The 144,179-nt window shown below is 42.5% G+C and overlaps 6 protein-coding genes across 6 annotated transcripts in view; 2 read left to right on the top strand and 4 right to left on the bottom strand.

The window, feature by feature from the left end:
- The window catches only part of gprin3b (GPRIN family member 3b), a 6,856-nt gene extending 4,731 nt beyond the window's left edge, over window positions 1–2,125 (bottom strand). Inside the window, exon 1 of the mRNA XM_063219880.1 lies at window positions 1,946–2,125. The gene's annotated coding sequence lies outside the window, so the exon portion shown is untranslated. The remainder of the gene's footprint in view (window positions 1–1,945) is intronic.
- Window positions 2,126–3,424: 1,299 nt separating this feature from the next.
- elmod2 (ELMO/CED-12 domain containing 2) lies at window positions 3,425–11,225 on the top strand. Its single transcript, XM_063218666.1, has 9 exons — window positions 3,425–3,563; window positions 4,691–4,838; window positions 4,951–4,979; window positions 5,244–5,341; window positions 5,430–5,559; window positions 6,644–6,777; window positions 6,940–7,008; window positions 7,108–7,241; window positions 10,032–11,225. The coding sequence occupies exons 2-9, from the start codon at window positions 4,694–4,696 to the stop codon at window positions 10,181–10,183; spliced, it is 891 nt and encodes a 296-aa protein (XP_063074736.1). The 5' UTR covers window positions 3,425–3,563; window positions 4,691–4,693; the 3' UTR covers window positions 10,184–11,225.
- A 144-nt stretch (window positions 11,226–11,369) lies between these two features.
- ucp1 (uncoupling protein 1) lies at window positions 11,370–18,402 on the bottom strand. The gene is made up of 7 exons (XM_063218665.1): window positions 18,270–18,402; window positions 17,530–17,667; window positions 16,553–16,751; window positions 16,145–16,342; window positions 14,263–14,364; window positions 12,970–13,150; window positions 11,370–12,130 (listed from the first exon to the last, which is right to left on the bottom strand). The coding sequence occupies exons 2-7, from the start codon at window positions 17,653–17,655 to the stop codon at window positions 12,016–12,018; spliced, it is 921 nt and encodes a 306-aa protein (XP_063074735.1). The 5' UTR covers window positions 17,656–17,667; window positions 18,270–18,402; the 3' UTR covers window positions 11,370–12,015.
- Window positions 18,403–25,341: 6,939 nt separating this feature from the next.
- tbc1d9 (TBC1 domain family, member 9 (with GRAM domain)) lies at window positions 25,342–77,539 on the bottom strand. Its single transcript, XM_063218664.1, has 22 exons — window positions 76,862–77,539; window positions 68,363–68,473; window positions 64,617–64,735; window positions 64,093–64,321; window positions 63,079–63,340; window positions 49,028–49,235; window positions 47,317–47,523; window positions 44,635–44,808; window positions 43,954–44,104; window positions 40,315–40,529; window positions 39,050–39,167; window positions 37,286–37,571; window positions 34,396–34,525; window positions 34,122–34,220; window positions 33,758–33,826; window positions 32,729–32,969; window positions 31,954–32,019; window positions 29,454–29,546; window positions 28,880–28,948; window positions 28,153–28,256; window positions 25,857–26,764; window positions 25,342–25,714 (listed from the first exon to the last, which is right to left on the bottom strand). The coding sequence occupies exons 1-22, from the start codon at window positions 76,980–76,982 to the stop codon at window positions 25,681–25,683; spliced, it is 4,014 nt and encodes a 1,337-aa protein (XP_063074734.1). The 5' UTR covers window positions 76,983–77,539; the 3' UTR covers window positions 25,342–25,680.
- Window positions 77,540–91,315: 13,776 nt separating this feature from the next.
- Window positions 91,316–118,234, bottom strand: rnf150a (ring finger protein 150a). The gene is made up of 7 exons (XM_063218662.1): window positions 117,216–118,234; window positions 104,286–104,536; window positions 103,624–103,695; window positions 102,089–102,171; window positions 101,820–101,916; window positions 101,140–101,353; window positions 91,316–92,219 (listed from the first exon to the last, which is right to left on the bottom strand). Exons 1-7 carry the CDS (start codon window positions 117,667–117,669, stop codon window positions 92,104–92,106), a joined length of 1,287 nt encoding a protein of 428 aa, XP_063074732.1. The 5' UTR covers window positions 117,670–118,234; the 3' UTR covers window positions 91,316–92,103.
- An 82-nt stretch (window positions 118,235–118,316) lies between these two features.
- znf330 (zinc finger protein 330) lies at window positions 118,317–127,011 on the top strand. Its single transcript, XM_063218663.1, has 10 exons — window positions 118,317–118,612; window positions 119,001–119,168; window positions 120,691–120,710; window positions 121,273–121,343; window positions 122,675–122,751; window positions 123,232–123,358; window positions 124,639–124,743; window positions 124,864–124,910; window positions 125,223–125,340; window positions 126,386–127,011. The coding sequence occupies exons 2-10, from the start codon at window positions 119,049–119,051 to the stop codon at window positions 126,631–126,633; spliced, it is 933 nt and encodes a 310-aa protein (XP_063074733.1). The 5' UTR covers window positions 118,317–118,612; window positions 119,001–119,048; the 3' UTR covers window positions 126,634–127,011.
- Window positions 127,012–144,179: the final 17,168 nt, after the last annotated feature.

Here is a 144,179-nt window from a genome sequence, read left to right as displayed (position 1 = left end):
AAGCTTTTGCTTCATTTAAACCATTGATAAACCTAATGCTAAATATTTATAACAGTTCATCCTTATTTGATAATAGCTTCAAAATATTCAGCAGTGCACAACTATTTAATTATCTATATTATTTTCAATATGTTTTTCATGAACATTGTAAACATGTAACTATCAATACTCATTGTGCCAGAATGTGGAATGATTATTTTAGCCTTCCTATAAATTAGGTCATATCAACTAAAAAATGCACCTTCCCAAATTGTTTTCCAAGATTTATCAATCAAAACAGCATATTTATGTATTTTGGATCATGGATTCTGGGTTATGCAGTATTCTCTTCTCCGCCTGTATGCCATCAACAACAATAAATACAAGATTTTGAAACATTTGAAGCCTTCGGGTCTAATATGTAATTACATGATCTGACGCTCACATCTTGTTATCTGCCCCTCATTTTTTACTTACAGGAATAAAGAGCAAGACAAACATGCTCACTCCACAATGAGCTATCAAGAACGCACACACCAGAATAAGTCTCTTTTTGTGTCCACAGTGTGAATACTTCCTACAATAGCAGACATTCATTATCACATTGAATTACTTTTAATGGGAACATCTGTGATCATACGATACAGGAAAGGACAACTGTTGCAAGCTGGAGGGCAACCTGAATGGGAACCATGTGAGTGAGAGAAGCCGTCACTATAGTATGACTCATGCCCACAAATCATTATAGATGTGTTACTATCAAGTGCACACAACTGCCCTCCCACTTCAGGCTGTCTCAGGTACTACTACAAACAGAGTGTTGGTGTCAAAGACTTACTAGGCCTATATACTTAGGCCTTTACATTCCTTTCGGAACTTAGGCCATTGATGAATCAACAGTTTCCACCCTGGTCTGTCTTGGGCCATTTTCTTGGGGCCATGTCAAAGACTAGCCCTGCCCCAACATAATCTGTTGGTCAAAATCTGAGAGTTCCTGTTTATTCTATTCATTTCATTTCACCCTGATAGAAAGCTGTAGAAAGTTATGAGATCATATGCTTACTCCTTGTCTGTTGAAATGCTGAGGCCCTTGCCATCTATGAGGCCTTATAGATAGAATGAGGCCAAATGTATATAATAATATATATATATACTAACTCATAATAATAATAAAATAATAATAATAATAATAATAATAATAATAATAATAATAATAACCTCCTTGAAACCATTTAGGCTACATCTTTATGCTGTGGATAGTCTGTAGCACAATACATAGCTTACTGCTGTAATCATTGCACATGTGCTTTAAGAGTGTGTGGTCCTTCCAATTTCTGCAGTAGAGACAGACAATCATACATCACTATCTGCTGTTCTATTATTGATAACGAAAATATACACAGCCTAGGTGAGCCATTATTACCTGTCAGTTGGTGTGAAGTCGACATATGGAGGTAAAATGGCCATGTGTGCAGTCCAGTAGGTGGAGACGTTACTATACTAAATATACTGATTGGAAAATGGCCAGGGCAACATCATCTCCAAAATTGCACCAAATACATTCAAAACAACGTGGCTACGTGAAGACCAAATCCTACAATTATCAATCAGTGGCTTCACAACAAAAAAGTATGAAGGCTAAAATAAGGACCTGATGTGGGAATGGGATGATGTGAATGGTTATTTTCTATATTTAAAGACCTATTTAGATTACATTTCACTGATATTCCCTGTGATCACATTCGTCTCTCAGCGGTCAATAGGCTGAAACGCAAACTGTCACTGTCATCAAATGTGCCATACGTTATACCAAAGCCAGAACTTATGATATTTCACAGCTAATATAATACTTCGTTATATGAATTACAGGACATGTCAATGTATTTGACCTTGCGGACAAATGCTGATCTAACGTGAGCATTTTACAGGCATTCCATTTCTCAGCGTTAAAGCGTAAAAAGCTTACCTGGTGCGTCTTTGTCTTCGTCTCATATCATTTTAGTTTTTATTAGTCCACTGCGTTATTTACATGCCGCGCATCTCCACCAGGGCACTCAACTGAATATCAATGAAAGAATTTCAGGCTAACGTCAGGGACATAAAAACCACGCCTTCAGAGCAAACCAGAATTGGTGTCTTATCAGAAGGGGGAGATAATAATTAGGTCAAACGCGGACCGTTATTTTTCTTTAAGGCAGTCTGTAAGACATTGCATCCCGGTGCCTTTCTCAGAGAGGCTGAACTCGAACATGCCCTGTGGGATTCTCAAATAAGTAGCCTTATCCAATGTGATCATATCAAACTCGGTCCTCGCCTTGAAAAAGCAAGTGCGCTGGCAATCTCTCCCTCACCCCTGCGCTCGCTCAGTCTCTCGGGTGCAAGCACTGCATTGCCATTGCAACCCAGTGTCAAAACAGCTGAATGGTTATCCTTTAGATTGTCCATGGTTTTCTCGGGAAACGAGCGGAGCGATTTTTAATTATGTATACATAACCAGCCATAGTCGTAGAAGAAGGTAAATATAAACATTCAGTGTTGGCAATTCGACTGGTACCGCAGTGCTGGAAGGAGCAAAATCGGGCTTTAATGGTGACGAAGTACAATGTAGACCGTCACCTATGCATTTAAGAATTCAAGTCGCATGCGCTTTTCGCCATAGGCATATAGCCTACACAAATAATTTGTGTAAGGAGAGTTGCTAATTCTTTGGGTTCCTCTCGGTATTCCATTTGTGCCTGGGTAACCCTCAGATAGATAGTTGTGTTTAAACCCTTATGGGTAATTAATCGCAATTGTGATTTCATGTAGACCTAATTGGGAAGACCAACCGACCATAGGTTCATTAAAATCCGTCTAACACAGGTGCAGTCTCATCCCAAGAACATGACCTCTACCCTTGGATACTCAGGGGGAATGAAATGATTATTGTGGAGTGCATGTTTTTGCGCAGGACATTGTTCATTGTTAAGCCTAGGCTACTACTCTGGATTATAAAACGATATAGGCCCTAACTCCCTTTCACAATATCTGACATAGACTGGTTAATTAGGCTAGCTCACTTACTGTTCCATACCTCAACCAACATGGGAGCACACATTATCGTTGCATAGCCTACAAATCCCGAGTCTGTTTCATCCTCTATTTGAAAGCATAGTTGCTGTGTGGAAAATAAATGTAGCAAATATGAATCGCATAGTATAATATAATGCTAGCATTTTAGGCATACTTTCTGATAGCCTACAGAAGGATTTGACCATGTAGGTCAGTGATATGACCGTCTTTAGACTGTGCGTAATAGAACTAGTCGCCTGCCAAGCTTGGCGCAATGAAGTGCCGTTTTGGTTCAATTCTGTCAATGGTGCGCGCCTCTTCCAATTTCTGATAAAAGCGCGCTCTCTTGCGGTGGGGAAGAGCGTTGTATTGAATTTACTGTGGACGTCGAGTCGCTTATGCACTTTTGCGCATGTCACAATATGCAAGTTGGCATTTCGCTGGAGCTGTTGCGTTGCGCGGATGAACAGTGTTGTACCGCTGCCTCATCCTACTACTTAGGGAAGTGCTGCGATTTGTAATTTAAGTCACAGGTACTTACTAGATCTTTTTCATTGGTGTTATTTGTTGAGATAGTTCCCGCTTCCAAAATACACAGTGTTTCCCCGAGGTGGATTCTTTGAGGATCTCGTACTCCTGCAAGTTGCTCGGGTAACATCAGCTTTTGACAACCTGTTGTGTTATGCTAGCCTGCTAACATAAGACACACCGCAGCTTTTCCTAGCTGCTTGATATTATAGGAAAACACATTCGGCAATATAACCTAAACATGCAATTCTACTATCTACCTATGCATCCGTGTTTGAATTCGTTTTGTTTTATTTAATTCAGGCTCCACAAGCCTGTCCTTGCGCGCAGCATTTTGGATAGGCTTAGCTGAAATGCTAGCGCATTGTTAATTCTTGGTTTATTATCTGTCCCCACAGTGTTGTATTTAGCGTTTGTTTCGACTAGCATTCTGTTGCAAGGAAAAGTGATGTTTATACGAGCCGATACGAAGGGCATGTACCTCTGTTCCACGAATTGTTGTCTGTAGCCAGCTAAAAGATGATCTCTTAGCCATCATACAATTAGAGCAACTAGCCTATTAGAACTGGGCTTCTAGCAGTAACATCATGCTTATATTCCACACGCTTGGAGTTCTATGCTGAAACTCAGCAGAAGGTGGTCAGATAGGCTAACAGTTGCCTAATGACTGTAACCCGTCCTCCTCAGTGTGGCCCGATGCAGCTGCGAATGACAGGTTAGCCAAACCTGATTTGCTTAGTTTGGGAGTCAAACTTGTCTGTGTTTATCAGGGTGACCAGAATATTTCTGCGTGCAGCAAGGGTGACTGAAAGGCCAGCATCAGGGTAAAAAAGACCTCAGGTTTATGGTTGGGCATAGCTATTCAGCAATGCTGATGCACACCGCGATTGAACACCATTATCTTCAGACCACTGCAGTGCTGAGTCTAAGCGCTACTACATGTTGAGGGGCAGTTTCTGTACTTTGGCCTTGGTGTCTAGATAGTGAGGAGAAATGGATGGTTATGAATCAGTGTATCGACCAATATTTGTCCCACTACTTGTGTATCTAGCATTGTAAAAATGAATTCATCGTTAACACATTCTAACACATTTGGTACCTTTGTTCTTTCTCTTCCTGTTTCATCTGCTAGAGGATGCTGGGGTGTATCATTCAGTACTTCTACACATCATTTCTGCGGTTTTGGCTGAAGTGGTTTCTGCGTCAGCTCACTGGGAAGTGTGAGCTTCAGAGGGTATGTGCAGGCTATAGGCCAGGAGCAGAAAGGACAACCAGGGCAGGTGAGAACAGTGTTGATTCTCCACTTTTTTCTCACTTTCATTGTTTGTGTCATTGTGCTTAACCTCCTTTCCCATTGATGGTTTTTTTCTGTGTGTGTGTGTGTGTGTGTAGAGTATTCCCTGGAGTCATCAAAGAGCAAGGTAAGCTATAGCAGTTTTACATCAATGTGATGCTTTATTGGAGTTAAAATTCATTTCCATGGGATTGACAAAATACATGTGCATTTGGGCGCTTGGCTCTGATGTTTCCTGATGTCGTGAAGTGTTCACATAGCCAGTTATTTCACAATCACCTGATAAGATGACCAGAGTGTTTTATTAAAGGATATAGACTGCAGAATTGGAAATGTCCATCTTATTGGTTCGCTATAGTGTCTGATTTAACTTTTCTGTGTTGTTTGACAGGTGTTGAGGGCATCAGTAACTGCAGAGGAAGGAGCTGTGGAAGATTATGTAAAGAAAATAATCAAGGAGAAGAATGTGAAAGAGGAGAAAGATGCCACGTATGTCGAGTTCCTGTTTTGTTAGTCCATATTCCTGCCATTTACGATCATTGATAAAGCTTTTGACTATGTACTTCTTTTTCTCAAGGTTTAAGAAGAACCTGAGCATATGTTTATTGCAAATAACCGGATACAAGAATCTGTATGAATGTGCAGAAGAGCTGAGAAAAGAAGTATTTGATTGTGAAAAGGAAGAGCATGAAAACATGGTCTTGAAGGTAATACTATTGCTTCTTCATAGTGTTAAATATGAAAACAATGCTGCTGCAATATTTCAGGATTTGAAGTATCCCTTCAGAGACTCATTGGTTTGGCGATGCCATCATAACAAGGTGGTATGTCATCTTAACAAGGCTTAAGTGTCATCTTTTGATGGATTTGCCATTGCAAATACAGTGCCGCTATAAAGTGTGATGACCCAAATACACCAGAAGCGACTATATCAACGCCGGTGACTGAAGTCATTGACTCTGTATAGTGGAGCTGACGACAGAAGAGACAAAAGCGCTTTGAACGACTAGAGGCAACTTGAGTGACAGTTTGTAGTTAAACTTCAGCAAACATTATCCTAATTAGCCATGATGTGGTTCGGCGACAAGCACTGCAGCCATTTGGAATGTGGGAGTATTTTTAACGGGCATACATTGCCGCTTCTATCGCTTATTTCACTCTTGCTATGAACACATTTATTTCTTCTTCTTTTTTTGGAATGTTTTGGGGCTTTGGAGGACTTTATTGTGACAGGACCGTGTGAGAGGAGACAGGAAATTAGCAGGAGAGAGATATGGGGTAGGGCAGAGCAGTCTAATAACAGAGTTGCGTTACTCCCATAGACCTCTATGGTCCAATCTTTCCACAGCAATGGCGGCTCTCATGGAGCCTCACAGAGCGTTAACATGGAAATCCCCATTGACTTTAGTTCCAATAGAAGTAGTTACTTAGTTCTAGGAGGTGGCCGTAGAACACAGAAAATAAAGGTGGTAAAGGTAATGTAATTCGTTTGTACTTAATCTTTGTTTGGTATGTAATGGTTCTTTGTTAGTTTCCAGCGAACAGAAGTTGCTGTAAAGAAATATTTTAATGTACGCGAATCACATCACTAACCGATTTCCTGGTCCCCGGTTCACGCAACTCTTATTAGAGGGCTCTGGGGTACGGCTGGGAAATGACCTCGGCCGTACTTGAACCATGGTCCGCATGGGCGTCGCTGCGCCACAGCGCGGTGTTAGCGAGGGGTAGTGTAGTAATGAATGCTGTTGTTCTCACACTGATATCACCTCATGAATGCGTTTTTTTATACAGCTCTGGGATCTCTTGATGCCTTCCACAAAACTCGAGTCAAGAGTAACTAAGCAGTGGGGTGACATTGGTTTCCAAGGGGACGATCCAAAGACTGACTTCCGTGGAATGGGAATGCTTGGATTAACCAATCTTGTGTAAGTATGGTTTGCAGACTGACTAAATGTGTTTGAATAAACATGAACACACTTCTTTTGAACCTGTCCCTGTGTTCCCTTTTCTTTTAGCTACCGGTACATACAAATGCATGATGAATGGTTGTCACAGGACAGACTAAACTAATCTTTTGTCAATGTCAGCTTTTTCAGTGAGAACTACACGGAGGCATCACGGCAAGTCCTCTCCCATGCCAACCATCCTAAACTGGGGTGATTATCTCTTTAAAATCCATCTGCTTTATTTTATGTATGCTACATTGTATGCAATGATATAGCTACTATTTGATTTTTTTTTCTCTTGCTGACCAGATACTCATATGCTATTGTCGGTATCAACCTGACTGAGATGGCCTACAGCTTGCTGAAGAGCGGCGCTCTCAAGCCTCACTTCTACAACTGTGTAGAGGGCAGGCCTCAAATGGAGCACTTTCATCAGCTCTACTGTGAGTAAGCACAACACACCTAAAGATATATTAGCAGAGTAGGCGTGGAACGTTAGTAAACCTCCCTCCCGATAGCCTCATACAGTATCTGTGACTCCCATTTCCGGACCAATGTAGTTGACGAGGTCGCAGGTTCGCATCACGAGGGGGACAAACAGGTGCAGGAAGACCTCCGTCACGTATAATTTCATTTTTAAAATTTCATTTTTCTACTTTATATGGCATAAAATTACATAAATATCTGACGTCATCAGTCATAAAAATCTGACATCATCAGTCATGGGCAGCATGTCTGTCTATCTGGGGTGTTTTTAAGACCTTGTTGGTGAAATCTCAAAATACTGTATGTCTCTATAGTCCCTGTTCTACAGGAAATTCATAATATCTCAGTTGACTTGAAGAGTAGATGTGAAGCAAAAATGAGGACAACATGATGCATACACAAAATGTGTGTGACTTATATTTAAACTGTATCTTCACATGCAACTGTATGAATATTATGGGGGAAAAGGTCATGGACATCACTGATTCTTGAGAAAGTGGCTAAAACAGGTTGTAATGTTGACAGAAAAAAACAAAGTGAATTACAAAATTATATGGTATATCCTCGTAGAATAAGGTCTTGGCTTTTCAGAAATGCACAAGGCCAATCTCCCCATTATGTATTTTTTTCAGAAATCAGGCTTTTCTCCGATCATACCTTGTTTTTTGTCAACACCGTCAGACACAATTAAAAGTTATTAAAATTGTATTGATTTGGTTGCATATGTATCTGGAGTTTTTAAGTGATTATGTGTATTTTTTGGTTCACACATATGCCTTTAAATGTTGAAAATTCACTTTTGTTCTATTTTAATATTGTTTCATGTGTTCTAATTTTAAAATATGTACCGTCATACGATGCTTACTTAACGCCTAAATAGAACAAACAATTTTTTGTAATTTCACAAATATTCGTGTAGGCTTAAATTGGCTATTACTTTGATATTTCAACAACTCCTAAGGAAAATGTTGTAAGCACATTCCTTTAAAATGTCCAAAACTCCTTCTTACGGTGGTGACTTAAGAACTGACGGTGGTGACAGTAATCTGAGAGTGGTGAAATTGGCCTAATTAGTACCTGCATTTAGCAAAATAAATAGCCCTCTCAAGTCAATGGCATCTTGCATAAACACTTTATTTTTGTGTGTGCACAGTATGAGCATGTGTTTTTACTTCATTAGTTAGATTATATAGGAAGGAAGCCACTGGTTGTTGAAAATGTGGTAAAAACAGCTTTTAAGTTGTTCAAATCCAAAATATAGAGGTGTATTATCATAGATGTAGGTCTTGGCTGTGCAGTGGATGCATTGGCCAAGCTCCCCATGTTTAACATTTTTCATAAAATGGGCTCTTTCTTGTTTTGTCAACAGCGGCAGACAGAATTAGAAGTAAAAACACATGTTTACTGTATTAAAGTGAATTACTTTAACAATTCAACATAACTGTAGATACTTATTGTATGCATATTCTTAAAACATGTCAAAAACACATAAAACATGTGTTTTTTGGTGAACTCCATCAGATGTCACCACCGTCAGGTTTTCTGACAAAAAAAACCTCCAAATGCACCTCAGTGGTGGCTAGAGTATCATTTTGGATCACAATTATTACTAACATGCCTAGTAATGTTTCATTAACCAGCACAATTTAGTAAAATATGGAACAACATGATGAGCAGAACAAAATCTGACGGTGGTGACATCTGACGGTGTGAGACAAAAAAACACTCTTTTAAATATTATGCATTGTTTGTTCACATTAGCCATTTCGTTTTCGCTCTGTTTCTTGGGTGCTTCATACCTTTTCTGAAAAAAAAAAAAATTATTAACATTAATGTAATACAATACTATTAAAACCCCCGACGGTGTTGACAGTTTATGGTTGGGACAGTACCAGTGTCCAAACAAATTAACAAATTGAGGACAAAATAATAAACTTACAGGAGCTTCAGTGATGTTGAAGTAGGCAGTAGAGCTAAAGGTTTGAAAAGGGGTCCTCAGTAATGAAAATTACCTTGTGCATACCTGATTTTATTGTCTTTTAGAAAAAATCTGACGGTGGTGACCAATGTGCTGGACACATTTTGAGCAATCAGTAAATAATAGTAAATATTATTTTACATCCACTATGTGCACATCTGTAGAACCACTTTAATATGGTCTTCCACATCATGGTGATGTTGTTCAATTCTGTTAGTGATTTTTGTATTTTAAGTCAATTGAAATGATGATGCCAGTCCTTGGGACAGGCGTTTTTACAGGGTGTGGACAGGTTTATAGCCATGAAAAGTAATAAAATTACACTTAAATATTTCAAACAACTGTGTATTCGTGTGACAGACCCCTTGGCCATTACCTTGGTTCATTTTGTTTGTGAAAATGTAGTTGATTTTCAACAGAATTAATATTTTACTGCAGGGACATGTTTTTGCCAAACTTTCAAGAATCAGTGACATACTGTATATGGATAAGAAGTTGAACCAAAACTGCAGTGTTTACAACTTGCCTGTCAATGTATGTCATAGGATGTGAACTGTTTGTTCAGGTTTAATAATAAATATTTGTAACATTTACATTTCAGCAAATGTAATTTAAGATCTCATATTCACAAACAAACCCTTTCGTGTATCCCCCAACAATCCTGACCTCGGATCTGCACCAGACTATAGGGATTGGAGTATACGTAGTAACTGTTCATGTTGTTTTGAGTCACTGATCCTTGCTTGCTTGTGATGTCTTGTGATTTTAGGTTATCTAGCATACGAGTTCGACAAGTTCTGGATCCAAGAAGAGCCAGAGAGCATCATGGAGTTTAATTTGTACCGAGAGAAATTTCATGAGAAGGTTAAAAGACTACTCCTGGACCAAGACGTGTCTCTGATTTTAAATGTGGATTCTTGAAACTGACCTAATACTGAGTTGAGATTCCTCACCTTGCATACTCTCCATTCCTTTGTGCCCAGATACACGTAGAATGTCACCCAAGAGCTAAAGACAAAAATTAAAACAAGCGAAACCAAGCAAAATATTTCCCCGTTTTTACTTACCCAGGGTACCATTTGATTGTGTTTTGTTTACAGCATTCGTGTGGTGCTCCAAGGGAAATTCCTTCCAGTCGTTCCTATTGAACATTCCAGTTGTTATACTACGTTTTAAAGGCTTGAAGTTAATAGTTGTAGGTCAATCCTCTTTTTTAAGAGGTCTGGGATGCATTTCTCAAAAGCGTAGTTGATAGCAATTAGCAACTTGGGTAGTTGCCAATGGGAAATTGCATTGCAACCAACAAAGTAGCTACCGTAGTTAGCAGCTACGCTTTCGAGAAATGCACCCCTGAACTTGCCGATTTTTTTTCTCTTGTAAGAAAGTAAAAGACTAGACTAGATGGACTTTAGGTTTTGGATTCTTGCTCTTGTGGGCTGTTTGCATGTATTTATTATTCAGTGCTGCCTCTTTGTCTGTTTTTAAAACTAAATCATCTCAGGAATATCACAAGTATTTATGTTAAGAGGAGATCAAGTCTGTTCAAAAACCGAAAATCATATGATGGTTTTTAAATCCTAACTCAAAATTGTGCTGTGGCCACAGACAATTAATTTATTATTTGCATGTTTTAATGCGTTTTTTACATCAGTCCTTAAATTTCCATCAGGTCATTACATTGGCACATTTTTGTAATCTTTTAATACTACAAATGGGTGAAAAGCAATCTGGCACCATGTCAGACCATTCAAGAGCACACATTGAAGAGCGTGACTTGTGCCTGACTGATATTGTCTGAACCTAGGAAGTGAACTGTTGCATAATGACGTGATGATGTACCTGTGTTTTATCTACACTAAAGTGTCCCAGATTAGAAAAAAAATAACAGTAATTTGTAAGTTTTACAGTACTGCTTAAGTTGTTCTACTGTACGCTTCATGGTCAATAAATTAAATTCCAGATTAAGTGATATTTTTTCTCTCTCTCTCTCTCTCTCTCGTGTGTGTGTGTGTGTGTGTGTGTGTGTGTGTGTGTGTGTGTGTGTGTGTGTGTGTGTGTGTGGGGTTAATCTTGGCAAAATAAACATATAAGCCAGTTCCATGTGACATTACTTTTAATAAATAGTTTATTTTCTTTTATACTCTGCATGATGTGTCACAGGCTTCATACGTCTTAAAAAGGGTTACATGGGTTGTAAGATGTTCTTTGTGCGTTCAGCATATTGGGTAGCATGTTGACATTATAGTATAGGGGCTCTTAAGATAACTTAATAAATACAAGTAGTGACTGAGAAAGGGGTATTTTTGCTTACTATAATGTCTACTGCAGAAGATATTTCAGTGAGCACCAGCCACAGTGGTTTGAGTAATTCCCTTATCAGGGTATGCATAAATTAGCACAATGAATTTCTGTACAAAAATATTAAAGTCATTTACAAAAGTAAACAGAATTTTACAGTCTACATAAGTTACAGAGAAGGAAATTTAAAAAAAAATGAAGGCTGTTGGGTAGGTTTTGAGGAGAGGGAAGATGTTGGGCAGAGGGGAGACCTAAGGCAGCACGAATGCCATTGGTCAACTGTCCAATAGGGGTCACTGTTTCCCAGCTGGTCCATCACTATCACACTACAGGTAAATCCTGTGAATGGGCAGTCGCATGGCCCCCTTAGAGTGTGCTCAGTCTCTGTTGTAGTAGACCTGGGGAAACTGGAAGGGGGAGGGAATGAAGTGGCATGTGTTGGTTGGTGTTTTGTTCTATGTCGTTGCCTCAACCTTATTCTTGGAGACCATCATTAGTCTCTTGAGCTGTTCGAACGACACAAACATCACAACGTTCCACGAGCCAAGCCTCAGGAAGGAGGGAACAAACCTGAGGGTAGAGAAAAGTCAAATCATTAGGTGGTTGGATTCAGTCATTGTTACAATACAGTAGTACATATATAAGACTTGAAAACTAACATACTAAAACATAGATTGGTCAGAACATAGTGGTTTTGATTTAGTTTGCTTAAAGGGACACTGCAGGAAATGGTCAAAAAAGGTACTGCAACTATGCTGTTCATTGAAACTGGGCTGCCTATTGCCAAATTTGATCTTTACATGAGAGTTTACTAACTAATGAACAAATATTTTCTAGTATGGTCCAAGTACAGTAATTTTTGCAGCTAAAAATGGCTATTTTTGGAAATTCAAAATGGCGGACCAAGGAGAAGATCCCCCTTTTCATGTATAAAAAGTGCATTTTTTCCAGTCATAATGAATACTTTGAATTTGATGCCGGTGGTAAGTATTCATGACAAAGGTAACCTTAGTGAATGGGCAGCATGAATTCTGGAAATAAACACACAGTGTCCCTTTAAGTAAAATAAAAAGCCCAATTGGGAAACTCCAACTCACATTGACATTGTGACAGAGCACACAAGTGAACACTGCACACAATGAAATTGCATGTATGCCTCACCCGTGCAAGGGGGCAGCCCTCAATGGCACCCCAAGGGAGCACTGCAGCGGGCGGGACGGTTCCATGCTTTAGGGTACCTCAGTTATGGAGGAGGATGGGGGAGAGCACTGGTTAATTACTCCCCCCACCAACCTGGTGGGTTGGGAGTCAAGCCGGCAACCTTTGGGCTACAAGTCTGCCACCCTAACCGCTTACCCATGACTGCCCTGTGTGATAAATGTGTGACTAAGTTCTTGATCATAACCCACCCTTTGTAGAAGGCGGTGGGTCCCTCTTTAGTCAACATGGTCCAGGCACAGTTGATGGCACCAGTGTACTGGCCGGGAGGAGAGTTCATGTAGCGCGTCTTTACCACGTCCACAGGGGAGGCAATCACCGTGGTGATGAAGCCAGCTCCAAACGCAGACACAAAGTGACATGGAAGGTTATCTGTGAGGGGAAAGGACAAGAGGCTCATGTGCTGTTGTTCATGCATATTGATTAATTATACAGAAGTGCTCATGAGATTTGATTGAATGATTTTATGGGACATCACATTTTTGTTATCATTTTTACACTGGATTCCTTGCAGCTGCATATTTAAGGAATTATTGTAAGATCGCTTTGTGCATATTGTGCATTTCCTGTTAAAATATTGCAATGAGGTCTTGTCTGTATAATCTGCTGTTGTAGATATCTGAAAACCATGTCCACTTTATATTCCCTACTTATGCCGCTTTTCCACTGACAGTTTTCTGGTAGGCCTACAGCTCGACAAAGCATGACTTGTCTGCCACTTTTTGCTTTTCGGAAAGGCACGACAGCTCAATCATAAAAAGTGGCGGCCGAGTCGCGCTGTATGCCTACCAGACAACCTTTACTGTTGTCAGTACAGCGAAGGCCAGACAGGAAACGAGTGGGGAGAGAGAGAGACGGGGAGGGATCAAACCCGGCCTGCCGGCATAGTAACCCAGTGCCCTACTGTTAGTCCTCTTCAGGGCCAAAATCTTCAAATATTTTGAAAGATCAGTCTAGAAGACGCTCATCCATGAACTGTTTGTTTCACCACTTGTCCATGTTGGCAATAATCTTTAACATTGTACTCTTGCAGCTTTGAAATTATGCGGACATTCAGAACAAATGTTTAAAACCAAAACGGTCATCTCTGAACTGAATGGTGTTCACTCACTGCAATGAAACAGCTGACATGAATTAGATTCTGATGACTCGACAGACAGCGCTGTGCTCTGTACATCCTATCTCAGATCGGTTACATCACACATGTCCAATAGGACAGGGTGTATTGGGGCCTCCGGCACAACCTCTATTACAATCTTATCTCTATAGAGTCATAAAAGACCTGTGAGAGAACACTCAAGTCTGTGCACATTTATGTGTTAAGCTTTTTGTTATCACTGTAGACAAAGCAGTTATTCTGTACAGTCTTTCACTTGATTAAAAACTGCAGATTTAGTGTGCTGATAGTGTTGGTCCTCTATGGGCGTAGCGTCAAAGAGTAAGACCCTCATCATATGGCGTGTTCTCCTACGGTATGTCCTCACCTGACATCAGCTTGCGGGTGAGAATGGCCTCTTTGATGAGATCGTAAGACACCAGCTCAGTGCAGTTCACGAGAGCATTCCTGGTGATGTTTGGGAATGTGCCTGTGTTACAACAAAAATACAATGATTTCTCTAAAATGTAACTCTTAACTGACATGTTGTTGTTGTTTGTTAAATCGGTACTAATTTGAAGGACTGTATATAAACAGAATATTTATTGATAGTGTGTACAAGTCTACAAAAGCAATGCCAACTAGACTGCCTGTGCAGTCGCCTTCGACTGCTTAAGGTATATCCCCGAAACGCGACGCTTCCAGTCCCCCATCATTCCTACCACTCCCGTCCACCATTTCGTAAACGTATATGATACATACAGACGTGACATGACGTGCATAGGCTTAAAACCAAACGACTATTGTGAAAATGAAGCAAAAAATGGGGCAAATGGTAATACTGTTTTAATGGTTCAGTGGATATACCACATTAGGTACAGTGTAATAACCAGTGTAACAATATTTAATACAATGTAATTTTTTTACTTACATCATGTGTTTGTGCGTAAGACTGGTATTACATGGTATTGCATATTGTTACACTGGTATTACACTATATTACATGGTATTGCATACTGTTACACTCGTTATTACACTGTACCTGATATTGCATATTGTTACACTGGTATTACACTAGTATTACATGGTATTAAATATTGTTACATTGGTTATTACACTGTACCTAATATGGTAGATTCACTGAAATGGTGAACCATTAAAATAAGGTGTTACCGGGCAAATCAATCCACCCAGTCAGAAGTTATGGGTCAAATGAAAATTCCGCCATTTTGAAAGTGTTGTCTTCCAAACTCGAATCAGTTCATGAACCTACCCTAGAGCATTCACACACAAAATCTGGGACAAATCCATCCACCCGGTCAGTAGTTATGGGCCAAAGAATAATTCGGCCATCTTGAATTCAGCCATCTTGAAAGTGTTGACCTCCAAACTCGAATCAGTTCATGAACCTACCCTAGAGCATTCACACACCAAATCTGGGACAAATCCATCCACCCGGTCAGAAGTTATGGACCAAACAAAAATTCGGCCATCTTGAATTCAACCATCTTGAAAGTGTTGACCTCCCATCTCGAAGCAGTTCATGAACCTACCCTAGAGCATTCACACACCAAATCTGGGACAAATCCATCCACCCGGTCAGAAGTTATGGACCAAACAAAAATTCGGCCATCTTGAATTCAGCCATCTTGAAAGTGTTGACCTCCAAACTCGAATCAGTTCATGAACCTGCCCTAGAGCATTCACCCAAAAAATCTGGGACAAATCCAAACATCCGTTCAAAAGTTATCGCGTTAACACGAAAGACCTTACGCGGCGGACGCGGCGGCGGACGCGGCGGACGCGGACGCGGCGGCGGCGCACGCAAAACCATTACATCCCCGACGCTCCGCGTTTCGGGGATATAATTACTATCATGATGTACGTACAAATGCTGCAGTGTTCAGAGGAAATTAAATGAAAATAATTCAGTGGTAATTCAATGCATGATTTGTAAAGGATAAAATGGATTTCATTTCTCCTGTTCCTCTTTGTTATGGCATTTGTATATTGTCAGGGCTGGTCTGAGGGAAAGATAGGACCCGGGCACTTTTGGTTGAAAGGGGCCCCTCATAATTAGCTGGGCAGAACTGACTCACCGGTGGGCCCTGCACCCTGGTGGGCCCCTATTTTCAGAATTGTAACATTGGACACAGAAATGCACATTTCTGAAAATAGGGGCCAACGAGGGTGCGGGGCCAACCGGGAAATGCCCGCTATGCCAGATGACCAGTCCAGCCCTGTACTGCATATTGTGATGTCCACCTCACCTTTCCATAATCCTTTAAGTCCTTCAAGCTGGAAGATCTGCTTGTAGGCCTGCAAGGTGCCGTTATAGCGTCGCGCGACACCCTGAAGGTTCTGCTGGGCCTGGAAACGGACCTTCACGACATCTGTGGGCTGGGCAAAGCTGACCGCCATGGCTCCAGTGGTGCATCCGGCCAGGATACGGATGCCAATGTTGGCATCTGATGTTGCCATGGACACAAGCACAGGCAGGGTAGATCAACGACCAGAACTTAAAAAAGAATACTATCAAATGTGTTCCCACACAGCCAAAAGGTCTGAGTGAAACGTCTAAAATAAATAGATATGAGTGAGAAAAACAACTGAAGAAGAGCAATGGATTTAATTAGAGAAGTATAGGGCAAAATAATTATAAAGACAAATCTGCTCACTGTCTTTGCCCCCTGTGTAGAACAACTTGACGTTGTCGTAGAAACCAATTCGGATGGAGGCGAAGCACATCTGCCTTTGCAGCCCGGCCACCAGGCCGTTGTAGAGCGAGCGGGGTCCTTCTGTCCGCACCATGGTGGCTATCGTCCCAAACACCCCCTTATATCGGATGCCTGCCGCCCCTACAGACTCCCCTTGGATCTGGAGAATAGAGAAAACAAAAGCAGTGTTTATCATTATCTTTATGTTTGTGAAACTCCGAAAGAATTGATCCATATTGAGCCAAATTGATTGATCTTTGTTTGGGTGGTGTGTATTGGGCAAGGTGTGCAGAAAGAGAGAGAGATAAAAATAGAAGTGAAAAGGAAACACGTGAGATGTGGGAAAACAATCTCTTGCAGAGAATGAGACTTAATATAAAAGGAGGGAGAAAACATGCAACAGAATTATTATTGGAGTAAACGGTTTATTGTTGTTTACATGCAGTCTGTCGGTTGCATGTGCTCAAGTGTGTGGCTTGTGATTGGATACTTAGCATTCTAGAATGTCAGTAACCCGATAATAACCTGTTTAAGGTGTATACATGACTTGAGAAATCAGTTTATTAGCCAAAAACCTACCTGTGCGAATCAAAATTTCTCATAAACCGATTACTGCAATAAACCGGTTAAACTGTTTACATGACCTCTTCAACAACCTGATTATAAACTATTTACTGATATGCATATTAACGGGCTCATTGTCTTTATTCCATGTAAAATACTTAGGCCTGGGGGGCGCTGTGGTGCAGCGCGCTAAGCCCCCCACATTTGGGCTTGCATGCCCACCCACGGGGACCCCGGTTCGAGTCCGGCCGGGGTCATTTCCCGATCCTCTCTGTCCCATCTCTGTCCCAATCGCTTCCTGTCACCATCTCCGACTGTCCTGTCAAATAAAGGCATAAAAGCCCCTTAAAAATAATGAAAATACTTAGGCCTACCTGTAAGCGAACTTTAGCAGTGTCCAGAGGGAAGGTGACAAGGTCAGCGATGCAGGCGGCCGTGCCAGCACTCAGCACCTTCACACCCAGAGGAGGGGGCACCTCGGAGGGCTTCAGTCCCACCATTCTGACAGCTGGCTATAACACACACACACACACGTACGCATGCACACACGCGCACACACACACAGTAACAGTACAAATATGGATTTTAATACATTATACATAAATAGTGTAACATACATGGAATATATACAAAAGGTGTCTATGCAGAGATATGCAGAGATGCTACATTATACTGATATTCATAAGATGTGCTTGAAAAAGAAAACATGCATTGCTATGGGCTAATGTATGCATTTACTACACACTGTTATGAGGTAAAAAGTTATTGTTTATTTGTGCATGTATTGTGATCAAACATATTGAATTTAATCTCACCCTCAGCACTGTTGTTAATAACAAATAAAAATTTCATTTGAGAGCATAGCAGAGGAAGGGATGTGGAAGGGACAGCATCTCTCAATTCTGTCTATTACTAATGCAAACCCAGCAGGTGCTCTGTGACCCAGATGAAAGTCATCACAAATTTCAACTATCCACTGTGTGATGCTTAAATAAATGCGGTTTAATACAAGGTGTTATTGACAAACTGTCTGTAGTTTGTTTTTTAGCTGCATAAACTTTTTTTTATAAACTGTACTTTCATTTGAAAGTGTCAGTATATTAGTGGTACTTACATTGTGAATTCACCGCGTGTCCTGAGAAGGTGTTGCCTGGTTATGGTGGAATGACCCAAGGCTGGAATCCCTCTCCTGAAGCCTGCCTGCAGAGTAGAGGAAGAACTCACGTTTTTCTTTTCTTTATATGACCGACCGGCTGGTTGCCGTCATTTTTTTCTCTTTGTATTTTATGGCATCCCGTTCGAGAGGCGGTTCTCTGTAGGAGATCGGTAGCGAATCAAAGTCCATGCACTCGGTGAGAGGCAATGTCCACCTCCCCTTCACCCAAACTACATATTCAGACAAACAAGTTAGTAAGTGTTCCTACAAGTGTGTTTTGTGCCACAAGAGGTCCTGTAAGAGCAAGCACATCAGCCTGCAAGCTTGCACCTCTCAATATGTCACAGTCCCTTAATTAATTTGGGAACATCTGATGATGATTTACCTTAATTATACTGAGCGGTGCAAAAATGGGGATTGTGAAAGGAAGTCCAAAAAAGGAACCCAAAAGGTGTTCAGTACCATGCAACAAAAAAATCAGCTTACGCGGAACAACAAAAATCCTCCAGCCAAAGAGACATCTTAGAATGATTATCTCAGCTCTTGGATTAGGTACATTGCATGAAGTTTCAACTAGAGTTCCTATAGAAGACAGATTTCAAGTTACTTTTTACTGTTAGATTTTGACCAAGCAGATTCAGATGGCGGCTAGATCTCCCCAAAAAATGATCTACTACATTATTCATTATTCAATGTTTTTTTAATCAATGTACCACAGTATTTGAGATATACAGCAAATGCTTCAAATAATGTGCATCATTATGATCATGATAATCATATCATTATTGTTATAGTAATAAATGTATGGCTTGCTACATCCGTCTAATCTAGGTTACAATTATTGCTATACATTTGTCTCTGTTAATGGCGAGAGAGGGAAGAGATGATGTTGCATGGTAAAGTTCATGGCACATACCGTGGTGACATTAGTGACAGTGTCTTGTTTGAGTGCTGAGTGACCAGGGCTGGTCAGGGAGAAAAAGTAGGGCCGGGCATTCTCAGCAGAGACCGATCTACCAGGCACTGAGTGGGACTCCGCACATTGGCTCAGACAAAGTGCTGAGCACTGCTCTGCCAAAGTTCGATTGCATTGTTGTCAATACAACCCTGCATACCGGCGCCAATGTCCGCGGACATTCGCGGATGTCGGGAAGCGATTAGAGACGAGTTCTATTTTGTCAGAGCCGCCCATTGACTACCCATGCTATGTTGGGGTGAAATTGGGTTTGGGGGGGTCGGAATTGTTTCTGAAGCGAAAGGACTGATACAATTGAGGGAGAGGCCGGGCCAAAAATCATCAACAGTCCACCAGGTAAATGCCCTGTATTCCATATGGTCTATCCATCCATGTGTGTGACCTGGGAGTCAATAGTGTCTCAGGCTGAGATGAGGGTTGATCCATGGTGTGGTGATATGAGGGGGGTGTGCTCCTGACGTCACTGTCAAAAGTTCATGACAGGGTGCTGATAACAGAATTGCCTCACTGTCTGTTTTCCCATCCAAAGGCTCAGAATATGAGGAGCGCCAGGCAGGCCCGAGACTGGATTGGACTGGAAGTGTGGTGACGTTCCTAAGCAGGGCAGCTGCTAAGGTTTTGGGAGGGCCTAGGAATAAATGGTCAGGAGGGCCCCCCTCATAATTAAATGATAACAATAATAATAGTAATAATAGTAATAAGAGTAGTAGTAGTAATAATAATAATAATAATAATAATCTCCAAACTAATAAATATTTGTTTTTGTAATAATTCAATATTTTTTTCATGACGTTTTTTTAGTCAATCTAAATTTAAGAGGCCCCAGTTTCGGGAGCAAAGTGGTTGGTGCCCTAAACACTGCATACTCTCCTCATGTCTAGCGGCATCCCTGCCCCAAAGGACAACCTCAGAGTCATCATGGAGTCAACTTCAGCAAATTTTCTCTCAGAATTATTGCAAGGGGATAATAAGCATTGCATTGGCTCTTTTGTAGAACAATATACTGCATGTAATGCTTTGGTAAATGCTGACCCTTGGCAAGCATCAATTAAGATTAAGATAAACAAAATTTGTTTTACTGACACTCAAACATGGTGTTTACATGCAGGGTCTTGTTGACAATAAAGGTCTTCACAGGATAGGTCTACCAGTACGGGTGTAGGCTTTTACAGGCCCTGTTTCTCTATGATTAACCCACATCCATGAGTGAACCATTAGACCCTTTTGGCTACTGCAGTCAGTGACACGTTAATGAAATATGACAGACATCTCAGTTTGGGAAGTCTCTGTCCCTGTCTCTGTCTCTGTCTCTGTCTCTGTCTCTGTCTCTGTCTCTGTCTCTGTCTCTCTCTCTCTCTCTCTCTCTCTCTCTCTCTCTCTCTCTCTCTCTCACACACACACACACACACACACACACACACACACACACACACACACACACACACACACACACACACACACACACACACACACACACACACACACACACACAGGCATGCACACTATGCACACACACACACAAAGACTTTTACCTGAGAAAGTGCCCTGCACTTCTACAGAATGTGCCCTGCCAAACCCATCCTAAACACTAACCTGTTAGTTACAACACGCATACACAGACACACACGTGCACGCGCACACTGAGGTACCCTGAGCATGGTGCCGTTCCGCCGCTCTGTTCCCTTGGGGCGTCATTGAGGACTGCCTCCCTGCACGGGTGAGGCATACATGCAAATTTGTTGTGTGCAGTGTGCAGTATTCACTGGAGTGCTGTGTCACAATGACAATGGGAGTTGTTGGGGTTTCCCAAATGGGCTTTCACTACAGAGGGGAGGCGGAGGGCAGAGGATGGATGCAGCACTGGGCTGCACAGGCCTCCTGAAACACGATTGGTGCTCCCACCCCAACAATTCTATTGGACCACAGCACTTCCTGATTTGATACCCCCATGTACACCATCACCACTGATGTTCAATCTCCCCTGTTCCACCCTGTTTGTGAAATATGAGAATGTGCACACTCAGAACAAAAGGTGAACAAAAGCCACAGCCACAGCCACAAAATAGCAATTAGCAACTTGGCACTAATCTAGCAATTGTATAACATTTAATAATCTGAGGACACCTCTATAAAATGATAAGATAAAGAAAGCTGAGTGCCAAGCGAAGAGAGAGCCAGTATTACTGAGTCAACTCTCAATTCAAATAATTGTTTAGCGGCAGAGGAGGAACAGCGGGGGGGCGGACACACACACACACACACACACACACACACACACACACACACACACACACACACACACACACACACACACACACACACACACACACACACACACACAATGTGCCCAGATGAGACCGGTGTTCACATACTGAACTTTGATACTAGTTAATAGCATCCAGTAGTACACAGCGATGTGTTCCACCTTGGGATTAAAATACGCTGTTATGTAATAATTGTACTAGGGCACAAGAAACCACAAGATAACACAACCTTTGTTGTGTTACCTATTCTTTTGATGTCTTGATCTCAGTGGAAACAATAGATTATGATATTACATGTCTGTCTGATAATAAATGGAGATAGTAAACCTATTTGCCCGCGACTTAAAATATGACTTAACATTCAGTGTATTTGTATGTGTGAAAAGAGTGTTGTGTATAGCAGCCAATATAAGGCAGAATAAAGGCACAATCTCTAGCCTTTAAAAAGAAAAAACCCTCTCCACTATTTTCACCCCACAATTTGAACAAGCAGGCTCACTGTGATTGGTTGCTCGGCCCCTCACACCCCCATGCACAAGACAGTGATGTCATGATCAGGGGTGCATTTCTCGACGCCATAGTTGCTAACTAAGTTAGCTACTTTGTTGTTGTCGATGCAATTTCCCATTGGCAGCTACCCAAGTTGCTAACTGGCTAACTACTACGTTTCCGAGAAACACACCCCAGATGTGTGTGCATGTACACTATGCATTGGTTTGTTTGTGCACAGTTGAGAGAGAACAGATGTTTGTGGAATTAGCAGTAAAGCCGAGATGGTTAATGACAACAGGGAGGAAACGTAATGTAACAAACAAACAATATGAGCCAGAAGATTGCACGCTATTTAAAACATTCCTATTGTACTATATGATCTCTCTAAGACTATTTGTATTTATATGTTGCTTGGCCAGTTTATGCATTTGCTAATACCACCCAAATAGAATGTGATTTTATTACACACACACACACAAACAAACACACATGCATGTACGCACACGCCCACACTATCACCAAAACAATTTGCTAGCCTCATAACTCACATATGAACTTATCTGCCATCCCATTCCTAGCCCATAGAGTTCAATATGATATCAGTCCACCTTTTGCTGCTATTAAAGCTTCCAGACATCAAGGCAGGGTGTGTTTGAGGAATTGAACATTCTTCTACAAAAGTATTTTATTGAGGTCACAACTGATGTTGGTCGAGAAGGCCTGGCTCTCAGTCTCCGCTCTAATTCATCCCAAAGGTGTCCCATTGGGTTCAGGTTAGTACTTGTATGGTAGACCGCCTGGGAATATCAGGTGTTGAAAGCCTTTTATTTTCCTGTTTACACACATTATTTTACATTTTTAAGTTTTTATACTGAAAGCAATGCTCTTTATAGAATGCGAGAGAGCAAATGAGATTTAAATAGGACCTTTTTCAGCCTGAGCTCTCACGGCCATACCACACTCTCAGAAGCTAAGCAGGATTGGGCCTGGTGAGGACGTTAGCAGAATATTAGAACTGTGAAAATGAAAACCTTTTACTGTAGCTACTGCCATCTAGTGGTTATTCTCCTCACTTATCTTTCCCAAACAAGGACACTCTATACCAGGGGTCAGGAACCTTTTTGGTGGAGAGAGCCATAAACGGCATTTTTTTTACAAGAATTTTTCATGAGAGCCATACCATTTTAAAAAACTGAATACAATGAAAAGCATGTATTTCAATTAAGCCCAACAATTTTATAGTGTACTGTAAAGTTATTACTTTTATTGATAACAGGTAAATATAGGATTGTCAACCGTCAACCTCATCATGGCGAAGGTCTGGGAGTCCTCTCCCTAAAAAATGTGTATTTCTTAGATGTAATTTCCTGCATTTTAACACATTTTAACCTCCCGTGTCCCGTTTCAACTCAATATGGAACCCGTACTTTTATTTATAAATAAAGGACTATTCTTTATTTCTTGGGATGGTTGGAAACCCTAGGTAAGTAAGAGCCATAGACAGTTCCCAAAAGAGCCAGATGTGGCTCTAGAGCCATAGGTTCCTGACCCCTGCTCTATACATACATACATCAATTTGTCCATCAGTTAAGTCCTTTATTCATAAGTGCAGGTATTGTACATAAAAACACAGTAATGTTTACAAAAACAATGAGTCATCAGTGAGTCTATGTGTTTTAATCATCATTGATTCTACACTTAGATGGGGCGGATCAGAACAATGTACAAGATATTTAAATCATTCACAGTAAAAAAAAAAATAATGCACAGAAAAAGAAACATTCAGTCAAAATAAAAACAGCAGCATACAGGATAAAACAATTAAAAACATGTAATAAAGTAAAAAAGAGCAGCTTCAAACAATAAATAAACATGCAATGGCATAGTGGTAAAATTGAGATTAAAAAACAAATGGCAACTTGTACTATAAATGGTAAAACAAATGTCAACCTGTAAAACCTTTAAGAAAAACCTGCTTCCTTTCCAGTGAGTTGGATTCATAATCTGATATAATGTTATCTTTGCAGATCAGGAATAGATGGGTACAGGGGTTTAAACAACATCCATGTCTTTGTCCTTTGACTGTGCACTAATTTCCCAAAAAAGATAAGAAAGCTGTATTTCTCCGCTTACACATTTTACAAACAATCATAACATTGTCTTGCCGTTTTGTACACATAAACATCAGCATAGTGAAGAATGCAAAGAAGTGTTAATCATACCCTAACCATAGGCTACCCACTGAATAGGGATTATAGATCATACCCTAACCATACCCGCTGAACTGGGCTTGATGTTAACTTTTTAGTTCACCGGCCACTGTGGCTAGTGGTTTTCCCAGAGTCACTAGCCATTATGCCATTCTGCTAGCCAGAATTTTATTGTCAATGTTTTTCTTTAGAATATTCTTGCATTTAAATAAAAACAATTGATGCAACCACTGTGATTTGTCACACCAAAGAATAAGTTACCAGTCAAAGTGGCTAGTGAGACTGAAATTGCTACTAGCCACAGCCAAGTTTTGCCAGCAGGTGCCAGTGTCAAGCCCTGCCACTGAAGAGTGAGTGCGTACTAGATGGCCACTACCTAAGGACAGAATAGAAAGTGCAGGTGCTTAGAGTTACAGAAGTGTGTGTGTGTGTGTGTGTGTGTGTGTGTGTGTGTGTGTGTGTGTGTGTGTGTGTGCGTACAAATCTGTTCATCTGTTGGTTTGAAAGTAGAATGTGAGTAGTTTAGAGACAAATAGATTCTCTCTCGCTTTCTCTCTCTCTCATTAAAAACATCTAACCTTTAAATTATGGCAACGAATGCTAAAAAATAAAAATCTTTCTGTGTGTGTGTGTGTGTGTGTGTGTGTGTGTGTGTGTGTGTGTGTGTGTGTGTGTGTGTGTGTGTGTGTTGTGTGTGTGTGCGCCTGCAAGCGTGCGTGTAGACTGTAGAGTGAGTAAGGCAGAGAGAAACAACAGGAAGAGGACAGGAGTGTGTCAGAGGAGCGTGAAGAGTCAGGTGGATAACGGGCTGGGCCTCACTGTTACTGAACCACCTGATATCTGGACAAAGTGTCTGCACAGTCACATCACACAAGTACACTGTTTAGGGGGGGGGGGGGGGGGGGACGACTGACCAACTTTGACAATTGAGGATTACAATTTCCAAGAGGAACCTCTGACAAACTGTACTCTGGCACATTCTCTTCATTTCACCTTTGCACAGAATTGTCCTATTTCAATGTCTACAGTAAATCAGTGTTTACGTTACGTTCCTGTCAGGCTATCCTCAGGTTCTGGGGGGGGGGGTTCATTCATAGCTTTCATAAATAGTTCACTCTATTTCTATAGGCAGCATCATTTCCATCATATGGCCGACACACACAGTCATCCTGTTTAAGACTCTTGAAGTCTCAGGGTCCAGTCCTTTATCAAGCGTATCCAGCACCATATACCAGTTCGGTCATGACCGCTGGCTCATCATTGATATTGAATGTGACTTACTCAAGTGTCCATCAAGAATGTCACCATAGGCATTTGTCAGTGTGCAACATCCAGTAGAACCAAAAAGTGATACATGATTGTGAGTACTGAACTGTATGTCAAGGTAAAGGATTTAAACGGAGTCTCTGAGTTCCAGTCGCAATACGTCACACGGTCACATGGATGAGTGTGTTCCCAGTGCTGTGGACAATTGGATGAGATGTTACGTACATTATAAAGAGTGAAAGATATATATTGTGTTAGTGTTTTTTTTCCATGTAAGTGTCATAATAATACGTATATTCCTCTGGTCTCGGCCTGGCGGCGTGATGATGTCACTTACCCTGAGAGCGTGATCTCGTAATCGCTAAGGGACGATGACTGTGTGCTGCCAGTGCCAACCTTGCGCACATTCTTGGCGTTGGTGATGCGCGCCGTAATGTCCACGGGCTTCTCGAAGTAGAGCACCAGAGCGTGCTCGGTCAGCACGGACGCCAAGAACTGCTCAAAGGTAATGGCCCAGTCCTTGTCTATGCTTGTACTGTGGGGCAGGCCCCCCCCACTGGCAGAATGAGGCACCCCCCCTGAGACAACGCGAGATCCTGCTCCGCTGTGGGGGGGCCTGGCCTGGCTGCCACCACCACCACCACGGAGGCCGTTGCTGCGCACCAGCACGGTGTCGTCGGCGATGTCCTCGCAGTGGAGCTTGTCGTCCAGCTCGTGGGAGCCGGCGCTCAGGACGGAGTACGAGGACATGGACGTGTCGTCTTTGGCCTCGTCGTCGGAGATGAGCATGGCGGAGGAGGACGTGCCGACGACTGAGTCGTCAAGTTTGATGTCCTCCATGGGGGTGGCACAGGGCAGGGGCTGGGGCTGGGGCTGCTCCCGCTCCCGGTGGTGACCCTCGTCCGTGTCCGCGTCCGCGCTGCTAGGCTTGGGGTGGCTCTCCTCCGTGCTGGAACTCAGCGGGTCGCCCTGGCTCCTCCGCTGCAGGCGGGGGCGACTTGACGACTTGGACCTGCGGCCACAGGCTTTGCTGTGGGTGAGCTGATCTTCCTCGTCTTCGTCTTCGTCTTCGTCCTCGTCCTCCTCCACGAGGTCTTTGCTGGAGGGGCTGCAGAAGAGCTTGCCCACCTCGCCCATCTCCAAGAGCAGGCTGGCAACGGTGGCCGTGGCGTGGTACAGCTCCTGCTCATTGGGGTCCTCACTGAAGAGGTTGTACAAAGTCTTGCACAGCTCGATGAACTGACTCTGATGGTAAGAGGACAACAGACAAAGACAGTATCAGCATCTCTGTGATGAGGAGAGAAGCAGGAAGGGATAATATAGAAAGAAACACAAAAAGCCAGAAATGGACACCATAAAACATTTGATAATGCCCAAATACAGTACCCTGCCTTTTACTGGGATTTGCTTAACGTGGCATGTGCACACCCTGATAAACAAAATGGTAATTGCACTTAATCTATGTTAGTTTATGATAATACATTATTGGAACATGTACATTTTCCAGGGAGGGCTAGGAATGGCTATTGGTGCAGTGTGTGACCCAACATACAACACAAAAACAAGCCACACACACTGAACATGGAAGTCCTTGTGCACAACCTTTAAGTTGTCCAGTGCCTCTTTTCCACTGCCGGTTTTCTGGTTGGCCTACAGCTCGACAAAGTGCGATTCTGACGCCACTTTTTGCTTTTCGAATAGGCACGACACAGCTCAAACGTAAAGCAAAAAGTGGCAGCCAAGACACACTGTGTCGAGCTGTAGGCCTACCAGAAAACCGGCAGTGGAAAAGAGGCACTGGTGCAGGTATAAGGCAGGAAAACTTGATCTATGTAAAATGGTCATTAAACACGGCACACTGGATACTACTCCTTTTTATTCTCTATTTTTTGAAGTTTGCTTATATAGATAAAGAGATAAAAAAATTAAGAGAAAAAAGCAACAGTATCCAGTGTGCCGTGTTTATTGAACATTTTACATTAAGCCACACAACATGTTTTGTATAATATGCCCCATTTCAACCATTCCAACCAGCAGGCTGAGGTATTGCTGTGCTGTTCTTGTTTTGAATTATACAGTCACTTCCAATGGGGTGAATAAGAGCCATACTATTCCTCTCCAGACATGTGGACCTCCGTCTCTTCCTTTTACTCATCAGCTCACCACACAGCTCACCTTTGTCCTCTCTGTTACTGATATTTTAAGCCACATTTTCAACACATTTTCAACACACCCATTCATGAAAGTGGCTGTTATTTTAAGACCATGATGACCTAACCTGTATTGAACTGGATTACACCGCCCTCTCGATTAAAATGTGCCAAAAGCTGTGATAATCAAAAGAAAAAATGTCTGCACACTTAAACCTTCGTTATGTTATTTTAATCTGCCAAGCGTTTGGTCTACTGACCTTCCTCAGAGCTCCTTGGCAAATTAAAATAACACAACAAGGATTTAAGTGTGCAGACATTTTTCTTTCATTTAAGCCCATTAACTAATGTCTGAAAGGCCTGTTACTGATATTTTAAGCTACATTTTCAACTCCCATCTCTGAAAGCGGCTGTTATTTTAAGCCCATGAACTAATGTCATTAGGTCACAGTGCAGTTTGAGAGGGGGGTGCTGTGGTGGCACCTGATTCAGCTTAGGCAGGTCCTTCATATTCTCCAGCTTGGCCTTGGCTTCCTGGTTCCACAGACGCAGGTAGGTTCTGTAGTCTGGAGTGTGCGTTTTCTTCACTGCTTTGCAAAAAAAAAGAATAACAGTGACAGAATAACAATTTATTACTGATGATAAAAAGTCAAACTGTTTGAGTTCATCAATTTCAATGACAGGTAGTCCTCCTACAACATGTGCTTTTGACAAAGGAGTAGATTTTATAAGAAAGCCAGGCCAAAAGATTGGCTTTAGGCTCTGGTATAGACAATAGAAACTGGGCTGACACGTGCTGCATCAGTGGGAGTGGGATATGGTTGGTGAGTGACTTAACTTCTTAAAAAAGTGTTTTTTGGGGCTTTACAAGCATTTTATTGGTTTTTTTTCTCAGACGACAGGACAGTGAGGCAGAGACAGGAAGTGATTAGGGAGAGAGACGGGGAGGGCTGGCAAAGGACCCGGGGCTGGGGCAGGAGTCGAACTCGGGTTGGCCGCGTAGCAGATGAGTGTCCTACGTTTTCAGACAATGCCCATGGGTTTTAGTGACTGATGTAAATGCAAAACGCAAACCATATTTGTTCAAAGTCACATTGAGCAACTAGTCAAGTAAGGTTTGTTTGAGATCACCTTGAAATACATTTTGAGCATCTGATGCAGTAATTGAAACCTTTGTAGTGTGTTGTGTGCATGTACATCTTTACTATACCTTTCTCAGTTTTAAAGGTCACCCTCACAAATCCGTCATCCTTTTCATTCTTGCACTTTGGGCCAAGGCCTTAAGAGTGGAAGGGCACAGTAGACGGTAAAGATCACATTTTAGACAGCCTCATTAACACAGTCTCCAGAATGTTAAACAGCTCACTGGTGCTTTTAGAAGCAGTCACAGTCAGGTAGTGCAACCACAGCTAGTGACATAATTGTATAAAATAGTTTTCATTACATTTGTTCCATGTAAATGAAACATTATTAATATAAAATATTACAGTAAAATACAATATATAGTATAATATCATAAAATATAATATAATATAATATTATATAATATTATATAATATAATATATAATATAATATAATATAATATTAGAAAATGTATCAACTTCACGCAGTAGTGATATTATGGCAATTGTGGTTGTGCCTGATGTCTGTTTCTAAATACGTCAATGACCCAAACATAGATGACAGTGCAGATGGATGACAGACTGCATTGCTGACGTCCAATGCTGAACAAACGCCTCTACCCTCAACCCAGGCCAAATCCTCTATTGCCATGACAACCCACCATGTGATGTCTCCGGCGTGATGTCCTCGAAGAAGTACTGTGTGGCTTCAAACGCTGAATCAGGCTCTTCCTGTTCATGTGTCAACACAATGTCTGAGGAAATGTAGAGAGAGAGAGAGAGAGAGAGAGAGAGAGAGAGAGAGAGAGAGAGAGAGAGAGAGAGAGAGAGATAGAGATAGAGAGAGAGAGAGAGAGAGAGAGAAAGAAACACAGAAGGCGGCAGAGAGAGAGAGAAAAAGAAAGAGAAAATAACTTATACCGGAAAAAGCTCCATAGACTAAAACTATGACTCCGCTGAAATGGAGAATATTCTCACACAGCAACATCTACAGTAATTCCCATTAATTCTAATATTCAACATTAAAAAAGGAACAACTATTACTAAATTATTGCAGTTATTTTGGATCAGTGATTACATGTACAGATATTCCCGTTCAGAGGGACACAGGAACAGACCATATGCACATTTGTTTACAGAAATTTCATACATGAGGAATGCTACCATAATTTCAAAGATACACTCTTATCTCGAGTGTGTCTGTGTAAACCGTTCAGGTGCAGTGTACACAGGAATGTTATCTGTACAGACTAATTCTACCCATTATTGGCCCCTAGTGGCTAAATTGAGTCAGAGCAGTAAAGTATCCATACATCGAGCATGGTCATATCAAAATACACAATCACACACACCAGCAGAAACTGCATTACAATGTGATCATGGGATATAATGTTTTGAATGAAAAAATCTAACTCTGTAACATCTATTCAGTTAAGAGATGTGCAGCTTCTGGCATGGAAGAAGAGGCCGTGGGAAATACTACGTATATCTAGCCTAGAAATCTAGACGCCCCTAGCGACCGCAAATTGAATTTGCTCCCGGGGGCAGTCTAGCGGACCCCGGTCGTTTTGCGAGGCTGAAAGTTATCCGATGACAGGGCCAATCAAATCGCGAGGGGGGCCGGGCTACTTAGTAAACAGGAAACTTTCTAAGAAGAAGCATGGTGTCCGTCCGTGCTACGTACAGCAAGTGCACTTATTTTTAAAAGCCTGGATGATAATACATTTCGTGTATGACATGGACTGATGTAATAATACACCATGAACTTATCGGACACAAATAGATCACAACACAATACCATTTGATCATTCGATGTTTTAAACTAGCTCGGTAAGCTAAGTTGAGCATTTTACAGGACCAGATAGTCACACGCTATTATCTAGACCACTACTGTAGGTGTAGAGTGAAATTGCTGCCCCAATTTCTGATAAGACACATACCATTAAAAACGAGACATTTGGGAGCTTTGAAAGTCTTTGAGTAGCTTACTAAATAGATGGGAATGGCATAGTCTACCAAGCTAGTGGCTAGCTAACCTGTCGTCAATAACACAGAGCTAGGTATCCAGTCTTAAAAAACCATTTAACAAGCCCCAAATGACTCAACATTTCGCTGGTTGATCAAGGAGGGCCATGTGGTTGAAAACGAGGCATTTTTGAACTGTATAAGTGAAAACACGATTTATTAGGACACTTGTTTGTGGCTGTGGTCATCACATGCATTCACTGCTACGACGGCTCGAATTTGCCGCTCCACCTACAAAGGGGCCCTCGCTGGCTAGCTAACCTGTCGCCAATAACACAGAGCTAGGTATCCAGCCTTGTATTACATGCCTGCCCCAAATTCTAATAAGATCCATGTCATTAAAAACGAGACATTTGGGAGCTTTGAAAGTCTGTAAGTCGCTTACTAAATAGATGGGAATGACACATAGAGTCTACCGAGCTAGCGGCTAGCCAATCTGTCGTCAATTACACAGAGCTAATATCCAGCCGTGTATTAGTTATGGGTATACAGCTAGCTAGCTAACACCGAACATGCCATGTTGACAACAATCATAAATATAACCATTTAACAAGCCCCAAATTGCTCAACGTTTCGCTGGATGATCAAGAAGGGCCGTGTGGTTGAAAACGAGGCATTTTTGAACTATGTAAGTGAAAACACGATTTATTAGGAAACTTGTTTGTGGCTGTGGTGATCACACGCATTCACTGCTACGACGGCTCGGAATTGCCGCTTCACAAGACAGCTGTGACGTTACACAGAAGTGTGTGGGGATTGGTTGTTTGCCATCCAATTGCGTGGCGTTGAGTGCTGAAGCAACCGTTTATCCCGCCCACACTGCTGCCCAGCCCTCCTAGACCCTGGTACAGCTTTTTGCTGTACGGGTCTGGCTCGCTAGGCTAACGTATATCATGTGTCATGTCAAGTGGGAAACTCACAGCTAGCCTGTCACCAATAAAGCAAGGAACAGAAATAAAAAAACAGACCTGAGAGAGGGCAAGAGGCAGGCCCTTTCTGTGCTTGAATCAGGAGTAAACCATTTTATGCATTCTAACATGACCATTCAGAAAGACAGACAGACAGACAGACAGACAGACAGACAGACAGACAGACAGACAGAAACACAAACACAAACACACACTCTCAGTGACTTACCTGGCAGGACGTGCATCTTGTATAGCAGCTTGAGCTTGTCAGTTAGGTCTCCGTGGCAGAGTACACCTGCAAGTACATTGCTCACATTACACACTGGAGTCTCCTCAGGTTTACAGCGCCATAAAGACCTGTAGCATCCATCAAAATCCCTAACAGCAGAGCTAGATGCTATAAAATGGATATAGATGCCATGATGCAACCATTGTGTAGGGGAGCCAAACTGGTTTACGGCTCTTAGCCACACACGCATGCATGAGAATGGGATGGTGTTACCGGTTTTATCTTCATACATCAACATCAACGAGACACTTATAGACCAATAACACTGCCCACTCTCACATCAGCACACAAATGTTAACCTGGCTCTTGGCAGATGCCTGTAGCTCTGCCTTGCTCCAGAGATACAGCATATCTATGAAGGCTGCATTGGAGAAGAGCAAAAGGCATCCTTGCCGCCAATTAAATGTCTTCAAAATTGTTCTCTGCTCAAAATCCTAATGTGGAAATTCAACAACACAGCTGTAATCGCTGTGATCCACTATTGTCTAAAAGAAACAGTCTATGTCACATCAATGCAAATATGTGTCTGGTGATCCTGATGAACCAGTTTGATTTTCCCTAATGTAGGGCGATGGGAAACGCTTCAAGGTAGCCAAAAATGAAACACCCCTGTAAAACTAAAACTGTGGGGAATTTGGTGCACCCTTCCCTACATTCAAGACATTCAAGGTTATATGGCTGATTCTATGCGTTTGTGTTTTTGTGTGCCACCTACTTAGTCCGCTCACAAACTCGCGGAAGTTGAGGAGCGCGTCAGAGTTCTGGTCGAGGAAGCGGAAGAAGCGCAGGGCCAGCACGTCGGGGTGGGAGCCACAGGCCCAGGGGAAGAGGGCCGCGAACAGGGCCTTGAACTGCTCCAGGTCGATACGGTACTGCTCCAGGTAGGGCAGGCTGGGGTCGTGGCGCGCCGTGGGGTTACTGGTGCCTCCCCAGTAGCAGCTGGTCAGGTGCTCCGTCTGCAGGAGAGTATACATGGGTTTAACATTTTTGTTTTCCCCTGGCTGCGCGACCCTGGGTGCGCAATCTCAACCTCTGATTGTTGGAAACCGCTGTCGGTCAAAATTAGCTCATGTGGTCGGCTGACAGTGTCTTGCCCCTCCTCACAACACCGTGTTTATAAACAAAAAGAAGCCATGTATAGCATATAGCACAAAGAGGAAATGAGATGAGCAGCGACGAGGGAGCACATATCAGAGGCGAGGAGAAAAAAAGATGCAAAATAAACAGATGGAAATGAAGGTTAGAAAGGTTAGAAAATGAAACAGGAGTGAAAAGCAAGAGGATATGAATCAAGGAGGGGAACAAGAGAAGACCCAGATAGAAAGAGGAGCAGGGAGGGAAGATACAGAAGGAATTCAAGAGCCAACTTTATCTCACTGGTAAAGATGCTGACAAAGCATGTTCAATATACAGTATACACACACCAGTGCAAATAAGCTGACCCTAGTGATAAATATCACCACACACACACACACACACACACACACACACACACACACACACACACACACACACACACACACACACACACACACACACACACACACACACACACACACACACACACACACACACACACACACACACACACACACACACACACAATCTGCTAAGCCACAAGGAGCCCTGTGGTTTGTTATGCAGTGAAACTAGAATAATTATGAATGATAATGAAACTAAGAATAATTTTACAAAATATATCACAATAAATTAACCGCTGAATGAGTAAAAGTGTGAAACCAACCTTAAAGAGCACATACAGCTCCTCCAGTTCATCTATGCTGAAGGCCGTCTCAGTCACAATGAGTCTCACCTGCAATACACACAGATACATAGTCAAGCAACACACCGCTACCACACAAGACATCATAAATGGGGTTAAACTGAATTAATACATCGATGAGGTGCATTATACAATAGTAATTACTATTGCGCAGGTACCAGGAATAGAGACAGATATCTCCAGGAATACCATAAAATATTTTTCCAAAAATTATGTGTGAGTTGTTGTAGTTGTTATGTACAAGTTGTTGCATTTCATCTATCAACATTTTACTTCTTAAATGCCACCATTGAGAACTAAATAAGGGAATATGAAGATACTTTACCACATTGCGTTTGGTTGTGTCCTCGATGGTCTGAATAACCCTCAGCCTCTGTTTGAAGCGCATTTGCTCAATGACATCGGCTCGAATGGAACCAAATTTCTGAGAAAAAAAAGAATACTCAGTCTTCAACAGTGAACGTCTTCAATGTCTTCAATGAACAGAGCACGCCTGGGTGCGGACGCACGCATGCACACACACACACACACACAAACACACGCACACACAAACACATGCACGCGCACACGCACATGCACATGCACATGCACACACCAACCTCGTAGGAGCTTCGGACCAGTTTAAAGATGTCAACTTCAGGGTGGGGCTCCCCATCGTCTGTGAGCAGGGAATGCAGGTGCGGAATGGGTGGCAAAGTGCTGTCCTTATTGGTTACACTGTCCAAATACCTGACAGACAGAGAATAACATATAAACACATACAGTACACACAACTAATATCCATTACACGCAGAATAGCACATACAGTAGATGAGGACTCACATCCACATCACTCAAATACACCAACCGTGTGTGGTACAGTAAATTGGATCACATGCATGTTGCAATCTGAAGAAAATCCAGGGGAACAGTGTACGTTTTTAATCCAATTCACTTTCTATTTTTTGGAGCACAAGTGCGATGTGCAAGCCAACTTGTTCCTAATATTGTATGGATCACAGTTAAGACTGTGGGCTAGATTTCGTAGCTCCTTTAGAAAACGAGTTTCGTTCTCACTCTCAACTTGATTTTTCTAATATAACCTCCTGACAATATGTAAAGCAATATTCTGGCTGTTGCCACGCTGAAAAGTTGCACGTTGATATTAAAAACTAACGAAAATAAAAAAGACTGGGAATGACGTCACATAATGCACAGTCAATGGGAAGTCTCCGCCCCTCAAAGTTGAAAAGGGAATATTTATCCGCATATCGGGCTTTTTTCATAGGCAGATAATTCACCTAATCATTGAAACAACGTAGGCATTTCATTCCTGACTATTTTGCTGTTACTGGAAAAAATAACACAGCTTGCATTTCTTTACTGACACAGTTTTTTGGCAAATTGATCTACCCCCGTCACCTCATTGCTCTATTGCTTTGAGGGAACAGTCCTCTTTTTCACATTTATCTCTCATTGCCTAATGATGGACAGACAACCGAACACTAACAGCGAAAAAGAGCACTTCTGACAGTTTGAGAGATTTTTTTTTTGCATGTACACAACAAGTGAGGCCACTTACCCCCCAAGTTGTAACTTTTTGCCATGAAATCTGACGGTTCCGGGTAGCATGCACGAGCTAGCTGTATTCTGCCTTGTTGACTTTGCATTGACGTGACGTCACTCGGTCGGCTAGTTTTTGTTGTCATTTTTATAAATCAATGTGCAAGTTTTGAGGATGGCAACAGCCAAAATATTGATTAATGGGTTGTCAGGGGGTTATATAAGTAAGGGTTAACGTTCGGCGAGAAGGTCGCTACCGTGGAATAGCAGCACGACAGAGAGAATCTTTAGACCCCGACGCGGAGCGGAGGGGTCTTGTTCTCTCTGAAGTGCTGCTATTCCACAAAGCGACCGACTCGCCGAAAGTTAACCCGCTTATTATATGCATATATACTTAAATGATTCACACATGGCGGGGACATTTCTTTAGGCCTATTTAATGTTAAGATTGTTGCTGCGCAAAACAAAACAGTGCCGTTGTGGAACACCGCTAGGCAACAGCTAGGTAGCCAGGACAACAGGTGTTGTCTATCACAGGCACAGCAGCTGATTAGAGTCTTGTTGAAAAGTCGCTTTAGCAGTGAAAAGTCTTGTTGCCATTGACAGCGGTCTGTTATAGACCAACCCGTCCGTTATCGAAAAATAACAGACGTGCGAACGTTGGGGAGCCCCGTTGAAATGAATGGAGCATTCGACCGATGACGTCACACCATATAATAGGCAAAAATAAAGTTGCCACTCCTTAACACCAACGAGCTGACAAGATATGAGACTGGGCCCACCACCTAAGTTCATTTACTATGCATATTTACTATTACATCCCACATTCACAGTGCATTTAATGAGCACATTTACTATCACATCTCACATCATGTCCCCATGGCATTTCAGCTTGACCTGGCACAGATCTCCCATTGGCTCCCTACCTGCCCAACACAGTCATGGCCTCTCCCATTGGCTGTCTACCTGCCCAACACAGTCATGGCCTCTCCCATTGGCTGTCTACCTGCCCAACACAGTCATGGCTTCTCCCAATAGCCCCATACGACTTTGTTGCTGTCGACCAACATTGCCGAAGCACGTGAGCGAGAACTTGTTGTCACGATGTGGTTGTTATTAAATACAGCGCATTTAAAGTCGGCCACAAATATGAACGAGACGATGAGCTCGCACCAATTTGCTCTACTAACACACCACGTGTGAGGAGTGGGGGGACAGGCAGTGAGGAGGAGCTGAAGTGGGGACCTGCGCAAACTTGTGTAGAGGTGTGAGACAAGACTCATATACACACGTGAGTGAGTTGTTGACCAACCAGTTCATGGGCGCGTGACCTCGGAGGCGTTCTGCAGACGAGCGTTGAAGGGGATAAGCAACTGCAGAGGTTGCAAGATCTGACTGCAGTCGCATTCATCCCGCGATAGTTTGACACCATGCGACATGTCACCTCGTCAACGCAACATCACCGAAATGTTGAAGTTTGACAGGAAATCTAACCGTCATGCTACTTTTTGAGCCAGAATGCATTGCTGTCTAAATGCGCATACAGCCATTGCGGTATCTCGATCACACTTATTGGCTCCCTACCTGCCCAACACAGTCATGACCTCCCATTGGCTGCCTACCTGCCCAACACAACCATGGCCTCTCCCATTGGCTGCCTACCTGCCCAACACAACCATGGCCTCTCCCATTGGCTCCCTACCTGCCCAACAGTCATGGCAGAGCTCTCCCATTGGCTCCCTACCTGCCCAACACAGTCATGGCCTCCCATTGGCTCCCTACCTGCCCAACACAGTCATGGCCTCCCATTGGCTCCCTACCTGCCCAACACAGTCATGGCCTCCCATTGGCTCCCTACCTGCCCAACACGGTCATGGCAGAGCTCTCCCATTGGCTCCCTACCTGACCAACACAGTCATGGCCGAGCTTTTGCTATTGGCTCCCTACCTGCCCAACACGGTCATGGCCTCCCCGTCGTCCTTGCAGCCCAGCAGCTTGTGGATGTTGGCGTCCAGGACGGACAGCGCCAGCTGGAAGATGACCTTGATGCCCTCGTAGAAGAAGCAGTCGACCACCACCACGGCGCTCTCGAAGGGCATGACGCTGAGGAAGAGGGTAAGGAACCAGGAGAGGGAGATGGTGGAGATGACGCCCAGGTCCTGCATGCAGTCATACAGCTGGGGCACGTACTCCCGGGCCAGCTCCTCAAACACACCCTGGTCTACCAACGCACCTGTGCATACAGGACATGGGGAGGGGGTGGCGGGTTAGAATATAAAATGCACACACAGAATAGGGATCTCTTGCCAACCTGTTGCACACATTTATTATATAGGAATGCGTGTTATAATCAATTTTTCTACAGACATTTTTTTTTGGTTTTTTAGGTTAGGTTTGGTTTGGTTTATTAGAATGCATCGGAAAGCTCAGTTTTTGCCCTTTCCAATGGTAAATGTACTGTATATTGGTTGTGTTGCCCCTTCGGCTACAAATTTAGGTCAAAGCAGCTGCATGAAATTTCTAGCAATTAGAATGTACCTGTTATTTTGAATTCATGATCAATTGTCTCGGCCATGTTTCAGTTTACAAGCAAGTGCCCTACAACATTGGAAAGCTTTAGATTGTCCTCTTTCAAATGAAATGTAACATCTGGCACTGTATGGATGGACAGGAGCAGGCATCTCATTTTGCATGCATGGGGCTCACAGAGCTCCTCGGGAGTGACGGGTGATTCTTAATAGCATATCGCCCAGGGAGTGAATCTGAGTAGAACAGCAACTGACTACTACTAATGCCAAAGATGTCTACATTTTGATTAGTACATTTTGGTCTATTCTGTGCCTAGCTTTGAATAATGCTAAATGTAATTGCTGATTGTAATGTCTTGTCTATAAATGCATTCCACAGCATTGGCAGCCGTGGCCTAGTGGTTAGAGAATTGGTCTTTCAATCTAGAGGTTGCCGGTTCGAATCCCCCCTGACCTCTCCCTACATCTCCATCCATGGCTGAAGTGCCCTTGAGCAAGGCACCTAACCCCACATTGCTCCAGGGACCGTAACCAATACCCTGAAAAATAACAGTTGTAAGCTTTGAATAAATGAAAGCGTCAGCCAAGTGCAATGTAATGTAAAAGTCAAATGGCTTACTTGTTGTTAGCACTTATTTCAGAGAGCAATGACACAATATACTGCTTTTAAACCAAACCTGAAATTGAAAATGAATAAGCTAAATTGTAAGTATCGTGGAGGAGAACGTGTGGTGATCCCAAACATGGAACTAGTCCTTTCCGATGAGGGCTTAACATTCATTCACACATGCTAGCATGTGCAAACGCATGGCGCACACATACACACGCAAACCCATGCAAACTCTTCAAATACATGCTGGCCCATCAGCACGCTACAGTAAGTATGGGATTGTACTGAGCTTATCAGAGAGCCCACACACACACACACACACGCACGGACACACGCACACGCACACGCACACACACACACACACACACACACACACACACACACACACACACACACACACACACACACACACACACACACACACACACACACACACACACACACAGCAGCTTGACACAAGTGCACCAAAACAAAGCTAATGACCATGAACCAAGTGAGAACGTAAGAGTTATTATTACTATTGTGGATGTATTGCTTAAACAGCATAACACACGCACACATGCACATACATACCAACGACTCTGGTGTTGTAGTAGTCTGGCAGCATTCTTTCGCACAGAGCCACCAGTAGCCAGAAGGCTTCCTCCTCCTTGGCGTAGAGCAGCAGCACCGAGGTCACAATGTTCATGGCCTGAGGAGGGCAAGACAGAGGTCTTAGATCTCTACAAGTGTTGTGTTGTGTTGCGTTGCGTTGCGTTGCGTTGCGTTGCGTTGCGTTGCGCTGCGCTGCGCTGCGCTGCGTTGCGCTGCGCTGCGCTGCGTTGCGTTGCGTTGCGTTGTCAGATAATGTCTACTCCTGTCACAAACTTCTGATTTGTTCAAACGTCAACATGATTATTTTGAATGGAGACACACACTACCGCTATTGCTCTTACATGCATAAAAGATGCCAATGTATACCTCAACTGGATGAGGTAGCCTAGTGTTTCTCAACGGGGTCGGTACAGCCCCCCAGGGGTCGTTGGTGAGCTCTAACGGGGGGCGTTGAGAAGGATACAGCTGAGAGGGGGCGGTGCTTAGTTCCCATCGGGCGGCATTAGTCCATTTCATTTAATACTAAGGGGGGTGTTATGATGAGGTTAAGGCTTATGATGAGGTTAAGGGGGCGTTGGGAGGCTTGTGATGAGGCCAAGGGGGCATTTGTTCAAAAAAGGTTGAGAACCACTGGTATATTATCTACAGTACATATATTGCAGATTGGAATATTAGGCATTGGTCTGCTGTAGGCTGCATAGGAACTAAACTCAACGCCCTCTTTTTAAACCAGCTTCACAAACTCCTGCTATAATGTAACAAAGAGGACATGAGCAACAGAAAAGAGGAACCCATGTGCTGAGGTTGTCAACAGCTGTGGAGCACACACACTACTGTGGTTATACACTACAGTTAATGACTAAGCATTATGAGCACATAGTGGTGTGACAGTTTGTCATGGCGCTTTTTAGAAAGACCAAAAAACACGGTGTACAGAACCATTATTATACTGAAGTGGTGTATGACATTGCTGAGAAACTAATACATTAATACAAATACAATACAAATAAAATACATTAATACATTAATACAAATACAAATACTAATACAAATAAAATTGCATGCACACTTCAGTGACTGCAGTGTTTAATATACCGTATGCGCACCCGTCTTGCACGTAGCAGCCATGCATAACTTTTATAATGTATGAATATTTTTGTGTACAAATGTCCATTGTTTTGTTTACGTGTGTGTGCGCGCACGTGCGTGCGCGTGTGTGTGTGTGTGTGTGTGTGTGTGTGTACCTGGCAATAGCCAATGTTGGGGTTCCGGAAAGCGTAGGCCGTGAGGACCCGTCGGAGAGCAGCGATGCCCATCTCGTTCTGGAAGGCGGGGTGCTCAGGCAGGGAGCGGTGCAGGTCCCTCTCGATCTCCTCCGTGGCCAAGTTGTACTTCCCCATGGACTTCTCCACCAAGTCCTCGTAGTAGCCTGGGTGGGTGGCCATCTCATTGATGGCACCTGGGATTAAACACACAGTAACACTTAATAATAACTACCCAAAAAAGATTTATAAACACTTTATTGACATTTAATAATAATTAACATTTACAAATGTTTGTAAATGAGAAAGAATCAAACTACGACTGCACAGTGGAGAGGGAATCAACTTCTACTCTGTGAGTTTTATGCACAAACATACACACACACACAAATACACATGCACACACAAACACAGACACTTGTTTCATTCAACAATAACAAGATGTCTATCGTTTTCATAATTACACAGAAAACAGATTTCACTTTTTTCATATTCTTAATTATAACAACATATGTTTCCAGTACCATGGCTACAGAAAGAATGTGCAACGTAATTCCTATAAGCCATTGTTTTTAATCCTTGTTTGTAACAGAACTACAACATGTACTGTATAATTGCAGTGTGAAAAAGACCAGCATTGATGCTGAACCGACTGCACTACGTGACAATTTTTTTTTGAACAACGCATAATGTGCAGCAAAACAAGTGCTATGCAAAATTGTTTTTGCTGCATCTCAGCTTGACATAGTACATCCTTTGCAAAAAATAAATAGGCTAAAATGAAGATAACTAATAAATAACAAAAACAAACAGGTGAAGAAATGGCAGCATTTCAAAGCTATTGAATAAACGAAATGGGCCAAAAATAGACTGTCAGCCTGGCAGAATATCTGGTGTGGTGGTGGATAATTACTATGCCGCCCACCTCCGAACACTATCCGCCACACATGAACACACAAGCTCTCTGCTGCTTTCCCCTGTAGGCTACCCTACCGTGGGTCCTCATATGCCCGCTCTCAGCAGCTGTCACACATGGCTGCACATTTCCATTATCCGCCACCAGGGAAGCTGACAGTGGGGGACAAAGGGGTCTGTTGTCCCGGGCCCAGGGAGTAAGGGGCCCCATAAATCAGTTCTCATTACTTTGTACTGATGTATTGGGTGGGCGGCGGATGATTTTGTCTTGGGCCCAGCCAAAGCTCTCAGCGGCCCTGTACGCCACACTATACAGTATGCCTGCACACATGCCTGAGCAAGAGACGGGGCTGGTGACAGAGCTGGAGGCTGCAGGCTAACCCTCTGAGTAGTAACAATACAGCCCCCAGAGAGAGAGAGAGAGAGAGAGAGAGAGAGAGAGGAGAAGAGAAGAGAAGAGAAGAGAAGAGAAGAGAAGAGAAGAGAAGAGAAGAGAAGAGAAGAGAAGAGAAGAGAAGAGAAGAGAAGGAGAGAAAGAGAGCGAGAGAGAGAGAGAGAGAGAGAGAGAGAGAGAGAGAGAGAGAGAGAGAGAGAGAGAGAGAGAGAGAGAGAGATGATTCTCCTGAAATAACACACGCACAACCACCACTCACATTCACCTGCTTCTGTGGCTTAACAACTATAACCAAGTGTGAGAGCGAGGCAGCTGTGGCCTCAGTGCATGCGTGTGTGATAGAGTGTTAGCAGGTGCTACTGTTTGTGTGAGTAACACAATGTAGAATGTGGTTTCTAAGAAAAAAATAAACGTAGAGGTGCAGTTTTGAGTGCATTTGTGGGTTTATAATAAGAAAGCATGGGTCAGTATGTACAAATATGGATGTGGAGGACAACAGGCAAATTCAACATTGAATATGTGTAGAGGTGCTAGGTGCTTTCATGTGCTTGTGTGCTCTTGCAGCAGGTGCTGATGTTCACGTGAGTACGTGGATGTGGTTTCTGAGAGAAAGTCGGATGCATGTTTGCAGTAACAAAGAAAGTATGTCAGTCAATGTCATTACACAAACATCAACCTCCTGTCTGGAGTTTGTGGTATGATTTTGAATGCATGTGAGTGTGTGTTTGTGTGTGCTCTTATACTTGTATTAGTATTTAATAGTCACTCAAACTGATGATAGAAAGTATTCTGAAATCGACTGCATTGTTACAGTTGAGCACAATGTGTGAATAAGTGTGGTGTGACAATGCTTACAGTAGGAACACCTTTTTTGCAGAACAGGAAGCCTTGCTACAGAATGCTGATTTTCAGGCATGAGTGGGTCCAAAAATAATGTATAACTAAAAATGCACTCAGAGAGTGCAGACCTCCGCTAAGAATGCCGTTTGATAGAACATTTGACATGATACACACATTTTTTTTCATGTCTTTCCGCCACGCAATGGTGAAGAATCTTTAAAAAAAAGTCTTGGTTCCGATCGTGATCCGGATCACCATTAAAATGAAATCACTTGTTATTTTTGTCATTCCCAACAACTCCTCAAAGTTTCATCCAAATCCGTTCATAAATGTTGAGTTATCCTGCTGACAGACAAACAAACAAACAGACCGACAAACAGACAGACAGACAGACAGACAAACAGACAAACCAACACGATCGAAAACATAACCTCCTTGGCGGAGGTAAATATCAGAGAGACTAGTACTGGTATGGTCAGTAATATACAGGCAAATGTACAACATCCTCATATCCTCCAGTTTCTAATGAACCTCCTACTGATACCCCTTTTCCTGAATCTATTTCTCCACTGCGGCTGCCTGAGCAGATGAGTTTGTGCCTCAAACAGCTGCTACCCCTCTCCAAAAAAAGGATGAAAAAGAGAATGGGTTCCCCTTGATAATGTAAGAACACATGTTCAGTGGAGTACAATTAGACATTGCACAGAACAGCTGTGTAGCCCTTTCTACCATAACCCGTTGATGCCTAAAGCACCTGGCAAAAAATGCCTGCTGAATGCCTAAGCCCTTGTTGGGAAAGTTGCCCTCAGTCTATTAAAACCTAAATATCTCGCCTCCAATGCACTTAAAAACATGAAATAAGCTGCATTTTTAAACCCTAAGGACCTCATCTTGCATAATCTAAAGAGCTAAAATCTCAAGAGCCTGAATGCATGTTGCGGCTCCAGGCACCAAAGATCAAACAACATATACGAGTCACCAGGCTAAAATGGGTTAAATGACACCTTTATGAGCTAGTACGGTCTGCTGTCCATTAGCCTGGGACTTCCCATGCTACCTTGCATGCTCGTTCCAATGTGCTCGAGAGCGTGGAAAGTTGAAACCATAGCTGAAATGCTCGCATGAATTTCACACCAATCACAGAACTGGAACAGAGGGTAGGACATACACGTACTATTAGACAAATGAGAGCTTGTAGTTTATTTATGGATCGGCCATGGCAACACCAGATGTGAAACCATCTTCAGTTCAAGCTTTATATGTCGTAAATAGGTTAGATAGAAGAACAGGGTTTGGCTTTGATCAGCTGTGGGCTAGTACGCATGATGAAGCAAGACATTTGCAACACCCAATAAACAGGCATGCACAATTGTAAACCACAACGTCCATACAAAAAAAAAAACACACACACAGCTTAATGTCACTTGTGCAAACTGGATAATGTGTGTGAGAGAAGCAGTCGAGAAGCTCACCAGAGAAGAGCAGCCACAGTTCCCCCCTCATGTTCTCCGGGATGCCTTTGAGCACCAGGTCCTTGGTCTTCTCTGTGCGGTACATGCACACACCCTGGCCATACTCTGCAAAGTGGTTCTTCCATGTCTGCTCCTTCAGAAACTCCTTGGCCTGAATCAAAAAGGCCAATGACACAAGATCCATGTCAAGTTAATTGCAGCCAGAAATGAAGTGATTAAGTTTATGTCGGGGGCTGGATAAGACGGCTTAAGGGGCCGTAAATGGCCCCAGAACCATAGGTTCCCCATCCCTGCATTACAGGGACTAAGAGATGCTGAACAGACCAAAACTGTACAGCAACCAAGTCTGTAGTCTAATTACAGTACCAACAGATACAAATGTACATAAGGGGCTGAGTGCTTTCCTCTCACTCTCCCTCTTCCTCACTCTTCCTCTCACTCTCCCTCTTCCATTCTGTCTTCTTCTGTGGAAGGTGTATTAATTGTGTTGGCTGAATGTCGAACCATACTGTAGAAAAACTGGAATGTCAGTGCTTTGATATTTTTGTATATGTTTGAATAAGTGTGTGTGCCCATTTTTGATTCAGTACATATTTCCAAATGCAATCATATGCGTAAACACAAGAGAAACAGACACGTGCAGAAGTGTGTGTGTGTGTGTTCATGTGTTTTCTCTTTTACCAGTTTGGGGTTAAATTCCTCAGGGGAACGGCGCCGGTACATAGTCATGAGGGCCTGCGTTGCCGTGGGAACACTGTTGTCGTTGAGGTTGAACTGGCGTTCGCCCTCAGTCTCCGAACTCACACTGCTGCGCTGAGGACTGCAGGAGAGCAGACTGCCCTGCTGGGAGTACACCTGCTCACACAAACGCACACACACACGCACGCACGCACGTACACAATTTAAAAAATATGCTCCCACAAACAAACTCATAAAGTATGCAAACAAACATACAGTACACCATACAAACTTTAAGAGATAGGAGAAGCATTGACACTACTCATATTTCTTCAGTTTCTGAAAACATTCCTCCTCGATAAGTGCATTGGTTTGTGGATATTAGCATTTATTTGTTTTATTTGCTAGTTTGGTAGCCAGTTATTGGGATTACACAAAACGATTTTATGGATTTGGATGCAAATTGCTTGGTTTTTGGGACTGATTTGGATACTTTCTGGCTAAAAGAGTTTTGCGTGATTATTCCCCATTGCAACATGGAACCTATATGGTAGAAAGATTGAGAGGTTAGATTCATCTGTCTTGGTTTTTAATGTTCTGTTTCTTCTCTCCGTTTCAGTTATTTTGCCATGTTAATATAGCCGTTGTGTAGTGGTGTCAACAATAATCGATTCGGCGATCCAATCCAATGCGGGGCATGGACGATCCAGAATCGATCCGGCAATTTCCAGAATCGATCCGGCAATTTTTTTAAGTTTCAATTTCTTCCATGGATATTTCGGGAGCAAATGAATGTTAAATTAAATAAAAGCACTTCAAAAGATTGCAAGACTGATACAGACTGATACAGAAAACAGTCAATAAATTGTTGCTCAGTATCTGACTACTTGTATTGCCTCATCATGACAGATTAAACATTTGATGTGCTTTCAGTAGAAATGTAATGCATTGCAATGCATTGTAGAATTGAATCAGATCGGATCGGATCACATAGAATCGAATCGAATCGAATCGCTACCTCCCGAATCGTGATCGAATCGGATCGTGAGGGCAGTGCCAATCCACACCACTACCGTTGAGCACTTCTTGCTTCCCCCTTTGACAAATCCATGTTCAACATTTAACACTCCTTATTGCTGACACAGACCAAGCCAAGATATAGCTCTACAATAACAGCTCTAATTTAAGGATCTGTAGCAGAGCAAAAGAACAGCATCCCACTGATGTGTAAGATGATCCTGGTGGTGGAGCAGCAATGCACTGGGGAGGGGAGGATGAGGGGGGTTACCATGGGGAATCACCAGTAACATCACCAGCACTCAGATGACTGATTGTGTTGGCGTGTGTAATGCAGCACTTAGGCTTGGGCAGGGCTACTGCTAGGGTTGCCAGATGAGACAGATGATTTCCAGCCCAAAGAAATGCTCAAAACCCGCCTGGAAGCACTGAATCTCACCACTAATTTGAATTGATTTCTATGGCCATAAATTGACAGAAAAACCCGCCCATATGCCTTTCTTACGCGCAGACGGTGATTCTAAGCAGCCCAATTCGGTGGGAAACCACCCAATCTGGCAACACTGAATTTACTGCCAGCATAAGGACCAAAACAGCTTCTTGGTCACACCCAAAGCTATAGTTGCATCAGGAGCCTCTGACCGGGAGCCAGATTTGCATACAGTATGTGTGGTTACAGTAGTAGCTCATCAATGCCCATGAACCATTGCACCACTGAGCTAGTGGCTATCTCTATTTTTCAATTGTTACTAGAGGGAAGTTTTAAACAGGCAGCAAAGGCTAAGCGAAGACCACCAGAAGAAGGGATTTCATCAGCTCGCACTGTGTATCCATGTACTGTATGTAACTGAAAGTTGATTATATAACAGTGGAGGAGAACCAGCTTTGCCTGATGTCGAGTGTACATTAATACTGATTGGAATGTCACACATGATGATCTGAGTAAATGAACTCCCTTTGTTCGATTACAGCTCACATAATGTACATTTAGAAGGTTAACTCATGTCTAACAAATATGCTTTCCTAAGTCATTCACCAACTGCCAACGTTTGTTATAAACAAAATGTTCAGGTCCGTGATACGCAAGCACTTAAGCCACTTCACAGATTTTACAGTATATTTATACATGATCAATTGTAGGCCTAAGCCTCTTTGGGTAGAACCTCCAGTTACGATTAAGTCACAAAGCAATCTCATTATAACTCATATTACTTTTAACCATAACACATTCACCATCCACTTTGACCAGAGAACACCGGCAGTTGCGATTTGGCTCAACAGTAAAATATTGCTGTTAAGTTATAACTTCATTCCAAGGATACTGTACCTACGCTGATGGAAGGGAAGTTTTTAAATGTACTGGCAGAGAGTGTGGATGCCCTGGTGTTCAGTTGCTTTTGACAGCCATCACACTAGATAGCTCTGGAGACAATTGCTACGTTTACATGAGACATTTAATTCTGAATAAAGCTTAATTCTGCTTTGAAAACATCATGTAAACACTTCACAATTCGGAATTAAATGAAAGATCAAAGTAAATTCAATGGAACTACTTAATTCTGAATTATTCATTCGGAATTAAAAACGTCATGTAAACGTAGTCAATGAGACTCAGCCGACACGTTTCGCATGGGTTTTCTACAGACAGGGGAGAGGAGCAGTGCCCACCTCATCGTCTGAGCTGTTCAGACTGCCGGTGATCTCACGCTCGAAGCAGATCTTCGAAGTGGTCTGCTGCAGGAAGTCCGAAATCAGCTGCACCAGGAAGTCCCGATCCTTCAGGTTGGCGAACAGAAAGGTCATGCGGTTCTTGGTGCTGATTGACAGTGGACTGGGGAGAACGTTGGAGCTGTCCGCCTTCTCCACAATGGTGACCTGAAAAATCACCACACACACATGGTATTCATCAATAATCAACTCTTCAGTCTTCTATACTGTCCATTGATGGATGGCAGACATGCATTTTTTTTCCTTAATATTTTTTTGGTCTTTTACGACTTTATTGATGATACGACAATTTGAGAGGAAGCGAATGGGGAGAAATGGGGAGGGGTCAGCAAAGGACCCGGGCCGGGAATCGAACCCGGGTCGGCCACATGGCAGACGGGTACTCCACCGGTTGACCACGGCAGGGCCCAATTGAGACATTCTAACATACGTATATTGCAGGCATTTCTTAAACTCATCATATGTTGCTTACACTACAATATCTGAACAAGCGACCTCAAATGACAAACGACATCCATTTCATTGTTTATATTCATATTCAATTGCAATGATGAACAGCGGAGTAGGGAACTTGGAGACTTATTGATGGTGCCAAGAACTATTTTCAGGCTACCTTGTGATACATTTTACGCCTATTCAGTGGCTTGAAGGATTGATGGTCAAATAGAAAGTGACAGAGGTATGGCAAAGATGAAAGCCTGTGTATCTTAGCAACAGACCCCTCTAGCCCAATCAGGAGTGACAGCAGCCTGAATGCAGGTGATTATCATGCCACACGCAAGACCTGGCCAGGGCTGGACTGGGAGAACAATTCAGCCAGGGCACATTTTACATTTTTCTATGAACTTTTCTATGATATTATGGCTCACTCCATTGTCTGTATGAAAATGGACCAATGGGCTGCCCCTTCTAAATGATGAGCTAGTCTCTGGGGGAAAAAAAAAACAAACAAAAAAAACAACAACAGCAACAACAAAACCAACAGCATCAGCCCCTGAGGACTGTCGGCCTACCGGGAAAATGCCCTGCATGCCAGATTACCAGTCCAGCCCAAGACCTGGCTCTCTCACACAAGGCAATAGTTTTGCATATCGCAGCCTCATTATACAGCTACACAACTCAAACTGACAACGCTGCAGACCTCACACAGTTTTAAAAAACACAATATTGGTATTCTGTGCCTACTCTTAGTCTTATTTCCCAATGTTATACGGACGCAGGAATTTCTTCAGATTGTACCACACACTGAGGCAGGTGTGAGCTGGATCATGTGCTTGCCGCAGATATGGCAACCCATCATTTGAAATACTCAGTTCTCTGCAGATATGGCAACCCATCATTTGAAATACTCAGTTCTCTGCAGGTACGTATGAGGTGGGACATCTCCTTGGAGAGTGTACTAGTAAATCGGCAACTCACAAAACACTCCCCACTACCAGTGAAATGGATTCATTAGTTACAATCCAGTGCCACATATTCCAAATTACCTTGTTGTACTGTACCTGTCCAATTCAACCAGGTGATCATTCAACAGGCCAATCACCCGGCTGAATTGGACAGGTAAACTAAATCATTTGGATTATGTGGCACTGGACTGTAGCTAATGAATATATTTTGCCCATCACTCCCCACTTCCCAACTATGGACCCACCTCTCTGAGAGGGATGATGAGGCTGCATGCAGTCTCTTCCTTGCTGGTGAAGCAGATGTAGTTGGTGGAGACGAACATCTGGCCCAGGATGTGCATCTTGTTGAAGGGGGTCCAGAGAGTGCAGTCCGTGTGCCCATCCAGCTTCTCGTCTTTGGGCAGGCGGAAGAGCGCCCGGTACCGCTCGCTTTTGGCCCGTGCGTCGAGGTCCCTGGGACAGGCAGGAGGAGGCATAAAAATCAGACATGGTTGATTTTTTGGGGTGATGGATACAGTGGTGTGGAGTCCCCACTCAAAAGTCTACATACTTCACAACAGTGAAAATAGGGTGGAAAGTGATACGTGCCAATCAAGATTTGTGTACCATGCTCCGGTAAAAATGCTAAAATGACTCTCCAGGTGTATTCTTCATTGTATATCTGATTTAATTGTACTTTCTAATCAACTAGCATCTAATGGACAGTCTGCAATCTCAGTTTTACTTAAATTCTATTCTCCCATTGTCCTGCATTTGTAGGGCACATGATTAATCAAAATGCCTTTCTAATCAGTTAGGGCAGTGGTTCTTAACCTTTTTTTTTAACGCACCCCCTTACCTGTGCCGAAGACAAGTCGCGCACCCCCAACCCAAACTTCTACATGTGTATACTTACTAGAAATGATTTTAAGTGATGAATTGAAATGATTCTTGCTTGGGACATAAATCAATACCTTCATTTCTTTAAATGGGGGCCAAACTTGTTTTAATTTAGTCTTAAATTGGCATAAATATAATGTTCTCAAGCAGAATTTTGGTCGCAACCTCAACACAATCAAAATCCTGCGCACCCCCTGAGATCTCTGGTGCACCCCCAGGGGGTGCCCGCACCCCAGGTTAAGAACCACTGAGTTAGGGCTCTCACAGTGCACTTTCCATTTCCAATCAAAGTAGAGAGAGCTGTGTAAATCTTCAAAAACGGAGTTGCAAGGACTTCAACTTTTTAGATTGGCATGTGTGGTTGCATGTGCTCAAAATTAAACCCGCTCAAAGAATTATTTTTAAGAGGACTATTGAGGCTTAGCAACACCTCTTAAAGTGTTAATAAGTGACGGCAAAGCTATTTTACGAAATGTAGTGTTAATTTCTTATGTTGCTGGTGGCCAGAGCGGAGGGAAACTCAGGTCAACTAAAACGTAAGGTACTGTAGAATTCCACAACATTTGACTTAACTGTAATCCTATTAAGCCATCAACCCATGGATCAAGTCAAACACCAGATATTTGCATATACTACAGTAAACAAACTGCCATGTGTGTATTTTTGACCACAGAGGAATTTGTGAAGAAACATGAAGATATTAGTAACCATCAAAAGTGAAAATCTGTATTCTGAATCCACTCCGGCAGCTTTTGATAGTACATTACATTACTGAGCAGGACAGTGCCGTTGTCAAAACATTTGCTAATTACTGTATTACTATGAAGTGTCACTATCAATTGACTACAGCTCGATCACTGGATATCAAACAGCAAAAAATACACAGCCATTACACAATATTGTACTACTACCAATTTGGGCTTGCATGCCAGGGTCATTTCCCAGCCCTGCCCCATGTCTCTGTCCTGCTTGCATCCTGTCTCCTCTCACGCTGTCCTGTCACAATAAAGGCCCAAAAAGCTCCCAAAACATACTTAATTTTTAAAATATAAATATTATACTAGTACCAGTACCATATAAAAACAGGGTTCCAAAGTCTGGCAAGCCAGAACATGAAAGGTACAGTCTGGCACCGCATGGGAACCATCTGTTTGAGTTCAAATCATGAACAGAAAAATATTTGCCGTCACTGGTCGGAATCTCGTTGTAACATTATCCTATTTTAGCCTAGTACCTGCAAAAACACCTGCTGAATACCTAAGCCCTTTTGGGAAAAGATGCCCTCTGCCTATTAAAACCTAAGCATCTCAGCCTTCAAAGCACATAAAAACATGGAATAATCTGCATTAAAAAGCTAGGACCCTCATCGTGCATTAGTATGTGTTCATTCAGCTCTAACATGCCCACATTTTTAATTAAAAAAAACCCTCAAATCTCAATAGCCTGAATGCAGCGTATATGTCACTACCAGTGTTAATTTCGTCAACCACGACGATGACGAAAATATTTCGTCAACGCCCCTTTCTCCCTTGACGATGACGAGACGATGACGCACTAAAAATTGCCTCAAGCAAATCAAAATATGACGAAAATAAAAAAATATTTTCGTCAAGACTAAGACGAGACGAAATATACAAGCCATGGACGAATGGACATTAAAAATATATAATTATTTATAATTAATTTGTAATTGTAATATAGGCCTAAGTGTCTTGAACTTCATAGGTGATTGCGCGCTCACGCTGTGTTGCCTCGCTTGTATCTGCTGGCAGCCAATGCATGGCGCAGCTCAGTCAGTAGTTCTATAGCCTAGTAGTTCAGTGAGTCCATTTAAGTTTAGTTTAGGTCCTAAAACATTCCCAGAGAAAGAGAAAAAATAGCCGACGTTGAGATAAGTGTTCATTTTGAAACATGTTCAACAACCCTCTTATCCATGACGAAGACATGTGTTTCTGCAGTAGGTAATGACAGTCGCGCCAATCCTCCTCTGATACTGTCATTCTAAACCTCCTCGAGCTTCCACTATTCTCCTTTTCAGTTTTCACTTAGGCTGTCTTAGCCCGGCGTTCGTTGTCTGTTCTTTTTTTGTAATGTTTGCTATAGGCCTATTTGTTGTTTAACCATATGAGTAGGCAGCAAGCAAATCATGAAGGTCGGATTTGTGAATTTATTTAAATCAGTCACCGCGGGAGCGCGCGGAAAGGGGGAAAGTTGGCCTAAGTTGGTCTAAAGTAACAGAGGCACGGCTACTGTAGTCTAGTTTTGAAAAGAATCAATGGATGGGCGATCGCTAAGGAGTTTTAAACTGTTGAGATTTGAAACTTGTTCTCGTCGAGAGCAACGCTAAAAGACCCAAGGAAGTCGACAGCATTTCCGTGCGTCTTCAGCGTCTTCCTAAGTTCCAAAAACTCTTTCCAGGTCATGCTTATCGAGCCTCGACACCCCCGACAAACAAAACAGCATTTGTGTTTAAATATTTTTATATGCGTGTCCTTTCTATCGTCCAGTCTGCATACCCCTGCCTAACTATTTTCCTGGGACTTTTGCAGGGCATACGAAGTGGGCTCGCGCAATCTATTTAAGCCTATTCCACACATGCCGCACGAGTCATTATCGTTCTCTGCTCGCATTGCCAATTGAAAACAAAAACCGCTAACTTGCATAGTCTAACATCAGCAGTATTTTATCTGACTCGTGGTCATCGGGAAGCCACTATCAGGGAGACTTCTTGAACTTCATGCAGACTTGGGATGTCTGGTCTTCCCACTGCCGGCAATCTGCAGGCTTTAAGTCCCGCGGTCAGGTGAAGAAGAGCATGTAGCTTCCTCCGTGATCAAACTCAAAATGAAATATAATATGCAGCAGCTTCTAATGCACGAGAGAGAGAGAGAGAGAGAGAGAGAGAGAGAGCGCGCAGCCTGCACCTGGATGTGTGTGTGTGTGTGTGTGTGTGTGTGTGTGATGCTCTTTTGCTCTATGATGTTGAAATTACTGATTTGGGTTTTGGTGGAAAATGACCAAGTAACAAGGTGAATATTTGCTGCAATAGGCAATATTAGTAATACTTTGTGAAATAACAATAGCCATTGTAGGTTATTTATTTTACACAATATTGACTAAAATGACTAAAAATTGAAATGTTGACTAAAATTTGAAATGTTGACTAAAATGACTAAAATGACTAAAATTTGACTATGACTAAAATTGATTTTCGTCATTTTGACTAAGACTAAGACTAAATTGGGAAGGCAATGACTAAAATATGACTAAGACTAAAATTGATTTTCGTCATTGTGACTAAGACTAAGACTAAATCAAAAAAAGCTGACGAAATTAACACTGGTCACTACAGGTGCCAAAGGTCAAACAACGTACATGTATACGCACTGTAGCATCAGGCTAACATGGGTTACTGTAAGCAAAACCAAGACATTGTCAACTAAGTGTGTGTGAGCTCTATGCTGGTTCACCCTAGCCTGGCCGTGCCCTCCTAGTGACGCAACACCTTCAGCGTTGCTACTAGGGCTGTCAAAAGTAATCGATGCGGCAAAGGATCGCGATCCAGGGCATTGACGATTCCGCATCGATTCGACTACAAGCCAGATCGATTCGGTGTATTAATAAATTTAAAATAATCATGAAACAAAACAAACAAATTTAAAAAAACACCAAAACTTCCCAAGTAGCCTATATGTTCAACACCAGAAGGGGATGGGTCTGGAGGTCTGAGTACCCGCGCCTCCCATTTTGCCTCTCCTCCCTCCCTGTCTTTTCTTTCAATTTCGGTTGCGCGTGCATCACTACATCCAAAGGGTTGGTGCTGCCCACTCTCTCTCTCTCTCTTTCTCTCTCTCCACATGAATTTCATCAACCTCTAACCTATTCTGTGTCTCGTTCGCCGAATAATCAACGTCTTCACCTCGGCCTACCTGTAACCTATTCCGTGTCTTGTTCTCCGTTCTCAATAATCAACGTCTTTGAAAGCGTGACATTAAATCGGCATTGCGCGTCATACACGTTTGAAACAAATAGGCTATGGGGACAGCACCGCTCGTACTTATAAATCGACGTGGATTAATGACCATATTCATAGACCGTGCCCTACATCTGCATGACATGAACCTATGATTGATTATGCACAAAAGCTTCTGGAATCTTTGTCTTGGAGCACTTTTGTGTTCCCACCAATGTCAAAATCAAAGTTTCGCCCTTGGTGCCCATGCTTTTCAATGATGGGTGACATGTTTAGTTTTCCCCGTTGTGGACGAATGGGATAACACAGCTTGGTTTAATTTTTCGAGTCGATCACACATGGAATAATTCACAAGCGTTTTACTGCCATCTGGTTACTTTTCTTGTAGCATCCATCTCTTAGGTCGAGAAACTGGCACCAAATATCTGGTTTGCAAATTAAGATACTGACCTCCATAAGAGACACTGAATAATAGGCTAATACAAAGTAGACCCATGCGTTTACAAAATATCTATAGGCCTATATTGTCCTTAATTTCCCTCGGGATTAATAAATGATAGCCTAAAACAGGTGATACTGTTCATCACACGGTTCAGTTAAAGCTCCCCGCGCTCGTGTTTGCATTAGAACTAGAGCTAATGTAACCTCTAGCGCAGCTTTGCCGGTAGGAGGGGGGCGAGACTAACGAATGGCTGAAGTCAGGTCAGGTGTCTAGGTGTCTATAAACGTCGCGACGTGAAGGCATGCGGCAGTCAAATATTTGTTTGCATGGATCTACGTTAATTATATCAAACAAGCTTCGTTGAAATAAGACAACTTAAGGTAAGACAATAATGGGTTAAGCGCCAAGGTAGGCTTTGTGGGGTTTTTTTTGTATTATGCGTTGTTCCCCCATGAATCCTTTTTAACGCAGTGGTGCAGCAACCAACTTTGGCAAATCGCATTGAACTAACAAGCTCGTGAAATGTACTTATGTGGTGGTCAGCCCTGCGCAGTGGCTATTCAGCAGATAGGCTAGGCTACATATTCTGGGCCAGTGTGTAGGCTATATCGCCTACAGTAGGTTTCCGATTTCAGGACATAGTCAAGTAGGGCCCAAGTTATTTGACAACTGTTCAGTTCCTCCCTCCCGACCCCTAAACATTTTACCTAGCTGCTCACGAAAAATTGCCCCTTTCATGGCATGCAGCATCTAAAGTTTGACCATCCTTCATCACATTAATTGAATAGCCAATATGCACGCAGTGATGCCCGGCCGTTTCCACATGTCTCCCCAAGTTTCACCCTTGGCAAAGCGGAACCATCTAGCCTATCGACGAGAAGGCTGGCAGTTTAAAAATGAATCTGTTTCGGACAAGGATGGGGCCGCACTTCTTGGTCGTGACAGTTATCTTGGATATGGAGGAGGTATACAATGTGTTAGTAATCTATGGGAGGAGGACATTGAGGTCGATTTGAATAAGGTGGTTGACAAACAAATTACTGTTGGCTGCGGTTGCGGTTGCGCCCACACAGTCGTCTCTTTCTTTTTCTTTAATTGCACATTACAATAATATTAATGTTTGAGCTCAGCCCTGGTGGGGTGCGAATGTTGTGAACAATAATAGACAATTAGGCTAGAGGTTTGTAACATCAAACATAGCGTAGGCCTATTGGTAGAGGACCTGGACATAACCCCATCACAAACTTGTGCTCCGTCCCTGCGCATCGCAATGCATCGTTGAATTGGATCGGGTCGGATCGAATCGAATCGTTACCCTCCGGATCGTAATTGGATTGAATCGTGAGAGCATTGACGGTCCACACCACTAGTTGCTACTAGTCAGGTCAAGAGCAATGCAAGCACTTCCAGAATTCCCTAAAAAAAATTGGGAACTCCTCCCACTTTGATGGGAAGCAAACAACCATTAGCAAAACCAAGGAAGGCCGTTTGGGAAATTTTAATTGTTATGCTCTTGGTCAGACCAAGTCTCAAAGCGATTTGAAAGTCGATGATGTTGGAACTGTAATTTATTCTTTATGAGAGCAAACCTGTTGCCTTGGCACAAATGTGCCCTTTCACATTCAAGAATTCCTGTTCAAGGCTAAGCAAAAGATTACTGGACTGTGCGAGGACTTTATCTGTACCAGAACAATGGAATGCCCAAACACAACAGAGTTGCATCTCCACATGGCAGGCCAAGGACTGTGTGTTCGTTGCCTGATGATCATAGACTTGCAATCGAGATTCGATCTGCAGCGCCGCCGAAGGTGTTGCGTCACTAGGAGGGCGCAGCCTGGCTAGTGTGTTCGTGTGTTTGTGTGTGTGTGTGTGTGTGAATGAATTCATCTCTCTCCTGGGTGAACGCCCCCCTCCTTAGCGGGAAGAGATAACAAAATGTAACCAGGGCCAATCCTAAAATAAATATGGCTTGGAGATATTACAGCGGGTAGAACGAGTGGGGAAAATGGTAACTGACGGTTCTCCCCATCCGCTCTCCAAGCCGGCTTGAAACTTAATTACTGATTCTCTGTGTCTTTCATTTCAGGTATGTCATATTTACAAATGTTAAGGGTTTGAACCTAACATTTACTTGGTCCTTCAGAACCGGATCCCAAGATACCCGACGATTCCAGCACGCGAGGAGGGAACCAGGAAAGTCTGTGGCCACAGCACTAAGACCCGTTTCCGGGACTGGTCTCTCCCTCGCAGGCTGGGATCCGACGGTTGACGGGAATCTTGAAAAGACCAGAGAATCGTGAGTAGGCCTACATTTTTATTTTTATTTAAAAAGGAATGAATGAAAAAACGGTAAAATAAGAGAAGATAAAACCCTGACAATTCTAGACTCTATCAGGTAAAAAGGGAGGCCAGACTCCTCTGTGTTGTTGAACAAGTTAAAATCTGAAGACTACGTAAAGTAAAGTACGTAGTACGAGTACGAGAAACTAGTACGAGAAACTAGTTTAAATTCTGTGTTCTCTGGGTTGAGAGAAAGTGTGCGTGAAAGGATTCGTATTACCACTCGGTAATACGTTTCATACCAATACAACAAGGTCCAAATAGCGAGTCTTTGTGGAAGCCTGTATGCAAGAAGATTCCACCTGTGAGGTTGAAGTGAATCTTACCACAAACGATCGTTGATCGCTATCTTGTTGAAAAGTGTATCCAACAATAGAGGCACTGTAGGTGTTGTGACGTTGGACTAAATTCATAGAGACAAAATGGGGGGCAGTAACAGCAAAAGAAGTGAAAAGTTCCTTGCTGAAATGCAATGCAAGGACTGGAAAATCGTGCATAGAGAAAATCCTAGTGCAGTAGACTGGTTTGATGATAATGAGGAAACGGACGGGGATGTGGAAGAGGTAGACGTCGTTCTAAACTTAGAGGGATTGTTTTACCAAGAAAAAATTAGACCTGAAATTACCCTTCTGGTCCAAGGGACCCCCGTACGTTTCCTCTGTGACTCTGGTGCTAGCCGCACTGCAATGCAGGAAATAGCAAAAATAGCAAAACTAGTGTGAAAAAGCAAATGACAGCCATTTGGATTACTCACTGAGCAGTTAATGTCTCAGATAGCCTACCATATAATAATAATAATAATAATAATAATAATAATAATAATTGTATTTGTATAACACTGTGTCATACAAGGCAAGTAATATGGATATCTGTTTGTCTGTCTGTGTGGGCCCTATTTGTTGTATGAATTGTCCTAGTGGGACACCCCACTGTGTGTGTGAGAAAGATTGTATATGTGTCTGTGGAGTGTACGTGTGTATCTGTGGAGTGAGTGCCTAAATATGTCTGAGAGTGGAAGAATTTTTTTTGAGTGTTTAGTGGAGGTACTCTATTGTATTCAGAGTTAGCTGGAGCTTGGGAGTGCACATGTTGAAACAACATTTTTAAAATAAGAATAAGCCTTTTATTTTATTCTACAATTCAACTTTGAGGTGTAGGATTTTGTCATGATTTTGTTTTTCCACACATTCTTACCCATTTATTTTTGATTAGGAGAAAACGGGGTTGTGGAGTTATGTTGTTTCTTTACTATTTTCAATTGAAAGTTAACATGTTAATGTTTAAGCCTTTAAGACACGGCATTATAAATTAGCTGTTACCAGAATGGCAATGACCAAGTCATAATGTATTACTAAAGGCCCCGTGCACTGTCATGGTAGTGTAGTGTAGTTGCAAAAGAGTTTGCTTTCATGATTTACAGTACCAAAATGTCTTTGTTTCTTCTAAAGAATAGATGAAGCTTTCTCCTTGTTCTTATTTATTTTTATTTTTTTAAAAGAACAATGGGTTTGAGATCTTGAAATAACGCAGGCGTTATTTGATGGCCCAAAGGTGCTGTGAGTAAACCCAATTTGGACCTGGTCTGAGAGTTAGGTCACATGTGCTGAACGTTTCTAGAAATTTAGGTTGTCATTTTGTTTTTATTGACGTTTAACTATGACTTATTTCTTTGTTTTATTTCATCGAATTTCTTGCCTTATTATGTTCTATTTTGATGAGTTATTGATCAATGGATCATGGGTTTGGTTTAAAAAAAAAAAACCCTAAAAGTTGGGTAGTAGTACTCAACTACATTTCCAATGCAATTATGATCTGGAACTTTATTTTAATGACAATGTTGACTCTGATAAACCAGAAAAAACTAGACTCTGAATACACAGAAGCGCTTGACAAAATCACCCCAGCAAAGATAACAGTGTCCTATGTGTAGATGTTTACATTAGCTCGGATAGATATTAAAAGGCTCAGAGGCTCTCTCTAAGTAGCCCAAGGTCTTCTGCAGGCAACCCTTATCAGACACAGCAGGCCCAAACTATCAACATGCAAATTTCTGTGGCAGAGACAGAAAGACACTTAATAGTGAAACCTCCAACAGTGTATGCTAAACCACCTGTTTGTCACTGAAAAGACAATAAGAAATAAAAAAAAAAAAAACTGAACACCGACCTAGATAAACAATACCAAAGCTTAAAGTTATGTTAAATATCTATCATTGTCATTAGTTTAATACTGTAAGTGTGAACATTGCTTCACATGGTGTGTGATGAGACATGTCAATGTTCTCTATTTGCTTTTAAAAGTTTGAATTTGATGACGTTGGGATCCTTATATTTTCATTTGTTTGATTTATAAACAAAGAGACAGTTGTCTAACTCTGTCTTTTCATTTCAGTCGTCAACTTGCAATCAAAGTGAAAACTGATTGCCAATAAGGTTTTAGTTCCGTTACAAAATGTTTTATGTAGCCGATACATGAAGTCAATAATTTTTTGCTCTGATTTGATTTCAAATTGATCTGGCTTGAGTGTACATGAAAGAAAGTTGTTTTCCCTATAATACTTTTTTTTGTGTTCTTTGAGGAACAGGCCCAGTGTTATGGAAACGAGCTGAAACACAGCTGATGTGAATGAAAGGAACCTAGACAATACCAATGATCGCTAGGTTAAGTGAATTTTGTTTTTAATTTGATGAGTTTCACAAGATTTTTCCAGAGTTTGTTTTGTTTCAATTGGGTAATAATTTTAGTTATAACACTTGATAAAATGACAACTGTTTATTTTTTTTCTTTCTTTCAAACCATGAAAAGTTTGACCTAAAGTTAGACAAGGTCTTACCTTTATACCTTAGATAAAGGGTCTGTCCGGTTGTTTGTTTCATTTTTCTTTTAAAGTTGCGTATTTTACAATGGCAGTTGTGTTTTCTTTCTTTTTATCTCTTACATTTTGATTGGTTTATCTAGTGATCTGTATGTCTGGGTGATGACATTGAAACTTTGGAATGGTGTGAGAAAGTGGAGAGTAGTAATATATGTCATTCATTTTAAATTGGTGGAGCCATGGGCTAAGCCATGTATCAACAGGAGGGATATTATTGGATTCTCAAATATTACTCATACTCAATTTTTTTTATTTTATTTTTACAAAATACATTTTTGAAGTTACTGACATTATTGGCAGGAGTTGGGCTAGGCCCCTATATCACCATGACCTCATGACAAAAGGACAGTGAGGACTGCATGCCAATATGTTTAAGTAACTATGTGGTCAACACCACATTTTGTCAGTTTGCGTTTATCGCCTATTCTGTAAGGAACTGTAAGGTAAACGTGAGCCACAATAGTCAGATACTGACCAGAGTAATTTTCTTTTTCATAATTTTGCTCTTGATAAATTGTTGTTCCCCGGGAATGTAGAGCTATCTATTTTATTTTGATTATAGATTATGAGAGAATGGTTGGGCGGCTTTGGGTTTTGTTTTGTCTAAACTAACAAAACATTTTTTGTTTCTTCTCTATTATAATGCTCTCTAATCTGTTACAACTGCGCACCTCCTCCACACTAATGTCTGTGTGTGGATGAGTTGACTTCTGAGAGCTTATTATTATTTTATTTTTTTAACAAATGTTTGAAAAAGCCTGCCTTGATGTAGGCTATGCGAGTGATTCTCTGATTCGGCTACACTTTTAAGTCCGTGGATTTGATTTGCCAATTCCACTAACTATTAAGATTAAGCTTGGCAATTTGTTGTTTGGCACTATGTAAACATCTAGGTCATTTAGTTGGGAAAAATACTGATAATTGACTTTTTGCTTTTGCCAAAAGCGTAGGGGAATCGTAGAATCACTCATGCACCTATGAACTGGAGGGTGTTGGAAGATGTTTACTTCTCATCATTTACTGTGCTCAAAGTCTGTTTCGGAAATTACTTAAGTCTTATTGAGTCATGTGGATGGCACATGTCTCAAACAGGATTAATTTTAGGATTAATTTTAGGATTAATCAGTGCATCAAACAAAATGTGTATAGGGCACATGTTAAATGAAACCTTGTTCTGAAACTTCACCCCTTAACCTAACCTAAAACAACCAACAACGACTGGTTTTGCGGGCTGATGCACCCGACGTCAACGTTTCTCAATATAGCCTACATGCCATCCCGTTCACTTTGTGTGAATATATTATTGCCTCTAAGTGTGTTCACAGTGCCTGGTATACTTCTACTTTCCATTTCATTTAGCAGAGAATCCGGAGTTTTCCCTGCTCTTCTATGTTGCTATTGTTTTATCTTCTTAAGTGTTCCTGTTGTTTTGCTCAAGCAAGTCTGTTCCAAGGCCAGACTTGTGCAAGTAAAACAACCAGACATTGCAGACTGATAGTTTTTATTTTCTCTTTGAGTTTCTACTTTTTGCTAATATGCACTCAACCAGTTAATTTACTGTAATTTTTGGGAAAGTTATCAATTTAATCCTGAGTAATATATTTACAATATTTGACATTCGTCATGCTTAGGGGTATTTGATTGAGGGTGGTTATTATTCCCTATTTCCTTAATGTCCTTATTGTTTATCCCTGTGTCTAACAGTTTGGTCATTCACTTGCTTTGTTAATTTGAAGATAAGAAAAAACTTTGTTTTTATTTATCTTGAGGGAGGAATGTTGAATTTGAGTGGTATATCCTGCTGCATTTTGCAGCTGACCAACAACTGATTGACCATACGGTTGTTAACTTTTGTCTATTCCTGTGTTCCAATCAATTGGGCCAGGAATGTGGTATGTTTACGGTTACTTTGCTGATATCTAGAGAGCTCAGAGCGAGAGCCTCTGCTGTCGAAGGCCATTGTGCCAGGGCACAGTGTGCTCGCGCCTAACTTTCCAGATAGCAGACACATCTAGGCTGTGTGTTATCCTTAGTGATAGGTGTTTTTATGCTTCGTCACTACTGGAGACATGGAGACGACATCTTCCTTAACTAAGATCATACTTGCATACGTGTAACCTGCTGACATGAGGAAGACGGTATAAAAACTGTTGCCACCATTTTGTCAGTTGTCGATCGATTTGCCTGTCATTCGCCAGAGATAGGATGCTACCTAGATAGTGAGACGCTGTGAGACTTTGTCTCATTTTTATTTCTTTTTAACCTTTTTATTCTTCTTTTACTTTTACTTCTTTTATTTTCTTCTTATTCTTTTTGTAATCTCACTTTTTCTGTAATAAATTGTATCCTGATCGATCCTTTTAAAAAAAAAAAAAAAGAGAGCTACAATGTGGAATCAAATTGCATCAGGGTTTGAATCATTTGTATGTTGGTGGTGTACTATAAACAAAAATATGGACAGAATGAACAACATCCACTATAATGTGCAGGCGCTGGGCAACAAAACTGAATTCGAGTTCAGGGCCATCCATGAACAACTGAAGGCAACCTGCCTAATCGCATTCCAATCTCGTATTGCGGTTGATATGCTTTTGGCCGATAGGAGTGTGTGCTCTATTTTTGGTTATCAATGTTGTTCCTTCATACCGAACAATACGGCAGATGACGGAAGTCTCACCAGGGCGATAGAGGGACTGGGATCCCTCAACCAAAAAGAAAATGAAAGACCACTCCAGGGTCGACACTTCAGTGTGGGATGGTTTCTCTGACATGTTGGCAAATACAGACAGTTGGCAGCGTCCATAATCATGTCTATTGCAATATTTGCGGCGATCCTCACGTTATGTGGATGTTGTTGTATTCTTTGTATTAGAGTGTTGTGCACCAGATTTAGTACCACTGCCATTGCACAAATGGAAAAAAAAAAAAAATGTCAAACCTATATGCTCTTCTAACTAGACAGGATAGTGATGTCGATGACACTATGATGATGTTGTTGGTGGAGACCATGAGCCTCCACACCAATCTGACGATTCCATCCAGGTCCCTGATCTGTTCCCTGACCCAGGGGATTATGATGGGGGCCCCTAAATGTACCTATTTAAAGAAAAAAAAACATTTGAAGTGATCACTGGATGATGTTAATGTTTGCCTCTATATAGAATAAACAGGGGGAAATGTTGGAACTGTATTTTATTCTATATGAAAGCAAACATGTTGCCGTGGCACAAATGTGCCCTTTCACATTCAAGAATTCCTGTTCAAGGCTAAGCAAAAGATTACTGGACTGTGCGAGGACTTTATCTGTACCAGAACAATGGAATGCCCAAACACAACAGAGTTGCATCTCCACATGGCAGGCCAAGGACTGTGTGTTCGTTGCCTGATGATCATAGACTTGCAATCGAGATTCGATCTGCAGCGCCGCCGAAGGTGTTGCGTCACTAGGAGGGCGCAGCCTGGCTAGTGTGTTCGTGTGTTTGTGTGTGTGTGTGTGTGTGAATGAATTCATCTCTCTCCTGGGTGAACGCCCCCCTCCTTAGCGGGAAGAGATAACAAAATGTAACCAGGGCCAATCCTAAAATAAATATGGCTTGGAGATATTACAGCGGGTAGAACGAGTGGGGAAAATGGTAGCTGACGGTTCTCCCCATCCGCTCTCCAAGCCGGCTTGAAACTTAATTACTGATTCTCTGTGTCTTTCATTTCAGGTATGTCATATTTACAAATGTTAAGGGTTTGAACCTAACAGATGATAATCAGGCTAGTCCACCCCCAGAGCACTGACCTCTTGAGGGCAGGCACCTTCTTCGGCGGCTTCTTCTTCAGCTTGGGCAGCGAGCGGTCCTGCTCAAAGCCCTTGTTGTCCAGCAGCTGCCGCATGGCGATGTTGGCCAGCTGCTCCATGAGCTTGAACGTCTCTGAGATGTTGAGGAAGACGGAGAAGACGTGGTCGTGGCGGCGCGTGCTCACGCGGATGGCGTCCGGCAGTAGCAGCGTGGCCACCTTCTCCAGCTGCGTGATGTCGGCCCAGCGAACCACCAGCTTCGCTGCAGGACACAGTAGGCATAAACAGGGCTCGAAATTAACACCAGCCTGGTGCAATGTGGGGCTAGATGCCTTGCTCAAGGGCACTTCAGCCATGGATGGAGGTGAAGGGGGAGGTCAGGTGGGATTCAACGTATTATTATCCACTTTGACCATTAGCCAGTATGTGTTTGGCTTGTAAGATTATCATCTACTAGCCATTTTGGCTGATGATGAAAAAAGTTAATTTAGAGCCCTGGACATAAATACAGTAAGGGTAAGGTAACAGGAAGAGACAGTGTCCTGTGCAGAGGAAAAAACCCCACAGAGGAACCTCAGAAGGATAAGACTGAACATGACATAAAAGGTAAATGTAGGCTAAATGTCAAATAGTAAATGATGAGGCATATGTGTATGTGTGTGTGTGTGTGTGTGCGCGCTTGTGTGTGTGTGTGTGTGTGTGTGTGTGTGTGTGTGTGTGTGTGTGTGTGTGTGTGTGTGTGTGTGTGTGTGTGAGTGTGTGTGTGTGTATGTGTGTGCATGTGCATGCGCGCGTGCGTGCGTGCGTATGTGCGCTTGTGTGTGTGTCTGTGTGTGTGTCTGTGTGTGTGTGTGTATGCAATGTGTGCGTCCGTGCGTGCGTCCGTGCATGCGCGCTCGGGTGTGTGCGCGCTTGGGTGTGTGCGCGCTCGGGTGTGTGCGCGCTCGGGTGTGTGCGCGCTCGGGTGTGTGCGCGGGTGCACATGTGCAAAGCCAATAAATGCTCCTTCCTTACCCTCTTTGCCCAGCAGGTATGAGTAGAAGCAGAGGTGGTTGATGCTGAGGTAGAGCCAGCCCTGCCTGGGCACGCGGCCCCTCCAGCAGCTGCAGGAGTAGTAGTTGACCAGCTTCTCTTCCTCCGGCATGCCAAACAGCTTACGGAACTTGGCCATGGCCTCCTTAAACTTCTCAGTGTCGTCGTCATCCTTCACGTCGTGGTTGTTGTTGTACTCTGCAATGATACCCTAAGGATAGGAGGATGAAGAAAGAAATACAGGGAGAAGATACAGAGAGGGAACAAAAAAGAACACACGTAAGTGAAATAAAAGCAAGAGGGATAAAAAGAGCAAACCTGAATGGAGAAACAACGTAAAGGAAATTACTTTGACGCATTTCACGAAAAACGAGTTGTAGCTACAGTATATAGTTCACATTGCCTATGAAGTACCTGAACAGATAGTAATTCAGGTCTTTGGTCTAAATAACCAAGCTAACACCAAGCCCATTTCATTCACCCACGCATACAGCTGTGTAATGTACCTGTACTTTGCCCTTGACGAAGGTAGTGATGTCGTTCTCATTTTCAAAGATGGAGAGCGTCTGCAGCAGATTCTGCTCCAGCCATTCCCAGTGCTCTGTGATCTCCTTCCTAGAGCTCCCTGGGGAAAACAAGACGGAGCAAACGCATCAAGAGGACGGAGGGTGAGGTGCTTAAAGCAGGGAAATGCAACACAAATAAAACAGATGCGCATTCACTAAGGGTTCTATTTCGTTCCTTCTGACCGCCAGAGGCGGTGCTTTCAGCACATGGATATTCATCACACGAATCATGCAGGTCGAGAATACATGAAAATTAAGTCACACGTGACCTGGGTGACGTCACCCGGTGACCCCGTGTCAGGGGTTAAGACACCGGTGAACCCAGGACGTGACCTCTTGGCAAATCTTCTCGAATACACTCCGAGTGACTGCCAAGCTCTGGCGGTCATCCGGAACTCATAGAACCGTGGTTACATACATAACCTTCGTCTTACACAGTAATGTTTTGGCCAGCAATCGGAAGCTCATTGTGCTGTCACTGCATACAGTAGATGAGGAATAACATTTCACAGATAAATTATTCTCAATGGCACACAATCTGCACTGCTATTGTTCGATCTGAACAGCTGCATCTCACTATCAAGGATTTATAAATTGCTACTCTTTCTAAACCACCAGTAGACTACCAAATACAAACAAATAATAGTCAAACTTGCAAATCAAACCAAACCTCAAATTCAGTTCACATGGTAAGACTTTTTACATTCTTACTTGATTTAATTACGTAAGTTTGAGCCTGTTTGAGTATGCTAAAAAAAATAATCTTATAGCAATGCATGAATGGACCACTATATGAAACAGACAAATTGAATTGAACACTCAGATCTGAGCTGAGGTCTACGTTGTCTCTCCAACAGTTATGGTAACAGAGTCATTATATTCACATACAAACCGTCCTAGTATTGTGTGTACCAGATGGCCATCGGTGGGTTAAGCATGACAACAGCATCCCTAAAGACCAAAGACCCATTCTCTGCATGTTTTTTAAATAGGCTGAGAGAAAGGGCCCCCTACTGCTGTAGATATTTTCTTACAATGAGTAGGCAGGCAGTAGGCCAACATGCCCAGTACTTAGCTGCTAATATTTTCAGTATTTAATGGACAGTGGAGAAGTGCAAGGTGAACAGTGTGCATGTCTGAGAGACAAAACAGAGATATGAAAGAGATATGAAAACAATCGTGCCCCACAGGAGCAACACGCAGTGCTGGATGAGGCTTTAAATGAAGCACTAGATCAGCTAACACATTTGCACCAATAGCATTATAAAGGGTATAAAGATTAACTTATCCATGGTTGCTGTACAAATATCGTTGTAAGGAGGTGCTTTAACATAGTTGTCTTTTCCAGTATTTTGACAGATAGACAACCATTACTGTTAGTTTTGCCACCTGTCTCGTTTTTTCCTGATTGTCCAGGATTTTAATGAAAGGAAAAATATATATATACAGTGCTTTCCTGGACAATGAATGGGGAATGAATGGGAATCACTGCCTATAGCAAAAAGGTCAATTGAGTTTGAAATGTTCAGGATTTTTTTCAGCGGTGGTAACCATAATTATTGAATGCTTTTTGGCATGCATCAGGAAGTGCATCTCTACACACATCACTCCTCTCCTCTCATCGCCATGTGTCCTGCATTAGCAGATGGCTAGAAAGCAGCTCATCTCTTTTTGCTCTCCAGGGGCTGGAAGGGGACCATTTTAAAACTGTAGATGTTTTTCATCCAGGCACCACTTTTTCAACCAACCACAATCGGACCGCAAACCCATTCTCTAACCAATCTGGTCCCAGCTAGAGTAGTGCAAGGACTGGACGTGGCTACTTTTATCTCTACAACCAGGGGCGTGCACAAACATTTTGAGGGGCAGGTGCTTGAGGCAGGGATAGGGGGCATGTGGAACTTTCAGCTGCCTTACTAGGCTAGAGGGTATATTGTAGATCATGTCAACTAGAGATGCACCGGATCCTGATTTTTAGGATCCTGCCGGATACCGGATCCACTGCTTAAGATCCTGCCGGATCCGGAACCGGATAGCGGATCTTACAAGAGGGTTGAAACATATAGTCTACTCGCACACGTGGGCCCTTTTTATTACGTTGGCTCACACTATTTTTTACACTGCCTGCACTGGCCGCTTCCAAAGGGCTTTCATTCCAGGGTTGTGAAAGACTGACTGAAAAGCCTAGGGTAGAGATGCACCAGACCCTTATGCCGGATACCGGATCCACTGCTTAAGATCTGGACCCGGATCCTGTGAAAAACCCTATTATCCTGCCGGATCTGGAACCGGATCCGGTGCATCTTTAATGTCAACACATGGCAGAAAAAAGCACCTTTTGGCCAGTAGGGCAAAGGGGCAGGTGTTTTAGCACCACCTCGTCCCTATCTGTGCACGCCTATGTCTACAGCTGACACAGGGGAACAAAAACATAAACACAGCTTTCCATTTCTGCCTTGACCTGACTAGGTCATAGCTCCAGGATTTGTCTATATGAATCAGGTGAGAGTGAATAGATGTGAATCACTGTGGTGGAAATCCCAGCAAGAGTGGTACCTTTCATTGCATTTGGCAGCCGCTTTATAACCAAAGCGACTTACAAACAAAGACAATCATAGTCAACATCACTAGCACAAGTGCACGGGAAATCTACAGAATAACAAGTGCAGATGCAAAGAAGGGTTAGGTTTTGTTAAGTACAGTACACACACACACACACACACACACACACACACACACACACACACACACACACACACACACACACACACACACACACACACACACACACACACACACACACACACTCTCTCACACTCTCTCACACTCTCTCACACTCTCTCACACTCTCTCACACTCTCTCACACACACACACACACACACACACACACACACACACACACACACACACACACACACACACACACACACACACACACACACACACACACACGTCAAGAGTCTGGTCTGGGGCTAGGGCAGCTCAAGCATTAGTCTAGTAGATAGTCACGAAAGAAGAGAGTCCTCCTTTGTCTGGAGTCTGGTACCTTTCTCCACTAAGACTTCTCCCATCCAAAAGGCAATGTTAAAGTGATTTTAGCTGAGTTTCTTCCTTTTACCTTTAACACTGAATAGCTCATCATTAGCCATTACATTATTCACAACCAGATTTTCAGGTGTTGACCATAATCTGAAAATAACAAAATGTCCAGCCCCATCATCTCAGAAAATGCTCTGCAGTGTTGCTCGATTAATCTTTGTTGACTTCAGCCATTGCTCAACCACAGACACTGATTATAGTCATGATTTTAGCTGGGCTTTCCTCTTTCATGCCATTGGGATATGACACATTACTTTGCATCTGGAATCTGATCAGGAGTAAAACCGAATTAAAGATTGCGGTGAGTGAATTTTTGTCTCTCTCCAATGCTGCCGCATCCGAATGTGTGTGTGAAAGAAAGAATGGACAAAAGACAAAGAAAGAAAGAAAGAAAGAAAGAAAGAAAAGGTGAGAAGGTGAGTGAGTGAGTGAGTGAGTGAGTGAGTGAGTGAGTGAGTGAGTGAGTGAGTGAGTGAGTGAGTGAGTGAGTGAGTGAGTGAGTGAGTTAGTAAGTGAGTTAGTAAGTGAGTTAGTAAGTGAGTTAGTAAGTGAGTGAGGGGGTAGTGTAATGTAAGTAGTGTGCTACCGTGTCCAATGGTCCAGTACACCAGGGAGTCCGGCGTCTGGTACAGGATCCTGTAGGGGGCCACACGAGCGCTGGAGTCCAGCACCACATCCAGGGTTCCCACCAGCAAGCCTGCCAGGACCAGAACCAGAGGGGATGAATACAGATCAAATTAAATCAAAAATGAAAATGAAGTCCGCACACCAAGCTCCCGTTTCTGTTATCTTAATGTGACGTTTCGGGCATCTCGCCCTTCGACTTTGCTAGTCCTGCACCCAAAACTTTTTGGAGATGGATCTGTGCGTGTTTTTTTCTTTGTTGTAATGAATACAGATCAGACCATCAGAACAAGAAGCAGCTTAGTCGCCCATGCAAGAGCCCCTTACAGCCAGTACCTCGAGCACTAGAGCGGCAGACTGGAAAGCTGAGAGTTTAATCCCCAAACCACTACAAAACTTTACTTCTTCACTCTCTAAGTCCACTTCCTTTTTGTTGTGGATGTCAAAATAAAAGGTGAATTGAACTGTAGATTGTGATGGTCTGTCAGGATTTAGGGCTCAGGTTTGCTCTGGGGGCATAAGGAGCCAAACCAAGTTTGGGGTTCCATTCATACTCGTGTGTAATTTACAGTGGCACCCCTACAGAATGTATTTCAGTCTTTTTTTAAACTCCTTTTCCTTATAAACATATTGGACATTTACTAAAATATAAGAAAGCATGTCTAGCATTCTTTTTAAAAAAATAATCATATCTGACCAAGCCAAACCACCTAACTAAACTGACACGGGGGTTGTGTAAAGGTTGTGCAACGCACACTGTACTGTACATGACAGCTGATTCATGCTGAAACATACCACCAATAGGCGCTTGCAGAGAGAAAGTAACCACAGGGGGAACCACTATGTGGAAAAGGAAGTACAACGACACTGATAGTGTGTAGTGTGTGGTGTGAAAGGTAGTGACAGTCCCATGACAGAAAGACTCTGTAGTCCCACGCTGAGCAAAAAAAGGAAAGAAAACCTCTCCCATGCGAATGGTGATTGAGTTGGAGATTTAGAAATTCTTTGGTTCCTTCTGAATGTGTCATAAAATATTAGTCACTGATGCATTGGAATTACTTATGGCCTTTTCTTGTTTCAGTCTGAAGGACAAAAAATAGTCCTGCAAATAACCGCTTACGAATCAACCAAATCAAAAAGGCCCTGTCCTCAGTGAGTAATAATCATCAAGTTCTTTTTTAAAAAGGGGGGGGTTGGCCTTCATTATTACAGGACAGTGTGGGAGAGAGACGGGGCAGAGAGAGATGGGGCAGGGCTGGGAAATGACCCCGCAATGTTAGCCCAAATGTGGGGGGCTTAGCCATTTTAGGTGAAGTTCAAAGGCAATGGTGTTCACTGGGACATTCAGTTGGTATACCTGGAGGTCACTGATCATCAGATGTGTTATATTTCAACACCTCACTTCTGACCTAAGTATACATTGTCTTGTACGTGAATTAGCTCATCACAGGCAGGATGTCAGACAGAAAACGATCCCGATTAATCAATTTAGATGGTGTCAAGTTGTCAACATTCAAAGTAGGCTATCACTATCCAGAAAACCCTTTTGAAATAAATCACAGATTTTCGTTCTGTGCGATAATTAGATATAATTACTTTAACAAAGCAAAACTCTAGAATTTACATACAATAATAAACAGGTGCAGTTGGTATACCTCCGATTTAAAATCTAAGTTACGGCTTGCAATTCCAGTCATATCCAATTGCTTGCTCTGACTGAATCAGTTCACGTTATTCTCTTGGGAAACAGAATCGGAACCCAGAAATGGAACAATAGGCATATGTGTAAATGGAGAGGAAACAGAATGTTCCACCTGCGTCTATAAAAGGTGTTGTAAAAGGCTCCTCACATTGCCTTCCGACATGTGGAAATGCGGATGAGTCATGCTATGGTGAGAAGAGAAAGCACATCCCAGACTGTGCCAAGTGTGGTGCTGATTTACTGTACGTGGGGATTTGAGATAGATAGATAGATAGATAGATAGATAGATAGATAGATAGATAGATAGATAGATAGATAGATAGATAGATAGATAGATAGATAGATAGATAGATAGATAGATAGATAGATAGACAGACAGATATATAATTGTATTATTGTAATGTCTTCCATTCTATTTTTATCCTACATTTGTCTGCATGTTAAATGTTCAATGATAAATGTTCATTGTATTTATAATTAATCACTTATTGTTACCAGTCCATCACTGTTACCTGTCCTGTCTTGCACTTTGTCAGTCTGTAAAATGTCAGTCCTGTGTACTGTATGTCTATGTCTTGGCATGGTATATAGAGAGAAATGTAATGTCATTTTCCTTGCATGACTTGTGCATATGAAGAAAGTGACTTGGGTTGACTTGGGTCACATACACTAAGAGAGATATAGAGAGCGAGAGCGAGAGAGAGAGAGAGAGAGAGAGAGAGAGAGAGCGAGAGAGAGAGAGAGAGAGCGAGAGAGAGAGAGAGAGAGAGAGAGAGAGAGAGAGGTCAAACCAATTAGCACTGTGTCTGCAGTGGTCAAAAATCATCAGGGAAGACTCAGTTTCAGATGGCAGAGTTGAAGGTCTTTTGACAATAGTTTCCACCGTGGACACTACATGTATACCATGTGTCACAGCAGACCTTGTGTTCAATGTCAAAATCACATACTATAGGTTTCACACCTGTCTTTGAGAATGCTTAAAAGGCAATCTCTTGTTAATAACCAAAAAAAAGATGGAAAATTGAAATAATGAAACACCACTGGGAATATTCACAGGCAAATTACTGGTTTCATCATTCCAGAAGCAGAGGAGAGATCTTGTACGGTACTGTAGTGTACAGCCACCTCATACACTGACTACTCTGTGTGTTGCCCCGTTGACATCCTGTCAGAGTTACAGCATGGAGTTCACTGACACCATATATCATACATAGAGGCCAAGAGGCTCATAAGTACAGACTCAAGCAGCTATCGTAAATCCTCCTCTGGACTATGCCAAACATGAGAGACACTTCAGTTAAAAGTGAGGACAGGTAACATATGCTGCTACTGGTTAATTATTCATGCATGGGTCTAATAAAAACGCTGTTCATTCAACTGTACGTATAACAATTGCAGATTTACAACATTGCAATTTATTACACTTTTTATTTTAATATTTTAATGTTTAATCAGTGTCACAATCTCAAACATAATCATTTGTCTCTGATGGACTCTTCGCTTGATGCACTGTCTTCAGAATGGTCCACGCATTAGAGGAACGTTACATGATTAAAGCACATTTTCCTTTTCTGTGATGTTTGTAGATTATTGTGTTGTTTATGCAATATAATAAACACAACAGAGGGTTTGGCAGACATCATTTCAGGTGTGGTCTAGCCACAGGCAACCATTCCCATCAGGATATCCACAAATGTGATGAACATTTTATTTTATTTTGTTTAGTTTATACTACTACTAAACACTTTTAAAAGATTACATTTCATGCAGCATTTATCAATTTCATGCCACAGTTATATTGTCACCGCCACAGCATTAGATTATAGAAGCATTTATAAAATGTGTTTTCCAGTTTGCTTCGACCTTCATTCCACAAAATACTTTGTTCCAGTGAATATAGTGTGGTTTCTATGCAATAAGTGCCTATTTACTATTTCACAGCCTGAATTAGATCTAGTATAATGCTGCTTTTGCAGTCTTTGGCGCCTTGTCAAAGTTCTCTTTCTTGGTTTTCATTTTTCTATGGGTGGGAGACGTGACGCCTTGTTTTTTCGTAACATTGGTTAAAAACCTACAAAACTGTTATTTTTCCTCTTAAAAACAAATGTCAATAAAGAAGATGTGGTACATTATGTTTCATATTAGTCTTAGATGAGAAAAAACATTTTTGTTAAGATTTATGTAAAGGTTTATATGTCAAATATCCTGCGGTGTGACTGTAACATTAATGAAATCTGGAATATAATATATATATATAAATTAACCAGGGCTTTGAACCGTTATTTTTTTCCAAATGGTTCGTTCCGAACAGAAACGGAATTATAACGTTTCCGGTTATGAGTTCCACCAACAAATTGACGTTCCCGAACCGGTTAGAACATAAAAATACTGTTCCCGGAACGGTTAATTTCGTTCCTCTCAGGAAGAAAATTCTTGGTGCGCTTTAAACGCGATTCTCTGCAATGTCTAACAGTGATGCAAAGGAAACTCGCCCCTTTCGTATGATAGTGGTTTCTCTTATTTAAGATGTATAGTGGAGACTTTGTAATCCCTCTCTCCATTCAGTCAGCGAATGTCTGATGTCACACAGGACGTGAACCTCAGCCGTCATGGTAACATGCACAGGAAAATCATTACTTTTTTTATTTTGTTTGAGGAACGGTATTAACCGGTAACCATTATTTTTAAATAAGTGTTCCCGTTCCAGAACATAAAAAATGATAATGTTTCCGGTTTCGTTTCTGTTCCTTGTAAAATACAAAAAGTTCCCGGTTTTCGTTTTCGTTCCTTGAACCGGTTCAAAGCCCTGAAATTAACCAACAACATTTTGAATAATGTATGAAGCATTTGGCATGATTGCATAAATATTAAGATATATGAATGTGAAAAAAACTCAAGACAGTAATATTACCAACAAGTTCAATTTCGTAACACAAATTGCGTCCTGTGGGGTGACATGTATGTCAATGTTTGTGAATGGGCAGCTGCAAGGCCAACTGCAAGGGTCTTAAAGACTGGCTCCTAACCAGTCAGTGAGTGCATCTTAATATGGGACCTTGCCTCCTCCACTTGCCTCCTCCACTCGCTTCTCGTCATGATGACATCACTGACAACAGCATTATATTTCAATATCTTGCAAAAGCTCAATTGTAGAGTCTTTTTCTCGTTTGCAATTGTTATGGTGAATGAAAAACAGTCCCTCAAAAGTTGTTGTGGCTAGGCTGACAGCTGGGAAACTTTATCGTTTTCTCCACGGAGGAGGGGCCAGGAGGAGGGGCCAGGAGGCGGGGCGAGGAGACAAGCGCAAGTGGAGGAGGCAAGGTCACATATTAAGACGCACTCTGTACCTCAGTTATTGGAGAGTGCTGTGGAAGTTTAAGGTGACAATCAACCCCTTAATATGTCTTCATATGGCAATGTTTCTGTCACGCAATGCTTAGGTTCATTTTATGGTGTCCTGTGATGTGACTGCTCTTATAGAAGGAAAAAAAAGTTATTTTATAAATGAAAACACATATTAAGATTAAACACAATAGCATTATCAAGTTAGCATGAGCTCAGATGTCAGTCATGTATACAAAAGGATTAAAATGGCCATAATGCAGTGAATTTCCTGTGGTGTGACTCCATTTTCCTGCGGTGTGACATGCCTATGCAATGTGTTGATGCAGGACACATTTTCCCAAAAATGGCAAAAATAAGGCGAAATTCCACGGACCACTAAGTGCTTTATTTTTTTCTATTTTTTTCCCCAATTTTTTCCATCATTTTTTTCAGGAATTGGAAAAACTTTTTTTTTTTTTTTTTTTGCGTTACGTCCTTAAACGTCAACCACCCCTATATCGCTTGTTAGGAACTGAAATTAGCGAATACTTTCTTTTTTAAATGCTATTGGTTTCTGAGTGTAACACTGGAATGGCCTGAAGCTATGCCGAGAAAGCACCTTTCCGACCCACTGGTCTTGACCACACTTATTAAGGGAAAACAATCCCTCCATTAGATCATATGATCCTCTCTCCCCCTCCGTTTGATCTCTGGCTCTCTGACAAGAGGCCTTGGTTTCCTGGGGTAAGGGAAAACAAGAGGGCAGACAGAGCTGAAAACACAGCTGACAACACATGATGTTTTTAACCTGTGTGAGTCGAGATGGAAAGCTGTGCACGATCCCTTAGAGGCCAATGCCTTTCCTCAAGCAAGAGCACAGCATTACACCACTCAAACATGTTTTCACCATGGTACAATCTTATGTCTGTACCTTATCATATAGCTGTGTTTACTCCCTTATTACAACAATCATGTGCCCCCATTTTAATTTCTCCCCCTTTTCCTACCACAGAATTTCTTTTCTGAGATCTGCTGTACTCACCACTGCCAGACAATCCATTTCCTAGCTAATTCTGCCACAGATTCAAAATCAATATCATCTCAAATAACAAAAACCTGATACGGCTGCAGAGAATATAAACCCTAAAGGCAGGGTGCGGGGGTGTTGGCTTCTTGTTGTTGCTCTCCCTGTTTAATAGAGTGGATCAGCTCAGTCCCTAAAATGCCAGTGACTCTCTCTGGCAGAAAGCCTTCGGAGGAAGCTCGGTCGATCCTGTCTAAGGAGAGAATAGTAGCAGCTAGAGATCTGGATGATATGGAAGACGTGTGTGCCTAATCGCTGATCATCTGCTTTGAACCACAAATGGCCACATATAATAGTGAAGGCTAACAGCACTCTAACGGCAATCCACTGGGGCTACACAACTGAAGATTCATTGACTGATGACTGACATTATGAACCTGACCAACACATTAGTGAACACAACCTGACCATCCATTTAGTTCATCTAGTAGGCCAAGTAAACCTATGTGTGCGCTCCAATATGCGACCTTGCGTCCTCCACTGTCAGCCTAGCCGAAACCATTTGGGGGACTATTCTTCATTCACCATCCAGTTTGAAAATGAGTAAATGACTCTACGATTGAGCTTTTGCAAGATATTGAAATATAATGCTGCTGTCAGTGATGTCATCACAACGTATTACTTCCTGGTACCAGGCCACAAGCACAAGTGGAGGACATAAGGTTGCATATTGGAACGCACACCTTGTGTAGACCTTCTGTCTCCCAGGAGATAGCCTATGGAGTGCATATCCCAGCCTGCACTGGGGTAAGAGGAGAGGTCTGTACCAGTGTGCCCAGGCTCTTGGTGCCCCTTGCCAGTGCCAACTGGCACACCGCTCCGGATTTACATAACAATGACATCACTGCTTGCCTACTACCATAGCGAGCTCTGTGTGCTCCGATCGGCATCTCTGGCAAAGAAACAGAGAGGAAGGCTAAAAGGTGGGTCAGCATCCACACCAAACACCATTGCTAACTAAATAAGAAAAGGGAACTGCATTAAGAAACTGAGATTACCTTTTGGGTGGCTGACTTTTTATGTTTCTTTACACCATAGGTTGTTTGTCTTCTAATGCTGTGAGAGGCGTCTGACACAAAGTGAAGATCACCTGCCACCAGTGATGAGCAGAATGGATTCACTCATTACAATCTGGGCCACATATTCCAAATTACATTGTTTTACCTGTCCAGTTCAACCAGGTGATCATTCAGCCAGCCAATCGCCTGGCTGACGTGGACAAGTAAAACTGAGTCGTTTGGAATATGTGACACTAGATTGTAACTCATAAATCGATTTTGCCCATCACTGCCTGCCACCTCCTTCAGACTGACACACCTGACGACAGTTGTTCAGCAGTGACCTACTGAACTCAATGTATACCATCCATAAAAAAATGCTGTTTGTATAGAAAGTTGGACTTTAAACTGTCTGTGTTTAAGTGTAGCTTAATGCTCTAGTATTCTACTGCTTCTTGTCCTCTGCAAAGATAAGACCAACATACTGTGCAAGTCCTGTTTAAATCTGGGTCAGTAGATACCTTGCAGTGGAATGATGATCTATGATGCTTGTTTGTCAGACTGTTGTAGACCTTCAGTTTTGCTACCAATCAGTGATGTAAAATGGGAGCAAGATGAATCAGCAGAAGTCTTCAGGAGTCTGTCTGGCCACTGTTTCTCTTAACTCAGATGACATGAACATGCTCAGTGCTGGTCAGTGGTATTATAATTGTTATAATTGGGTTATTTAAGACTAGTATGGAGAGCCTCTTGATGTTTTGTGTGATGCATTCCTTGTGACATGTCAGACAGTCACCCAGCAGTAATATGCCATATCAGTAGGGGATTAATAGCCAACTTTCACCTTTACAGATACAGTATACCAGATACCATGCTACCAATGAAAGCAGTCAGATGTTAGTCAGCTGCAGTCAGATGTTGAGATCGTGCATCCAAGTCGGATGGAACCCATATTGCACCCATGCAAGGAGTTACCATAATAATCATCATAATGAAAAAAGACAATGTGTGAATATTTTTTAGGATAGCTGCAAAGTGTATCATAATGGACCCACCTAGCCTATTCCTATAGCCTAGGCCTACACGGATTCTGCAATATTGAGGTTTAGCCTACTTAGTCACCAGGCATGGAATTATTCTTCATTATCGTGTGCACCTGACAGTAAGACATGCACCTGACACAACAGCAAACGCATCAAATTTGCCATGCCAGACAGCTGACTCTGCGGCCAGTGTGCTTCCTTTGCTTTTCGCACTGACAGTTCTGACATCCAATGCCTTTTACACCCATGCTGGATAAAGGCACGGTGGATGCACGGGCCTAGTAGCATCTCTCATGCATGGATTGCTTACCTGCAAGTCCTCCGCCTCCATCGCCGTGACCCTTCCTTTTTTGAAGAATGAAATATGGATTCGCTCTCTCGGTCATCCATAACGCACTGGCCAACAGGACCTCTTCGGGGTTGACCCACATCTTCACGTTAATTTCCTTCGCCGCACATCAAATCTTGTGCGCTTATTTTATCCTGCAAACGAGATCTTCGGTTGAGAGGCACAGATTCGTGAGCAAATTGTTCTCGCAAACGTAGCCTACGCTTGCTTCAAATCTGATATTTAAGCTTCCATATCCATAGGCAATAGCTTTGTAAGCTGCAGGGCAAACGGAAAAGCATTCCCTATCCTCTAAACATGCGCGTTCGTGATGCAAGGGACGCGATGCTATCCCCTTACTGACAATAAAATAATACGGATTCTAAACCTGTAAAACAGTACAATGGCCCTCTATCAAATGCAATGTCGAAAATTGACAGCTTGGACAATCGGAGTTGTCATTCCGTTTAGTTGCACAGAGCTGCTGTTCTTCCAGTCTTTGTTGTTCACGCCGTCTTCAGATTGTCCCTGTCAGGTGCAATTTGACGCTGAAGCGACCGCCCAGAAGTACCCGGCGATTCGATTGATAAAACAAGCGCCAAAATGTCCAAACCAAACAAGTTTATATCTACCAGAGCTGAGCAAAACCTTATCGCTTCATTTTGCGTTACAAGCAATATGATAATTATTAGATTTTGCGGTGCCCGGGCGATCCACTTGCGCTACTGCCGCACAGACTCGCAGTATCAACAACGCGCGTCATGGGCTGGCCACGCCGTTGCGTCACCAATGTGGGAGGTGAGTAGCCTACATCGTATCCTACCCTTTCCTTGTAGAGCTATAGTAGAGGTGACAGTTTCTTTTGAATGAAATCACAGATTATCATACTTTACCATGATATGAATATGATCTGTTTCTTTAAGAACACTGCAAAGGTTAGAGGGGAGTTACATTTTGGTAAATTCAGAAATAATTGAGTAGGCCTAGGAGGTCGAGAAGATAACAATTAGGCCCAAGTCAAATTATTTCAGTTCTCTGAGTCATGGGTACAGTTGTGCACAGTTCCTCTCCACAGATGGCCTATAGTTTGACTACATCTTCATTTCATTTCCTGTGGTGGTGTAGCCTACCACACAAACAATTGTCCTTGTTGCCGTCATGAGTAACTGGGAAATTCAACACAGAAGAGGGCTTTTTATAGGCCTATAAAATATTAAAAACACCCCCCATGATCAAGAGGGGGGGGGGATCCAACCAAACATCCACTGTTTAGAGCAGTGGGTAATGTTTTGAGTGGCTAACTCCCAATACTTAGGCTATGGCTGTGTCTCAAATCACGCACTTGTGAACTTCGGGCACTGTTTTTCAGTGCCTAGGGCGCTCTCGCGGAAAATGTCAGTTGAGCCAGTGCACTGAAAGTGCCAGGATGATCCCCTAACAATGGCGGAAAAATGCAGTGCTTCAATGATGGACACTGCACGCACTAAACGGCGGCCATGTTGACAATGACACGGAGGAAATGTGGCATTCATTTCAGTAGAAGAGTTTGGTCAACAGTCTCCTAATTCTGTAAATAATGTTGATGAGACAACAACCTTTTCATGCCAACCAAAGTATTGTATGTGTGATTATTGTCCTTTTGGGTGAAGAACATGGAAATACAAGCACCAGATGCTGTGCATTGTAAACAGTAGCCAAGTGATATTTTGGCGAGCTAATGCCATGCTCAGCCGTCACTTCCAGCGAGGGCACAGTGTATAGTGCTCAAATTTTTCCACGACACTGTGCACTAAAGACCTCAGTGCACTGTGTGCACTGTGCACTGACTGTCAGTGCACTGACAAAAGTGCGTCATTTGAGACATAGCCTAAGTATTGGGAGTTAGCCACTCAAAACATTACCCAGGCATTTGAGACACAGGCTCTGTCTCAAATGATGCACTTTTGTCAGTGCACTGACAGTCAGTGCACAGTGCACACAGTGCACGGAGGTCTTTAGTGCATAGTGTCGTGGAAAAAGTTGAGCACTATGCACTGTGCCCTCGCTGGAAGTGACGGCTGAGCATGGCATTAGCTCGCCAAAATATCACTTGGCTACTGTTTACAATGCACAGCATCTGGTGCTTGTATTTCCATGTTCTTCACCCAAAAGGACAATAATCACACATACAATACTTTGGTTTGCATGAAAAGGTTGTTGTCTCATCAACATTATTTACAGAATTAGGAGACTGTTGACCAAACTCTTCTACTGAAATGAATGCCACATTTCCTCCGTGTCATTGTCAACATGGCCGCCGTTTAGTGCGTGCAGTGTCCATCATTGAAGCACTGCATTTTTCCGCCATTGTTAGGGGATCATCCTGGCACTTTCAGTGCACTGGCTCAACTGACATTTTCCGCGAGAGCGCCCTAGGCACTGAAAAACAGTGCCCGAAGAGCACGAGTGCGGCATTTGAGACACAGCCACAGCCATGGTCTAAGCAGAGATAGAACACTCGGCGGCCATATTGGCTACGCGTCGGGGTTTCTAATTCAGATTAGTAAGACCAGGGTGCGATTTGTCGGAAAACCAGAAGGGGGCGATATGTTTGGGTGTCCTAAAATGAATGATTACACAGAAATGGAACAAAGGAGCGACCCACAACCCATATGGTTGGAATCACAATGAAAACTAGTTCACAATGGCTATCTCAGATTGGCATATGAAAGCAACGCTGTAAATACTAATTTTCTTACTGATGTGTTGAACTGCTCATGCGCGGAATTTCACTAGACACGTTCTGCGCCGCGGATCAACTGTCCGCGGACTCGGTTGAAAAATTAGAAGTGTAGTTACCGGATGTGAACCACACATGTCATCAGCAACCGACCAGTGGAAGCATATTCTGAGGGCATACTGATTAGGTTTGAGATATCGTAAAAGCGCATGCGTCGAGGCGGCGAGATGATTTGATAAATGACAGTGCAGCTCAGCAAGCAATTGGCTCTTGTTGCCGGACAGGTCGGATATATGCAAGCACGCGCCATATTAGCGTAGCCAATTTCCCCCGTTCATTCCTATGGGCGCTCTCTGAAGTGTTCTATCTCTGCTTAGACTATCTCTGGCCCTAGGCACTGAAAAACAGTGCCCGAAGTGCACTAGTACGGCATTTCAGACACAGCCTGAGTCTCAAATCACGCACTTGTGCACTTTAGGCACTATTCACGTACTAAACGGCGGCCATGTTGACAATGACACGGAGGAAATGTGGCATTGGGTGCATCCCAATATGTGACCTTGCCTCCTCCACTTGCCTCCTCCACTTGCTTCTCGTCATGATGACATCACTGACAACAGCATTATATTTCAATATCTTGCAAAAGCTCAATTGTAAAGTCTTTTTCTCATTTGCAATTGGGATGGTGAATGAAAAACAGTCCCTCAAAAGTTGTTGTGGCGAGGCTGACAGCTGGGAAACTTTATCGTTTTCTCCACGGAGGAGGGGCCAGGAGGCGGGACGAGGAGACAAGCACAAGTGGAGGAGGCAGGGACACATATTGGGATGCACCCATTCAGTTCAGTAGAAGAGTTTGGTCAACAGTCTCCTAATTCTGTAAGTAATGTTGATGGGACACCAACCTTTTCATGCCAACCAAAGTATTGTATGTGTGATTGTTGTCCTTTTGGGTGAAGGACATGGAAATACAAGCACCAGATGCTGTGCATTGTAAACAGTAGCCAACTCGTATTTTGGCGAGCTAATGCCATGCTCAGCCGTCACTTCCAGTGAGGGCACAGTGCATACAGTAGTGCTCAAGTTTTTCCACAACACTATGCACTAAAGACCTCAGTGCACTGTGAGCACTATGCACTGACTGTCAGTGCACTGACAAAAGTGTGTCATTTGAGACATAGCATCAGTCTTTGTTTGTCAGAATCCTCCTCCATGACTGAGGTACCCTGGGCATGGTACTGTCCTGCCACACTGCTCCCTTTTGGGCGCCATTGGGGGCTGCCCTCTAGCACGGGTGAGGCATAAATGCAATTTTGCTGTGTGCACTTGTGTGCTGTGGAGTGTTGTGTCACAATGACAATGGGAGTTGGAGTATCTCAGTTGGGCTTTTGCTTTTCGGCTTTCACTTTATTCAGGAAGCCTGTCATTATCACTTCCATCCACTAAAAGTAACTAGATTCTTGCTTCCTACTAAAGGAGCCTCCCCTTCCCGACAACTGATCTAAGGAGCTATTTTTGATATTTTTATCGCCATTATAATCATAATTATAAGCCTAGTTTTAGTGTGCGTGCGTGCGTGTGTGTGTGTGTGTGTGTGTGTTTGTGTGTGTGTGTGTGTGTGTGTGTGTGTGTGTGTGTGTGTGTGTGTGTGTGTGTGTGTGTGTGTGTGTGTGTGTGTGTGTGAGTGCGTGCGTGTGTGCGTGTGCGTGCGTGTGTGCGTGTGCGTGTGCGTGTGCAACTTACCATCAACCCCTGTCCAGGGAGTAGAGATGTAAATTAACCTTGTGGCTATAATCTCACTCAATTATAGTATGTTGTATATTGTGCATTGTCCTTGTGAAATAATACACAACATAACTAAACATAAATAAACATACAACAAAGCAAAACAAAATAAAGAGGAATTGTGGATAGACCACATACATATATATATATATGTGTGTGTGTGTGTGTGTGTGTGTGTGTGTGTGTGTGTGTGTGTGTGTGTGTGTGTGTGTGTGTGTGTGTGTGTGTGTGTGTGTGTGTGTGTGTGTGTGTGTGTTTTAACATTCCTATTCAATTATTCAATGGGTCTTTATAAAATGTATTGCTTTGTCCCTGGTCCAGATTGCCCTGTTGTCATTATACGTAATATTGCAAGTATTAGGCTACTAAAACTTTCCCAATGTTTGTGTCAACAGTGAGGTCATTCTGTGCAAGTGTATTCCTGCGTGGATAAAAACAACTTGTTTCATGATTTCTTTGGGGATTTGTGTGGTAGGCCTACAAGTGGTAACGGAACCACATACTGAAATATTTTTGAAAGTACCCGAAGAGGTGACTCACTAGAGTGAGAAGGGGCAGTTTGATTTGCAGAGAGGGATATAGGGACACAGGGCCGCTGACAGCTTTGGCTGGGCCTGGGACAAAGACATCTGAAAGGGCCCCAAACCCAATGCATACAATGTAATGAGGATCCAATTATGGGCCCCCTCTCTTCCTAGGTCCGGGACAAGAGACCCCTTTGTCCCCCCCTGTCAGCTTCCCTGAAGGGACATCACCCAACCAAAAGAGGCTAGTTTCATAATGATGAACGGGACAGATTCAGGGAAACTATACAGGAAACCACTCTCGATGCACTGGTTCCTCAATAACTAGAGTGTTTACAGAGTCGGACTTCAGCAGAAAGTGTAATATGGTATCATGGTGTTTGTTCGTGTAACTGAGGTGTTCCCGCGCAGTCCCTCCCCCTCGAGTCTCGAACTCACCACCTCCTAGTCAATGCATTGGTTCCGGTATGGAAGGCACATCCTGATAACGCTCAGCTAAAGGGCCATTCCAACAGCTCAGCGCTACTGATATTGTATGAGGCTTTGGAAGGGAGGTTTACTGACCTTCCACGCCACACTCTGTTAGTTGGCCTCCATTACACTCTACCCCTAAATCTCACTCCCGTCCGGGTCATGGCACCAGTGTAACTGAGGTGTTCCCGCGCAGTCCACCCCCCTCGGCTCTCGAACTTGCCACCTCTTAGTCAACGCATCGGCTCGGGTATGCACAGCACGATACCGCTGAGCATAAGGACCAGTCCAATAGCTCAGCGCTATGATACTGTATGAGGCTTCGGGAGGGAGGTTTACTAACGCCACACTTTGCTAGTTGGCCTCCATTACATTTGTGATACTAGAAAAAAAAAAAAAAAAAACAGAAGAGTTGATCAAGAAGCTTGATCTTGGCACAGACAAGCAAGAAATGTGAATAGACCGGATGTTTACAGGTGGAAAGTCCGGGCTAAATCTCACTCTGTCTTTTTGTTCTTTTTTCATATGCTTTTCTGTTCGTTACCTCTTGATCTCTTATCCACCTCATCTCCCAACCAAACCGTTGTAATGTTTTCTAGCTGCTATATTTAGCAAGTGCAGTATACCGTGTGGTGGCTCTGGTTGCAGGGTGTTTGTAGGTCCCCGGCGCATAGCACAAGGTGATGGAAACCACATGCACACACCCAGAGCCGCTGACAGCTTTTGGCTGGGCCCAGGACAAAGTCACCTGAATGGGCCCCCCACCCAATGTATAATGTGATGAATACCCTTTTCTGGGCTGCCTTTCTCTCTGGGCCCGGGACAAGTGAGCAGCTTCCCTGCACACACCACATGCATAACAAGTCACTCACACTTGAACACAAACAAAATACGGGGGAGTAAACCACTGCACAATGCACATGGCCTTTTCCACAGCACAGGCGCAGGTCCATGACCTTTGTTGACACTGAGTCACCTCTCTGCAGCGGTGTTGCCAGATGTGTCTGATCAAATCCCGACCAAAAGGTTCTCAAAAACTGCCAAAATGCACTAAATCCCGCCCAATTTCAACAAATTGTATTGATTTCTATGGGAACAAAACTTGCTGGGAAAAAAACGCCAAATGGCCAATTCCCCCCCCTTTTACCCACTGACGGCCATCTCAAGTAGGCCCTACCCCAATTGGGCGGGTAGCGGCCCAATCTGGCAACACTGCACTGCAGCTAGGACACTTTCGCTGCCCTATTTGATTCATTCAGTGTAATTTCCTGTTGATCAGTTGAGCTGTTGACTAGTTTGAGGAGTGAGTCATATGTCACAAACAAAAACAGAACAGACACAGGATGAAAAGACAGAAAGTACAGTAGGGCCCAAGTGTGTGTGTGTGTGTGTGTGTGTGTGTGTGTGTGTGTGTGTGTGTGTGTGTGTGTGTGTGTGTGTGTGTGTGTGTGTGTGTGTGTGTGTGTGTGTGTGTGTGTGAAAGAGAGATTAGAGAGAGAGAGAGAGAGAGAGAGAGAGAGAGAGAGAGAGAGAGAGAGAGAGAGAGAGAGAGAGAGAGAGAGAGAGAGAGAGAGAACATGAGATGTGAGAGAGATGCAGGATCAGCATAGGCCTACACTGGTTTTGATATTAAAGAACCTATTTCCTATAGCTTAGTAAAGAGTCAAACCTGACTAGCAACCGAAAATCTTTTTGCCTGGTGAGTTGGTGGTACTGCACCTCTAAAAGGACGCTAAAATTGTTCTTCAATCACAACGTTCAGTCTGTGTGTACCAGTTTTTGTTTGAATCAGAGTAGTGAGTTATTAGGGAGGGCTTAGCCTGGTGATTGTGTTGGTCACTTTGAACATTATGTCTATGCTTTGAAAACCAACCACTAGTTCCACCGCTTTGCAACCACATTATATGTTTCTTATTATACCCTAGTCTGACTTGACAGGCTACCCATTTCCGTCATGTAAGAATAGAACTACAGTATCAGTGGTTAATCTTCTGTCCTGTAAACTTCATCTATTTTAGGGCTTTAAAGGTAGACTTCTATTATAGGTAGACTTACATAAGTAAACTTAGGCTTTATGTATTTCAATAAGTTTGACAGCGGCGTCTATGACAAAGATGTCTATGTCATACGGAGAAGATAATATTCACAAGTCATGTCAATGTAAATAGGCCTACTGAGTCATAATGAATACATGATTTGAATAGATGTTAGGTAAATTTTCATGACGAAGATAGCATTTGTGAATGGGAATAAACTACTGAAATATTAGACAGGCCTACTCTGCTTTTAAATGCATTACAAATGTATAGGCCTACCTTAAAGTTGCACTGTGTAATATTTTAGTAGTTCATATCCAGAATTCACGCTGCCAATTCAAAAATATTGCCTTTTTAACAACGTCTTACATACTTATTCATTATGACTGGGAGAATTGCACTTTTCATACATGAATAGGGGACTCTGCTCCATTATCCGCCATTTTGAATTTCCAGATCTTGACATTTTTAGCTGCAAAACTTCTTACTGTACTTTGGTCATATCCATAAATATTGTTTTTTTTGTTTTGAAAATATTAATGAAAACATCAAATTTAATTGGCCACCATCTGACACGGTGAACCTTTAACCAGCCCACCCTTCACAAACTTCACTCAGACTCACAAGGTGCTCTTGCTCCATCTGGTGGCTTTTCAGACAATTACTACTGTGTAATGTGTTTCCAACTGAACATATACATTCTGAAAAATGATATCCCCATTTGATCTACAAAGGCATAATACATAGGCTATGTAGTTTGCATTTTCACGTATTATGTAATTTTACATTTCTGTATGTAGATCTTTGTTTTCATTTCCTGCAATTCATCTTCATGTCAGCAGAGGGCGATGTGGACGCTCTCTAAAGTCTCAATAGTCATTCAGATTTATGGGTCATCTGCCAGACTAAACTTTCACACACTTTATTACCGGTGAACTGAATATAAACAACTTATTTCCAAGCCAAAAGTCAGTTTGGAAAGCATATTTGCTATGCTTTTTTAGAATTCTCACATTCAAGGTAGCCTACACTACATCTTTGGGTAATGTCTGATGGGATACAAGTGATTATGTAATTTGAGTTTATGTACTTGAATGAGCATGTGGATGTCCATGTGTATTGCAGGAGGTGTTCTCTATGTGCTGTCTAGACAAACTCACCAGTTCAGCACTGAAGCGTGTCCCACATGTGCTATGTGCACCGAGAGTAAAAAGCGTAAACTAGGTTTCTGGTGCAGTCCCACACACAGGGGTGCTAGCAGGGGAGGGGGGGGGACAAAGGGGACAGTTGTCCCGGGCCCAGGGAGAGAGGGGGTCCAAAATTGGGTCCTCATTACATTGTATCTATTGGGCTGGGGGGGCCTTTCAGATGATTTTGTCCTGGGACCAGCCAAAGCTGTCAGCGGCCCTGCCCACACAAGTGGGTCAGATGGGCCTGGGCTGAGACTAGGGGGGGCATTTACCCACTGCCATGACTCCCCCCGCCAGGGCCGCTGACAGCTTTGACCAGGCCCGGGACAAAATCATCTACAAGGGCCCCCCTCTCAATACATACAATGTACTTGGCTCCCAATTCCGGGGCCCGATTTTCCCTGGGCCCGGGACATTTGAGCCCTTTGTCCCTCCCTGTCAGCATCCCTGACCCCCGCCTCCTCTGCAGCCTATTGACTCATGTGCAGGACATGTTGCTGCACTGTGCTGCTCACATTCTCTGAAGTATGCAGCGACACATACAGCACAGCCAGCACTGGTTAGCAGAGAGCGGATCCTCATAGCAGGAACGCGCCATACTGCAGCAGCCATGTGCTAAAGTACAGTCATTTCAAGTTTTATTAAGGGTAGCCCCTTGAGGTGAGTCATCTCGTTTTCAAGGGTGTCCACTAATTGCTGCTATTGCTAAGTAATTGCTATCCACCCAGCTGATGGTGGGCTCTGTTAAGGTCACAACGATAGCTAGCTTTCATTCTCCTTAGTGTATTAAGGTTTGAACTTGAATATATAGTACTTTGATAAGGCCTTTACAACATGTCTCCTGCTAGTAAAAAATACATATAATTTGTAGAGATAATGGAAGCACGTGACGGTGACATGAACACATGAATCCCGGACAATTGGCGCCGTGTGGCAGCCTCCAGGCCTGGTGTGTGAATGTGGGAAAGTGTATACTATGTGTGTATGTGTATTTTAAAAGTGCTTTGAGACAACTTAAGTTGTGATATTGCGCTATAAAAATACAGGTTGCATTGTATTGTATAAGGCCTGCAGGGGACACCACATGCAGCTGTGGCCGACAGGAAATACATCACTGCTGGCCTGCTCGTTGCTCGGCAACCATGGAAGAAACCTCCGCAAACAAGGCAGTCCACTTCATGTCATCCAGATGCTCGGTCGTCAGCTGTGCTGCTACATGTGGGAAAAGACACGGAAATGGACGGCGCCAAATAGACCCCTGGGATTGCAAGGCGCTGGCTTTAACCCTCTGTGATTTATAGGTTTATTACTGGAGAACACAGAAAATTGAAGTCTGTGCACGTCAGTCATAGTCTGCCACAGAGGCCAGAAGAAAAGTGAACAATGTTAAGAAATTATCAGGGGTGTGACAAGAGCATTTACAATACTACTTTCCAAGTAATTGATATTTTAAAACTAAACTTAGAGCTGCTTTGGTCAGGGGAACACCAGATGTGGGGGTGGAAACTGTTGGGCGTAACATACGTAGAGGTAATATGAAGGAGCACTCCAGCAGAACATGGTGTGGAAAAAACTTGCAATAAAATTTATTGTACCTCACAATCATGGACTCATACACGTGCAACATTGTACTAGAACAGTATATCAACACAGCTGAACATATTTACATTGTCCTCTAATATAACAAAATAGCAATACTGTAAGACCTCTGGATAAATGCAACATTTCTCATGTAACAACCCACCCCCAGCCCACGATGGTTTAAGACAGAAGACAAAAAGAAAAGTTCAAAAGGGAAGCAAAAAGGGAGGAAAGGAAGCTAGAGAGAAAAAAAAACCCTTGACTCAGTTCATCTGAAATCGGGGGGTGGACTTAGGGACCACCACCCACAAGTTCAAATCCATCTGACCTGAATGGGGCGGGGGGCACTGAGAAAGGGATCTTACTCTTCACGTTCACATTTTTATTATTCGTTTTCCCTGTAAAGAGGTAAAGTGCTGGGTAGTTGTGCCCGTCTGGCTGTAAGTGATAAGGCCTGTTTCAAAAGGACTGCAACAGGCCATCTGACATCTGTAGCACTTAGTGTAGAGGGCCATCAAGGAGAGAATGCCATCGACAGAATTCTGGGCCAGTGGAGATTTTCAAGAAATTTAACAAGCCTACGCTGACGCCTTCGCAAGCAGTATGTACAGTATGTTGGTCAGATCCACTACGGAGAGGCATGAACCGACCGACACAATAGAGAATGCCTTTGCTTATCAGTGGACATGAGCACGCCAAGTGCACAATGCCTTTCCACGACAGTGTCACCATCCAGTTTTGGACGTATGGTGTATCCTCTTGATGCCAGACCCTATTTCACATAGGTGTCTATCAACTTTCTTTCCATTTCTTTTGGCTAATTTATAAGAAAGGGGGACCTACAAAAAGACAGGAGTTAAGTGCCATTAAACGATTGGGTGTGAAGTCTCAAAAATACATAATAAAAAGAGTGGGAATCTGGCAGATGCCCTCCAATAGACAAGCCTCAAGAGAATGGGGACCCCCTCGAAAACGAGATATCCTATCTCAAGGGGCTATCCCCCTAAACAAATGAATTGAAATTGAAATTGAATCGCTGTATGTTACTGCTACAAAAGCCTCTCCTATTCATTTATCCACTCATCTGCCCATGCCTCTCCTGAAACATGTAGTCTCAGTCAGTAGTCATCCTTCCACTTATTGGAGTACAGGGGGGAACACACACAGCAGTCTTACACCCTTCAGCATGGCACCAAACAACATACTGCTTCTCATTAATGGTGAGCGTGCAGGTGTTGAATGTAAAAGAGGGTGTGTGTATGTTCGTTTGTGTGATGGGGGCTGGGGTGTTGGTGATGATGGGGGTGGGTCAATCGTATGTGTATTTGTGTGCATCTGGATGTGAGGTGTGTGGTGTGAAGCAGCAGCAGTTCCCCAGATGGCCCACTGACAGTTTAACAGGTCCCAGGCGTAGTTAACGGCGGGAGGCGTAGACCAAGGTGATATGGAGCATGCTTCAGTTCAGCAAAGCACCAGCTCGGGAACAGAATACACATTTGTGTTATGAGCAAGAAAGCACATGAGAGAGCATGTGTGCATACACACACCCATCAACTTAAGAGTGACAAAATAGTAAGACTGCCAAATTTCTGTGTGTACAGTTACATGATAATGTTATGGGATAAATTCAGCGAGTGGCTTAAAAAGGTGGAAACGATATACGTAGACAGTGTGCTTCCCTCCCAAAATGCCAGAATGGTCAGGGACTCTGACAAGTCAGTGAAGTGGTGAAATGTATTTCAACAAGCTCTGAGCTTAGAAAACCAATGACGTGTGAAACAACGTGTGCGCACTTGGATCAATACCTCATACGAGGGTAGAAATGACACATTAACCAGCGCTTGGGGAACTGCAGGTTGAGTGACCTGTGAAACCAACCAGAAAGTCTAGGATCTAGTGAATGCCCCCGTCCACACACCTAGATGACCATGGCAAACACAGTTTTCTTTGCCATACAGCCTAGCATATCCTCACACCAATTCCACAAAGTTAGCATGTTACAGGTAAACATATACTGTATGATCACAATGTTGAGTTCTGACTTGGCTGCTCACACAGGGCCCTTGAACAGTATCCTTATAGTCCTCCTGGCAACGTGGCCCCTGTTCATTATGAATACCGCATGTTAGCTTGCTCTTAAAAGTCTGCTTTCTGTTTGGCCTTTTGGCTGGTGAGGATTCCTCTCCCTGGCTGATGCCTGCCTGAGTGCTGTCAAAGTGAGGGCTTCCGGCACGTCCCCTGGCTGCGCTCCTCTGCACACAAAGTCCTTGTCCCGTCAGGTTCATTCAGGCTGACCCTTGCTCTTAAAAAGAGAGTACGGGTATTGCCATCACTGCCCTCACCTCCGAGCACACAGGCACGGCATGACTGCACGCCACAGTCAAGTCAAATTGCCCCTCACCTTCTCTCGTGTCACGAGGGAAACGGGAGAGAATACCATCAGTCCTTTTGAGCACTTCTGAGTGAAACTCCAAAACATATGTTACATGTTAACAAAACAACATGATAGAATTGTAAATCATTATATCAGGATGTAAAGAAATAGTCACTAGAAAAAAAGGTGAACATCGGTGAGAAAAGGAAAAGTCAAACATATCGTCAACTTTGGCTAATGACTTCAACATTCTCCTGTACATTCCAACATCTTTCAGAGTAACAAGGAGAGACAGAGAGAGAGAATAGGATTCAGGAAAGGGGGCCTATGGGCGTCTGTGCTTTTTGTCCTTAGTGCCTCCGCACATCGGTTTCGACAGCACTGTGGAGCACTTTCGCTTCCGACAAAATTCTGACCCCTGCAGACGATTTCACCACAGCAGAAAATGGATAGTCAATGGGCGGCTCCAACAAACTAGCACTCGGCCAGCCGATGTCCGCGGCCGGTGAGCAGGGTTGTATTGACAACACTGGAATCTAACTTTTTCGGAGCAGTGCTCTGCACTTTGTCGGAGCCGGTGTGCGGAGGCCCTTAAGCATAAGAGGGGAGGTGATGTATACACAGTATAAAATACTAATCCAGTCCAATGTGAATAAAGTGTTGAGGAGAAAGGCATTTGATAAATTCAATTGAGGTGGCAATCTTCACTTCAAAAAATGTCTTTTTGCAGAATTTCAACTGAGTTAAATACAAATCATCACGGCCATGATGTGTAGAAGAAAAGAAATGGTAGGGTGGAGGTTTTCTGGCATCATTTTAGGGAAGAGGATATGACTGAGTGATTAATTAAGGATTTAAAATTTAAAACATTTCTGTTGTAGCTTAGTGTTGCTTCTACTAGTTTTAGGCCCAGTTTCTCCTCTACTGTAAACTTTCTTTGAATTTCTTTTTTGCTATTTTTTTCTTAGAAAAATAAACTTTTTTTTCATCAATATGTAGCAAAATAAAAGTCATCCATTAGACTTTCTCCATTTTGTGTGTTTAAACAACTAAGAGACTTTATCTTTCCAGGCGCCTCTCAACATCTGAGAATCAGTCTGTGCACACAGGGGACTTCCCCTTTGACTGTTCTGACTTTACGAAGTTTTTTTTTTTACAAATCATGAAGGACCGCGGAGGGAAACGTGGATGTAGTCGAGGGTGCTAACATCTTGAGATCACACAATCACATTCTTTGGACTTGGAGAACTCAATGATCTGAATAAAATCAAACCAAACAAGACTGTCATTGTGACACAAAGAAAACAAAAAACAAACAAACAAACAAACAAACAAACAAACAAACAAACATAGATAACCTATATTAACCATATATTACACATGACGTTCTTTAGAGCTATCTTGGCACATATAGAGGATGGGTACAGGGGGGCCCAGCCTCTGTCTGCGCTAAAGGGTAAGGGTCCTTTCACTGTTTGCAGTGTAGAGGAGAAGACAGGTGCCTGTGACGGTCCACTGCCTTCCAGCCCTGCCACACACTTCCAGATGTTGACCTCAGCAGGTGGAGCCGGGCGCAGACAAGCCTCTGCTAATGCAATCCTTGGAAAGTGATTGTCACTGGAGATTGATTGTGGGGGATTTAATTTGCAGCTGTATCGAGTTTGGGTTTTTCCCATCGACAGCACGGATGCCTACTACAAGACAAGACGGGTGCTGTGCTGCTGTGCTTGAGAAGAAAGAAAGCTTTTTTTTAAAAAAAAAAACAAAGAAAACCCGACTGGTCACAGAGTCAATGTTTTGGGGCATTAACTGCAAAAAACGTGTAAGGTGGGAGGCTGTGCATAGTCCATGCGACAAGGCATGGTGAGAGTATAGAAAGACATCTCTTTCCCCAGGGTCAAAGGTCAAAGTTCATTGTATTCTAGTGTTGGGGACAATAACTTTACTGATGCTGGTTGGATCTCACACAGACTGCTTTTCGACACTTAAAGCAATTGCTGTTAGCTGCATGTGTGCATTGATATCTATAGATATACAGGTATAGAAAGACTTTGTGTTTCAATCAGGAATATACGTACGTACATTGGCAGTGATCTCGTATAAGGAAATCAAACAGTCAACATTTCTCCAGTCAGGGGAGGTGAGAACACAATGGGGGAAAAAGTAAGAAGGTGTAGAATGTTCATCAAAGAACTTGACAGTGATTGGCTGAATGCTTCCTCTGCTTTCTGTCAGGCGCGTAGAAAGCAAGGGAAAGGGGTAACGACGGTAGTGTGATTGTGGCCAGTGAGTGATAGCGATAACAAACATTGTACCTTTCTCCTTTCCTGAATGCCATTTGCTGTAGCCGACCAAGCCACAGGGACTTAAAAAAAAGGATGTCGCACAAAATCGGGCTTCCAAGTAAGTAAATGGTTATTCTTCTTCCCTCCCGCTTTCTTTTAAGAAGGCTCTCTGGTTTCTGCTCCTGGCCTGGGGTGCTTCCTTCTCCTCTCGTCTCGTCTCCGTGGCAACAATGGGGAGACGCTGGCTGCTGGCAGAGCTGGCTCAGGACTTGACCTCTTCATGCTCCTGTTCAGCGGACAACTCCACGTCAGACAGGCCCACTTCAGCCAAGATAAGCGAGGTGTCTGAGTCACTGCTCAATGGGGCCTGGTGTTCACCTAAAAAAGGGCACAGAGAGAGAGAGAGGGAGAAGGAGAGAGAGAGAGAGAGCGAGAGAGAGAGAGAGAGAGAGAGAGAGAGAGAGAGAGAGAGAGAGAGAGAGAGAGAGAGAGAGAGAGAGAGAGAGAGAGAGAGAGAGAGAGAGAGAGAGAGATAACAAACTGACTGGAGACAAGTGCTAAATGTAAACATGTAATAAAGCTCAGGTTAAAGTTTTAACTTCATTGTGAAAGTGCATCCTAAAGCACTCAGAGAGACATTTATGGGGCTTCTACTTTGGCCATTAATTAACATTTTGTGTCATAATTATACTACAGGAAATACAATGCTAAATAAAAAAACAACAATCCCAATACTTCAGCTTCCATTGCATCAATGTGTGACGTTTTATGTTCTAAATATGAGGCTATGGCTGTGGGGTGAACAAGAAAGCATTCATTAGAGTACTCAACCGTGATTAAATGGGACAAACATTAGTTGTAGGATGTGCTTAAACATTGCGAAAGGGAAAAACAGGACAGGGCACATACATATTAATTGTCAGAGAAAGACCGAGACATAGAAAGAAGGTCAGGGGGAAACATTTCAGCTAAGGGCTGACAATGGGGGCCAGGGCAGGGCGGTGCCTACTGTACTCCTGGTCGGCCCCAGCTTTAGTATAAATAGAAGAGTAGATGTGTGCACATCCCACCTGATGGACCAGGTGCAGGACTATCAAAGCAATAATCCAGGTAAAAAGGAATAAAGTCCACAAACACTTCCAACAAACAGTCCACTTGTCTTCTGTGAAAATGTAATAGCAAGAGCGTTCTTTTAACAAAAGACAAGCAGTGTTTGCAGACTTTATTCCATTTTACCTGGAGTATAAATTGAGACCAGTTCTCATGGCCACACAGAGGCAATGAGTGAAACCCTTCAAACATGGCTGACACCAAAGAGTGTGACGTTGGACTGGGTCTGATTCACCGAAAAAGCAACACTGTAGCTGTGCACTGGACACCAAAACCAGGCTTTCTTTCAGTGGGCCTACTCAGAATGAACACCTGTTAAGGTTAACTGGTGCCTGTTTACTCTGTCTGAAAAATCGGAATAGCATAACACACAGTCCAGATGTGGCCAGCAGTGGCAGATGTGGAATATCTGCAAGAGAAAAGTGAGAGTAGGCCTGGACGATTTTAAGGAAAAAATGAAATTGCATGAGTGCAGTTATTGATGAAGCAAAACATGGGTCAGCTCAGGAGCACGTTTTTTCTCGTTTTCAACGGTCCCAAATGCGGGTTGTATCAGATTGCAATTTTCGGTCTAAAATGATAGATCTTTCAGTCAAGTCAAGTAGGCTTTATTGTCAATTTCTTTACATGCGCTGGTCATACAAAGAATTGACATTACGTTTCTTACTTTCCCATGCAGACATAGACATAAGTGGAGGTAGAAAAGTTCGTCAAAAAGGCTGTGTGGGGCCAGAGGAGTATCCAACAATTCAGACAGCTAATCGTATAATGCAGAACTTAAATGTAGAGTTCTCACATCTATCACATCGACTTTTACAACGCTTACAAAAATCTGTCACCCACTATCTTTCATAGATAAAACGTATAGAGCAAGATATTACGACCTATGCTCAGTATGTAGTATATTAAGCAAACAATCACACAAATGACAACAGTCTCATCAAGTTTTCATTGTGACATTGCATACTGCTTGGAATGGGATGGGGGAGCTTTGCATTACGGCCAATTCAGTTCAGCACATTTCAAGGTTTAGGAACAAGGTCCTCTAATGGTAGACCTTGGCAGCTCACACTGAAGTGAAAAACAGCTTCCTCTTTCGAAGAATGTGAGGAAAGAACTGTATACCGTGTGATTTTAGGAACTACAGAACAAATCTAATAGCGTAAAATGTCCAGTATTTCAAGAAAGCAAGAGGCTGCAGTCTATAGGGCTTGAAAGTCCCGCCCCCTTAGTTCCGCATTCACGGGTCCTTAGCTGACCATCTAACAGCATGGCAGCGAGTAAATATCTCCTGATTCCAGTCATTATATGAGCTGGGCTACAAATATGCTGTTTAAGGAGATAACATTTATATTATTCATGCAGAAGTATCAATATTTTGTTCCGAGGCCGTTTGCATGAAAAATGTAAAAAAAAAACACACCCTTCTAAATTGTTTGGTACGAAAAATTATACAAAATGATCAGAAACAACATATGTGAAGCCGTGGCACAATTCAAAGGGCGACGAAATTTTAATACCGCCATTGGATTACATGCTAAAATTTTGCGCTAAAAACGCTGTGAGGTCCCATGAAATCGGAGGATGTTTACGTCACTTTCAAGCCCTATAGGAGTTGTGCGAGGCCTGCAGTGAATTTATACATTACACTGTTTGTGTAGCTGTGGAAACGTCTGGTAAGATGATAACAACAGTGATGATATTCACATCTAATTTACTGTGCTGTCGCATCATAAACCCCCAGTATTTTCACACACCCTGCATTACAGGTCGCTGGGGCCAGCAGAAAAGTTCTTCCAAACCTGCACATAGCATAGGAACATGGGAGTGGACCGAACACAGAAGGGTAGAGTACAGTAGAGTAGAGTAACTTTATAGATCCCCAGGGGGAAATTCAGAAGAAAACGATGACAGAGAGCGCTCTATCTTCTACCCTCTTACTACACCCTCACTGAAGCTTCATAGAAAAAAACCCATAAAAAAATAGGAATACCTCATCTCTGTCATCTCTGACTATAACCTCATATACAGTACAAACCCCAACTCCGATGAAGTTGGGACGTTTGGTAAACAGTGAATAAAATCAAAATGCTATCATTTTCAAAACATTCAATCTATTCATTAGATGGAGAATAGTGAAAAGACAACATATTAAGTGTTAAAACCGAGAAAAAATATTGTTTTGGGGGACAAATGTACTCATTTCTAATTTGATAAATCCAACACGTCTCAAAAGAGTTGGGACGGGGACAATAAATGGCAGCAAATGTCGAGGAAGACTAAAAACAAAACAAAAGACAACACTTAACAGTTAAATACATTAACCGATGAGATGATTTTATATAAAAAACAGTGTTAATTCCTATCTTGGACATGTTTCACCAGCTTAAATGGTGGGTGTATTCCTTGTCATGTTTTGCAATGTTTTCCTTTCCGTAGTGCTTACAGTGTGACAGGTCTTGACCAAAAACCCACCATTTTATCACCTGCTGGTCCTTATGATGGAGCCAAACTGTTAAAACATAGTAGAGAATGCAATTTGACCTTACTATGTGGCAGTAATCGAAGATCTCCCTTCAAAATATAATGCATGAGTGGCTTTTCATGCTGTTTAAAACCCATTTATACCATTCAGCACTGTATTTAACTCTACAGATGAGTGAGAACATCTTAACCAATGCACTACTGCACCCGCATGTCATCATGGAGGCTGACTTTTGAAGCTAGCACTAACACAAGTTGGATGGTCCATTTTCACTGTAGCACAGGATGTGCAATGCTCTATTATTGTCAAAAAGAATTGACTTCTACAACTTCTGCTGACTTCTGTAAGCAAAGGACAGTTTCCCATGTCTTCTGGGTCTATTTCAAGTGAGCTCAGGTGCTTAGGAGAATGTTACACCCCTGTATCATTTCCATGCATTAAGCATTCTTAATATGGTCAATTTTCAATAGCTCTAATTCCTGGAGTGCTAGAGTGAGACTACAGCCAATATATATTTCATGATGTCATGAACCTATACAATGATTTTATTAACAAAAATATGTCTTATATACACTCAATTGTGGTAAATCAAAGGGAATTCAAAAATGTATGTAATAACTATGGTAATTATTCCCTTTGCATCTAAAATTCTGAGTGACTCAGCCTCTCTGTGATGATCTTATACCTGGACACGTATATTGTCCGTCAGTACAATTCATTTTGAAATGTTCTTCTTTGTTGTTTTATCTTATTTGGATGTTTACTAAATTTCACTGATCCCCATCCCAACTCTTTTGAGACGTGTTGGATTTATCAAATTAGAAATGAGTACATATGTCCCCCAAAACAATATTTTTTCTCGGTTTTAACACTTAATATGTTGTCTTTTCACTATTCTCCATCTAATGAATAGATTGAATGTTTTGAAAATGATAGCATTTTGATTTTATTCACTGTTTACCAAACGTCCCAACTTCATCGGAGTTGGGGTTTGTACATAAACCATGTAATTCAAGTGCTGTTTACAACTGCTGGAGCAAGACACCATAACATTACACTGCATCGGGCTGCCACATTCCCAGTTTTACCCAGCTCCAGTACTACTGGAGACACTGTGTAGTAGAAATATTTCACAAGTTGGGGTGGATCAAACACCTTCTCTAATGTAAATGGATGTCATGAATATAAATGCACGCAACACAGAAATGGCTTTTTAGTCAAGCCCATAAAACAGGATAAGGACAAGTGTAGGCCTATATACATATTTCAATTCGTATGTAGACAAACCCGCCTAAAGTAAGTCTTACGAGAACAGTGAATGCGTGCAGGACTGGACTGGACGATAAAAAGGGCTCGGGCACTTTTGGCTTAAAGGGACACTGTGCAGGAAATGGTCAAAAAAGGTACTGCAACTATGCTGCTCATTGAAAATGTGTTGTCTATTGCCAGATTTGATCTTTTCATGAAAGTTTACTACGTAATAAATCAATATTTTGTAGTATGGCCCATGTACAGTCATTTTTGCAGCTAAAAATGGCTACTTCTGGAAATTCAAAATGGCGGACCATGGAGAAGATCCCCCTTTTCATGTATGAAAAATGTATTTTTTCCAATCATAATGAATACTAATATTTTGATGGTGGTGATAAGTATTCATGAAAAAGGTAACATTATTGAATGGGTAGCATGAATTCTGGAAATAAACAACTAAAAATCTCACACAGTGTCCCTTTAAAGGGGCCCGTCATAATTAGGAGCGCAGAACTGACACACCGGTGTGAGTTTTTTTTTTAAAACATTTCTGAAAACAGGGGCCCACGAGGGTGCGGGGAAATGCCCACTATGCCAGATGGCCAGTCCAGCCCTGAATGCGTGCAGTATAGTGCAACTCCCTCCCCTGGGTAGTATAAAACGCAGCTCAGGAGGAGAGAACAAGTCCTCGTCTCTGACAGCATTCTGATGAGCATTACCGAACCAGTGGGGATCCATCCAAGTACTAAGTGATCCCAGCTGCTCCACTCCATCCTGCTCCCACCCCTCCCAACCCCTCCAGTGTTGCCAGATGGAAAATGCTGAACTATCGTACCAAAACCTTAAAATTATCGTTTTTGGGGGCTGTATGGGAGGAAATTATCGTAAAAGACGCTGTTTCAAGGCATCTAAATGAACTGAATGACAACTCTGAAATTATCATGTTTTTTTGATCGCACAAAATGGACAAAATTATGGTACAAATACGATAATTATTGTACATCTGGCAACACTGCTCCCCACCCAACCCCTTCCTAACCGCCCCTCCCCCTCAACCCTCCTCTGCCACCCATGAGGCGCTCATAAGGTAATGGAACATGATGAGGAGGGGACAGAGTGGTGGCACTTCATTTGAAACCAATCATGACTCATGGTTTTTGTGTGTGTGTGTGTGTGTGTGTGTGTGTGTGTGTGTGTGTGTGTGTGTGTGTGTGTGTGTGTGTGTGTGTGTGTGTGTGTGTGTGTGTGTGTGTGTGTGTGTGTGTGTGAGTCTGAGTCTGAGTCTGAGTCGGAGTGTGTGTGTGTGTGTGTGTGTGTGTGTGTGTGTGTGTGCGTGCGTGCGTGCGTGTGCGTGGTAACAGCCAAGGTGGTGTGGCCCTGTGTGTCTGGGTCTGATGAGGGGGGCAGATACTGCTGTAGCCATCGGGGCGAGGCCGCGGCGGGTTCTGCTGCTGCCCGAGTAGTTCTGTTCCATTAGCTGGCCACCATATCACTAGCTAGTTTCCATTCTCTCTCTCTCTCTCTCTCTCTCTCTCTCTCTCTCTCTCTCTCTCTCTCTCTCTCTCTCTCGCTCTCTCTCTCTCTCTCTCTCTCTCTCGCTCTCTCTCTCTCAGACCCATACGGCAGTGGGAACAGAGGACATGTGCAGTCAAGAGTAGTGGATGCAATAAAATACATGCTAAGGGACAAACACATAGGCTAAAGGCTACACATGCCACTTCCGCTTCTCTCTCAGGTCCTCACTCTGTGGATATCTTGGGTTGAGTTAAAAGCAAACCCAAACAGGCTGCTAGTCAGACAGCCCGTAGCAGTCCTATACTCAACAACAGCATAGTATGGCAAAGTATACACGTTTTTTGTTTGTTTATAAACACAGTGTTGTGAGGAGGGGCAAGACACTGGCAGCCAACCATGTGAGCTAATTTTCTGACCGACAGCGGTTTCCAACAATTAGAGGTTGAGTTGTGCGCACGCAGCCAGGGTCGCACAGTCAGGGGAAAACAAAAAATGAGAACCCATGTACTGTATGGCACAGCTCAATATTTGCCACAGGCTGCATATCCAGACTGTCATGCTCCTCCCCCTATTAGAGATGGCCAATTGCATAAGGGGGGTGGGAAAAGGGAGGTATTTATACAAATAAAAAAAAGATCTCACTGTAACACCATATATGCAACCAGCAATAAACAGCTGCTTTCTTACACAACTTATAATGCTACTTTTGAATCAATGCACACTGCGCACACTGCGCACGCACAGACACACACACACACACACACACACACACACACACACACACACACACACACACACACACACACACACACACACACACACACACACACACACACACACACACACACACACACACACACACACACACACCACCAGGGATTTCACATTTGGCTTGGGACCTCCTTTAGGAATGCTATGTCTGTGTTGCAGCAAAACAACACTGCTCTGGAGGTTTAAAGGATAACTTCTGCCAATTTCAACATGCTTGAGGTTGTAATGCTCACACTACCCTGGACTTGTCAGTACCTGAGATTTTTTTCCTTCAGTCTTTTTTTCCGAGATCCTGGTCATTGTAATGGGGGTAGGCTGTGTTTACAGTTCAAAACAGCATCTTCATTTATTCCCAATAACATCCAAAAGGTTATGCAACATCAGAGAGACAACTAGCAAACATCGATACCTTTTGGGATAATATTTGGAGTAGGACTATGTTAAGAAAGTTTTTCATGTAAACAAAGTCTGCCCCCATTAGAATAGCTCAGATCTCGGAAAGGGCTGAGTCGTAAAATGCAGCATCACCGGGTACTGACAAGTCAAGGGTAGTGTGAGCACTACAACAGCATATTGACATTGGCAGAAGCTATCCTTTAAGAAAGACACACGAAATGTGAAATGACAGAGGAAGAGGCAAAGTGGAAAGTCATAAAGATAACCCATTAAGGTTATGTGTGCTCTATGTAGTAGAGTGGAACACAGTAGGGACCCATGTAGCCACTTGTTCAAGAAACAGAATAGCCATTATTGAAGCCCTGGCACGCGACGCTCCCTGTCCCTCCCGCCTCTTAAGCATGGTTCCTTAGTGCGGGACTCAGCAGCACGGGGTGTTTTCACTGCTGCATGCAGGGGAGAGTAAGCGCTGTACAAAGGCGGCATTTACTTGTTACCTGGCACAGACCTTTTTCAGACAGATTTTTTTTTCCGCCTCGCTCCCTCTCTCTCTCCCCCTCTCCCCCTCTCTCCCTCTCCCCCTCTCTCTCTCTCTCTCTCCCCCTCTCTCTCTCTGTCTCTCTCCCTCCCTCCCTCTCTCTCTCCCTCCTCTCTCTCCCTCCCTCTCTCCCTCCTCGTGCTGTAGCAGCTCGTGCTCTGGCTGGAGCCTCGGCACCCCCGGCAGGAAGCTGGAGGGGTGGCCTGGCCAGAGCAAATAATCCTATCCCAGGCCTGAGCCCACTGCACAGCACACAGGCGTGGGGAAAACACCATGACGTTTGCACGCGCACGCACACACTCGTGCGTGCATATGCATGCTCGTACATGCACACACACACACACGTGTGCACAAACACGTGCACACACACACACACACACACACACACACACACATATAGACACACAACCACAACAATTGGCCAACCACCATGAGTAGCTATGACTACCGATCACTACCCATCACTGGTTAACAGACCCAAAATGCAGATTGTATGTGCCATGTTTGTGCCGGATAGTGCTGTAAACATTTTCGTTTGTGCTATTAATAAAATAATAGCATAATAATAGCATAATAATAAAATAAAACGGCTGTAACTTTACAAAACAAGTGATTGAAGTGTTTCTTTTCACAGCACAAATGAGCACAAACAAATTGCCTTCGATTGAGACGACTTTGGAGAAATTTGGACGTAGGGGGGGGGGCTGCGTGGCGTCACAGGTCAGAAAAATTGTATTTGAGTATTTAAATTACTCAAAAGCCTCAATAGCACAAACGAACATTTTAACAGCACTATCCGGCACAAACATAGCACATACAATCTGCAGTGTTATTTCAGCATTTTGGGTCTGAGGGGGGGCCAGCTTCACGCAGGTGAACAATTTTTGTTTAAAGAAAGGGCCCTGCAGTGCCTGACCCCGTGTGGTTTGTCTAACATAGAGCAGGTGACAACTGACCCAGTTAACGTCATGACGGCCACAGCATTGCTGGTATGTTGCTCCAGCTACAGCACAGCCAAGCCCAGACGTTTTAGTGTTCTTCTCATGAAAAAGTCCTGAGACAATGTCCGGTTTGTTTGTTTTCTCAGATATCATTATTGATGATAAGCCCTTTCAAACTTCTGTTACTTTTCAAAAAATGATTAGTAGCCTCTTTTAACCTCTACTACCTTTAAACGATCATCAAAAACATACATTTAAAAAAAATCTTACAACTGTATGCGTCTTACTCACTGCTGGCAATAAGGCGGCTCTCTCCAACCAGGCCGAGGGGGTCAATGTCGTGGTAGACCTGTGGCAGACCCATGGAGTGGATGGCAGGGTCCAGCACCACCGAGCTCTCGCTCACCGTCACTTCGCTCGCTCCCGTCACCACAGGCTGACCCTGGCCACCCACAGACACTGACTCGTAGTCGGGAGGGATGTCATCGGAGCAGTCGGCATTAGGCTGTGTAGAGAGTGGGGTTGCAGAGTCAATAATAACGATGAGCTGTACGTTGAGGAAGTAACACATTAACAATGTGGACACAGCAGATGAAATTCCACTGTTGCAAAGTTAATAGCAACAATGAGTTGTAAGATGAGGAAATAACACATTCACAATGTGGACAGCAGGTGAAACTCCATTGTATATGATGATCAGGGCTCTAAATTAACACCAGTCAACAGGCCAAATGCTGCTGAAATTTCATTTTTGGCTGGTAGATAAGACCAACTTACTAGCCACTTTGAACCATTAGTGAGTGTGTCTTTGGCTAGTAAGATTAAGATCTACTACAGCCGTTTTGGCTGGTGATGAAAAAAGTTGCATTCGAGCCCTGATTGTATGTGTTGTAATTGACATGGGGGTTGTTCCTCCTTAGTCAAGGGAATTCCCATAATGTTGTTCTAGGGCCAGGGAAGGGGAAGCTCACCGGAATGCCTAAGGCCTTGAGGATGTTCATCTTGCACATGGGGCACGTCCTGTGGTCTTGCAGCCAAGGGTCCACGCAGTGCTTATGGAAGACGTGCCTAGGAATTGGGCAATGCGGGTCAAAGTCAAGGTTAAAAGCACAATAAAAATGTCAAGCTCTCTTTTGTAACAAAACATGGGCAGGAAGCACACGTATACCAATATTAAAAAATGATATACACCACAACAAACATGGTCTACAAGTACATATCTGTCTGGGGACACGCCTACCTGCAGGGTAATATCCGGACTACATCATTGGGCTTATAGCCTTCAATGCACACGGCACAGTTGTCAAAGTCTGACTCGGTTTCCTGTAAAAAGCAATGGAGATCGTTGGCAGTTGTGACAGCGTAACCCCTTTAAAGCTGTGGTGGCCTTCCTGGAAATGCAGTGGAACATTAAGGAACATGGGGCAGTAAAAGACAGTAAAGCGTGTCTGATGGGCCAGAGTAGAGCAGACCAGACCAGAGCAGCCCGCTGGGCAGGGCACGCACCACTACCTTATCAACCTGCACAGCTACTCTAAATCACACTATTATGACCAGATTCCACTTAACCTCCAGTTATACAGCACCATTTCAAAAGAGCGAGAGAGAATGAGAGAGCAAATGAACGAGAGTGAGAGAGTGTGTGTGTGTGTGTGTGAGAGAGAGAAAGAAAGAGAGCAAGAGAATGGTGGAGCAAGAGAGAGAGAGCAAGAAAGAGAGGGAAAGGGAGGGAGAGAGAGAGAGAGCAAAAGAGAGCATGAGCGAGAGAGAGAGAGAGAGAGAGAGAGAGAGAGAGAGAGAGAGAGAGAGAGAGAGAGAGAGAGAGAGCAAGAGAGAGTAAGAGCAAGAGAGAGTGAGGGATAGAGAGAGGGAGAGAGAGAGATTGAACAAAACAAAACAAAACAAAAAAAGGCTGACACAAACATGTCAACAGACTATGCAACAATTTCTGTACTTCATTATATAAAGGGATCCTGAATTGGTTCCACAACATAGTATTTAGACAGGATTATTTGCCTAGGGTACAGCACAGCACTGAGACACAAGCTAGTCTTTTGTAATTATCAACAAACATACTACGATAAACATGTTCAAATACGTGGTTAATCAAGAGGGATTCAAGGTTCTGTGCAACGCTATTATACACAATCTTTCTTCCGGCATCTTGCATTACATTGTATTTTTACTCTATTAATTATATTTTTACTACAGCACATTTCATGTCCCTGTAGTGTTAACAACTCGGTATGCTCTCAACAGACTGTTGCAGATATTTCTTTGCAGAAGTTTTAAGTTTTTAAGGCATGTACTACTGTATGTTATTCATCGTCACAAGGCTAGGGGCAACGAGAGGGTTATTCAAACTTCTGCTACTGCGAGTATAAAGACGTTGTTGCTCTGTGGTGCACTTTTTTTTAAATAAACACGGAAGACTAGACATTGGCATCATATTTAGAAATACCGACTGATTTTTTGCCCTCATAAAATGCTGACATGGAGCCCTGAGTGTCATCAGTGAAGACTGATTGAACAGCATTGTAACTTGCTCGTTGGGTCATATCTTAATTTATGTACACAACCTGGAAGACGATAAGGGTAAAATATTTAACAAATAATAACACATCGTTTTTGAGGGTGTGTGCAAGTCTCTGCACAAGACGTTTTGGACTCGAAGAATAAATTGGTCTTTAGGCACTTTGTCAACATCTCACTAGAACCATCAGTGCACGTCGAGTATGGGTCTGCATGTATGCATACAATAAAACAAGCTAGTACCTTGTCACCCTTCCTGATGGTCCTGACTTGAAGCTTGCTAATGGCTTTTTTGGCTGCGTCTCCGAGCCGCCTCTGTGGAGGAAGGAAGCAGTTTTGAGTGAGCATCACATGCAACAGGGCGCAGGGCTTGACACTGGCACCAGCCAACCGGCCAAATGCTGGTAAGACTTGGCTGTGGCTAGTAACAATTTCAGTTTCACTAGCCACCTTGACAGGTAACTTATCCTTTGGTGTAGCAAATTACAGTATTTCGTAAATAGTTTTAATTTAAATGAATGAGTTCTAAAGAAAAAAATTGACAACAACATTCTGGCTAGCAAAAAGGCTAAATGGCTAGTGACTGTGGGAAAAACACTAGCCACAGTGGCCGGTGAGCGACAAGTTAATGTCAAGCCCTGAACAGGGGTGTTATCAACACAACAGGAGCCTCAGAGGAGCACATCTGGCCAGAGGGTAGGGAGCCGCCCCTCTCAGCTTCACAAGCTGCTGATGACTCTTAACTCTCTAAAAGCCTCAAACTGTTCCCATCTGGACATGGGGGGCTGTGATAAATCATGACGGCACAACTTTTTAAAATGACAAAGTTAGGAGGAGAGACTGAGTCAAGTCAAGCAGGTAAACTGGGGTCAAGCGTGTATGGTGTTGTTGAATGGCGGGCCTACCTGGTTGCGGTCTCGAGCGTTGGCATAGCGGAACCTCTGGATGTAGTAGAACACCAGCCACGCCAGGGAGATGATCATGAGCACGATGAAAGAGATGGAGACAAACACCACGGACGTTCGGCTCACGTATTTCTGAAGGTTCCGTGTTCCTATGGTGATGTGCATGTTGACGGTGATATTCTGCTCTAGAAGAGCAATGATCTCCTTGCCTTTGGGCCCAGGGATCATTATGGCCACAATTTCACTTGTGCCTGCCAAACAAACAAAGAAATATGAGATTAAGGGAAAATAATATTTAACTTTCAGGACCACATTCTTCACAATTTAGTACAGAGGTTCATCAACAGAATTATACAATGACTTAATTTGTGACCTTGGGCAAGGATTTAATATACAATAAATATACAGGAACAGACCACATCATCAGAAACACTGAGTTAAAGTAAAAACCCTGGCATGCATTTCTTCTGCCACAGCAATCTATAGGGCTGATTTCATTTACTTCACTTTGAGCTACTTCCCAGGTTTAGATAAATTGTTTTATAGGAAATATCTTGCAGCGTTTAAACAGTAAGACAGAGGTTTTACCTGTGAAGCTTCAAAACAAAAAGCAACACAAAACACGAAGATGACAACATGCAATGTTGTGACCAGGCTTTATTAGAGAAGGGGGGCTTTCAGGAATGTGAGATAACCCACCATTACCACCAACACTGGCCTCGTCTACAGCTGTTCTCCGGCTCCCTGTAACTACAAACTCAAGCCTGCCCCACTAACCTGCTTCAGACAGACGCCTTACAGTACACTCAGAGGCCTCGCTATGTGACCTTGTGCTCTCGCCTCGGTGATTCTCTTCCTATTATTTACATTTCTGGAAAGGTAGTCAGGGCTCAGGCAGGGACATTTATTTTTATGTTTTCGTGTTTAGTTACCGGTGCTTTGAACAGCTTTCGCAAAGCTGAGGCAGTAGGGATAGTGTTTGTGACACAATGAAAGTGTGAGCTGGGGTACTGGTGGATGTGGGTCTCCTGGATACCGTGCTTCAGACGGGTTGTTTAGTAACTGGGGTGCATGCACTGCATGTTGATCTACTACTCCGCTTAACTTCAGTCCCTCAAAACTGGGCCTGTAATTCACCAGATTCTTTTTTGTCCTGCTGCCTCCATCTTACGCTTGTTTTTTGTCATCCTATTCCTTCGTCTGCCCAGGCTTTTCATCCCTCTATCCCAGTGGTTCTCAACCTCTTTTGAACAAACACCCCTTGGCCTCATCACAAGCCTCCCAATGCCCCCTTGACCTCATCATAAGCATGATAACACCATTACAAAAATTAAATGGACTAATGCCCCCCAATGGCAACTAAGCACCAACCCCTCTCAGCTGCATCCTTCTCAATGCCCCTAGAGCTCCCCGAGGCCCCCTGTGCAATGGGGGTGCTCATCTGGCAGCTCTCTAGGCAGGCAAGACACCAGACAGAGTGGAGTCCCCCAAGATGAAAGACCAACACTTCTTCACAGGCATTCAGGCATCTCAGAGAGAGAGAGAGAGAGAGAGAGAGGGAGAGAGAAAGACAGACAGAGAGAGAGAGAGAGAGAGAGAGAGAGAGAGAGAGAGAGAGAGAGAGAGAGAGAGAGAGACGGGACGACTGACGGGCTCTGATCGACAAATGGACAGAGAGAGGCAGGCAGCGCAATGTCGACCTGGTCATTTTGGCAACAGCCTGTCTGCCAGGAAAAGCGGATTGATCAGGCAGGGAGAAGTTAGCCTGATTATCATTGACTTTCAAATCTCTTTGAGTCTTGGTCTGACCAAGAGCATAACAATTCGCATTTCCCGAACAGCATAGTTGACCCACCTCCCTTGGTTTGCTACTGGTTGTTTGCTTCCCGACAAAGTGGGAGTAGTTCCCGAGTTTTAGGGAGATCAGAAACAATATTTACATTACTCTTGGCTTGACTAGACACAGTGCCAAAGTTTTGTGCCACTAGGAGGGCATGGCCTGGCTAGGGAGAGGCCACCAGAGAGGACTGAAGCTCTGGGGAGGGGGAGGGGGAGGGCACGCTCATCTGGAATGCATATCGACTCAATGAGGTGAAGATGATGGCACCAGAGATGTTATAAGTACGAGGAGATATGTCACTGATGTATGTGTCCGTAGAAATTAACGGTGAAGATTCGTAACGCAAATATGGCGTCTACCCGCACATCTCCCGCCTTTCTGGTAACAAGAGACGATGTGCCTGCTGAGCTGCGTTGCCATTGATCCAATCATCTGGCTGCATCGGCGCACACGAATTGTTGCGCAAGATCAGTTGTGAAAAACTGTCGCTCTGGTGCCGTTATGGAACTACTGCGTCTGCGCTCTGTCAAAAAACCATGAGAAAAGTGGCTTAAAAAGCTTTATTTTGATTTGCATGACACAACACAACCAAGCAGTCTAGATTGATCAACTTTTCACAGCGGTTTCAACCATATGGTTTTCACAACCGCTGGGTTCCCTCCCATCCTATACTCAGTTTCTCCATTCATTTTTCCCATTGACTCTCAGATCTGGTCTTACCAATCGCGAAATAGCACACCAAAGGCGTCAACAAGATGGCGACGGAGTGGCGAAACTTATACAGGAAAGAACTTTGATGGCACTGCCATGATGTATGCAAACACCATACATTAAAAACAGCATAAAATAAAAAGCTGAAGCTGAATTATGCATCTTTCCCATGTGTCATATTACTGTAGTCAGTTGCTGCTATCCTAGATTAAATTAGATTATATGAAGATTATATAGACTAGATTAAAAATTGGAAGCCGTTATGTGATTATAGTGTGATTTTAGTATGATGAATCTAATAAAAATGGTACGCATGTTCGCTTGGTTGACTGATTCTATAATCTTCCAGGAGAAGTGTGCACAAACTTGGAAAAAATTGATAACTGACCAGGCAGGCAATATGGTCCTCATTCAAAACACACCAACGTCAACCTACTTAAATGTTCCTCAAACCGGAAGTGAACTAAAATAAGTTCAAGGTAGCCACTAACGTCTTGCTCTCAGAAGGTAGAATTGGTTTACACTCAGTGGGCCGCCTGTGTAATAATCACTGGCTGAAAATGTCAAACGGGTGAGGGCCGACCCTGCTGTGTGCATGTGTGAGCATGGGTGCTGAAACACTTTACAGCTATGCTCTAGCTTAGTGGTTCTCAACCTTTTTTCAACAAACACCCCCTTGACCTCATCGTAAGCCGCCTAACACCCCCTTGACCTCATAATAAGCCTGCCAACGCAGCCATGCTCTGCAAATCTGTGAGTGAAAAAGACGATTCAACTGGTTAATTTGCTAATGTAACTGAAACCACCTCTTCACCCACAGATAATAGAAAGCACTGAGCCCATTTGGGCAGCAACACACAAGCCAACCCAGCTCAGCTGACAGAGGACCTGGGAGCAGGAGGATGTCTAAGCTGCTCTTTCCTCATAATAAACTGGGCAAAGCACCAGCAAATGAGAGGCTCCTGCACTCCAAGGATGCCATGCTCACATGACGCTTTCCTATCCACACCAATGACTTTACATTATACACCCACTGATCCACACCAGATCCATCCCCTGATCACCTCCAATCAGAGCTGGATTAAGATGGCCTGGGGACCTTAAAACCACCAGCATTTCATCCCTTTTAATGGAGGCGTATTGGGACTACGGTGATACAATACATTCACACAGTTTAAAGTTACGTATTGTCTGTTACACTGTATTCTACTGTCTGTTCCAGTACATTCAGTCTGTATCTTCCTTTGTGATATCCATGACTCACAACTCTGTGGGCCTGGTAGGAACCAGCTGAAACTAGTGCATACCACACACAGTAGTGTGTGTGTGTGTGTGTGTGTGTGTGTGTGTGTGTGTGTGTGTATGTGTGTGTGAGAGAGAGGAGAGAGAGAGGAGGTGGAGAGCTGTACCCAGCTGAGACAGAGGGGGTGATCTATGCTTCTAAATATGACGACAATTTGTAATAAATCTGATGAAGATATGCATGAGGCAATACGGGACTGAAACAGACGAGAGAGCGAGAGAGCGAGAGAGAGAGAGAGAGCGAGAGAAAGAGAGAGAAAGAGAGAGAGAGAGAGAGAGAGAGAGAGAGAGAGAGAGAGAGAGAGAGAGAGAGAGAGAGAGAGAGAGAGAGAGAGAGAGAGATGTACCCAGCTGCTTCCAGGTGGGCGCCACCAGCTGGACTCTCATTGTCAGCTGCTGGCCTGAAATCTATATTTAACTCACTATCTATGAACCATGGACTGTGGAATTTCTCTCCTGGTCACATACACTAAGAAATAGAGAGCGAGGGAGAGAGAGAGAGAGAGAGAGAGAGAGAGAGAGAGAGAGAGAGAGAGAGAGAGAGAGAGAGAGAGCGAGAGAGACAGACAGACAGAGAAAGAGAGAAAGAGAGAGAGAGAGAGAAAGAGGGGAGAGATATGGCTGTTCCTGCCTGACCATGCTGCATTTGCAAATCCTGCTTATGTAATGCTACAGGCCCCTAGCTAGCTCTAGTTCAGCATCTGCAGTAGAAAAGACAACTGTAGTGAGGAAAGTGAGCCCAACTAACTTCAACTCTAAATGTACAGTCTGACAACAACAACAACAGAACAAACAAAGACCTAGCCATCGTGAAGTTTTAGTAGCAAGACAGACTGAAGTTTTGATGGCCATCCATTGCATTGGCTAAAAGGAAGAGAGAGAGAGAGAGAGAGAGAGAGAGAGAGAGAGAGAGAGAGAGAGAGAGAGAGAGAGAGAGAGAGAGAGAGAGAGAGAGAGAGAGAGAGAGAGAGAGAGAGAGAGAGAGAGACGAGGGGAACAAGCAACAAGACTGGGACAACGTTATGCTTTACAGACCCTCTCATGAAGATGATCATTTTCAGTAAAGCTGTGCACTACACTTCATGACGACAAACAAAACCCATCAGAATGTGAGTAAATCTCCCTTTTGGAAAGCAGTGTGAAATAGCATTCTAATGGAATTAGTGCATCAAAATCCAGCTTTCCTCTGAGCTGCCCAGAGATAGAGTCCAAACAATGAACAAGACACACACATGCATGCACCACACCCCCCTCTCTCACCCACACACACACATACTCAGGAAGTATAATCCAGCATGCAGCCTCCAAGGCCTGGGTCTTATGCAATGCTGCTGGCCAACAAGAGCAAGGAGGGCCACGGCCTCCGAGAGATGGCAAGGTCTCCATCAGACAGGAAAACAAGGAGTACACAGTGAGTACAGACTACTTCGAGGAATTAAAAAGTCTAAGGAATCCATAGATGCACATACATATTATTGTCTTTTTTTAAATCAAAACACAAGGAGTAAAATGTGTAACACCTGCTCTTGCCTCCAGTTGTTTTCAAAATGGGGCTATTCCACCAAGGCCTATACCCACTATAGACGCATACAGGACGGAGAGGCACACGCACAGTCACTATGACGAGACAAAGTCACTTAGCATTAGCCTAGAAATCTAGACGCCCCTAGCGACCAGTCTGGCTCGCCAGGCTAACTTAGCATAGCAGTGGAAAAAAGTGAATAAAACAATTTAGGAACAAACAATGCCATGTCCCAGAACAGTAATCTGAATGACCAATCAACAAATCAGTTGATTGATATTTAGTTAGCTCTACATTAACATGTCCTCCCGAGTCCCTATATAAGCTCTCCCGAAATCCCAGACACAATACCGGTAGCTATCCTATACAGGAATGAGGTGGCGGGAGAGGGGTCCTGCCTTGTCACAATTTGAAATGATAAATATTTATGGAGATACAAAGTCTGTACAAGGAAACAAACTCAAAGCACAACACAATGTGCACGTATGCATGGCATGTGTGTGTGTGTGAGAGAGAGAGAGAGAGAGAGAGAGAGAGAGAGAGAGAGAGAGAGAGAGAGAGAGAGAGAGAGAGAGAGAGAGACAGAGAGCAAGCAAGAGAGAGAGAGACAGAGAGAGAGACAGAGAGAGAGCAAGCAAGACAAAGAGCAAGCAAGAGTGAGAAAGCGAGAGAGAGAGAGAGAGAGAGAGAGAGAGAGAGAGAGAGAGAGAGAGAGAGAGAGAGAGAGAGAGCGAGAGAGAGAGAGAATGCCAAATGGAAAGTACTGTAGTACAATCTGATGCACATGCATACACCAAGGAAGCATATGACAAGGGGAGGGCTGTGGATGTTTCCCAGCTGTTCCTGAAGGCCATGAGCCATACTACAGCTCAGTATGCAGCCCAAACCAACCCATCCACCCCCTTCCCCATTTTACTTCCATGACAGTCCCCCAGCAGCCATAAAAACTTAGGTAACGCGGGGCTACACACTACCCATTTTCCATGAGTAAGTTCAAAAGAATGCATCCCAATGTTCAGATCTGCTGGAATATAAACAGTATGCAGCACCAACATATCTGCTGTTTTACAGTGATAGAAGAAAATGGGCTAAAAGTAGCTTCTTCAAAACTGGGTCATCTACTTTTCCTCCTGGATGACTTGATTTTTGCCTACAACACTACGTGGCTGTAAACTCAGAATACGCATGACTGTTTTTGGTTCAGTACGTGTGGCATGGGCACACTTGCTGCTGGTGAGATGTACTGTATGTGAGTCCGTTGGGTATGTCTACTCCATACACGTGTGTGTGTGTGTGTGTGTGTGTGTGTGTGTGTGTGTGTGTGTGTGTGTGTGTGTGTGTGTGTACCCGCTGACAGTTTCGCCTGAGCCCGGGAGTAAGACATCTGAAATGGGCACCAAACCCAATACATACAATGTATTGAGGATTCAATTCTGGGCCCCTTCTTTTTCCCTGGGCCTGGGACAAGTGACCCCTTTGTCCCCCTCTTTCGGCTTCCCTGTGCGTGTGTGTGTTTGGCTCAAGCCACTGATCCTCTGGTGGCAATGTTAAGTGCTGAGCTGGGTCTATTTCCTTTGGGCCGAGGGGGAGGCCTCCCTGCCGCAGGGCACTGGATTATGTGGAGGCTCTGTGATGATTAGCACTAAACACCAAAGAAGAAGAAAAGCGGTAACACTTTATTTGACGTCGGAGTCAGAGCCATGTCATTTCAGTGTCATAACAGTGTCATAAGTCATAAACATTATTTCCATGTCAAACATTTTATGACTGTTGACCTTTCGTGACATTGAGTTATGGCAAAGACAATCTTGTTATGACATTGTAATGACATGCTTATGACAGCGGCGTCAAGTAAAGTGTTACCAAAAAAAGCTCACTACTTCATCAATGGAGAATGTTTAAGTGTGGCATCACACACAGATGCCAATAACCTAATGTGTACCCAGAGACTGTATTTTTCAGAGAGTGTGGCATCCATTTGAGATAAATTAACACCAGTCAACCGGCCAAAGATTGGTGAAATTTCAGTTTGGCTGGTAGAAAAGACCAACTTACTAACCAACGTGACCCATTAGTGAGTGTGTGTTTGGCTAGTACGATGAATATCTATCAGCCATTTTGGCAGTTGGTGAAAAACGTTTTAGGGCCCTGGACGTGTGGATGGATCTGCTGCGTTTGCATGGTACAGTATGTGTGTGGATGAGATGGTAAAACAGGGCACTGAACTTTTCTGAGCAAAATATATGTAAAACTCTGTTTCCATGGGTTCTCTCAGTACACTTAAGCCAGACTACAGTTCTCTTTAATCCTTGCACTCTATGGATGAGAGGTTAAATCTTTTTTTTTCCTGGTCATGTGTAGTCACAAACCATTTTTAGACCTCTAACTCCAGACCTCTTACTTTACATTTGTTACCATGACTGCCAACAAGCATCATAATAGTACATGACCATTAAATCTGTCATGACAAAGACCTGAACTCAGGTCACAGTACCTAGAGCAGTTTATTACTAACGCTAGGGACACATACAGGCGAAAGGAGCGAAGCACAGAGAGGCGAAATTCAGTGTTCCATTTTGACAGCTCAACAGTCATCAGGTCGTTGCGGCGAATTAAATGGAATGAAACAGTTGATGATTTGTTTGTTTTGTTTTGATTTGTTGATGATTTGTTGATTTAATTGGCGGCAGGCGAAATTCACTCCTCATTTGCATAATATTAAACTTGGTCGAATACCTTCACTTTGCTCCTGATCGCTTGCCTTCGCCTCCCTCATAGGAATGAATGGCGAAGTTCTCACTTCGCTTGGCCAAACTCACGTCTATGTGTCCCTGGCGTAAAGCATATTCAGACGATGCCCCTGACAGTACAGTAGAGTACGCTGATTGTGGGAGTGTCTCACCATGAGAGAACAGAACACACTGCCAGGCGATTGTAAAAGCCAGGTCTGATGGGATGCCTATGGGACATACAGAAGGCCCTGTGTAGCACACACACAAGGGCTGCTGTGTTTTCATCTTCAACACAGGTGCAACCAGGGAAGTGAACCAAGGAGTCCCACACACTCACATTGACAAGCATGCCTATAAATGCCAGCAACTAAAAGCAATGGCCAGGGAAGCTGACAGCTTTGACTGGGCCCAGGACAAAGACATCTGAAAGGGCCCCAAATCCAATACGTACAAAGTAATAAAGATCCAATTTTGGGGGCCCTCTTTCCCTTGGCCCGGCACAAGTGACCCCTTTGTCCCCCCCATGGCGACTTCCTTGGCAATGGCCAACAAACACATCTACGTTGTCATATGAAGTCTCAAAGTCTGCACTGATCCATCCCAGTCATCTACCACACTCTCTTTCCTATCCAACATCACATTACACTTGCAGACACTCATTCTTTTTCACTTTTGACCCCATTTCTAAATCACACAAACATGCACTCCCTCTGTCTGTCGAATCCTGTTAGGAGGCTGACAGTGAGTTGGGGCAGAGGGCCTAAGCAGAGGCCACCAGAACTCATAACCAGTCCCTTCACCTGCATGCCCTATATGGAAAACCACTCAGAGTCAGAGGAGAGAGAGAGAGAGAGAGAGAGAGAGAAAGAAAGAAAGAAAAGACAAGTGACAAGTGACAAGCGACAAGGACAACGTTATGCTTTACAGAGCCTCTCATCAAGATGATCATTTTCAGTAAAGCTGTGAACTACACTTCATGACGACAAACAAAACCCATCAGAATGTGAGTAAATCTCCCTTTTGGAAAGCAGTGTGAAATAGCACTCTAATGGAATTACTGCATCAAAATCCTGCTTGAGAGAAACTTGAATGTTATGACCAAGACCAACACTGTAATAAAATAAAAATGCATCCTCTGGACAACAATGGTTAGATGCTTTCATGTTTACTGTACATGTTTACTATATGTGCTTGACAGTATGAGACTTGATGGATGTGTGCCACCATTTTATTCCTACCAGCCTGTGTAAAGGTCTGCTGTGTACCCTCTACTGAGGTTAACTACCGCCTTACCTTCTTATGACCCATCACCCCTCATCTCATCCAAGATAGGAAAACACACCAAATAAAATCCTCTATACTGGTATTCAACTCACATATCCTATATGGACAACTGAAATTGCAACATGATGACTGAAACAAGGCCACTGCAGTCAAAAGCCAGAGGGGATGCAGAGGGAAACAAAGACAGAATTATAGTCACAATGAAAGGGCAAGAGAAAAGAGTGGAAGATGTGATCAATAACTGTGAATTAAAAAGATAAGAGTTATCACAACATCTGTTGATTCAAAATAGAAAGAGCAATGGAGAAGCAGTCACAAGATGGTGCAGGAACACACTTTTTCTGATGAAAACTAAGATGAAGACAGGTGGAAGCACCATACTATGTCTAATTGTCTATGTCCACGCCTAAACTCTATGTCTATGTATGCATGGGAAAGTAAGAAACGTAATTTCAATTATTTGTATGACCAGTGCATGTAAAGAAATAGACAATAAAACCGACTTGACTTGACAATGCGGGGCAGCCATGGCTCGATGGTTAGAGCGCTGGTCTTTAAATCAGAGCGTTGCAAGTTCAAACCCCATCCTTACCAGCACCTTCATCCATGGCTGAAGAGCCCTTGCACAAGGCACCTAATCCCACATTGATCCAGGGTCTGTAACCAGTACCCTGTACCTAAAAGAACTGTAAGTCGCTTTGGATAAAAAAGTGTCAGCTAAGTGTAATGTGATGTGACAATGCCACACAAAGATATAAGGATGTTTGCATGGAAGAGATAATTGAGGTCAAAAAGGGAGCAGGTGAGAGGGGAAATGTCTGGAATACCAGTGACCCAAATTGTAGGAATGCTAGCATAGGAATGCTAGCATCTTCTCCACTGTGTTTTGGGGACAGAGCATGCTACAGGTACTGTACACATCACTCCCAACACTCACCAGGCAAACCAGCCTGGTTTTACCATACCCTCATACTAATTCTGTACCGAGGGTGGGGAGCCGACTAAATGAGCAATGAGGGGTTAACTGTGTTGAAGGCGGAAATGAGAATTGAGCAGAAGCGTACAGATGGCTAAGGCCAGGCTACAGGCAAATAAAAAAACTAGCATGGTTCCCGACTGACACAAACAAGTCACGTTTTTCAACCTGTTGATAGCATAAACACCTACACCTCCATACACAGCGGTGTTAACTCTCATCTGGGGAAATATTAAGCTCATGTTCCCATCCACAGAAAATCATCTGGTAACTTAAATCTTAAGTGTGCCCAACAAAACAACAATAGTTGCCAGAATGAAAAAAAACAAATGAGAAAGCAAGAAGCTACATAAGGCTGAAACTACAACCGGAGTACATGAAAAACAAATTGTATTCCAATAATTTACAAGAATCTGAATCTAGCTTTTAAGATTGAGGTGTTAATTATTGCTTCAAATGTAACTCCAAAGCAATAGATTGCAACACATGAAGTTCAGCATGACGGTTCTACATGTAGCTTTAGACATATCCCATAAATTGACTGTGTTGTGTTGGTTAAGGACACTGAAAGAAATAACCATCACTGGAAAACAGTGGCAGAACAGGATCTACCCCTCATTACTGCTTTGGGCAACCCACCACAAAACCGTTGTAACGGCTGAATACACACCTAAGAGTTTTCAGCCAAGAATTGTGTGTTGAACAGTCTGTGGTTTCAGTGTTAAATACACGTTATTCATTTCTGAGTTGGTGCTGGGGTACAGATGAGCCAGGCACGTGTCACTGACCCAGGCAGCGTCACAGACATCCGCACCCGACAGACCCTCTAGTCTAGTCTAATGAGTCGTCATCGGTCCAGCAGACACAGGGAAGTTGGGTTGTCATGGTGACTTCGCCAACATGCACGGTCGGTCACCACCCACACATCCCGCCAGAACCTCGATCTCCCTCTGTATCACTTCTTATCATTGTTTTTTTTAATTGTTTATTGTGCCAGGAAATGAAACCATTATAGAGCACAATCTAACATACAAGTCACATTAGATAAGAAGGATACAAGTCAGAATAGTCTAAAAGGCTTACAACACACAAATAAATACCATACCAACGGAAACCTCTGTAGACATTTTGCACTTATAGTAAACTGTATCTATAAAGTTCTGAACTTGCATGTAGCACAATGGCAGAAGGTTAAAATGCCCAAATCACATCCCTTAATAATCATAAGCAGACTTCCAATAGACCAGCCATCATTTACACTTTTGAGGATTAGAGTAGAGAGTAGAGTAGACTCCACAAGAGTGTCTACTTTTTTAAAGTGCACGATACTGTGTACACATGTTTAGGCCTACTCCTCAGGTGGTAAATAACACAATTAACTACAAAATATGCACAGAATTGAGTAGTGATGACAAGTTCAACCATATCTCTTCATTCAAGTTTTATGTTTTTTGTTATTCCAGCCAATCAATACTCAGTAAACAATGTTTGCCTTCATTGACGTCATCATGCATATGTTTGTTAAGAATTACAACTACATAGTTGATTATCTGAGTTGATTTGCGACCAGTTTATATCTTAATATTGGTTATAACATTTAACATACTCATTTCAAGTGGTTTCCTTAGCATCCCTCCCTGGCATGTGCACAGGACCTGACATTCAATTCCTCAAAATCCCACAAAACGATGGCCATATGACCAATTTTATGGCATTTCAGTTGGACAGTTGTTCAAAATAATCAATGAAACCTAGCTGCCATTAATGCAATTCAAAATGATAATTTAGCACAGAAGCACATTTTTACTTCCAATCCTTAGTTTTATGTCAGGAATCCAGAGATGTTGTGCCAAAATCATGTGAATATAGCAATGTGGTGTTGCAACGCAGTGACATGTGAAGCACATATCACAGGCCCTCTGCATGAAGCTGCTTTATGACCCTGATACATCAGAGTTGAGAACTAAGCTTATCTCCTTGTAAACGTGTTAAAATACAGACCACTGTTCCACGTCTGGTTTCATGCACCATGCCCATAATATCTGCACTCTGCATGTTGTTTTTCTTTTTTAAGTCTGTGCATTCCACAACGTAGCACAATATCATGAAAATGTCAAAAATGAATAGGCCTACTGCATATTCAGGGGTACAACAAAATGTGCACCCCCATTGGTCTAATAATAGGTTGTCAACAGGATCAGTCGTTCTTGTAGGTCTATTTAATAATAATAATAATAATAATAATAATAATAAGAATAATAAGAATAAGAAGAAAGAGGAAATGAGAAGCCCATTTAGACGACCGATGCTGTTTTCAATTCAGCGGTCACCACAAATGATAGGCTAGGCCACATATTTGAGAACTGGCTCAGCTGGCAGACTGGGTTAGGCTAATGATTTACTGAACTTGAGTCTCAGCCTATGTTTACCTTCACCTTGATCTTGTGAACAAAGAGATAGACGACTATTGGGGTCGTCGGTGACTGTGGGTGTTTGTGAGGGCAATGATCATTTAGTAAATACGAGCAGTGGCCGAGCCATCCGGTGAACTGTACACGCTTACCTTGATGAGGCATTGTTATGGTTTCGTTGGCATTACTTGAACCCACGTTGAATATGACTACAGCAGACGCATTGTGGCTTGCCGCATGTCGAATTTTATCTTTGTACGTGCAGTTGCCGCCCTCTATCAGGGCAATCCACGCACTGTTCGGATTTGGATTTGTAAATTTAGTGTTTGGGTCGCAAGCCTGTCTGTCTTGCAGAACGGAGGGCAAGACCACCACCCCTTTAGCTTCTTTCTTCAATGACTGCTCTCCATAGCGTCCGCACTCCGTTTTCTCTGTTTTCCTCTCAGAAGTCACGGGATCTAGATAAGTGATGTTCACAAAGGCGGTGTACCATTCCTCTTTCTCCGCCACAGTGAAGTCCAGACACAGCAAATGCACAAAACAAAAAGAGAGCAGCCATGTTGAAAGAGCCAGACTGCGACAGGCTTGTATCAGGGACATTGCCATGTTGATACGGAGGTTAGAATGTTCCCCTCCACCCCACTACCAGTTAGGAGCTGCGCTCTCTCGCTCTTTCTGGCGATTTGATCCCAGAAGCACGTCGGTATTACACGGTTTCCCCGAATAACCCGAACTACCGACTAAGCCAATGTAACTTTGTTCAATAATTTAAGTACTGCCGATCCAGAATATCGAGTCCTCTTGATATACGATGTTATTTCTGTTGATCGCTGGGGTCCTTCACTATGTCGACAATACAGCTGTCTGTTGCCTGCAATGTTGTGTGTGTGAGACACGGAGTAAGTTGCCAGATATTACTAGTTCTAGGCCCACGAATCCAAATCGCTGTGTGTTCAGTCGCTGTTCTTTTCCTAGTGTAGTTCATGCACCGTAGTGGCAACCCCACAGCAGCTTAAACCACAACAGATGGCAGAATAGCTACTGCCATCTCGTGGTACGGAGTACTGAAACATTCCAGTATGTCTACGTGCGTGCACGCGCTGTGGGCTGTGTTGACGAAGGTTTATATTCTGAAGCCACTAAAATGCAAATGCACGGTCTCATAGAATACGTTTGGTCACATCTTCGACGCACACTGAGCTATTTAACTTATGAGTTAATTTTCAATTTAGGCAGAAAATTCGGGTGACGTGTTCCTGTTACTGTGTTCGTCCACCCTGTCCGGTTCGCACATGCATTTCTCATAAGAATAATGGCATGATGAATGAACAGTGAAGCATATTGTATTTCAGTGTTGTGTAAAATATAACTTACGTGAACACATAGACCGAATAAACACAGGAGAACGGGTCCGGGAACGGATAAGTGGTAGATAGCTATTTCTACACGGAATTAGATCTAGGGCGGATGCATGCTGTTTGGCTGGGCTGGGAGTTGACTTCCTTCAGGCTGGGACGCACTGTCTGTCTGACAGCGCTCTTTGGTTCAGGTATGTGCCTTTCTTTCAGAAATAGAACTACTATTCAAAGCACATTGTTATTATGCGATCTAAGTTATACTGGGGTTTCATGAGTCTGACAGCTATATGAGGAACAACTTGTTGTAGGCCCATGAATTTAGCAATGCCGACATCTATAATCTTCTCAGGCCATGCAGTAGAGCTAGCCTACAAGCAGAGACTAAAAAAAAACCTTTTGTTAATCAAATACCACAGTAAATGCAGTGATGACGTTTCCAATCTAAAAGCAATGATCTTGTTTATTAACTGCAACAACTGTGGCACTTTGTGTTGTTGGTGGTAAAAGGGCTGTGATGTCTTCAACTACATGAACTAGCCTGCACTAAAACAACTGTTGTCGACATTTATATTTTTTCAGGTGACATCTAAATTGGCCAGGGTTCCGGACATAACCTTCCCATAAAAGATGCCGAAAAAGAAGACTGGCGCTCGCAAGAAGGCGGAGAGCCGAAAGGAACGCGAGAAGCAGAGTCGGGCTAACCGAGATCACATCGATTTGGCCAAACATCCATGCAATTCATCCATGGTGGCTACCATTTACTTCTGACTTACATGTACTTGTCTTCGTCTTAACGATAACTTCAACCGAGTTAATTCAAATTAGTTGCCCTTGAGCAATCAAAAAGTGGAGAAGACGCGCTCACACTATCGCCTAAATAGGCTACTTAACAATTCTTAACTGGGTGCTGAATCCCACAAAAACTTGAATGAATAAATGAAGCGAAGGACAGATTTCTTCTTTGTTTATTCGCCCACGAACGTTTCGGGCAAAGCCCTTCTTCAGCGTGTAATGGCGTTTGCACCCATAGGTGGGAGGTGTTCCCTAAAATAGGGTGTACAACACCTGTGACCCCATGATTGACACCCAAACCAAGTTACATATGACTTCCCCTAGGGGGAGTGAAATCATACCACATTGTGCTACAAAATCTGATACCAAATATCCTAGAATGGAAAAGTAAAATTAAATACATGAATAATAATTTTGAATAATTGAAAAACAAAAACAAAAAACTTCATCATAAAGATAATTATTTGAAGAAGGCTACATAATGCCATTCTTCTAACCGAAAGATCTATAGCCCATAGAGACATAATATTTTACCCATATTTACAAAATATTTACAAAAACATCTTACACAAACACATCTTACAAGAAACAACTCGGAACCAATTCCTCATTCATGCCTTTTCCAATAAGCTTCTATCTGTAGTAACAACTTATCCCTGTCACCACCCCTGCGTGGCGTTTGTACAACCTCAATGCCCATGTATTGTAATTGTCTCGCTTCATGTTTTGCCGCATTGAAGTGCCTGGCCACTGCTGACTTCTCATCATTGCGAATGGAACTCTTGTGTTCACAGATTCTAGTTTTTAACTCCCGTTTGGTCTTGCCTACATAATAGAGATCACAGGGGCATTTAAGTAAATACGCCACATACTTGGTGTTGCACGTGATCCTGCCTCTGACCCGTATCATTTGATCTGTTACCGTGTGCTTGAAACTATCACCTTTCATCATGGCATAGCAATGTATACAATTATGACACGGAAAATTGCCACTGGGAACTCGTGACATAAAATGAGAGGGCTTTTTGGAGAGGTCTGGTTTTACCAAGAGGTCACGTAAATTTTGGGTTCTTTTGTAGAAGTCGTGGGGTGAATTGGTGAACGCAGAGGATATCTGGGGGGTCAGTCTTCCAGATGTGCCAATGTGGCCAACTTGGTTTGGGTGTCAATCATGGGGTCATAGGTGTACACCCTATTTTAGGGCACAACTACCACCTATGGGTGCAAACGCCATTACACGCTGAAGAAGGGCTCTGCCTGAAACTTTCGTGGGCGAATAAACAAAGAAGAAATCTGAAGAGTGCTGTCCTTTGCTTCATTTATTCATTGCCCTTGAGCAAGTCACCTTAACCCACATTGCTTCAGGGACTGTAAACAATATCCTGTCTCTCCAACCTTATCCCATGTCTCTTTGAATATAAGCGTCAGCTAAGTGTAATGTAAAGTATACATTTTATATTTTCCTTCTCTTTTACAGGATTGTGAAAAATGTCAAAGGTGAGTTTGCCATCAAATACCAAGCTGGTAGTTGTTTTTATCTTCCCCTGGCAATGCCTCTTATTAAACAGAAGCTCCATCCAGAGGGAGCTTAAAGGGACAGTTTGGTCAATTTCAACATGCAGTTGTATTGCTCACGCTACCCTTGACTTGTCAGTACCTGGTGATGCCACATTTTTCGGCTCAGCCCTTTCCGAGATATGAGCAATTCTAATGGGGGCAGCGTTTGTTTACATTTTTAAAAAATGAAACATAGGCCAACTCCAAATATTTTCCCAAAAGGTACTGCTGCTTGCTAGTTGTCTGCTGATGTTTTATAACCTTTTGGATGTTTTTGGGAATAAATAAAAATGTTTTTTTGAAATGTAAACAAAGAGCTGCCCCCATTACAATGACCAGGATCTCGGAAACGGCTGATGAAGAAGAAGAAAAATCTCAGGCACTGACAAGTCCAGGGTAGTGTGAGCATTACAACTGCATGTTGAAATTGACCAAACTGTCCCTTTAAGTTTACTTTTATAAGTTGCACCTCTTACCTGTCTTTTCTTGAACACTTTTACAGGAGACAAAAGAACAGAGCTTTCTGTTACTTCTGCAGCTCTGTCCAGAAGTTACCGATGTGTGCTCAATGTGGTGAGTGTGCTGCATTTTAAATACTACTTGGAATGGTCTTTTGTACCACATACATTGTTGCAGTATGTGCAATAATTGAGTACACCTTTCACTTTTCTGCATACTTGTAAGTGTATCTTGTCATGGGACAACATTAAAGAAATGTCACTTTGACACAATGAACAGCCAGCGTACAACTTGTATAGCCACATTAATTAATTGTTCATTCAAAATGATTAGAATTGCAGCCATTAATGTCTCAAAATGTATATTACAAACGTGAGTACACCCTCTGTTAAAATCTCATAGAGAGAAACATGATTGGTAGTCACAGTACATGTAGACATGAAATTCAGCTTTCCAGTGTTGACTGCATTCAAGCAGCCTCAAGGCATGTCAGTCCCACTACCATGCTCTATTTTACAGATGGGATACTTTAACCCAAATTATATTCTCAATTTTGTTGAGTCTGTGCAAATTGTAGCCTCAGTTTCCTGCTCTTAGATGACAGAAGAGGCACCCAGTGTGGTCTTCAGTTGCTTTAGCCAATCTGACTCGAGGTTTGACATGCTGTGTGCTCAGAGATGCTCTTTTGCATACTGTACCTTGGTGGTAAGGAGTGATTATTTGAATTAGTATTGTCTCTCTATCATCTCAAATGAATCTGGCCATTATCCTCTGACCTCTGGCATCAGCAAGGCCTTTTCGCTTACAGAACTCATGCCCTCTGGATAGTTCTTATTTTTCGGCCCAATCTCTATAAACGCTGGGCATGGTTGTGCGTGAATATCCTGGTAGATCAGTAGTTTCTGAAACAGGGTAGGCATAAGCAGACGAGGCGGTCGCCTAGGGCACCAAATGTCCTGGGCGGGGACACCAAGGCCCACAGAATTACAATATTAAGCTAAATAAAGCATTCAACTTTACATTGCCAATGATTTTAATGGGCACTTAGTACATACATGGTAGATCAGCTGTGCTCACTCAGATGTATGACACCATGTTTACAGATGCAAATGTCAAATTCCACAAATAGGCAAGATTGGTGCTCGCCTAGGGCACCAAATTGCCTTGAACCGGCACTGTTTTGAAATACTCAGAGTAGCCCGTACGGCAGCAGCAATCATGCCACATTCAAAGTCACTTAAATCACATTTTAGTGCACAGGTTGCAGTATGGTTGTCGCATGTTTGACTGGCTCCAACATGCTCAATATGCATCATCTGATATTTTGAATCAGGGAAAACGCCATATTTTGTCATGAATATATGAAATCTCATTCATATTCTTTAGGAAATTGTTCAGACAGACTAACCATTCATATGTTCCCTTTTCTTTTCAATACTCAAAAGGGAAGACAAAATGCATGAAGTCTTCAGACTGTGTGGTCAAACACCCAGGGGTCCACAGCACAGGGATGGGCATGGTGGTAAGAACGTCTATCTTTTCGTCAGATTTATAATTTAGATATACAGTTTGTAGATACTTCATAGGCAAAGAAACAATCACATCTAAAAAGAAACCATACAAGCACATTGAAACTGAGTACATACAGACTACTAAAAAGCAGACAGCAAACAAGGAATGATATTAAAAACCATTGCAGTGATCCGTAAAGATGACTTTAAAGAACTTTAAGAGTTCTTTAAAAATAATTCATCGGTGGCTTTGGGACATGTGGCGAAAAGGCTGTTTTTCCAAGTTCAGTTCTTGTAAGTGGTGTACGTATATAAAAGTGTTTTTTTTTCTGATGACCTTGTCCTGTGAACACTATTTTGATCTTTTTTTGTAATGTTTAAATGTAGTTTACCCATTATACAGTGTCTCACTAGACTTTTTTCCTTGCTATTAGTACCCAGAAGGAATGTTGCTGTACACATTTATTTGACTTGATTCATTCTTCCACTAGGGAGCAGTATGTGACTTCTGCGAGGCGTGGGTTTGCCATGGAAGGAAGTGCTTGAGTACTCATGCCTGCATATGTCCTCTCTCCGATGCTGACTGCATTGAGTGTGACCGTAGCGTCTGGGAACATGGTGAGCATTACCAGTAATTATTATAGGGTTCCCACAGGTCTTTCTGGAATATTATGGAATTTCATAAAAGTTTTTCCAGTCATGGAATATCATGGAATTTTCTTAACAGTTGTGTAAAAGCAAAAACTTTTTGTTTGCGTTGTATAACATTGTTTCTTACTGGTAATACTATAACGCTTCACCAGAGACGGCTTGGTTTCGCGCTTTAATGTGCCACTTTTGCGAATGTGCGAATTTTGATCTTCCAGTTTCTAACTCCACAAAAACAAGGCAGAAAAATAGGGTGTAACCCTACAGTCTTGGCAGAGTTTTGCACTCTTGAGTGCTTCTAATTAACTTTGATGTCAGAAAATCTTCTGACCACTTTACCACCACCACTTTACCAAACCACTTTAAAGCTTCCTTTGCACTTTCATGAAAAGCAAGTAGAAATGTGAGCTGCAGATCTGCTAAAATCCAGATTATCAGTATCTATCAGTAGTAGAACAACTGGAAGTGGAAAAAAAGTCTTACATTTAGGTTCTCTAATATAATTGCTTTTAATGGACCTTCATGTTTGTCACAAAAAAAAATCACAAAAAAAAATCAGCGTAGCATGTCTTATTTTCATCCTGTAAGTGTCTGCATTGGTCTATGCTTCTTGTTATGTCCTTGTTGTGTATTTTATTGATGAGTGCTGTTTGTCTTGCTTGCATGTTTTTGTTATGTCCTGCTTATTTCTCTATGGTAATGTCTTGCATGTTTTTATGTCTCAATCTTTTATGCTTTGCTGTCTGTGGATATGTTGTCTTTGTGACTTGTTTGTTTCTGTCTGTACTGTGTGTCGTATGGAGTGCGTTTTGCGTTTTTGCTGCTCTTTTGGCTAGGGCACACTTGAAAAAGAGGCAACTGCCTCAATGTGTTTTTACCCTAGTAAAATAAAGGAGAAATAAAAAATAAAATAAATAAACTTCATAAAGGCTTGTGAACAACCTGCAGTAATGAGGGAGGGAGACTTGATCAAGGATGAATATTCAGAAAACACCACACACACACTGTAATGGGCGAACCTGAGGACGGACTTGGCAAATAATGTTTTTCGCGGCAAGAAACAAAAAATAAAGAACAGTAATCGATGTGCAGTGTTTTCTAAATATCGATCCTCTCGTATATACTGTTTATCTTGTGCAAATATCAGAGCACTCCTAAACTACTAAGCTATCCTATTGGATATCTCATTCTGCCTAGCTTGTGTTAAGCTTATGCCATACTTGATACCTAGTATTTGTCTTCCACTCTAGGTGGGCGCATATTCCGCTGTTCCTTCTGCCATAACTTCCTGTGCGAGGATGATCAGTTCGAGCATCAAGCCAGCTGCCAGATCCTCGAATCAGAGAATTTCAAATGTAAGTTTGCAGCACCATGTACTCAAGCTTTGGTGTTTCATCCAGCTTCATGGTGAAACACTGTATGTATGTATGTATGTTTTTATCTAATTATTTATGTATGAATTTATTTATTTATAGGTGTTTCCTGTAACCGCCTTGGACAGCACTCTTGTTTGAGATGCAAGGTAAGTGCTGGGCCACAGACATAGAGCTGCTGGTGGAGACATCTAACTCAGCATGTGTTAGCCAATTCAGGTTCAAGTTCTAGAGGTTTATTGCCATGTCAACATGGTCGATAGGATTCTTTTGTGGCCTATCCCCAACATCAAAAACATACAGTGGACAAGACGCACAACAGCAAAGCACATACATTAAATATAAATATGGGTAGACGTAAACAGTAAACAGAAAAGGTCCCAGCAGTCATTGGACAATAGCTAAATAGCAGATTACGCTGAATAAAAAAGTGCATTAATTCACTTCTTTGCTTGTTCCAGGCTTGCTATTGTGAAGACCATGCACGCAGCAAAGTTTTCAAGCAAGAGAAAGGCAAAGCACCACCATGTCCAAAGTGTGGACATGAAACCCAGGAGACCAAAGACCTTAGCATGTCAAGTAAGTCATATGTCAGTAAGCTGTACTTTTAATGACAATTGTCGTTACAAACGTAAGTAACGACAGTACAAGTGTAAATGTACTTGTGATTTGATGTCAATTGACAATACAAGTGCACATATGGGTTTGTGGCATCACAACTATCAGATTATGTGGAGTAGAGTATCATTTGTTGATCCCAGTGGGAAATGAAGATGTCCAGTAGCATACATACATACATGCATAAATTCAGAGAAAATAACACTCTAGACATTGGAGCCAATTTTTTTTGGTCCCCTAGGGAAAATTCTTTCTCTGCATTTATCCCATTTGGACTAGTGAATCACAATGAAGTACACACACTAGTCCGTAGCAGTGGGCTGCCTGCTGAGCGGCGCCCGGGGAGCAGTGTGGGGGTTAGGTGCCTTGCTCAAGGGCACTTCAGCCGTGGTCTGGTCGGGCATTGACCAGACCACGTAGGGTTGCCAAATCAGTGCTCTAACCACTGAGCCACGCCTGCCCAAACATGACATGACACACATCCTTGCACATCTATTAACCATGTATAGCTCACTCTTACCTACATACAGCCCTCTTGCTCTCTCTCTCACAGACACACACACACACACACAGACACACGTGCCTTAGCTGAGCGACATCGGCATATAGCAACACAAGACAAAGTGTCCAGGAGTGTCAGAAGTGTACACATGTACACATTCTGTTTCGCTTCCTGAATTTTTGGTTTTATGCAAGCGAGGGGAAAAAGCAGACTGGATTTTTGAATTAGGATACAAGGATGTTACAAGGACATACAGAGTAATGTATTGTGTGTACATGCCATTCTAGGACTTTGTGCATGTATTCCAGAACACATCTTGGGCTTTTGACTTTGGAAGAGAAAGGCATAGCTCTGTGTAGTAGACCATTATCGATTTGTCCCAAATTTGTTATCGCAAGTAAAGGTGTGTGTTGTTCAGATATCAGTCCTTCTTTCTCTAACCCGTGTTTGTGCTTTGTCCTCTTTCTTCCTCTGGACTGGACTTTTCCACCTATTTCCATGTAGCACGCACGCTGAAGTTTGGCCGAGGGGGTGCAGATGAGGAGAATTGCTGGTATGGAGCCTCTAGCTATGCATCCGGTTATGGGACCACAAACCAGGATGATGAAGGTGACGATGATTACTACAGAGACGATGAAGATGACTATGAAGAGGAAGACGAGGAGGAGGATGATGATGACGATGAAGAGGGAGATGAGGGCGAGGCAGAGGCGACTGAGGCAGTGCGCTCCCTTTCAGTTGGCACGTCCTGAACATATTTGGCTTGCTGGGCATTTCCCCTCGGGTTACTTTGTCACAACCCAAATTCCAGGGAAATCTGCTTTTTGTTTGTGTTTTTGGTTTCATTGCAGCAGCAGGGGGGGTATTCCAAGAATGTGGTTAAGTGATAAACCTGCATGAAGTGGTACATCTGCTAATAGATGGCCCACAGGTGTCATGTAGTTAAGAACATGTGGACTCCAGGCTCTTCTATTAGATGATTTACCACTACGTGAAGGTTAGTTTATTGGATTACTAGCCAGGCTCTTGGCATACTCTCCAGGCCTTGTATTTGGATCTTTATGACTTGTCACTGCCTGTAATGATCTGGTATGCTTTGAGAGTAAATAAACAAAACACAATGGATTTTATTTCATTGATATTCCGTTGACTACATTATTGCACAGACTGGAATGGTTTTTCCTCTCTAACTGGGAGACCAAGGTCTAAGAAATGCCTTAAAAGTCAAGTGGTCAATGTGCGTATAGTACAGACAAGAAGAACCGTCTTGAGGCCGTTACCGGCCCCCGATGTAGTTTTAATGTTATTCAGTTTCACATGAAATTTAACATTTTTGTAATTGAGAAATCTTGGAAATTACATTTGCAATACAACTAAGTTATATTTTCAGAGAACCTAGTGAAGGTGATGTCTGTTGTAAAGGTGTCCGTCTTCAAAGTAGACCTGGTTTGTGTTCATAGTATGGCCCTTGGAGGGCTTTATAAAATTTCAAGTGGCCCCTCGAATAAAAAAGGGTCTTTACCCCTGTTTTATAATAATGTAAACTCTGTAGCCAGTCAGAGACCACCAGTGGGCCATGGACCACATGTTTAAAAAGGTGGGGTTGCAGGTATGACATCACGTTGGGGGAACTCCCCCAGGATTCTAAGGTTCTACATAGACTCCTATGAGCCTGCGGAACCCCCAACGTGATGTCATAATAGTACATTTTCTTAAAATGGTTAACCTGCAACCCCACCTTTAAAACCTGGCAAACGGGTTATAACTGGACACTGGATCTCTGGCTGTGGAAAATGGGAAGTTTCAGCCTTTACAACACATAACTTGCCATTGCTTTTAAATGACATAAAACAGTTTCCCAATAAGCTCCCTTTTAAAAAAAATGTTTTATCTGTTTTTATTGTTTTATCCATATTTCTCTACAGTGAGTGAAGAACTTACAACTGCACCAAAATACATTAACTGCAAACCACATTCAACTCTTGTTGTTACACACATATCTGGTCAGATATATTATAAAACAAAAATCGAAACTTTTAAAAGGAACAGTCCACCTTATATCAAGAAATGTGTCATATGTAGTTAAAAGTTGATATATGTATGAGAATACATAGAAGTTTTAGGGTCCGAGCATCGAGGTGCAAGGGTCACGCCAGAGCTTCATATGGATCAAGGCAGGTTAGTGAATAGTTTTGGTAATGTAGTGTATTTTGCATCATTGCATCACCACAGCCTACCTGAGTATTGTTGCAGACACTTAAAGTGATACTGTCCCATTTTAGGAAATAATCATTTTACTCAAGGAGAGGTGTAAAATAAGCCTGAGATTTACCTTTCTCCTATAGGCCTACTTCCTGCCGTTCTCTGAGTAAGAGCAAATTTTACCTCCAAGCTAGCAATTAACATTTGAGTCCTATGAGACCAGATGTCAACTGCTCGCTTAGAGGTAAAATTTGCACTGCCATATTCAGAGAACGGTTGAAAGTACAGGGGAAAGGTAAAACTCAATCACTTAACTCAAGGAGAGGTGTAAAATAAGCTTATTTCCAAAAATGGGACCGTGTCCTTTTGAGGCAGTTCTGAACGCAAAAGTGAGTCCAACCATGTAGCAAAGTGTATCTAATAAAGTGTCTGGTGAGTGTAGTGGCCAGTTTGAAAGACCCTTACAGTCCCCTCCAGAATTATTGGAACAGTGAGACAAATTACTGTACCTTGTTTCTGTTGTCCATCAAAGACATTTAGGTTTGAGACATAATAAAAGAAATTTTAAATCTAGATACAGTATGTTAAATACTCAATTCTAAATCTCAGTGGAAGCCAGACCTAAGTAGGCCTACTGGAGTGATGTTGTCTCTTTTGTTTGTTTTAGGCCGGCCGCACATTGGCTCCGTCAGAAATGCGGAGCACTTTCGCTTCCGACAGAATTCCGACCCCCAAACCCAATTTCACACGAACGTAGCATTGATAGTTAATGGGCGGCGCCGACGAAATAGAAATCGTCTCTAATTGCTATCCGACATCGGCGAATGTCCATGGACATCGGAGCTAGTGTGCGGGGTTCTATTGAAAACAATGGAATCGAACTTTTGCGGAGCAGTGCTCAGCACTCTGTCGAAGCCAATGTGCGGAAGCCCTTAGGGCTTCCGTACACCGGCTCCGACAAAGTGCCGCGCACTTTTGCTTCCGATAGAATTCCGACCCCCAAACCCAATTTCACACGAACGTAGCATTGATAGTTAATGGGCGGCGCCGACGAAATAGAAATCGTCTCTAATTGCTATCCGACATCGGCGAATGTCCATGGACATCGGCGAATGTCCATGGACATCGGAGCTAGTGTGCGGGGTTCTATTGAAAACAATGGAATCGAACTTTTGCGGAGCAGTGCTCAGCACTCTGTCGAAGCCAATGTGCGGAAGCCCTTAGGGCTTCCGTACACCGGCTCCGACAAAGTGCCGCGCACTTTTGCTTCCGATAGAATTCGGACCCCCAAACCCAATTTCACACGAACATTGCATTGATAGTCAATGGGCGGCGCCGACAAAATAGAACTTGTCTCTAATTGCTATCCGATATCGGCGAATGTCCGTGGACATCGGAGCTAGTGTGCGGGGTTCTATTGAAAACAATGGAATCGAACTTTTGCGGAGCAGTGCTCAGCACTCTGTCGGAGCCAATGTGCGGAAGCCCTTAGTCAGAATTCTTGCTGCAGCATTTTGCATTAGTTGCACCTGCCTGAGTGACCTTTGGGGGAGACCTATAAGTAGTAGGGCATTGCAATAGTCAACTTTACAGGTGATAAAAGCATGGATTAACTTCTGCAATCAATCAAAGACTCAGAATTCTACAAGATTGTGTTCCAGAGCTTTTGTGGATCATCTCTGCACTTTCCTGTCTGGCCTTCAGATTCTTTACTACTGATGACTGTTTCGCATGTTTATGGTAATGCCTCTGTAGCTCTGATCTCAGATTCTCTTTTAAACAGTAGCCTATATTGCAATATGTGCCCCCTGCACTGTGGAGGTTGTTAGCAAAGAGGATCCAATTTTAATCAAGAGGGACCAAAACACGGCCACTCAATACAAAAGCGTGTGCTCAAGTTGGGTCTCCTAAGGGGGGGTTGTCCCCCCTTCTTCTTCTCTTTTTGAGGTGTTTTCACAAGACGTGCGCTACCACCATCTACAGCGCTAAGGGGACTTCATTTATTATCAACCTCAGGACTCCGAAGGTCTCCTAACCGGCCTCCTAAAGGGGCGTTCACCCGACAAAGTGGATACAGGAAAAGAATCAAAATGACATATCTCTGTCTAGAATATCTCTGTCAAGTTTCCCGGGGAATTATATTTAAAATCAGCCAAAACTTGAAAAAGGCATAAGCCGTTCTGGGTTACAATCATGGGATCAACTCGGATTCTTCCTTTCTTGATTTTTTATTAACAGAAGAGTTCAGAAGTAATCGGAAGAAGTCAGAAGAAACAGGTTGAAAACCTTTAAAATAAAGACAAAAGGACACCATCCTTAGCTACATGAATCTTAACATTTCCAAGCAATGAAAAACGAATTACAATCTTCCTTTTAGCAACATACATTTTAAATCTATCAACAAATTCTTTCATACATGAAATGACATAAAACATGAAATAACTCACCAGTGGCCTCCCCGAACTGCTTACATTTCAAATAAACCCCTTCATTAACTTCCAAGCATCACATTTCACTCCACTGGTGTGCTCCTTCAAAGTTAGCAGAATGACAATGCAAAAATCCTGCTCTCATTAGCTACTTCCTGTTCCTATCGCTAAACAGGTGTCAACATAAAAGTCCCACAAGAGTCTCATGAGTTTCTACATAAAAGTCCATTTTTTTTTTCAAAAGGATACAACCTGGATTCAGCAGCACAATCTCTGTTGTTAGTAATGTGACTTTCTGTTTCGGAACTTTTCGGAATAGTCAACAACTATTGTCCTGTCATGGCCAGCCCAATCTCCAGACCTGTATCCCAAGGAAAACCTCTCAAACGAGATCAAAAGGAAGAGAGGTGGTCACAAAGCTCAGCAACTTCAATCTTTGCACCGGGATGGAATTAAATCTTTCAAGAACAATGTGAAAGACCGTTGTAGAGAATGCCAAGGAAATCTAGGGTTATTCTATCAAATGCTGATTTCTGAACTCTTCCTAAATTACCACATTACTATTATGTTGTTAAACTTTTTTAATTGAATATCTTCTTGATTTCTTTGGATTTTTGAGGTATGAAAAGATTGCACCATTTGTAACTTTCTGCAAATAAATGCTCTAAATGACACTTCTTTCTTTCGAAATTCGGAGGAAATGTCAGGAGTTTATAGAATTAAACAATATTTTTTTTAGACCAGAAAAACTGGTAATTGCACACACACACACACACACACACACACACACACACACACACACACACACACACACATTCAGACACACAAACAAAAGTGAGAAGCTGTACCCCTGTCAGCGTTCTTCTGTGGCCGAGCTGAAAGAATTGGGAAACGTCAACTCCCATTGTCATTGTGACACAGCACTCCACAGCAAGCAAGTGTTCACTGCACAGTAGGGGTGGGCGATATGGCGATATAAATCGCGAATCGTGATATCGAGTACAATATCGTCTGAAATCTGCCAAAGTGTTAACTATCAGTATCAAAGTCATGTTTTCTGACTTAAGTTGTTGTCTTCACTTTTATTCTTAATATTATTGTGTTCTAATTGTGCACTTTATGAGTGTCATCAGTGTGTTATCATTTTATTAACTGCAAATTACAAATTGCAAGCATATCAACATTTATTTTTGTGGTTTTAATTTTTTGGTTGGAATATCGTGATAAAAAAATGAAATCGAGATTTCATGTTGAAAAAATCGTGATATGACATTTTTGCCATATCGCCCACCCCTACTGCACAGTGCACACAACAAAATTGCATTTATGCCTCACCCGTGCAAGGGGGCAGCCCCCAATGGCGCCCCAAGAGAGCAGTGTGGCGGGACGGTACCATGCTCAGGGTACCTCAGTCATGGGGGAGGATGGGGGAGAGCACTGATTAATTATTCCGTCCACCAATCTGGCGGGTCGGGACTCAGGAGTCGAACCAGCAACCTTTGGGATACAAGTCTGACACCCTAACCGCTTACCCATGACTGCCCATGAAGCTGAAGCGTTCTCGTAGCCTATTCGTGAGAAATTGAGTGATCATCCCCAGTTAAAATCCCCAGCCTGAAAGTATGATGCATTGTGGTTAGAAAAATGCCTTGCCTTGAAATGCTGAAGTGCGTACTATGCACACTGCACATAGCATACTGCGCAGCAATGCGCCATCACGAACGCGCCACCTGTTTGGCAGAACCAGATCGCTTCACTCTTTTCCAGCAGGGCAGAAGATTTCGACATTCTGCGTTCATGGACTTGGCCCAAAGGAGGTCTATTTGGCCTCATACATGCAGCTTGCTGAGCCAGTAGGGCTCATAATTTAGTGGCGCAAAAAAAGGCCGGTAGGCCTAAATAATAATACTCAAATTAGTTATTTTAGCTTCGAATTTAATGTTAATATTGCCGGGCATAAAATCATACAGCGAGAAAAAATATTATTGTAGGCAGCTCTGTTGAAACCCATTCATTTTTTCACTTGTCTGTGGTAGCCTAATGCATGCAGCTACTGAAGCTAGTTGGCGCCTTCTCCTAGAGTTGAGTAGCCTGATAGAGATTCCCCTGGCGGTCTGGCAGAACCCGAGTCGTTTCCTCCCCTTGATAGTCCCCGCCCTTGGCTTCTGGTTCTGGACTGAAAGTGAAAGTACTAGGCTACCGATCGGACATGAGCGCCATCGTCTCTGTGATATTGGTAATGGAGATGGACAATCCCATTAAAATGTCTTTATTTACACGGTGGCTTCACAGTTCGTGACGCATTGGATTGTCACATTTTTGTGCTACCACCTTGTCTATTCTTGGCCCTATGCTTCTGCACCTTTACGATGATCTTTATGGTGTGTGTTCTCATTGTAATAAGGTGCTTTGCAACAATATCGCACAAAGAAAAGGTACGTAGTTTATAATTAACCTTTTATTCAATGATCAGCTTGTGTTTGTTGCGCTACACGAAAGAGCGCAACTTTTGGTGCAGACGCAAACACTAGTTTAGGCTATGTTGTGCGCTGTATCTTGTTAATAAATAGGTCATGTTGGGATTGGCATATGCGACATTCATGGTAGACATTAGATGTGTGATTGAGAGCATGCCTTACGCATCTTCTGTTTCTCTTTGGTACAAGGTCCAAGTTAGGTCTCATCGAGCCGCGAGTTGGAACCAGTGGTGTAGTCTACATAGAGCGCGGGTACGGATACCCACTTCTAAATTTCAGGGGTTTCAGTGTACCCACTTAAAATTGATTGATCCATTATTTTGAATGGCACAAATATATACAGAACACCCACTTCAAAAAAAAATCTCAAATATACAGTATACCCACCATAAAAGGTAAACTACACCACTGGTTGGAACGGACAATCAAAACGTTTAATGAGGTTTTAGTGTCTTCCTATTTTAAAGTGGTCTGAGCAACTACTCCAGGGAGATGTATATAGATAGCAAAATAAAAGATCAAACTAAAGCCAGACAACGCTTGTGTTTGGACAGCTTTGTTATTAGGCAATCTACCGCATGCAGCGGAAAGGGAGATGAAGATGCACCTGCGTCTCACAAAGGGACGTCAGCTATGCCGTGTGATCAAAACAATTCATGCCACGACCGCAAATTGACCAGCATAATGACCTATGGAGCTATCGGGCCATAACAACAACAACAACAACAACAACAACTGGCTAATAGACTAATAAAGGGGGAGAATGACCTTCGCAACATCACGTCAAAGCGCTGGGCAGCGCGGTAATCATGCATGTACCCAGGCATATGTTCGTCCTTTCTGTGCATAACAAATAGCCTGTTACTTTGTTTTAAGGCCAATGTTTGAAACATGTCGAATGCAGCCAGATAGCACGACTGTTTTGTCGCTATGAGTGAAGCCTGCGCGTAAGAACCCTTCTGACATGTCATATATAGCCATAGGCTACATGGTCTGCGTTAGACCTAATGTACATGTTGTTGGTTATGGTTTTAATGGTGTGGCAGTTCCATTTAGAAAAAAATAGTTTCATATTTTCTGATGAACCATGAAGATGGCTGTGCTGGGTATTTTGTAGTTTTCTTGGGGTTCACATCAGGGACCATACAAGTTAAATTGCTACAGTGGTGCTCATATGTTTACATACCCCAGCAGAATAAACGCTTTCTTGGCGATTTCTCTCAAAATATGAAGGATTACACAAAACCTTTTTTTTCACTCATTGCTAGTGACTCGCTTAAGATATGTATTAGCAGTATTCTATGTTTACTCATTCAAAAGCATTATCACAACCCAAACTACCCAAATGACCCTGTTCAAAAGTTTACACACCCTAGTTTTTGATGCTGAATATGGCCCTGTTTAACATCAGGGGCCGCTCTAAATTGTTTGTGGTAGTTGTGGATAAGGCTCTTAATGTTCTCTGATGACAAAACAGCACATTCTTCCTGGCAGAATGGTTGTTTCCTATAATACCTTTGGATGTCTTGCTGGAACCTCACATTTGAGGTTTCTCCTGAGTGGCTCAATGATGTTGAGATCAGAAGAGTGAGACGGTCGCACAAAAACTTAATTTTATTCTTTCTGAAGCTAATGACGGGTTAATTTGGCTTTCTGTGCTGAAATATTGTCATGTTGGCATGTCTAAACAATGGACCATGTGCAGATTCAAGGCTGATGAGTGTCAAGTTTCCTCCAGTATTTTTCACAGGGCAATGTATTCATCATTCTGTGAGTATGGACCAAAAGTGTAGTGCATTTGTAACTCAAATGTCCCCAATTGACATCAGTGGTCCATAACCATGTTTCACAGAAGGGATGGTGTAACTTTCATCATAGGCTCCGTTGACTGTTCTCCAAATGGTACTGTTAATAGTGGCTGAAAAAAGTTCCATATTGATTCATTTTTCCAAACGACTTTGTCACATGCATTCTGATGCTTCTCACTATGCTATTTGGTGTATCATATGCAAAATAACATGTTTGCATTTTTGTAGTAATGGCTTTCTCCTGGCAACCCCTAACAGCCCATCTTTCCTCAAGTCCCTCTTTCCTGTACAGTTTAAAACATTTTTTCATGTTGTCCTATATTTCACCTGAAGTTATTTTTTGGTTGTCCTATGCCTCCTGAACAATTTCCCTTGCAATGATCATTGCAATGCAATGATTCCCTTGCCCATTGGCTTGATTCCAACCAAACCCCTCATATTGTATTTCTGAATTGAAATTCCAACAGTACCAACATGACAATATTTCGACACAGAAAGCCAAATCAACCCGTCATTAGCTTCAGAAAGAATAAAATGAAGGTTTTTGAGCGACCATCTCACTCTCCTGATCTCAACATCATTGAGCCACTCAGGGGAAACCTCAAATGTGAGGTTCCAGCAAGACACCCAAAGATATTATAGGAAACAACCATTCTGCCAGGAAGAATGTGCTGTTTTGTCACCTGAGAACATTAAGAGCCCTATCCACAACTACCACAAACAATTTAGAGCGGTCCTTGATGTTAAACAGGGCCATATTTCAGCATCAGAAACTAGGGTATGTAAACTTTTGAACAGGGTAATTTGGGTAGTTTGGGTTGTGATCATGCTTTTGAAAGAGTAAACACAGAATATTGCTAATAAATATCTTAAGCCAGTCACTAGCAATGAGTGAAAAAAGAGGTTTTGTGTAATGCGTCATATTTTATGAGAAATCGCAGAGAAAGCGTATATTCTGCTGGGGTATGTAAACATATGAGCACCACTGTATTGTGATTTCTAGTGAGTGGAGTGGTTGTATGGATCACTGTGGGTTACCCTGGATCAGAGCCACTGTCTGAGTGCAGTTAACCGTGCCTAAACTGTTCTGCTTGTCTTCCAGGACTGGACATAGGTACCCCCCCTTGACCAGTCTTAGTTTTTAACAGGCCTACCTATTGTGAGGTGGATATGGCCAATCCATACTGGCCTGTACATGTGCAAATATTATACATAAGGTAATTCCCTTACTGTTCTGGTTATGTTTTATTTATTTTTAGGGCTTTTGTGCCTTTATGTTGTGACATGACTGTGATGGAGAGACAAGTGAGGGGAGAGAGATGGGGAAGGATTGGCAAATGACCAAGGCTGGATTTGAATCCGGGTCGCCAGCATAGTAACCCAGTGCCCTACCGTTAGGCCACGGCAGGGCCTTATCCCCATGTTTTAATTAGTCCTGGTGCCCGTAGCCTAATAGGGACCAGTTTTAGTCCAGGCCTTTGGTGAAGTTGCATTGTGGCCATGGCTTCAACAGACTGCTGGCCACACCTCTCAACCCCATGCAGCTGATGTTTGGACAAGGTCAAAGCCTTTTGCAGAATTCTAATGGCTTTTTGAATTCTAGGACAAACTTAAGACAAAAGAATCACCACTGGAATCTGTGTATGTTCAGATCTAGGCTATCCAGAAAATTAGTATGTTAGGCAGCAGAGATGGAACGTAACTAAGTATTTTTACTTCGTTACTGTACTTAAGTAGTTTTTTTCTGGAATATGTACTTACAAATAAAAATGCAGACTTTTACTTTTACTTAGTTATATTTTTTGACAATTAATTGTACTTTCTACTCCTTACATTTCTAGAGGAAGACTTCGTTACTAGTTACATTTATCCTAGGTTTTCCTGTTGTGTTTCGTGGATATTTGAGTAGCCTCAGCTGCGGGCAGGGAGGCGGGACCAAGCTCCTCTTCCAAACGGACACCCAGACAGAAAAGATACTTTAAAAAACATTAACAGGACTCCATAGTCATGTTCAAATAGAACCGAAAACCATTGCAGAATTTTTTTCCTATTGGATCAAGTAGGCAGACATGGAGAAAGACAGCCATTTCGCGAGTAGTACTCAAAAAGTACATTTAAAAGTTAGTACTTAGGACTTTTACTGTAGACATTGTAGTTGGCACTTGTATTGCAATCAAAGAGAAAGTTCATTGGTAGTATTTGTCATTGCAATTTTGTATTGGAAATGACACTAAACCCTGTTAAGTGCCATCATTCCTCTTTATATTCAAGTCACAGAATGCTTGTCTTTTTCTCTCTACAGAACTCCACTTTTTTGGACATTAAGGCCATTTTCTGAGTGGTCTGCAATGTCTTAGAGTCCCCCTCACGGTTTAGTTAATGTTTGCTTCAGTCTCTGTTATTTGGCTTATTTGGATTTGATCTCAACCAGCTTTAGAATGGCCGTCTATGGGCACCTGCAACTCTAAACAAATGTTTAAGGTGATTTAAAGAACAGAGTTGCAGGTGCCCATAGACGGCCATTCTAAAGCTGGTTGATATAAATTCTAAATCAGCCAAATAAGAGAGACTGCAGCAAACATGAAATAAACGGTGAGGGGGACTCTAAAACATTGTAGACCACTCAGAAAATGGCCTTAATGTTCAAAAAAGTGGAGTTCCCCTTTAACCAAACTACTTGGTATTTGGGATGCATGTCCAAATTAAATCTTGTTTTACTATACTTAAAGGGGCTCCAGGTAGGATTAAAAGTTTAATTAATCACTGTCCCCAGTCAGCCGATGGTTATGCAATTCATTAGTGAGTGAACGATGACTCTTGCTACCACTTCCTCGGTCCGCTGTCAGATAACCCAGAATGCAACTTTTTGACAGAGCAGTCCGAAGGAGTGTCGAGGGAATCACTTTTCATACGAAAAAACGCTTTACATACTGTATTCAGATTTGTATCAACTTCTGGCATTCCGTGATGAAAAAGATTCTCACAATGAGTTTATTTGAACAGCATTTTTTCATTACAATGATGTCATCCTACCTTGTGCCCCTTTAAATGCCTTTTAAATGACCACCTGTTAATTTTTCCCATCAAACATAACCATAAAAGTGTATCATACCCGTATAAGTGTTTCATAGTTTTGGGTTTGCTTTGGGTTGCATTTGGGGGTCACATATGGGAAAGATTTGGTTTGAGGACATTACAGTAATAGTTGCATGTATTCCTCACAAGCTGAAATAATGCTTGAACTGAATTGAATGTTTGGTTTCTGTTTAAAAGGGAGTAAGCACATGTGAGCACATTAGGCTTGTAACGATGCACCCAACTCACTATTCGGTTGGTATCACGATTTTTTACTTACAGTTTGATACACCCCACGACTTTCTAAATTAATTAATTTGCTTTTTCTTACATTTGCCAACATAATGAAATAAAATTATGAATAAAATCTATGGTAGTTTATAAGTGGAATAGGTTAGGTAGAAGAGGCTTACCGTATAATATATTTTTTAAAGGTTATTATTATAATAATAAGGATGATTTGAAGCATGGAAACACTATCATATCATATCATGTGGTTGTTTTCTGGACTGAAGGGTAACAAAACTTTGAAAGGGCATATCACAATGCTGCCTCCTTGCATCACGACACAGTATCGTGACTGCATATTGGGATTTCTCGGTTCGATACAATATCGTTACAACTAGAGATGCACCGGATCCTGATTTTTAGGATCCTACCGGATACCGGATCCACTGCTTAAGATCCTGCCGGATCCGGAACCGGATACCGGATTATACGAAAGGGTTGAAACACATAGCCTACTCGCACACGTGGGCCCTTTTTGTCACGTTGGCTCAAACTATTTTGACTGAAAAGCCTCGGTTACCGGATCCTGGATCCTGGAACCGGATCCGGATCCTGTGAAAAACCCTTTTATCCTGCCGGATCCGGAACCGGATCTTGGATCCGGTGCATCTCTGGTTACAACCCTAGTACACCTAGATTGAAGTTTTTGGATTATTTGAAGCCAGGCCAGTAAACACACGGTTAACTGTTTAATGTTGTTTAAAAGTATTTTGAGTAATGCACTCTACAGTTGCAGAGTGAAGGGTGATATGTACTGATATGAAATTTGTGAAGGCGCTACAAAGCTCATGGGTTACTTGTCAGTGCTGACTCTCCGTTCAGTGAGACCTACATAGTAAGACTTAGGCCTACATCGTTTTAAATGTACCGTAATTGGGCCACATATAAGAGCTGTTTTCAAGTTGTCTAATAAATGACAGTAAGGCACATGCATTTCTAATACCTTTTGAAAGGCACAATTTAAGGCCGAGTACTTATCGGATAGCCTGCTATTAATGTAATATTTAATTGTAGCTTAACACTGTGTTTTTGGATGACCTTTCCCATTGTTTGACTGGTGTATAACTTCATTCTGAGCTTCATGGCTTATGATTGAATTGTTTGGTAGCCCCTTAATGCACACCATACCTCCAGTGGTACGCTGTAATAGTCATTGAAAAGATAACTACCATAGTACTACAATGCTATGACATGACATATGGTCTTTAGTAATGCACTAAGTGTGTTGAAATGCATTGTATTTAAGGCTTTGCTTACATGCAATGATAATTTAAAGAAATAAGAGTCAGGTGCCGGTCTTGATATGATACTGGACATGATCTCTATCTGAATGTTTTCCAGAAAGGCTTGAGAAGTTTGTGCCTCCTCTGCAGACCTGTTTTTCCTGCCTGTTCTTTGAGAAGTGAGGTTTGGAATTCTTTCTTAATTTTGAGGTACCACAATAAGCCTGCCTCATTAACACACATTTGGTATCAGAATATTATTGCAATAGCACTATGGAATGTCTGCCATCATTCAGTGGATTTAGAATGAATGTATATATTGACTGGTATAGTTGAGCTTTTTCATTTGTCAAAAATGCAATTGTTTGCCCCAGAAATGAGGGCCCCGAAAAAATATAGGAGCAGCATAGTATAATACTTGAATAAATGGCGTGCACCATGACAACATCATAATGTATTAGTTTAAGTGGCACTCAACATATGGAAATTAATCACCATCACTGTATATATTTCAACGGAGGGCTGGCAGCAACTTCAGTGAAGTTGTCATTTATCCTAGAAATGACCAATTCCGAATCATTTTGGCACTTTAGTATAGGCATTTATATGGCAAGGACCAGGCAGGGTTGAAAAGGCAGTCTGCTATAGGGGGACCATTTCCTCTGGCCTAGCCAGCCCCTACTGCAGAGTACCGGTTCCCTCTTGAAATTTTTATCAGGTTAAATAGGTGATTCGGAGGCACTAATACTGTGCTTTGCTTGTGGTGCTATGGCTTTCCTGGTCTCTGAGAAGGAAACCATGAAGTTGTGTTAGACCAGTTATCTCCAATTATTTTTCTCCAACGGCAAAATTATGTAGAGCAAGTGTGGCTGAGTGCCAAAACAACGCCCCAACCCACTTGGTAAACAAGTCAGATATATGGACAGAGAACAGATTTTTGCTTTTCCGTTTTCCCTTCTTGTTAATGTCTGTTATGAGACTGTTAGCATAAGATCTAACTCTCTGTGAATGCTTAAGAGAAATATGACCCACTGACATTTTAATGATTGAACATCACACACATTAATGTTTTCATTTGTTCTGACCTCATGGCGGGCCAAATGTTTGCCATGCCCGGGCTGGAATTGGCCCGCGGGTCTTTGTTTGGAGACCAGGGTGGTAGACCTTCCTACACAAGATATTCGAGTGTGCTTATTGTAGAGGTTAGAGGCGAATGGAAATCACTGGAGAAGGTATGTTCAAGACGATGACTAGTGAAGTTCATAGGGTTGAGGGGGAGACTTCATATTGATGGTAGAGCCATCATGAAACTTAGCACTGTAGACTTGCCCAAAAATATTGTGTTTAAAAAAATAGTTTGGGACTAGTGCCTACCTGTACCTTACCTTCTCCCGCCTGCTCAGATATAATGCTTCCTGTTCTTCCAACGCCATGTGTGAAGGGATCTTGAATAGTTCTATACTCCTCCCCTTACTCCTCAATTTCACATTCCAAGCCCTCTATACACATGCAAGTGGGCATTAATTTGTAGATCTCTGCCCCTAGGTCTAAGAACAGCTACCTTGAAAGTGTATGCTTTTTGTATGGCAAGCACTCGTAAGGGTGAACCAGTGATACAATCAGTAGCCTACTAACACTACACAGAACACTCAGAGTTTTAGAATGGCGTGCCCTTTTCAGACCTCAAATTAAAGAACTACATATTGTATCTTGTATGGAGGTCTCTACACCCACAATACTTCATAACAAGACAACAGATTTGTGACAGAGGGTGCGTCCCAAGTTCAAGGCCAAATTAAAAAATTGACAAAATCAGGAAACAGTTTCCCCCTTCCTAGCTGGTTTTATGAAATCAACTGCGGAATGGTGACATGACATGACCCAGAATTGTCAATTAGGCCAATGCTTAGGCCTACTTGGGGAACTTAACTTACTCTTTGTAATTGTGGAATGCATGCTCAACCTAAGTAGACAGTGTATTTGAAGCAAAATTGACTGAATGTTTGTGTACAAATATGCGCCAAAGTGACACTGGACACATTTTATATACACCATCACTCCATTCGACAACTCACAATACACAGAAACCTTTACAAAATAGTTATTCCATTAACCCATTGACGCCCAAGGCACCTGCAAATAAGGTGCTAAATGCCTGAGCCCTTTTTAAGAAAAGCTGCCCTCAGGATATAAAAACCTAAATATCTCAGCTTCTGAAGCACATAAAAACATGCAATAAGGAGGCATTTAAACGCCAAAACCACCAACTTTCATTAGAAAGAGTTCATTCATCTAAAACAAACAAAGATTTTTAATAACACAACATCAGGCATCAATGGGTTAACAGAATTACATAGTTGTGAAAATGACTTTATATTAAACATACCTTTCTTGACCATATGTGTAAAAGTGAATGATGTTTTTTTTTTTTTTTAACTTTTCAGCTGCCTGAGTGCCATGGTGTCCAGCGTTGAGGGTTCCGGCTTAGCGGCAGACATTAAGTCAGTTATCCCATCAGAGCCTAATGTAAGCCCATCACTCCCACTTGTTATGGTGATTACACTGTCTAGGACAGGGTTGGATTTCTCGAACGCGTAGTTGTTAGCAGTTAGCAACTTGGATAGTTGCCAATGGGAAATTGCATGGCAACCAACAAAGTAGCTACCATAGTTAGCAACTACGCTTTCGAGAAATGCACCCCAGGGTTGTCGAACTCAAATTCACATTTTATTTATTTTTTTAAGCAAAAATTGTGCAAGCACGCACTTAATAGTCTAGTAAAGGCAATTTTCAGAAATACTGTATAAGGTAGCTTAAATGTGCCTTAGCATATTCTGTTGTCTGAGCAAAAGATATTACGCTGACGAATGAAGTCATGTTACTATTAATGGTGTATGTCGCCAACACATCGCGGGCCAAATAAAATGACCCCACGGGCTTTCCTTTTTCATGTGTGTTCTTTTATAATTAATTATAATTTATATTATACATCCAGTCTATGAATGTGCTATAAATATGTAACACCTCTTTCACAGGACTCAGACGTCATGTTATACACTCCAGATATAGACTTAATTACAAGAGAAGTAAGTGTTGTTTTTGTTGAATGTTGCTCAGAGGCATAAAAACCTCTAAAAGTATTTGAATGAAACATAATATAATGTGGGGCACAAAATGTGAACGCAAAAATGGGTTCAGATTTATCTGTATGTTAGATTTGCTTTGAGAGAGCAATCAAGTGATAATGGAAATGGCCCATTTTATTGCATTTCATCTTATAAATCATAAATGATTATTCAATCGATTGCCAACCTAAATGAATGTTCTAGAAACCATTAAACGAGCACCTCAGCCAATTTCAATATGCTGTTGTATTGCTTATGCTACCCTGGACTTGTCAGTACCCGGTGATGCTGCATTTTTCGGCTCAGCCCGTTCTGAGATCTGAGCTATTCTAAAGGGGGCAGATTTTGTTTACATTAAAAACCTTCATGACATAGGCCTACTCCAAATATTTTTATATTATCAAAAGGTATCACTGTTTGCTAGTTGTCTGCTGATGTTGCATAACCTTTTGATGTGTTTTTTTTTTATGTAAGCAAACTCTGCCATTATTACAATGACCAGGTTCTCGGAAAAGGCTGATGAAAAAAAAATGTCTCAGGTACTGACAAGTCCAGTGTAGTGTGAGCATTACAATTGCATGTTGAAATTGGCTGAACACTACCCTTTAAGAGGTACTGCCATATGTATGCATGGTTGCATTGTATTGTGATCTACACTTCGATTGGTGTTGCCCTCAGAAAGGCTGTGAGTGCTTCTTCATGCAGTGCTGCCTCCTGGAGCTGCGAGTGTACCATGCAGAACAAGGAGAGGATGGAAAGGATCTAAAGAACACGGAAAAACTGCTTAAAATGATAAAAGACGGTGTAAGTTTAAATTATTATTCTACCTTCATTTCCGTGCTATAGAAAATAATAGAATCTGCAATACAATCAATGTTTGTTTGCACTATAGTGTGCCGCTTCATGAGAAGTATTAGCACATACGCTATTTAATTCCGAAAACTGTATCCCTGTCTTTTGTTGTTTGTGTCCTAGATCGGCAGAAGTTGCTCACAGTGTGAGACTCAACCTATTGCTAATATTACTACGTTCTCATCGACGCTGAGACAAATCATACAGCGCTGGGAATCACTCCCGACCAACCAGTTTGTCAGTTGCTTCAAACCCAGAAACTGAGACTAGAGAGGTCACTATACTCTCGCTACTGTTTTACTTTTAGCATATTGTTAAAAGGAGCTATGATGAACAAAAACTATGTAAGATATTATTGTAAAATTGTGATGAAAGGTGTTTTTAAGATGTGATATATTTTTATATTTAAGAATGTAACAGTTTTATTTTTTTAAACATTTAACACTATCTGAATGCCAAAATATTATACATATTATGTCTTCACTTTGAAGACAAGTGTCAAAATACATGTACTCGTTACGTCACATTAGAGCGGAGATGTAAGTGTGTTTGTTTGTGTTTCTGTAATGGAATTTAGATAGCACTAATGGGGATGCACTGAAACCAGATCATATAAACTAAGATGATGCCGAGGAAAACAATGGCTTGTGTCTTGCGCACTGGGTGCACTCCAATATGCGACCTCCCGTCCTCCACTTGTGCTTGTGGCCTGGCCCCGACTCCTGGCCCCTCCTCTGTGGAGAAAACAATACAGTTTACCCGCTGTCAGCCTAGCCACAACAATTTTTGCTGACCACCATTCAGTTTGCAAATGAGAAA

Source organism: Engraulis encrasicolus, chromosome 16, assembly GCF_034702125.1.
Source record: "Engraulis encrasicolus isolate BLACKSEA-1 chromosome 16, IST_EnEncr_1.0, whole genome shotgun sequence".
Lineage (NCBI taxonomy): Eukaryota > Metazoa > Chordata > Actinopteri > Clupeiformes > Engraulidae > Engraulis > Engraulis encrasicolus.
The sequence above is the reverse complement of the archived record's forward strand: the minus strand, read 5'-3'. Positions and strand labels throughout refer to the sequence as shown.

Excerpts from the sequence above, each read along its gene's own strand:
- elmod2 (XM_063218666.1), top strand. The coding sequence starts at position 4,694 with ATGCTGGGGTGTATCATTCAGTACTTCTACACATCATTTCTGCGGTTT. Across the intron at positions 5,342-5,429 it reads AAAGAGGAGAAAGATGCCAC|GTTTAAGAAGAACCTGAGCA; the intron begins GTATGTCGAGTT and ends CTTTTTCTCAAG. Across the intron at positions 5,560-6,643 it reads ATGAAAACATGGTCTTGAAG|CTCTGGGATCTCTTGATGCC; the intron begins GTAATACTATTG and ends TTTTTTATACAG.
- ucp1 (XM_063218665.1), bottom strand. The coding sequence starts at position 17,655 with ATGGTGGGACTGAAGCCCTCCGAGGTGCCCCCTCCTCTGGGTGTGAAG. Across the intron at positions 13,151-14,262 it reads CACCCGCAAGCTGATGTCAG|ATAACCTTCCATGTCACTTT; the intron begins GTGAGGACATAC and ends TTCCCCTCACAG. Across the intron at positions 12,131-12,969 it reads CCCACCGCCTTCTACAAAGG|GTTTGTTCCCTCCTTCCTGA; the intron begins GTGGGTTATGAT and ends CTCTACCCTCAG.
- tbc1d9 (XM_063218664.1), bottom strand. The coding sequence starts at position 76,982 with ATGTGGGTCAACCCCGAAGAGGTCCTGTTGGCCAGTGCGTTATGGATG. Across the intron at positions 33,827-34,121 it reads ACACAACCAAACGCAATGTG|GTGAGACTCATTGTGACTGA; the intron begins GTAAAGTATCTT and ends TGTGTATTGCAG. Across the intron at positions 32,020-32,728 it reads CGAGTTTGTGAGCGGACTAA|GTGTACTCTGCCACGGAGAC; the intron begins GTAGGTGGCACA and ends ATGTACTTGCAG.
- rnf150a (XM_063218662.1), bottom strand. The coding sequence starts at position 117,669 with ATGGCAATGTCCCTGATACAAGCCTGTCGCAGTCTGGCTCTTTCAACA. Across the intron at positions 102,172-103,623 it reads CCATCAGGAAGGGTGACAAG|GAAACCGAGTCAGACTTTGA; the intron begins GTACTAGCTTGT and ends TGCTTTTTACAG. Across the intron at positions 92,220-101,139 it reads GAGCCGCCTTATTGCCAGCA|GTGAACACCAGGCCCCATTG; the intron begins GTGAGTAAGACG and ends GCCCTTTTTTAG.
- znf330 (XM_063218663.1), top strand. The coding sequence starts at position 119,049 with ATGCCGAAAAAGAAGACTGGCGCTCGCAAGAAGGCGGAGAGCCGAAAG. Across the intron at positions 119,169-120,690 it reads ATCCATGCAATTCATCCATG|GATTGTGAAAAATGTCAAAG; the intron begins GTGGCTACCATT and ends TCTCTTTTACAG. Across the intron at positions 121,344-122,674 it reads ACCGATGTGTGCTCAATGTG|GGAAGACAAAATGCATGAAG; the intron begins GTGAGTGTGCTG and ends AATACTCAAAAG.